General features: G+C 38.7%; 9 protein-coding genes, 1 long non-coding RNA gene and 5 pseudogenes across 14 annotated transcripts; 3 read left to right on the forward strand and 12 right to left on the reverse strand.

Annotated features, from left to right (window-relative positions):
• Window positions 1-5,645: 5,645 nt before the first annotated feature.
• On the forward strand, window positions 5,646-25,772 carry LOC121742140 (UDP-glucose iridoid glucosyltransferase-like). Of its 3 annotated transcripts, none has more exons than XR_006037982.1 (2): window positions 5,646-5,983; window positions 6,094-7,410. XR_006037982.1 is itself a non-coding variant. In XM_042135197.1 (2 exons), the coding sequence occupies exon 2, from the start codon at window positions 24,967-24,969 to the stop codon at window positions 25,735-25,737; it is 771 nt and encodes a 256-aa protein (XP_041991131.1). In that variant the 5' UTR covers window positions 5,646-5,983; window positions 24,887-24,966; the 3' UTR covers window positions 25,738-25,772. The 3 variants fall into 3 exon arrangements, 2 of the variants coding, with proteins under 2 accessions (XP_041991131.1, XP_041991123.1); XM_042135197.1 differs by lacking the exon at window positions 6,094-7,410 and adding an exon at window positions 24,887-25,772; XM_042135189.1 differs by lacking the exons at window positions 5,646-5,983; window positions 6,094-7,410 and adding an exon at window positions 24,718-25,772.
• On the reverse strand, window positions 18,423-23,724 carry LOC121742100 (ATP-dependent zinc metalloprotease FTSH 8, mitochondrial-like). Of its 2 annotated transcripts, XM_042135141.1 has the most exons (8): window positions 23,509-23,724; window positions 23,194-23,395; window positions 23,053-23,124; window positions 22,769-22,911; window positions 20,377-20,868; window positions 19,482-20,249; window positions 19,151-19,378; window positions 18,423-19,065 (listed from the first exon to the last, which is right to left on the reverse strand). In XM_042135141.1, exons 1-8 carry the CDS (start codon window positions 23,557-23,559, stop codon window positions 18,607-18,609), a joined length of 2,415 nt encoding a protein of 804 aa, XP_041991075.1. In that variant the 5' UTR covers window positions 23,560-23,724; the 3' UTR covers window positions 18,423-18,606. The 2 variants fall into 2 exon arrangements, with proteins under 2 accessions (XP_041991075.1, XP_041991082.1); XM_042135148.1 differs by lacking the exons at window positions 23,194-23,395; window positions 23,509-23,724 and having other exon boundaries at window positions 22,996-23,124.
• A 618-nt stretch (window positions 25,773-26,390) lies between the features above and the next one.
• Window positions 26,391-27,250, reverse strand: LOC121794238 (annotated as a pseudogene).
• A 4,849-nt stretch (window positions 27,251-32,099) lies between these two features.
• Window positions 32,100-34,287, reverse strand: LOC121742125 (tubulin beta-2 chain-like). The gene is made up of 3 exons (XM_042135163.1): window positions 33,792-34,287; window positions 33,168-33,437; window positions 32,100-33,061 (listed from the first exon to the last, which is right to left on the reverse strand). Exons 1-3 carry the CDS (start codon window positions 34,183-34,185, stop codon window positions 32,382-32,384), a joined length of 1,344 nt encoding a protein of 447 aa, XP_041991097.1. The 5' UTR covers window positions 34,186-34,287; the 3' UTR covers window positions 32,100-32,381.
• A 2,412-nt stretch (window positions 34,288-36,699) lies between these two features.
• Window positions 36,700-41,201, reverse strand: LOC121742115 (beta-galactosidase 3-like). Its single transcript, XM_042135153.1, has 18 exons — window positions 40,855-41,201; window positions 40,695-40,790; window positions 40,496-40,608; window positions 40,341-40,407; window positions 40,143-40,235; window positions 39,890-40,033; window positions 39,712-39,800; window positions 39,513-39,618; window positions 39,083-39,170; window positions 38,887-39,005; window positions 38,613-38,777; window positions 38,244-38,422; window positions 38,047-38,156; window positions 37,857-37,966; window positions 37,646-37,756; window positions 37,453-37,566; window positions 37,086-37,288; window positions 36,700-37,002 (listed from the first exon to the last, which is right to left on the reverse strand). Exons 1-18 carry the CDS (start codon window positions 41,014-41,016, stop codon window positions 36,885-36,887), a joined length of 2,187 nt encoding a protein of 728 aa, XP_041991087.1. The 5' UTR covers window positions 41,017-41,201; the 3' UTR covers window positions 36,700-36,884.
• A 1,020-nt stretch (window positions 41,202-42,221) lies between these two features.
• LOC121742165 lies at window positions 42,222-44,733 on the reverse strand. The gene is made up of 2 exons (XM_042135223.1): window positions 43,994-44,733; window positions 42,222-43,047 (listed from the first exon to the last, which is right to left on the reverse strand). The coding sequence occupies exons 1-2, from the start codon at window positions 44,522-44,524 to the stop codon at window positions 43,033-43,035; spliced, it is 546 nt and encodes a 181-aa protein (XP_041991157.1). The 5' UTR covers window positions 44,525-44,733; the 3' UTR covers window positions 42,222-43,032.
• A 2,166-nt stretch (window positions 44,734-46,899) lies between these two features.
• Window positions 46,900-56,973, reverse strand: LOC121794317 (annotated as a pseudogene).
• An 899-nt stretch (window positions 56,974-57,872) lies between these two features.
• LOC121802906 lies at window positions 57,873-63,341 on the reverse strand (annotated as a pseudogene).
• Window positions 63,342-66,968: 3,627 nt separating this feature from the next.
• Window positions 66,969-69,547, forward strand: LOC121794397 (annotated as a pseudogene).
• A 757-nt stretch (window positions 69,548-70,304) lies between these two features.
• Window positions 70,305-72,898, reverse strand: LOC121742174 (annotated as a pseudogene).
• An 8,590-nt stretch (window positions 72,899-81,488) lies between these two features.
• LOC121742180 (phosphatidylinositol/phosphatidylcholine transfer protein SFH8-like) lies at window positions 81,489-87,775 on the forward strand. Of its 2 annotated transcripts, XM_042135246.1 has the most exons (14): window positions 81,489-81,965; window positions 82,463-82,766; window positions 83,230-83,329; window positions 83,459-83,725; window positions 83,847-83,924; window positions 84,031-84,132; window positions 84,225-84,274; window positions 84,348-84,447; window positions 84,603-84,662; window positions 84,763-84,876; window positions 85,796-85,928; window positions 86,450-86,823; window positions 87,311-87,385; window positions 87,468-87,775. In XM_042135246.1, exons 1-14 carry the CDS (start codon window positions 81,932-81,934, stop codon window positions 87,486-87,488), a joined length of 1,812 nt encoding a protein of 603 aa, XP_041991180.1. In that variant the 5' UTR covers window positions 81,489-81,931; the 3' UTR covers window positions 87,489-87,775. The 2 variants fall into 2 exon arrangements, with proteins under 2 accessions (XP_041991180.1, XP_041991189.1); XM_042135255.1 differs by lacking the exons at window positions 81,489-81,965; window positions 82,463-82,766 and adding an exon at window positions 82,806-82,823.
• Window positions 87,776-93,008: 5,233 nt separating this feature from the next.
• Window positions 93,009-94,038, reverse strand: LOC121742195. The gene is made up of 2 exons (XM_042135268.1): window positions 93,717-94,038; window positions 93,009-93,648 (listed from the first exon to the last, which is right to left on the reverse strand). Exons 1-2 carry the CDS (start codon window positions 94,035-94,037, stop codon window positions 93,139-93,141), a joined length of 831 nt encoding a protein of 276 aa, XP_041991202.1. The 5' UTR covers window position 94,038; the 3' UTR covers window positions 93,009-93,138.
• A 28,912-nt stretch (window positions 94,039-122,950) lies between these two features.
• Window positions 122,951-124,654, reverse strand: LOC121795718. The gene is made up of 2 exons (XR_006049614.1): window positions 123,340-124,654; window positions 122,951-123,252 (listed from the first exon to the last, which is right to left on the reverse strand). It is a non-coding gene; the product is annotated as an uncharacterized LOC121795718 (long non-coding RNA).
• Window positions 124,655-138,157: 13,503 nt separating this feature from the next.
• Window positions 138,158-139,186, reverse strand: LOC121795727 (phosphatidylinositol/phosphatidylcholine transfer protein SFH10-like). Its single transcript, XM_042194326.1, has 3 exons — window positions 139,076-139,186; window positions 138,622-138,998; window positions 138,158-138,543 (listed from the first exon to the last, which is right to left on the reverse strand). Exons 1-3 carry the CDS (start codon window positions 139,134-139,136, stop codon window positions 138,460-138,462), a joined length of 522 nt encoding a protein of 173 aa, XP_042050260.1. The 5' UTR covers window positions 139,137-139,186; the 3' UTR covers window positions 138,158-138,459.
• Window positions 139,187-139,258: 72 nt separating this feature from the next.
• LOC121795721 (phosphatidylinositol/phosphatidylcholine transfer protein SFH3-like) lies at window positions 139,259-141,836 on the reverse strand. Its single transcript, XM_042194314.1, is given in 11 exon segments — window positions 139,259-139,373; window positions 139,375-139,412; window positions 139,507-139,606; window positions 139,726-139,775; window positions 139,863-139,964; window positions 140,053-140,130; window positions 140,361-140,627; window positions 140,697-140,796; window positions 140,870-141,131; window positions 141,383-141,485; window positions 141,669-141,836. Coding segments are annotated over 10 exon segments (1,158 nt in total). The 5' UTR covers window positions 141,429-141,485; window positions 141,669-141,836.
• Window positions 141,837-144,179: the final 2,343 nt, after the last annotated feature.

Raw genomic sequence — 144,179 nt, forward strand, 5'->3', positions numbered from 1 at the left:
ATATATTTTTGTTTTAACTATGTATTTTTTTAGAAATTATGTATGTTTTTTTAATAATTATGTAATTTTTTTAAAAATAAAGTGGTTGCATTTTCTCCGTATTCGTGTCAAAATTGTTTAATTCGGTAAATTGTTTAATTTGGTGAATTTGTGAATTTTTATTATTGTGGGAAGTCCGTCGGGGATGTCCGCCACTGTGCAGTGAGAAGTCCTTATGACGTGGTAGTGCAGTGGGAAGTCCTTATGACGTGGCAGAAGGTGTTTTTGGGATGTTCGCAGGGATGTCCGCCGGGACATCCGCACCCCGCGGATGCCCTTATATGAATACAAATCGGTTAGATTTTTACGGGACAAATTTATTCTTTGTTTATTGAAATAATCAGTAGTACTGATGAGTCTTTTATAATCGTAATAGTTTTAAGAGGGAACATCATTTTAGGTCTACGAACTTTGTCAAAGTATCATTTTAGGTCTGTGAACTTTAAAAATATCATTTTAGGTCCGTGAACTTTGAGTTAGTATCATTTGAGGTACTTTTTACCATTTCCAAGTTTTTTTGGACGAAAATACCCCCAATACCTTAAAGTGTATATATTTTTAATAAATTTATCATATACTCATATTTTTTTATAAATATCTTTACAATATATTTTTGATAAATTTTCTAAATATAATTTGACCTTAAATATTATCACTTAATTTTGTGACATGCAAGTAACATTGCTTCTTCAATTTTTTATATTAATTTTTTTAAAAATTGAATAAAGAAATTTTCTTTAATAATAAAAAATTGAATAAAGATCTTTTCTTGCATGTCACAAAATTAAATGATAATATTGAAGGTCAAATTATATTTAGAAAATTTGTCAAAAATATATTGTAAAGATATTTATAAAAAGATCTTTATTCAATTTTTTATTATTAAGAAAAGTTCTTTATTCAATTTAAAAAAAAATAATATAAAAAATTGAAGAAACAATTTTACTTGCATGTCACAAAATTAAGTGATAATATTTAAGGTCAAATTATATTTAGAAAATTTGTCAAAAATATATTGTAAAGATATTTATAAAAAAATATGAGTATATGATAAATTTATTAAAAATATATACACTTTAAGGTATTGGGGGTATTTTCGTTCAAAAAAACTTAGAAATAGTAAAAAGTACCTCAAATGATACTAACTCAAAGTTCACGGACTTAAAATGATATTTTCAAAGTTCACAGACCTAAAATGATACTTTGACAAAGTTCGTAGACCTAAAATGATGTTCCCTCTAGTTTTAAATACGCATAAAATTATTAGTGGGATTGAGAATATAGACGATTCATTTTTATGATCATGAATACGCATGAAGCAAGTAAAGCATGTGAATACCCTAACAAAGACTGTCTTACTTTGTACAGTACAAAAACTTACATATATCGTGTGCTCCAAGACACTTATAATACTGTAGGTGTTTTACCTATAGTGAGTGATACTTTGAAATTTTCTAATAGTACTGTGCATTATCTATTTTGAAGACATGTTGTGACACATTTGTATGTCTTAATAGATGTTTTATTTGTTGTGATATTTGAAAGTGCCACATTAAGTTTCGTATGAGAGACTCGATCTTTTAATACAGTACTAATATATTTTCAATTTTGTTGATTTTTATGTCTGTGATCACGTATCAATACAATATATATAAAAGAAGAGTTTTGAAGAAATTTACAAGATTGCCATTTAATTTAAAAAATTATATTAAATTAAATATATATAATTTGAAGGCCATTAAACGTGTGATTAAGTGTAGTGAGCAAGAAGTTTTACTATGTCACGTGTGATTAAGTGGAGTGAGTGGGAGGTTTTACTATGTCATTTAAATTTGGTTTAAACGTTTGATTAGAATTCCAAATAAAAATATTTTTTGTCCTTTCATCAAATGCATGTGGTGTGAATTGTTCGATTGTGTACTTTCATGGGTCTCGTCTTATGCTTTGCTCTACGGATGATCGTTTTAATACATATTGATTATTGATTTTGTTCCGTATTTTATTGTAGTTTTAGGTGAGGCCGGCGGCTTTAAAGATGACAAACGAGTTATTTTACCTATAAGTTTTGTTGAAGAGTGACGAATTGTGAACAATTGAAGGTTTTAGTTTATAATGATGAGATTGATTTTAATTTTAAAGTTAATGTAGTGTATAAAGAAGTTTTAAAAATGATGAGTAATTATCCATTGTGTTTAATTCTTTATTGTGATAGATTTTTATCTTCATACTCCATGATTTAATGTTTAAACATTATATTATGTTATTTGTTTCAAATTTATTATGCTTCAATATTGATATATATATATATATATATATATATATATATATATATATTTGTTTCTCATATAACTAAAATTGTTACTCATATTGTTCATTGTTAATATTGATTCTAATTTTACTTAATTAATTTAAAATTGAAAATTAATATTTTAAAAATATATTAATCTGTGGCGTGATACCAGTGTGTTTAGAATCAGAGTTTAATGAAGATTGTGGGACACAATTACACATAAGACTCCCCTTGTGCATTTTTTATTAAACAAATAATGCCTACTCTTTTTTAACCGAAATAGAAATCGTCATAAATCTAACATTTACTAATATCTCAACTTTATCCCAATATTAGTAAAATGATGGTTCAAAACATACCTCCATATGGATATAAACTTAGGAAAATCACATTTCGAGTTATTTTTCACTATTTTTGGTCCTTTATGTCATTTTTTACATTTATGTCACTCGAGAGCATTTCAATCTTTTTCATTGAACTAAAGGTGTTTAAGTAGATAATATGATTCTAAGTACACACATTACTATAACATCTCATAAGGTACTCCTACTAAGTAAACATATCAAATAATATAGGAGTACTAGTATATAATATCATTCCATGTTAAAACATTAATACTTAAAAATCAATTATAAAAAATTTAGACAATATACACCCTATATAATTAAAAGAAAAAGTTAGTGCGATAAATTTAATTTGTACAAATATTAATGCATACATAATGATATAGAAAATTTTAATATTATCAATGGAAAAAAAATGCATACTAATTTAAAAGGATTAGAAGTTTCAAATATGGAGCATTGAATCACCTCTTTATATAATGTGTAGTGATAATTGCAGAAAGAAGAACAAATATCTCATATTGTTTAATGAGTACAAAAAGACTTTGCACTTTATGAGATGTTTAAAATGTTTTAATAATGTTTGAACCTAAAATGATACTCCTCCGTACTATAAAAATATGTGCATTTTCCATTTTCATCCGTCCCACAAAAATAATCAACTATCTTTAATATATCAAACCATTTTTTCTCTATTTAATTAAATAATCAACTCTCTTTCTCTCTTCATTTAATACTTACATTCATTCTTTCTCTCTCCAATTAACCATATTAACCAACAACTCCTAAAATTCTGTGTCGACTAAGAAATGTGTTATCTTAGCCGGACGGAGGGAGTATTATGTTATGTCACGTCACGTCTTAAGCACATGTGGTTCAATGAAAAACCTGAAATGCCTTCGAGTAGCATAAATGTAAAACAGAGCAAAATATGACTGAAAATAGTTTAAAAAAAAACTGAAATGTGATTACCCCTAAATTAGATCCCTTTGGAGATACGTTTTGAACTAAGACATCTGAGACGTTCGAAGTGCATTGCCCAGATTCTTATTTTATAGTTCACTCAAAGATTAAATAGTACTACTAGTATAAGTTAAAACTAAAAGTGTTTGATAGGCTAAATTATTGGACAATTTAAACTTTAAAATTATATTTTCAATTAAAATGTATGGGTAAATTGCCTTTAAATTCACTTTCGTCAATTTTGATTTTTCATACTCACTTTAAAATCTGTTTACAAATCACTAAATTACATTATTTGTTTTGATTTTGTAACCAATTAACACTTTGATGCTAACATGCTGTAATATAAATCTTAACTCGACATATTCAATTATTTAATTTAGTATAATCTGATGTTGTTCGTTGCCCAAAATGTGACATCATTGTCACGCCCACATTTTCTAAGGATAGAAAACACGGTTGATCGCGACTAGGGAAGGGTTAAAGAAGCGGGGAAGAAAGGGGAAAACAACACAACTTGACCATAGCTCGAAACAAATGGGAATAGCTCGAATAAAATCAGAGTATCTCAACAATCAACAACTCAAAAATGAATATTATCTCAGCGATACAAGAACTCACAAGAATGACAACTACTCAGCGGAAGCATTTGAGAGAAGGAATATGCCACGTGTGAAGACATGACACATTCTAGATACTTAAATTTCTTCAACGATCTTGCTCAACACCCACCGCACCCGTCACACTCAACCTGCACATTTTTAAACAGAAATGCAGGGCAGAGTACTTGATGTACCCAATGAACACATGTCAAAATAATTTTCATAAAATATTGTGTCAGCATTTAAAAGTGAACTCGGGGTTTTATAAAAGACCAAGTCACCAAAACATTTTCTCGCTCAAAAGTATGGCCGCGCAGCCCATTTTTCTCTCTCCTCGTACCATATCTGAACCTCATATGTGAAACGAGAATGTGGCCACATTCTCGATCACTGGACCGGCCAACTCGAAAGATAGCGCACGATCCCCTCTGTGTACACTAGCTTGAATAGGGACTCACTCCCTAGACAAACCCGAATTCGATTAAACTCATAACTTCTAGTAGGGACTCACTCCCCACTAGGGCGATCAAATAGGCACATCCTCAAAAACAAAATACGGCATGACACAATATATTTGGAATTTAAGCACATAACTCATACTTGAAAAATATTGCGTAAATTTAAAAGTAAGCCTACACATTAATGTAGGATAGAAAGCCCACAAAATACTTAGTTAGAAAGCCCACCTCGTTCTCTTAATATTCTTAACTTGAAAACTCTCACTTCGCCTTACTCGCTTGCGAAAGAAAACCCTTTTGAAATAAAATAATAAACTCATCAAACTCAGGAAAACATCTAATTAGAATGCATGGATCCTACGTGTGTGCTCGTATTATTCCTCATCTCCTCTTAGAAAGGTTTCTAGATTCTCCTATACTAATACTTGGATCAGCATCAGCGCGGGGAAAATACTTGACCTAAATTAATTAACTCTATAAACATGGATCTCCAACCCATCACTAAATATACTCCAAACTGCCGTTGCAACACAATTACAATCAAACAAAATAAAGAAACAGGAAATTAATATTATACTCCCTATTCAACACATTGCAAACAATTAAAAAAAAGAAAGTAAGTACTGCAAACTCCCCGCCATCACAAACCATTTGTCTTCATTCTCATAACTCTCTCTCTATCTCAATCCCAAATTAAAATCCCAAAACAGAAACTCAAATCTTCTTCCTAAATCAGAGACTCTCCTTCTCTCCCTCTAAACTCTCTCACGCCTACTCTCCCTTTCAATATGCACGTGCAGTACACCCCTTTTCTTTAAACAACACCTCAATAAATTAGGATAAACAATTGAACAAGAAAACAAAATATTACTTCCATTCCACACCACACGTGTCCTCCCTTTCAAGCATTCACAAACACAATTTAAAATTCTTATTTTAAAAGAAACCAACAACACACTCTCCTTCCTAAAAACCATCGGCTATTCTCTCTCTCTACTGAGTTCTTCCCCAAACATTGAAGAAGTTTAAAACTCTACTTGAAACTCAGTACCCATCCACAAATAAACCCCGCAGGCTCTCCCTCTCTCTCCCAGAATCGCAACACCGAAAGAATGAGAAAAAAAAATTAGAACTCCGTCGTTTGCTCCAAATAGCCGTTGCACCGGAGTCGACGCCGCTGCTGACTCCGATTTGTCGCCCGCGGAAGCTCCAGGTGTCGCCGCTGTCTCCGGCCGAGCGGCAGCTGTCCCTCCTCCGTCTCTACCCTTCTTTCTTTCTTTCTCTCCGGTAGGTAAATCTCCTCCCTCAAAACATTCAAATTCTAATTCTAATTCTAATTCTAATTCTAATTCTCTTAATCGATGTTGCTTTGTTTCTCGGGGATTAAATTTTTTCAGTTGCTTTGTTTCTCGGGGATTAAATTTTTTCAGTTGGGACAGAGGGCTAAGGTGATTTAAAATTATCCTAAATGAATGCAAGGAATTTAATGCTAGGAACTGATCGGTGGTTACCTTCTTAGTCGGCAGAAAACTCTCTTCTCCAACTCGGTTCTTTCTCTAAATTTTAGTTCCCGATTTTTCTTGGTATTAAGTTTATGTGTAGAAAGATCGTGGGATTGATTGGATATATATATAGGAAAAACTGATAGATGTTGATGGATTTGGTGGTTGGAGAGATTTTAGGGAGTGGAGATATGGGGAAAACGTTCGTTGATGGGATTTGGGAGAAATATATTTGACCAAAATTTGACTGCTTGACTAGAATGAATAATTAATATTTCGGGCTTCTAAAAAAAATAAATTCCATAGACTCTCAAAATAAAACGGAACGATATTTGGCTAAAAAAATTCGACGGCAATTCAAAAAAACTAACTTAAAAGAAATAGAAAAAGACGGGGCGTCACAATTTTGTGATGCAAACATGGGTGCTCAACATCGAGTGCAACATCATTCTGAGGGTCATGGATTGATTGCGGTCTTGAAAGCAAGAATAAAGATGGCGTAAAGGAGACACGATGATGGAAAGAATGGTCGAACTGAGGAGGAGATTTGACCAAGCACATAGGGAGCCACCCGACCGAGTGGCTTGATGGAGGGATAGTCACCCGCCCGCGTGAAATGCGGCTGGAGGGAAGGTGGTGCACCCAACCGGGTGCCATTAGGTAACCTCACCTATTTGCTTAGTATGGTTCAAACTGGATAGCTTGAAGGACCCGATCGGATCACTACTGCACAGTCTACACCCAAACCTACCCCGCCTAGTAGAGCTTTTAGAATCAGCAATTTGAAGGACCCCAGACGGGTAGGTTGGGGCACTAATTCCACAAGGTCGGGTAGCACTGTCATAAGTTCGCTTACAATATTTTAACATTTTTTTCTTTTATTTGGACCCTAATTATAACTAGCCTTTTTGGGCTCATTTATGATCAACTTTATCGATTTAACAAACCATTTTATGATTTCCATCCTTTCCAGAAAAATATATCTATCAATTATATTTTGATGTTGCTTAATTAATCTTCAATTGCTTAATGCATCCACATTGGTGCGGATGTCCCGGCGGACATCCCCGCAGACATCCCAAAAATATCTCTTGCCACGTTATAAGGACTTCCCACTGCACTGCCACGTCATAAGGACTTCTCACTGCACAGTGGCGGACATCCCCAAGGACATCCCAACGGACTTTCCACATTAATAAAAATTCACAAATTCACTAAATTAAATAATTTACGGAATTAAACAATTTACGGAATTAAAGATTACGGAATAAAAATTTCATTAAATAAAAAAAGAAAGGTACATTTAAAAAAAACTAAAAAAGTACATTTCAACAAATAAAAATTTCATCCACGACGACCCCTTCGCTGCCATACTTCTTCAATTATATCGTTCTGGAGTCGAATATGAGCTTGTTTTTGGCGCATGTCGGCAAATGCACGGACTCACTCGACCTCGTCATGGGGTATACCCATACGTACATTGCCGGTGGCAACGCCGTGGCTTGGACCCGCAACATCAGCATCATCATTGGCCAATCCGTCAGTGTTGGACCTTCATCTTCGACAATCATGTTATACATGATAATACATGCGTACATGATATCGGCGATGCTCTCAGCATACCACAGCCGTGATGGACCCTTCACTGCCGCCCATCGACTCTTGAGCACACCAAATGCCCGCTCCACATCCTTGCGCGCTGCCTCCTGACGACCCGCAAAATATACATTCTTTTCTTCTGTTGGGCATCTGATCGTCTTCACAATGATGGGCCACATAGGGTATATCCCATCAGCCAAATAATAGCCCTTATTGTGCTGGTTACCGTTAGCGATGAAATTGACGGCTGGACCGACGCCCATGCACTGGTCGAGGTACCGTCGGCGCCAAGGCCGCCTGTATCTCCCTCTTCGCTGCCTCCCGCACACGTGCATGAATTCGCCTCATAATGTCATCATACCCCCACCACTACCACCCGCACCGCTACCGCCCGTACCAAAACCACTAGCACTACCACTACCAGTCATTCTGGATATATAAAAGAAACGTAGAGAGAGAGATACTCGTTAATACAAGTGGTGCGAATGAAATGAAATTCAACGAGCCGTATTTATAGAATTTTTGAAAAAAAATATAAAATAACCGGGACGTCCGCGCGGACGTCCGTGGGGTCAACGCAATGGCGGACGTCCGCAAGGACGTCGCGACGGACGTCCCGGGAACGCTGCGGAACTCCGGTGTCCGTATCCGCGTCACCTTTGCACGTCGGTCGGACGTCCGCCTGGACGGGCGCCATTGTGGATGCTCTAAATAAAGGTATGTTTTCTAGTTGGGTGGTGCTAGATTATGGAGCCAATGTGAGTAGGTTTTATTGGTGAAAATTGCGTTGGATTTTCTTAATCATTTTATAAATTTCGTAAATCTACTAACAAAAAAAATGATCGCTTCCTTTATATTTACTCTTTCTTATTTTATTTTATTTCCATTTTAACTATATTTATTACTTCATTCGTCTCATAATAGATGTCACACTTTCCTTTTAGTTTGTTTCACAAAAGATGCCATATTTCATTTTTTGGAAAAAGTTCCCTCTCACATTAATATAAATATATTATTTTCTCTTTCTACTTAACACACAAATCAGTACATCCTAAAATCTCGTGTCAATCCCCAAATGTGACATCTACTATGGGACGGAGGGAGTATCATTTTTCCCAAAACATATATCGTAAAGCAGTCAATCACTATAGCTGGGACGGATGAAGTATTAATCTTATCTATTTTATTTAACTACTCCTATATCACATCATGACAAAACTCAACCATTAAAATATATACAAATTTCTATTTTATTTAACTACTCCTATATCACATCAGGACAAAACTCAACCATTAAAATATATACAAATTTGAATATAAGGGGACTCTAAGGATACCATTTTAATAGTTGAAAAGATTAGGATAAAATGGACACAATTGCTACAAATGAATTGAGGATAAACTTTAAATTTTAAATAAAATTATTAAAATTACTAAAAGTCGAGATTGACTCGATCATTATCCCTTTGACTAGTGTTAACCCACGTGCGATGCGCGACGGAATATTTTTTCCGTTATACAGTTTTAAATTGTTAATTGATTAATTAAAATTAGAAACAATATAACTATATATGATTTAAAAATAGTAAAATGTACTACTATAGTAATATTAATTCAATAAACCTATACTCCTCAATTCATTTCACACCTAAAGACATAAAATTAAACATATTTAAAATGGAATCAAGACAAAACACAATTATTTGGGGAGCGAAGAGAGTATATCACACTTTTGAAAAATATGTTTAAAACAATCTTTCATATCTCTCTACTAAAAATAATGAATCACACTTTTAACAAAATAACTATATTCGAGAATCATGAACTGCTTGTTTCGAGTTAAAGATGTTACTCCAATTTTTCCCTCTCTAAGAATTGTTAGAAATATTGGAATAAAATTCTCGAACTATAACACGCGGTACTCTAACTATTGCAATCAAAGAAAAAAAAACAATGAAAATTATAAAATAAACTGAACTATAAGTCTTGTGGGGAAAAATCCTCTTTCCGCAAGACAAATTACATGGTTAATGCTCATGGATTGACGTATTATCCCTAGAGATGAAACAACTTCCTCCTAACGTATATAACATCTCAAACCCGCTAGACACCGATGAACTTGATGGGGCACAAAAATCATGCAATACAATATTACTAAAATGTACAATAAAATGTTGAGAGCTTGAGAGTGAATGAAGAATGCTTTTGTTGGTGTGTAATTCATCCACAACTCTATGTCTTTGCCTTTTATAGGCAAAAAATAGGACATGAGATATCATGGAATTAAAAATAAACAATTATAAAATTAAGACAATAGAGGTTACAAAATTTGTTTAAGGTTCATTATCCTATTTAAGATTTGTAATCGCCAATTATTGATTGTAATCTATATAAATATTCACGATAGTTATTTATAAATATTTAAATTTATTCTCACAACTCTTAAATATATATTGAAAATATTTAAAATAAGGCCAAAACTCATCTTTTATATATAGAAAATATTTAAAATAAGGCCAAAACTCGCCTTTTATATATTGATAGATATTATTAAAAATGTTTTGTAACGTCCTTTTCATCAAGTCTCTATATATATTTGATCACTTGATGGAGAAAATAAAAAAATTGGTTTTTTATTATAAACATGGATATGCATCTAAAACTTTTATTCTAAAAGTTAATTTTTTGTAGTTAATGCAAGCAATCGATCTCAACATAAATTTATAACGGTTAATCATTCATATTATAATAATTTCACTTATTCTAATTAATGAGTAATGGTTTCAATAATTATTCAGAAAAAATAGGTTACATCATTATGAATTGTATAATTATATCACAAATTCATTTCATAACTTACACATATTTTAAAATAAGAATAAAATTTATAAATATTTTAAAATAAGGCCAAAACTCGCATTTTATATATACTAGTGTTAACCCACGTGCGATGCACGACGGATATTTTTTCATCATATAATTTTAAATTAATTGGTTAACTAAAATGAGAAACAATATAACTATATAAGATTTAAAAATATAGTATATAATAACAATTTATTAATTAGATACTCCTCAATTCATTTTACACCTAAAGACATAAAATTAAACATATTCAAAATGGAATCAAGACAAACACAATTATTTGGACAATGATGAAGAAAGTATATCAAGCGTTGACAGTTTTGAAAAATATGTTTAAAACAATCCTTCATATAATTACAAAAAAAATGTAAATCACACTTTTAACAAAATAATGAATCGATAACTCATAATATTCAAAATGTCAAAATTATGACCATAAAAAAATTCGAATAATAACATTATATTAAAGGGTTGAATTGACATTATTACATTATGACTTTTTAAATGTTGGAGCATTTATCTTTCTTAAACGTGGCTTATTGAAACATGAAACATCTATACTGTGTTTTTTATGCAACTTTACAATTCTCAATACTGCAAATTTTCTTTTTGTAAAAATATATGTAATATATTTATTTTACTCAGCATGCTCACATATAGATAAGATAATTAGATTCTTCACATAAAATTAGTTGTATTTCAAAACAATTAAGTGCTAAATCCTAATTTCAAAGTATTATTAGTAAACCAAAATCTGGTAGCAGACTATTTTATTTTGTTTGAACAACTAAAAGTTTGATCGACTCGATTTTGCTAGGTTTAATTATCTCATTGCAAATATACATATATACTTATAAATACATGAATTTATTAATTCATCATAAGTGATCAAATATATTTTTGTGACACCACTTAATATAATTATAGCGCTAGTGACAATATAAATACACAAAAATAAAAAATTGTGTAAATATGAAGATAAATATTATGCATATTTCGAGTTAAGGATGTTACAGTTCCTACCTCTCCAAGAATTATAGTAAGATATATTGGGATAAAATTCTTAAACCATATATACACGCGGTACTCTAACTATTGCTATCAAAGACAAGAAAATGAATGAAATGGAAATTACAATAAAAATTATAAAATAAACAGAACTATTAAGTCTAGTCGAGAAAAACCCTCTTTCCGCAAGACAAATTACATCACAATAAGAAATCTTAATCACGTGAATTCATTTACATTTACAATAATATGAAACGTAGGAGTATATAGTTATTGACATATCATGGCCTCAACAATGAAACGGTCGTCATACACAAATATTAGTACACATAATTAGTATTCTTTCTCACAATTAATTCATAATTAATTAGCTATGGTGTTGTAGTATTCATTCTCATAATTAATTAGTATTAACTAATTAGCATGGCCTCAATATCTTAGCCAAGCGTTTAGTAGTATTCATTCTCATAATTAATTAGTATTAACTAATCAGCATGGCCTCAATATCTTAGCCAAGCGTTTAATGAAAAACGGTTAGAATATTTAGATAGTCATATCATTTACACTTATATTAGATAATATAAGTAATTGCAATGATACCTAAAATTTATAAATATTCAAAACTATGCCAAAAACTCACCTTTTATACCCGTGCATAGCACGGACTAAGATATTTCCAAAACATTGATTGTTAGTTTTTATATAATTGAGACTAAGATATTTCCAAAACATTGATTGTTAGTTTCTATATAATTGAAACAAAATTATAAACAATATTATTATTCAAAAATTATAAACAAATGATCATAGCATATAATAGCAATGAACAAAATGAGTAATAAAATTTTAAGTTATATGAAGTTAAAAATATTTACAAATCAATATTAAAACATAATATTCAAACATTAAATTATAGATAGAACTTTCAACCTCATCCTTGAAAACTAAAATCCTTATCAATTCTAAAACCTTTTTTATGACAACCAAGAATGCTACAAAACCACCACAGACAGTATATGTTGTTTTTCGGCCCACCTAATTGTTGCATATAATAACCGTGAAACTAAAAAATAAAGCAAATTTACATCACACAAAATAAAAATAAAAACCTAAAGAATGTATAATTACCACTTCTCCTAATGAGATTTAAGATATTTTTTATCAAAAGCTATAATTTAAGATTGCACTGGCTCCTAATCGAGTCTCATTTCATTGCAATATAGTGACCCTATACAATAAAAACCCAAACCTTGAAACCTAAATCCTAAACCCTTAACTTTAAAATATACTCATCATGACCAACAAATGAGTCAAATAGCAATAAAATTCTCACTCCGTCCCAGTTCAATTTTACTTTGTTGATCACTTATTCAATTTTGAGGGTTTTAGATATGTATTCGATATCTTACACTGGGTCGGCCTACGTGATAATCCTTATTGATAGTAGATGTTTTTTTACCTGAATCATTGCTGTAAATTTGTTTATGTGCCCATATCAAGAAAGTGCTTTACAATAGGGCTATGTGAACGGTAAACAAAAACAAATCTTGCTTGCATTCATCCAAGCATCGATTCACCCAATGATATTATTTACTGGAGTCGAAGTAGTGTTTTGTTGAAGCTAGACTTGTATTCTATCTAATCAAATAATTGTGTTTCACGGGTGCAAGGAATGGAATACTATACGAAGGCTCAAATAACTTATTATATTAGATGTTTTATTACTTTTGAATTATACATAATTTAACATTAGTATAGTTGTTATTTATAATATTAAACCAAACAAATAATTAATTTAAATAACAATCTTTACTAATTTTTAAGTGAATCACAACTAATTTATAAATAATAAAAAATTGTCAAACATGAATAATAGTGTATTGTTTAAAAAATAAAAAACTAAATCAAATTTGAATTTCTTAATTATAGTGTTTTGTTATAACTAATTTGTTTCATATTTAACATTAAATGTAACTAAGGAAACTTAAGAGTACAAATCTCTATGTTGAAATCTCTAATTACAAAACTACAGGCAATCCTCTAATTTTTATATTGATCAAGATTAATAGTGACCATTCAAAAAGTGTACGAAATCTCCATTAACATTAATGATGGAGAATTGAAACTAAATCAAATTTGAATTTCTTAATTATAGTGTTTTGTTATAACTAATTTGTTTCATATTTAACATTAAATGTAACTAAGGAAACTTAAGAGTACAAATCTCTATGTTGAAATCTCTAATTACAAAACTACAGGCAATCCTCTAATTTTTATATTGATCAAGATTAATAGTGACCATTCAAAAAGTGTATGAAATCTCCATTAACATTAATGATGGAGAATTGTTGGTTGTTTAGCAATTTAGCATCGATTATGATCAAATAATACATGTCTCTTATATCTAGGCCTAAAAATTGCTTCCAATATTGCATATATAAATTGTTATTTTTAAAAAATAAAATATCCCTATAATATAGCCTCAAAAGACGACTCTATCATATATAAATAAATATATATTTTAAATAATTATATTTAAATTATGTTAACAAAATTAACATACGCTCCGAGCATATTTAGTTCAATAGTAAAACACAATACGAAGATATAAAAAATATACTTGTTGAGCTCCTAAGTTTTATTTTATACATATTGAAATATTCAATGATATGTTATTATAATATTCCTGCATTACAAAAGAAATTAAATGGATCATGAGAGTTCCAAAAATATCATACAATATGTAAAAATGAAAATAATGACACAAATGAACACAATTAAACGCTGAACATGAAAATTGGTTATTTACTTTAAAATTACCTTATTTCGTAAACTCTTTATAGTATAAAAAATAGTTAATTAGTAAAAATTCCAAGCGAACTTCAAGTTAAGAATACAAAATCAATGAATCTAAAGTTGAAATTAACACGTCAAACTTAAATTAGTGATAAATGTTAAAATAGTCAAAATAAATCACAAATTATTTTTGTAAAAAAAATATAAGAATATAACAATATTTTATATCAAAGCATATTGTTAAAGCTAAAAATATATAACCTTAGCTCACTACATTTAAATAAAGAAATATAAGCTAATAATAAACTAAATGTTTTATGCTATATTTTTGTTTTTCCTATATCGACGCTTGTTTTTTCCTCGCGCAGTGTGTTAGACTTTTTTTCGCTTCATCAACTCTTTAGTATACCATTTCTTGGAGTTGGAGGGGTGATTTTTGTTCCTGAAATAGATGAGTAAAGATTACATAACATACAATGATATTTTACACCCTAACCCACCGTTAAAACTTACGTATATAAAAATCTTTCAACTTGTAAGATATAACATAGTAATAGTTCTAACTATTGTCAAGGAAAATAGAAAAAAGAAAGTCATAGACTATATTAAATATAATCTACTAAAATCAGTAGGTTTAAAAGATATTAAAAAAATCTAAATCCTCAAAATTAGTAGATTTAAAGATATATAAGATCAAAATTATCAGCAACATCAAATACATTATTAAAAAAAGAGTGCATAAAGTCATAGGAAATTAAAGGATTGTGAATTTAGAATAGCAAAAATCATATTAATAAAACAAAAGAAAAAAAACAATTCTCCAATCACAAAAAATTGAAAAAATGGGTGAATTGGGATGGTGCAAAACAAACATATTAATACACAAACGAAAAAAAAAATCCTCATATAAAAAACTGATTTCATGTTAAAGCAATATTGAAGAAGAGTAAGAAAAATTCCTAAAATCAATAAAAATTTATGCAAAGCATTCAACTAATTTCATGTTAAACAAATGGAAAAAAAATCATCATATAGAAAACAATATTGACAAAGAGTAAGAAAAATACTTAAAATCAATTCAAATTTATGCAAAAGTTCAACAAAGAATATTATGAAAAACGATAGGAATATGATGATTAAAATCTAGCAAACAACATATTTATAGTAAAATATAGAGGCCTCTCCATAACTTTTCACTTCCTCCATTTATTATGAAAAATGCTTTTTACCTTCCAAATACAAAACTTATAAACGTCCCCTTTAAATGTGATAAATACATTAGAAAACTGAATATTAAATTGAAAAAATTAATTAGTGGTCAAAGCTATAATGACACGTAATATTAATTGTGGAATATGAATGTTGTGATACATTGATTATGCACTCTTATAAATATTCAAATTGATACCCATAATTTATAAATATTTTAAAAAGTGTCCCAAAACTCAACTTTTATATATGTATAAATGTATAGATAGATACCTAACTTGGGGCCTTAATTTTGCCATAATTAATTAATGATTCGTAAATTTCTCTTGTCAAGGGGTGTGGGGATATATATTTTTATAAACCATCTCTAGCGGTCCTTCTTGACGTAACATCACAATTCACAATCCACAAGATTGGATAAAATCACCTATGAAAAATATTGTGGAAATAAGCATGTATGTACATTTTAATAATTACAAAAATTACACATAATATACAAATATTAAAAGGAAACACGTAATATATACTCCTAATAATTAAACAGAAAACATATTGTACATAAAAACATTATTAACACAGTAGTCATCATTTTAGCACACTGGTTTAGCTACTCATTTGAGTGCTAGAATAGCGTACTAGTAAGTCGGTTAACTAGATCATAAGCGGTTAAGAGCATCCACCTTCATGCTCTGTGACAAGAGCATGAATGTAGGTCCAGACCTATTTTTATTCATTTTTCACTCATTGCTTTTCCACAAGAGCACAAAACTCATATCCATGCTCTTTCGCAAGAGCATGCTCAAGGGTCTCACTTATCTACTATTCAATTTAAATACTTCTATTACTAAAAACATTTCCACAATATTAAAATGCATTAACAATACCTGAAATACTATTACAAATTACTAAAAAAATAAAAATTAAAATCCTTAAAATTAAAAATTACATAATTAAAATCCTAAAAATTGAGGTTGAGAGAGTTGTTTGGTATAATGTGATTTTTTTGTGTTGAAATGAAGGTATTTATAGATGAAATTGTGAATTTTGGGATATAAATAATGAAAAAATAAATTAAAAGTGTGGAAAAAATGGATATATTTTATTGGGAAGTGGAAAAATATTTTTTTTATTAAATCTGATTTTTTTCATATTTGTTCGAATTAAAAAACAAAAAAAATGATAAACCAACTACCAATCAGAGCATGCCACGTCGGCTGCTCGTGCGCTTGCTGTCGGCACGGCGGTGCTCTTAGCTAAGACCAAGGTCGTGCCGTCGGCAAGAGCACAACGGCGAGCAGGGTGCACAACGTCTGCTCTTAGCTAAGAGCACCGATGCAGATGCTCTAATTTTATATATTCAATTTTTTGTCAATATTTTATTATTAAGATTGGAAATTAATTTTATGCCTGAAGTTTATTTTATGTTTTTATCTAACAGCTCTAACACATCCACACCACGGGGTGCGTTAAAATGCTAACTTTTCTTAAATTGCTAACTTGCTAAGGCCATCCGCATCCCTGTCTCTTATCCGTCTCTTAACTGTCTCATCTCTTCACTATTTATGGGCCCCACTATACTTTTCACCTCATCTCTTAACTAAGAGACATCACCTGCATCCCTCCATCTCTTAACCGTCTCTTAACAATCTCATCCCTTAACTATTCATTCAATTTCATTTTTTATTTTTATTTCCAACAAATTCAATTAATAAAAATACACTTCATTAAATAAAATAAAATTACAACTTAAAATTTTAAAAAAATAAAAAAAAAACACATAATTAAATCCGAAAACGGTGACGGAAGTAGGTCTCTCCCCATACCGGGTTCTCACAGAAGTAATCGCGTACCAACCTTGCGGCGGCTTCCTCCCGGTTACGATGGATGTAAATCCGGGATCGCCTTTGAGGTGCCGCGGCTTCCTCCTCCTCCCTACGTAGATCTTCTTCGCGATTCTTCCATTATTCGATGCATTTGCTCAAATGGATCCATGAATGGATTAAATTTGGGAGAAGAATAATGTTTTGAGATGAAAAATGTAGAGTGTTTGAGTGAGAATAGAGAGTTTTTTTTTTTATGGTGGATTAATTTGTGGGAATGATTTAATATTTGTAGAAGTGATTGGGGGCTTAAAAAATACAAAAAAATTAAAAATTTGTAAAAAACGACTAGTATATTTTTGGGATTTTTTTTATTTTTCGAATTTTTCCTGAATTTAAAAAAAAACAAAAAAAAACATTTTCAACGGAAATTAAAGACGCCCACTCGCAGGCCGGCGAGTGGGCGTTACGAACGAACCAACGCTCGCCACTTGGCCAACGCGCGTGGCGAGCTGTCTCGTGTGCTGCCTCTCCGCGACGAGATAAGGGACGGGCTGGGGACGAGACGGAGCCCACATCGCTGTCTCGATGCGGTCTCGTTTCTCCGAGATGAGATAGAGCCCGCATCGAGACGCGATGCGGGTGCTCTAACTCATCAACGTTGTTTACATTTTAATTTAATCGTGTTGACATTTAAATATCAATGTCAATATAATGTACTAGAATATCAACTTAAGTTTATGTTGACATTTCAGTATCATCGTGTTGACATTTTTAATACATTGCATCAATGAGTTAGCAAGTTAGCAACTTAAGAAAAGTTAGTAACGAATCACACCCCTCCACACTACGCTCATCAATATTTGTAGTTTTAACTAATAAATGTTAAAACTATAAATTCTATCTACTAGAACAAAAAATGAGACCTTAGTCGCGCAAAATAAATGGCTGCATTTTATTTATAGCTACCGATCATAAAACTTGAAAGAATCAGTTCATGTTTTTAAGCACAGAGACCACCAATCCTTTCTCCCATAACCAATCCTTTCCTACGTCCATTGTATTCCTATTATTTCCATTCTACCTACCTATTTGTGATCATCAAAAAATACTACCTCGGGACAGTCTCAGGCGCAGCTCCACCGTCGCCTCCTTCCGTACAATGCTCCTTCCCATCTTCGGCTAGGACCCCATCCTCGTGCCTGTCGTGGTTTGACCTCTCAGCTGGTTGGAAGGGCCTCTCACCGAGCACACACACCATGTCGTCCTGGTGAAGAGTCTCCTTCTCAAGCAATAGCTCGGCAACCTTGGCAACCTGGTCCTTGTGTTCCTCAATCAATTGAAGCGTTCGGTTGTATGCCTTTGCAACCATTTCCCGGACTTCAGTGTCTATGAGATTAGCTGTTTTGCTGCTATATGGTTTGGTCATCCCAAATCCATCACCTCTATTAGGGAAAGAGAGAAGACCAACTTTCTTGCTGAAACCATACACTGCTACTTGATCATACGTCATCTTCGTCACTCTCTCCAAATCATTCTGTGCTCCCGTCGATATTTTCCCCAGAAGCACCTACCGCCAGACAAGGAAAATTTGCACCTTAGATAAACTCAATGTAACATAGAATAAAAAATATCCCGAGCATACGAGTGGCTACCTGTTCTGCCGCACGTCCACCAAGAGCCATGCAAGTTTGATCAAAAAGCTGCTCTTCCGTCCCCAGAAGATTCTCATTAGGTATATACTGTGCAAAGCCAAGTGCAGCAACGCCACGAGGAATAATAGTTACTTTCAACAGAGGTTCTGCATGTTCTAGAAACCAGCCAACCACAGCGTGGCCTGATTCATGGTAGGCTACAGTCCGCCGTTCAATTTTACTTACGACCTGTTCAAGGAACACAAAAGGCATGTAAGTTATGATCGTCCTATTTTCTATTATCATGATTAGGACGAAAACATCCAAGTCAATATCAGCAATTCCAACTTACCATGTTTTTCTTCTCAAGACCACCAACTATTCTGTCTATGGCTGAATCAAAGTGTTCCATTTTCACCTTTGGTTCATCAGATCTAGCAGCAATTAGAGCAGCTTCATTGCAAACATTTGCAATATCTGCACCTGCGAATCCAGGAGTGAGGGTTGCTAGTCTCTTAGAGAAGAAAGCGGGATCATTATCAAGTTTAATCTTCTTCAGATAGATCTGGAATATTTTCTCTCGGCCCTTGACATCAGGTTTGTCTATGCCAATTTGGCGATCAAACCGACCAGGCCTCAACAAGGCATTGTCTAAGATATCTGGTCTATTAGTGCCAGCAAGAACAACAACTCCAGATGTTGTTGAAAATCCATCCATTTCCACAAGTAACTGGTTAAGAGTGTTTTCACGCTCACTATGGGAACCAGAAAACCCCCCACGTCCCCTTGCCCTACCAATTGCATCAATTTCATCTATAAATATGATACTAGGTGCGCACCGTCTTGCCTCCTGGAACAAACTTCTAACCCTCGAGGGCCCAACTCCCACAAACATCTCCATGAAATCAGAACCAGATATAGACAGAAAAGGCACGCCAGATTCACCAGCTGTTGCTTTTGCTAGGAGTGTTTTACCTGTCCCGGGAGGTCCAACCAATAGAGCTCCTTTAGGGATTTTAGCCCCCAGTTCCTCGTACTTCTTTGGGTTCTTTAGGAAGTGAACAAACTCCATAATCTCTTGCTTTGCTTCATCACAACCCGCGACATCCTTGAAGAATTTCTGGAATACAGAAAAGAGAAAGTCAAAAGACTCAGAACCATAGTGTTTACTGGCTTTTTGAATTGAAAACGGGATAGTAAATGAAAAGCAAGCAGACCATTCTTATCAACCAAACTTAAGGTCAAACCTTATTTTTTGCATTCTTATCCATCTTTGTAAAGTGAGCTTTTCCAATGTTAAATATTCCCCGACCACCCTTTCCGCCACCACCTACTCTGAATCCACCTTGCATTTTTTGTCTCAAAGAAAGTATTACCAAAACCAAAAATGTGATGGTCGGGGACATTAACAAGTCTAGAAAGTGGTCCTCTTCAGAAACATAAGTCACGGGTACATAATCATGTGGATCTATGCCCAACGCTTCTTGGGCTTCGTCCAATTTTTCTTCAAATGTTTCAACACTTCCAATGTTGAAGCGGTACTTATAGTTACTTGGTTTTGCTATTGGAGGTGAGGTCCTAATCGGAGTATTACCATCAGATCCTTCAGTTGAATCATGAATGGTATGATTCTGCGTTGAGCTTTTTACACAAACTTTGGCAACAGATTTATTTGAAATAACAATATGATCGACCAAACCTGGTTCAAGAAGCTTATTTTTGAACTCTTGAAAACTAATCTGCAAGTTGATAATCCAATAAATGATAAGTTAATCCATTAAGATACTGGCAAAATCCCACATCATTGAACCAAAAAGACAAAAAATTAAGAAAAGAAAATAACTTTTATGATATAACCCCTAAAAGTAGGCCACCTAACTTTGCATGACAGATTGCAAACCAAAAGTACTAGACTGGTTGAGGAACATAATTAGGAAACAAGTATCGTTGAAGAAATATATTTTGTCAATTCACCTAAAAGCAGAGTAATTGGAGATACTTCAATAGCAAAAAGAGAGATACAAGATAAATAAATTATGATTTCAACTGCTTAGTATCGCAGATATGGTAATAAGACTTTTTGGCATGAGTCCCTGTGTTATACGAATTCTGCGAGAAAGTGATTACTCCCTCCATCCCACTTTAGGAGTCCATTTGAGTTCGGCACGGGTTTTAAGAAATGTAAAGGAAAGTTGGTGAAAAGAGATAGTGGAATGTGGATCCTACTTTTATATAGTATTAGTTTTATAATAAAATGTGAGAGGAAAAAAGTTAGTGAAATGTGAGGCCTATTACCATTTATGGAATATTTCAACCGGGACTCCTAAATGGGACATCCAAAAATGGTCAACCGGGACTCCTAAAGTGGGACGGAGGGAGTAATAAATATAGATGCACATATTGTCAATCAGAACTTTTCCTTCTTAATGCAATTTATGTTAAACTTGGGTGATAGTAAGGACTTAAGAAATTTATAAACAATAGTACTCCTACTAGACAAAGTTTTTGCCTATAGTGAAAATGACTAACAACTTGCACTTGGAGGAGGGGAAGAACCAAGATTTTTCAAGAGTCCACCTTAAAAACTAGAGCAACCCGCCAAATGAAGGGGATAAAAACGTTGATAAAATCTTAAAAATTGTACACAAAAAACTCTGAAACATGTCTAACAAAACCTACATTAGGTAGCTTAAAGAGTAATTATTGTTTAGTATAATATGATAACATTAGATAATAAGCAGTACATTAGCATTGACAATAATAGGACTTCATAAGATCAAGAAACTCTACCTCCAAGAGAAAAAAAATTCAAGAAACTGACTGGAAAGCTGCAACGCATTAAGCTAATAAACAAGTTGTCTGGAAATTGTCAATGAAAAGAGCTAAAGTAAAAACAAAAGTAACATCATTCTATTCTGCCTGAAAGATCAACAATTTGCATGATGTTCAAGAATTATGATATCAGAAGATTCAGAACTTGATCAACCAGACACTCAAAACCAAACCAAACCAATCCTATTGCACTTAAGTAATCAAGATCTAATACGAAACATAAAGAACATACACATATTTCTAGGGAACTTAATTTGATTTTTTAGAGAAAGCACAAATGGATGATAGCCAAAAAAGCATTCAACAGAGATTGTTCTTCTTTTCACTTATGTATATTGCTATTAGTACATAGTAAAAAAAACATTGGCGTACAATTATTGTATTTAGATATTGTTGAGGTGTAACAAAAAAAAATATTTTAAATTTATTTTAATATGATCATAAGTGTAATCATAATTAGCATCGGGTTTATAGAATTTCAAATATCGTATCCAGGAGTGGCATACTATATAAGGACGAACAACCTATCTGAAGAACGCTAAACTTGCATGCACCCATGCATACCACCGGATTAGTGATTATAATTAATTTATTAAGTAGGTGTGAAATAAGGGCTAATAAGGTTCTAATTAAGATTTATTACTTCCAAAATTATGATTTAATTAGGGTGGATGCACATGAATGTGCCTCTTTGAAGAATCAAGATGTTGAAACTTAAATACCAGTTTCAAAAACTGGTTCTTGCTATTCTCTATTTCATATGAACAAGTAAAATTGCATTACCAAGCAAATAAGCTGATTGTATACCTGTATCCCTTCATTCGGCTTAGCTAATATTGTCAATGTCAGCGAAATAACCATTGAAATAATGATCATATTTTGCGTACTTAAGTCTGCTGGATCGAACTTAAGCTTAGTGTTGCCATCATCCCCAGATTTATTCCCTTCCCCTAAGAAGAATAAGTTTAATCAGAGAACTCAACAAAAGAAACATGAACAGCAATACTTTATTTGACACAGGACAAATGTCGAACCTATTATGTCAAAAAAATGTCTTCCATTATTTTGAATTACTGACTACTTAAACGAACCTTTGGACCCTGACTTCTGCTCACTCTTCTTCGGAATTTCCTTCTTGCCATTGGGATAAAAATTCTCGTAATCTGCGAAAACATGAATAAAAAAATGAGCTCGAACTACAGCGTCATTTGAGAAAAAACTGTGTCGCTTACTCTTCTTCTGGGGCGCTTTGCTACAGAAAAATCGATAAATTCTCGGATTTCCAGTGATGTATTTGAAATCTGACAAAGAAGCCCTAAAAAACGGTAGTTTATTAGCTCCAGCAGCAGCTAAATAACCTCTCAGAAAATGTCCATTCAGACTCTCTGTGTTCCAAATGAAGGGCTTCTCCTTACTAGCTCCATGAAACACATTCTGCAAACAAAAAAAATATGCTAAATAATGGGGGGTAATATCATAGCAAAATGTGAAGAAACAAAAAAGGAAATGGAAATGGAAAATCAATTCGCACAGATAGAATCACGTACCCTGCAACGAGAGGAGCGAGCTAGCGAAGCTCTGATTCTCGAATAGATCATTCTTCGATTTCCAAGGATTCGCGTCGGTTTGGTTGTCCAATTTCTTTGAAAATTCCAGAGATGAAACTGTGTTTGAATTGTGATTTGATATCATGGGTGAGGTTCTTGCGAGTGGTATCTCTGATTCATTTCGCAGTACAACATTAGAAAGGTGAAGCATTCTTTTTCTGTTTTTGGGTTTTGATATTAATACTATATGAAAATTGATTTTTTGTACGTTGTTCAATTTTTATTTTTTTTTGTACTTAATTGTTTTCCGAGATATATTTATACAAATAGTGTACGTTCGATTCAGTTAGATCATTAATTTATGTATTTTAGCATGAACTTGTAGTAGTCCAAAAACCCTAACAAGTAAGCCAATAGATAGGAAGAAATTGTAGTCAAGGCACCTGAGTGTACTATATACCAAACCAAAATCCTTCATGCATGATATTTGCATGACCTAAACCCACTAAATGGAGTCTTATCTTAATGCATATAATAATAATAATAATAATTATTATTATTATTCCTACTAGTATATCAAGAAAATCAAATTAAATTGCCGCTAGTATCTCTAATTTCTAAAAGAGTAGTACATTTTTTAAATGTCACATGTATAGATATTGCTATTGACTTTTCTAGCAACTTATATATGTTATCAAATATACTCCAAAGTATTCTGCGTATTGAATGCTCGACAATCGGCAGATGGATGCTGAAACCACAGTCAAGACAAATAGATCTTGTTTGTTCTCATAAGATTCACCGAAAGTCTCTTTGGTTAAGAAAATACTGCTACACTATCACCATATCTCCATGTTCCAATGGAACAATTGAAAACAAGAAAGGTGCGAGTAATGCTAGTGCCCCTCCCTCTCCAGGGGCCCCTAACACCGAATTGTTCTCCATTTAAGAGGATTCTCAGTCATAGTTGCACGCACCGAGTTCAACTCTCCCAATCCCGAACTCCACCCGGATTTCACCTTCATCCCATTGAAAGACCGTGTCTGCTCCCCTTCTGCCAATCTGCTGGACATGATAGCAACCATGAACACAAACTGCAAGGAACCACTTCAACAATGCATAGTGGAACAGCAAGGCCAAGTTTCTTGCATCATTTACGACTCCCTTTTGCACTTTGTCGACACCATGGCTAATCGTTTGAAGCTTCCCGCCATCTTCTTTCGCCCTTCGACTGCTGTTTATATGCAATCCTATCTCGCCCTTCTGTCACTCCATGAAAAGATGATCATCCCCTTGCCAGCTTTTGATTTGTCTCTCTATGTATGTATTGTGTAAGCATACTGTGTTATGATTGATCTAACAACCAAATTGCTGGCAGAGTCTCAGCTTGAGGAACCAGTGCCAGAGCTTCATCCAGCAATCAGGTTCAAGGATCTGTCTCTTTCAGTCTTGTCCAAGATGTCACAAGTATTAATAGATTTTGTGAAGAGTTCCAGTGATATAAAATCTGCTGTAGTAGTAATATGGAACAGTGTGGAAATTCTAGATGACTTTTCCCTTCAGCACCAATATCAAGTCCCTTTCTACCCAATACGCCCTCTTCACAAAATGGCTTCGTCATCATCGATGCAAACTAGCCTACTGCAAGAAGATCCTGGTTGCATAGCCTGGCTCGACAAACAAGCCCTTAAATCCGTGCTCTATGTGAGCTTGGGTAGCTTAGCCACATTGAGTAGTGAAGTACTAGTTGAGACAGCAATGGGAATTGCCAACAGTGGGCAGCCCTTCTTGTGGGCAATTCGCCCCTCCTCCGTTGCTGGATCAGAGTGGATCGAGTGCCTGCCCCAAGGGCCGAGGGAAGTGATCCAAGAACGCAGGCTGATTGTGAAGTGGGCGCCTCAGAAAGAGGTGCTAGCTTACCCTGCGGTTGGCGGGTTCTTAAGCCACTGTGGGTGGAACTCGACTCTTGAGAGCATGAGCCAAGGAGTTGCAATGATATGCATGCCTTTCTTTGGAGACCAAAGGATCAATGCAAGGTTCTTGGTCCATGTGTGGGAAGTTGGTGTGGAGATAGGGAATAAGGCTGATAGGAAGAGCATCGAGGAGGCTGTCAGGGTGCTGATGGTGGAGGAGCAAGGGAATGATATGAGGCTGAGAGCTGCAGAGATAAAGCATAAGCTTCACCTCTCTACGGTTAAAGATGGCTCTTCTTGTAGAGCATTGTATTAATTTGTGGGATTGCTGTTTGAAAATAATCAATGTAATTGTGCTTAATATTTATGATGAAGAATTGGCTGCCTTTGGTTCGACTGTGATCAAATCTTGAAATTTATGCATCAAAATCAGCTAGAAATATATTAATTGGAGTCTTGTGAAGAATTGGCTGCTTTTGGTTCGACTGTGATCAAATCTTGAAATTTATGCATCAAAATCAGCTAGAAATATATTAATTGGAGTCTTGTTAAAAAAAATTTACTACTTACATATGCAGCATTATGCAACAAGATTGAACATACATAGAATTTATTTAACAGAATCAAAACTATTTTTGGTTGAGTTTATTAGATCCTTATCAGCTCCCAAGTGAAAGTAGCTGTTTTTGGTTTGATGGCCTGTTTGATAATAATCAAATCTCGAAAGTTATGTATCGCTTTGTGTGTTTTCTGCTTGAAACAATGAATGTAGCTGTGATGAAATCTTGAAATTTATGCATCAAATTCAACTAGCAGTAAATATGTATTGTAACATGATGAATATGTTTTGTTCATTATAGAGATTCATTACATATGCAGAAACCTTTATCCAATAAGATTGAAAATAGTAGAATTTATTTAACAGAATCAAAAATTGAAAACAAGAGTTGAAGAGAGGTCTCAGCCATCTTACAAAGAGGCAACAAACTTGACCAAGTGATGGAGCGACTCCTCAGACGAGCCCCCTCGTCCAAGGGAGCGCTCGATCTCAAGTTTCATCCCCACCGCTCTCTCCCTTATCCCCCTCCACGCTCTTCTCCCCAACACTCTCCAGCTCTACCCCGACCCTCCACACGTGGGTGAGGTACCTCGCGTTCACCATCTGGTCCGCGAAGCACGGCCTACAAATCATGGGGACGCCCCCACACAGGCTTTCCAGAGTGGAGTTCCAGCCACAATGACTGAAAAATCCTCCCACGGCAGGGTGCTCTAGAACCTTCCTCTGGGGGGCAGTCCAGCACCAGCCCCTCTCCGGGACCAAGTCCTTGAAATCTTCAGGCAAGGACTTGATCGAATCCGAGGATCCGTTCAAGAGAGAGGGACGCACCACCCACAGAAACGGGTGGCCGCTCTTGGCCAGCCCCCGCGCCATCTCACGCAGCTCCTCTTGGTTGATGGTGGCCACGCTGCCTAAGCTGACATAGATGACGGAATTGGGAGGTCGCTTGTGGAGCCACGAGAGGCAGAATGCGGCCTCCTCCATGAGACTAGTAGGCAGAGGTGGTGCCATTTTGTGGAGTGGTGAAGAAGGGGACCGGCCATTCTTGCTGGAGCTGCTGCTGCTGCAGTGGCCATTCATCGAGTGTTTCAATAGTGTTCCATATCACAGCTGCAGATGATCTTATGTTCATGTAGCTTAGTAGGAATTGTCGCACTGGTTCTGGGAGTTTCTGTGTGGCCTGGACAGGGAGATCTTTGAACCTCAGTGGATGCAGATTGGGAACCGGAAGCTCCACCTCCGACTCTACATACAGAATACGAGATCCCATATCAGATAATTAGAAAGGTAATATAGCTACAATTACAAAAGTCATCAACTTTTCCATTTCCCACGATATACCATAAACTTTGGAAAGGGTATGGGACGAGCACCACACGTCGTCCCCGCCCTAATGGCTCCATCACTACAACCTATTCTGTTGTTGTGTTCAACGGCAAGATTTATCTTGCATATGTAGGAACGAACCAAGAAATTTGACAGTTGGAAGTGTCATCAGTGCTTTGGAAGTATGTTTGGAGATTCATTCGGTTAGACCGCCAATCTGATGGCCTCTTTGTTTTATGTGGTTTTAGGTATCTTCAAGCCGGTAATCTACTCAAAATTATTACTGTATCTCTCAGAATTGATACTTCTCTTTTGAATTTGCAGGGAATTGGTTATTTAAATAAGACTAAAGTCCATAATTGGTCATTTACATTTACCTTAAAAAACTTTTTAGTCCCTTACATTAAGTCTATAACTTTTTAGTTCCAAACATTATGTTTTGATCCAAAGTTAACACCTCTGTTAAAATTAACGGTCAAATCTAATTTGACCATAATTAATGACTTAATTCTGAATTTAATTAACTTAATTAAATAAAAAAAAAATTTGTTACCTAAATGGAAATTCTCTTTATTAGTTGGACAAAAAATTTCAAAAATTAACCTAAAATTTATTCTCATTAATACGTACTCAATATTAGTTGTTTGAGTAAAATTTACATCAACCATAACCTAAAAATTTATGAAACAAATTAATACATTAATACATTGAACATTAATTTGACAATGAAATGCATTCCAATGTATAAATATTTTACACAATATTGAATACATACAAAAGCTAGAAAAGTTTCATAGCACCAACGAACCACCACAAAAAGTTAGAAAAAAACACGATCATATTCTCAAGTTCTCGGGTACACTTGATGGAGCTGTCGGCACACTTGAGGAAATAGCCTGCCCCCTTGAAGATGCAACTGCCACACTTGAAGAAGCTGCTCGTACGCTTGATGGAGCTGCCGGCACACTTGAGGAAGTAGCTTGTCTGCTTGAAGATGCAGCTGCCACACATGAAAAAGTAGGATTATTATACATAGCAGCAACCGTACTTGTACACCGTGACCTCTTGTGACCTGATTGATAACACAAGCTACAATGTTGTGGACGGTTACGCCTACGCTTTTTCCCATAATCTGTGCATAACATAAAATTACAATGGTTTATACTTGCTAATATAAGTAAGAAAGTTTTGAATAGAAAAAGTAATTACCTTGTGCATCTTTGGGGTTGCTAGCTTCAACTACACGTTCCGATTCAAGAGGATGGATCTGAGGACATTTTCTCTTGTTATGACCCTTTTCACCACAGTTACGACATTTGTAATCAGGCATCATCCCACTCCTAGACATCTTTTGCGTTCCATGTGATAACTCACATATTTTCACCTTTTTTGTTTTGGCCTTTTTGTTGTTTATTTCCTTTCTCTCTTCGGATGTTTTCTGCCTTACTCCTTTTGGACGGCCCGGAAGTTTGATGATTTCAGGTGGAACGACATCAGGCTCCATCGTCTTAGGCCATAAGTTGGGACCTTCAAGTGGATATATAATTGGTTGGTAAACCTTTTGGAAACTTTCTTTTGAGTAACAAGTATCCACAAACTGATCTACTGTCTCACATGCCATCTCTATAGTTGTAATTGCATGATGACACGGGATGCCCGTGAGCATCCATCTCCGACAACTACATGTTCTATCCCTCAAGTCAACCACAAATTGTTCATTCCACTTCGTGTTCACTTGGTAAATCCAATCTCCAGCCTCTTGCGCCATGCACTCGCCTGTCTTCTCTTTCAGTTTCTCAATTTTCTTTCTTATCTTCGGACCAAAACAATCTTCTATCCTTGCAGCAAACTTCCTTCTAATTGTGAATCTATCCATCATGTACATCCTGATACACTCCAACATCCCAAGCAATGGTTTCTCACGAGCAAATAACAATACTCTATTTAAGCATTCTGAAATGTTGTTCACGATATCACATTTTGCGTGAAATCCAAAGAAAGCACGACTCCAGTTTTTCTTGTTGGTGTGTTCAATCAACCACTTGTATGCTCCCTCATTTGTGTCCTTAATTTCTTCCATTGTTTTCTCAAACCTTGATGTCGGATCAGCTCCATGAAATCTTTCTTTGAAGTAAATCGCAAGCCAATTTCCCACTTTAAATCGTTGAGATCAGTCCCCGGCTTATATCTTCGAGTTTTAACTCTTTCTTCACCTTCTAAATCTTCATCAGAACTCGGTGAATCACTAGGAATGTACTCACTTGAACTTGAATCGCCTACAAGTTCATCATCTTTCCTTGTTTCCATTTCACTTACAATCTTTTTCCAAGATTCTACCTGACCATTCATTACTTCATCTTCTTCATCATCAGACAGATCATAATCACTATCCACGAATGAAGGTTTCCCACTAATATCCTCCATTGTACTCGTTGATGGCATCTTTACCTTCACTTGTTTTTCATACTCCTCATCATCATTAGTCATATCCTCCAGATGATCATCCAATATTAGTTCAATTTCCTCTTCAATGTCAGGCACTTCGACTTCAGTTTCGTTATTAAGATCTGCAACTTCCTCTTGAGTTACTTGGCTAACTAGCATGTTGCCTTCCACAACTTCATCACCAGCATGGACTTGATATTCAACATCAACGACCGGTTCAAGTTCATTCACAGCATATAAATCAATCACTCCTATTTCCAGTCGTATTTTCGCCATCTCCATGGAAGATTGGTTGTTGAATAAGCGCGTCAACCCTTCATCCATATTCATTCTTGATTTTAAAAAGTAATACTCCAACCAAGTAACATCAAGTCTTTTTTTTCAAGCATGTCATCAACTTCCAACTTGGACCATCTATTTGGATCACAATTGCTCATATATTCAACTAAACCACCAATATACTCCTTCCTAGGTGATTTGCTCATCAAACCATTGTAGTGTACTCTGGTTGTGAATGTGCCATCTGCATAACACATTAAATCAGTCCCACACATTGTTAAACATAATCAAATTAGTCATAAACATATAAGTGCAGTGTTCAAATTAGTCTCTTTCGACCATTCACCAAAAAGTCGACCAACATATGTGGACCACACTCCCTTTTGACCCATTCCCAAAAATTCAACCAGCATTCCAACAAAAAGTCATTTTGATTTTCCCAAAATAAACCATATTGCCAACTTCAAAAGAAATCCAGTCTTGTTTTCCCCAAAAAATACCATGGAAGAAAAGCACAAACTTATTAGACAATAGTATAAGAAGTCAATTTACAATACGGACAACCCTACTAATTAAACTAACCTATGTTCAGCGGCCGTGGAGGATTTGCAAGCGGCGGAGGATTCGGTGGCAGTGGCGGCGGAGGAGGCGGAGGATTCAGCAACGGAGGAGAAGGTTCGACATTGTCATCCTTCTTCTTTCGTCTATCATATCCTTTGAGGTTTCGTTCGCCACCACTGTCATAGTAGAAACAACTCTCCATAATCGTATAATTCTCGCCGCTGCAATGAGTGTAGAACCGCCGCCTGCTGCAATTTTTTTTGGTGGAGAAAACTCTTAGTTTGAATTATTTAGGTTAAAATTGGGGATAGTGGGAGGTGAAGGAAGGATTCCCATAAAACTATATGTGGGATTTAATTTGATTAACTAATTTACTAATAAGGAGTATATTTGTTCTTTTAAATTAGAATATTAATTAACTATGTTAATTAAGTTAATAATTTAGGATTCCCGATAAATCCATTTGTGGGATTTAATTTGTTTAACTAATATTAATATTTTATCTTTTAAATTAGATTAATAATTAACTTGGTTAATTAAATTCATAATTAAGTCATTAATTATGGTCAAATTAGATTTGACCGTTAACTTTAACGGAGGTGTTAACTTTGGACCAAAACATAATGTTTGGGACTAAAAAGTTACAGACTTAATGTAAGGGACTAAAAAGTTTTTTAAGGCAAATGTAAATGACCAATTATGGACTTTAGTCTTTAAATAATTATATTTATACTCCTCTATCACCTTATGTGTCCCACTTTGAACCAACACCATTCAAAATATGTAAACAAAAGTGAGTTGAAAAAGTTGGTGATATGTGTGAGTCCTACTTTTATATGTTAATTTTATACTTCATTCATCCTAATTAAGATAATACACTTTCTTTTTTAGTTTGTCCCAAATAAGATGACATGTTTAATGTTTCCATCACCGGAAATTTTTCTCTCCACTTAATATATCCAACCATTTTTTTCCCTCTCTGCGATTAAATATTCAATTTTTTCTTTCTATAATTAAATATTTAATGTTTTGAACTCGTGAGTGGATAGTTTTTAAGTTTACTACTATCCCATACATTTTGAAAGTTCACTTCGTAAAAATAATCAGGATAATATTAAGTACTCCATCCGTTTCTTAAAAGTAAGAATTTTGAAAATAACATTTAATGCAAAATTAATAATGTAATAAGAAATAAGAAGAGGAAAAATGAGTAAAGTAAGAAAGAGGAAAAGAAAAAGTAGCGAAATTAATATTAATGGATTATAAGATCCATTTTTTAAAAAGGAACAGAATTTATAGTTTTAGGAAAGGAATGGAGTACCAATTTTACACTAGCTTTAAGAAACAGATGGAGTACCAATTTTCCGCTATTTATAATAATAATAATAATAATAATAATAATAATAATTAAAAAGTATTTTGTCTAAATGGCAAGACATTTGTAACGTAATGCAAGCTAATTAAATTACGACATACTATTTTGGTAAACTTAAAGCTTGAACTATGAATTAAGGAAGACAAAACCAATCCACAATTTAAACTTTACTCGATTAAAACAAAAGTTACAACAAAAAGAAAGAAATCTTGAGTTTTCAAATCATTAGGATTAAACATGAAGAAATATAATCCTCCATAAATTGCAGAAACGAATTCAAAAGATGCAACATATGCATTTGTGATTTTTGTTAACCCCTGTTTTTTCACTTTGCCGTTGCAGCTGGAAGTTGAGATCACAACCAGTCAACAACAACTAAATCCTAAAACAAAACAGCCCAAACGTTACTTCCCAATCATTCCTGGTACTCTTCTTCTTCATCATCATCCAAGTACTCACCCTCCTCATCGGCCGTCGCGTCCTGATACTGTTGGTACTCTGCCACCAGATCATTCATGTTGCTCTCCGCCTCCGTGAACTCCATCTCGTCCATCCCCTCACCAGTGTACCAGTGCAAGAAAGCCTTCCTCCGGAACATGGCTGTGAACTGCTCGCTCACCCTCCGGAACATCTCCTGGATGGACGTTGAGTTACCAACAAAGGTCGAGGCCATCTTCAGCCCTGTTGGGGGTATGTCGCAGACAGTTGATTTCACATTGTTGGGGATCCACTCAACGAAGTAGGATGAGTTCTTGTTCTGCACGTTCAGCATCTGTTCGTCCACTTCCTTCGTGCTCATCTTCCCTCGGAAGATGGCTGAGGCAGTCAGATAGCGGCCGTGGCGGGGGTCAGCAGCGCACATCATGTTCTTCGAGTCCCACATTTGCTGAGTGAGCTCCGGAACTGATAGTGCCCGGTACTGCTGGGATCCACGCGAGGTGAGTGGGGCAAATCCCAACATGAAGAAATGCAGACGTGGGAACGGGATGAGATTCACAGCAAGTTTACGAAGATCAGAGTTAAGCTGACCAGGAAACCGTAGACAACATGTGACACCAGACATGGTTGCAGAGATAAGATGATTAAGGTCGCCAACTGCAAACAAAGAAAACATCAATCAACAAAGGGAGTCGACACAGCAGTATATGATTAGTGCAAAACAACAATTATAGAGCAAACTTCTTGGATAGGAGGGGCTTACAGCTAGGTGTTGTGAGCTTAAGCGTCCTAAAGCATATGTCGTAGAGAGCCTCGTTGTCGAGAACCATGCACTCATCTGCATTCTCCACGAGCTGATGAACGGACAGTGTCGCATTGTAAGGCTCGACAACAGTATCAGACACTTTAGGAGATGGGAAAACAGAGAAGGTGAGCATCATCCTGTCTGGATACTCCTCCCTGATTTTTGAGATCAACAGAGTCCCCATACCAGATCCCGTTCCACCTCCCAAAGAGTGGCACACTTGAAATCCTGCATCGTTATATAACGTTTTTGTCAGAAAATGATAGATGCTAGTATATGTTATCACAATTACGAATATATATTTATCGATTTAGCCTCAACAACAATCTTCAGCAATATGACCTAATTTTATAAATAACACACAAACACAAAGGTTGAATTCGTTGAGATCTGGATACTTTCTCGTATTCATTTACGTAGGCAAAGCAACAAACATGTGGAGCGCATACAAGCTATAAAATTGGAAAGGGGATCTGGAATTTCAGAAGATGGTTTTCAAAAGCAAATTAGACGAACAATTAATCAAACACGAGAGGTACAACCAAATCGAATAACCAAAATCGAGCGTCGAGACGGTTATACCTTGCAAACAATCGCAGTTCTCTGCTTCTTTCCTGACAACATCGAGAACGGAATCGATCAACTCAGCGCCCTCCGTGTAATGGCCTTTGGCCCAGTTGTTCCCAGCGCCGGACTGGCCGAAGACAAAATTATCGGGCCTGAAGATCTGGCCGTAGGGACTGGAGCGGAGGCTGTCCATGGTCCCGGGCTCGAGGTCCATGAGCACGGCCCGGGGAACGAATCTGCCGCCACTGGCTTCGTTGTAGTAGACATTAACCCTCTCAAGCTGTAGATCGGAGTCGCCCTGGTATCGGCCGGTGGCATCGATGCCGTGCTCCGCGCACACCACCTCCCAAAACTTAGAGCCGATCTGATTACCGCATTGGCCGCCCTGTATGTGGAGGATTTCACGCATCTTTTCTTTTTTTTGACGGAGAGAGATAAAGGAAATTAAAATGTAGGGGTGAATTGTGACGAGGGGTTTATATGAGAGAGAGAGAGTGTGACTGCGGCTAGATATTTGTTTGGTATTTTGAAATTTGAAATTCGAAATTCGAAAGATGGAGGAGTGAGGTGGATATTCATAACACCAGTAGTGATATTTAATTCTATGAGATGGTTATTTTCCGAATCATTATTTCGTTAAGCTAAATAATGTTTATTGTAGTTTCAAGCATAAATGGAATGTAGTCAAATTAATACGGTAGGATCCTTTCAACTTACAATAATATTCTTAATACTTCATCTGTTGCTGAATAAACTATTTTCTTTTTTAGTGCATACGTGTCAAATGTACCAACTTTCTAATTTTAAAAATTCTTTTCTTTTTAATGAATTGTATATACATTATTATCTTATTTAATTTACTTTAAATAAATATTTTGAAAATAATTTCAAATTATGAATCATACTTAATTTCATAAATAACTATAATTACACTATAATTATAATAATAAAAATTATATTATTATTGTAATATTTATAATAATTATTATAATTTTAATATAATTATTTAAATTATGTATCATATAATAAATATTACTGTTATTAACAAAATATTATTACTATTTTATAAATAAATAATTATTTATTAACGCCTTAATGAAATTTTGAAATTATAAATTTTATTCAATTATAATATCAATATTATAGGTATATATTTATCTATGATTATAATAATATAAACTAATAAATTAAGAAAATTTTAATTATTTTATTTAAATTATCATTATAATATTACTATAATTATTTTTTATTTAATAATTTATTAAGAGAATCTTAATATTATATTAAAATTAATATTATTAAACCAAATATGAAATTTAAAATCTGGATATTTTTTCAAACACGGGAAAGTAAAGTTGTTATGAATCATATTCCAATGATTCATTTTCATAGGAATCATTTTCCTTACCAACTTTATTTTCCCAATAACCAAATGTTCCCTAAAACTTTTTCCTTTCTATCTCTCTCTTACTTTATACATTAAAACTCGTGGCAAACCAAATGTTCATATTCTTTGAGGACAACGAAATACTACTTTTATAAGAGCAACTCCAACAAGGAAAGGTAATGAAAGAGGTATATCATATATTTACCTTCTCAAAAAGTGAATTATACCCTTCCAAAAAGTAATACATTCCAAAGGAAAAATGTATATAGAAAGGTATATCATTTTAAAAAAATAAAATAATAGTACAAAATGCATTAAAAAAATACCTTCTCAAATACCTTCCCTTTGGATAATGATTTTTCATGAAAAGAAGGCAAATATGGTGGTTATATGATTTTACCTCAATGGAGAAGTAAAGATACCTCTTCGAAATGGGAAAATGTATAATACATTCTTAAATACCTCTCCTATTGAAAAATGATTTTTCATGGAGAAAAGGTAAATATAGTAGTTATATGACTTTACCCCTCCATTTATCTCTCTCATTGGAGATGCTCTAAGGCAAAAAGGTCTTAATACACTTTCAAGCACTGGCAACGGCGGAACGGTGATGCTAACCGCGGAGATCGGCGGTCTAGTTGGGATTGCGGCCTCGACTGTCCTACCGGAAAACAAGCCATAAGGGGGATCCGGATCGGGCCTGGAGGGGTGATGCGTCGACGTCGGGCGGCGGTCATATTCATCTATACGAGCTTCAAACCTAGCCATGGACGACACCAAGTGTTCTAGCATGGTTTTGACCGGATCCAGAGGCAGCTTATCCATTAGTTGGGAGATCTCCGGCTCGGTCATGGTGGGAGATAGGGGTGTCGCGATGATAGCTTCCGTCCTACCCATACCTGACTACAGATTTGTCATGAGAACGATAGTGAAAGCACCAATTGTCAAGGGAGCTCTTCCCTTAACAGACTTCGACAACAACGAGAAGTCGGCGGCGCAAGAGATAGGCGGACGTCACGGGCTCTTTCCAAGATCAAATCCGAAACTAGGGTTCGCAGAAAATAAAAGATACGGAAAAGTAGGAAAATATGTTATTTCTTGATTGATCAATTCATAACACAACTCCCTTTTTATATTATAAGGACCCTAGATGATTCGACTCTCTTTTGCGATCCAAGAAAGAATCACAGAGAAAACTTGGAAATGAGCTTAGCTCGACTCAATTGTTTAATAAAATAAGTCTAAATAACCGAAGCAAAAATAACTAACAATAAAGCTACGAAATAAATAAGTCTTGGGCTTGTCAATAAGACACGAAATCTCCATACTTTGCCGAAGGCTTCGTCTGCCGTCGGGGTCGTCCGCTATCCTTTGGAGCGACCGTCGGCACTTCTCCTTCTTCAGTGGTGTTGAACACCGGCTGATCCTCCCTCGACTCTGACTCCTGGGCTTCGAGCAATGGCTCTTCCTCCCCAGTCTGCTCCTCCGCATGCGGTATCGGGGTTGTACTCGTATCAATTACTCTAAACTATGAGATTTGGTGTGACAAGTGGAATGAGTATTGTATAAAGATTTCAAATCAAATGTTCCTCTCTTCCTTACAAAATACATTGGTGTTTTCAAGTATACCCATAATTTACAAAGAATGGAGTATACAATCACAAACATAGGGCTTACAATAATAGTATACTACTACTAGTTAATGGGTCATCTCTACTCTATTATTCATAAGCAAGTGATCTTTTAACAAGGGAAATCTTTGAAGCATCACCGCCAATTTCCTCAAAGACTATCAACAAATTCTGGCTAGGCTTCAGCCATGACCGAGGAACATGGTACCTACACAAACAACAACATCATACTTAGAAATCAATCCAATCAATTTAACAACACATGCATGTGCCAAACATGATTTCCAATACCATCTTTGTGTAGGCTTCCCACATCCATCTTGGCATTTTCCCTGTCGATACGTTCCTTTGTAGCTGCACCCGTTGCATTGCCCCTTCGCATTGGCTGTCCAGTATCTACCGATGCTTTGCCCATTGATCCATGCTTGCCCCTTTCCCATGCTACTCATGTCCAAAGCCAACGGCTCATTCCCATTTGGTGAGTTGAAGTAAGCCTGCATTTTGTATTTACTTCCATTTTAAACAAGAAAGGAGCAGCAACCATAAATACATATCTTGTTCTTGCTTTGAGTCCAGTTCTAATATGGTATCATAGTAACCCCAAGTCAATGTGGTATTGTTTAGTCCACGTCGTAGTAGCTGATTCTAATGTGTTTACCTTGTACCACGTTAGTGGCTGTTGAGTGTCTACTGCAAGCGATGCTTTCATCCAATCAACGGAAGATATTTTACTTGGTGAATATAAGTCCATGGCTTCTCCTTTCATTCCAACCTAAACAAAGTAAAAGGGATAGGTTTCTCATCTAAAGTTTTTTGTGGATGATGGGAATAACAAACACAGAATCACGAACCTTGTATGACCATTTTTGCCATGACAAGTCTTGAGTACCATGTTCTAGCCCGTGCAAGGAAACAGGTCCGAGGACTCCGGTGCTCCATGTTTCAAAACGGTGGCCTATGTTCTTTATATGGGAAAGAAACAAATTGTATCAGTGCAATGAAACTTGAAGCTCATATACTATCTTTTATGCATCTAGTTAAGAAAAGGATCAGGAAACAAACCGGCAACCCCATGTTCACACTAAGCAGCTCAATGCTGTTTACTCCAGCGTGAAAATTGACGGATTTTGAGAAAGTGAATTTCTTGTTTTCTCGAGTTCCAAAGGCGGATCCTGTAATAAGGGAACAAGCCATCTCACGTTAGATCATGCGTTTCTTTTAATAAACAACGTAAAGATCGAGTAAGCATCACCTAAGAATTTTCCGTTTACAAAAACATGCAAAACATGGCCCGCAGAATCTACTGAGAGAACTGGACCCTGCCCACCGCGTAGAAAAGATTCAGCCGGACTGATCTCGACACTGCACGGAATTGTGAACCATATGAGTTCGATGGGGGTTCTTAAAACAACTTGGGAAAAGGAAGAGATTGTGTGTATTTATTTTTACCTGGTCGTATACCATAGATAATCACTAGCATCCTTAGTGACATTCAATTGCTCTAAAAGACCAACAACTGTAATTCTTGCATCATTGTCGCTGGAGGATATATCCTCATTGAATGTCTCCCACGAGACCATCTGGACATTTGTAGGCAACATTTGTGGCAATGATGTTTTTGATCTCATCTACACGGTGCAAAATCCTTTTGTGAGATTAAGTGAAAGTAACTATGCAGCCCACAGCACCAACAGACTAATCGGTAATGAACTTAGAGTTTGCAACCTCAGAGGTGTAGAAATAAGAAAGAAATAAGCAAAATATGCTGCACCAGAAATTTCATTTAAGCAAAAATCAAAGGTTGATGATGCGACTTACAGTTGCTGTGTTAAAAGCAACAGTCTTGCAATCAGGGAGTATACTGATCGACCAGGGAGGAAGATCATAGTGCATTTTATTGAATGTCACCCTTGCGCTTGCATCCCAGTGGTAATTCGATAAAAAGGCTGCACAGTGGCCCGACTTTGAAGTAAATACGTGCGCCTGGAGAAAGAATCATTGAGCCATTTGATTTTGAGAAGGCAAAAAAATCAAAAGTATACTCCAAATGCATACATGTTTTTGCAGATCAAATACGAAAGAAATACTACACCTGTTCATAGTTTCCCAAATTAGTAACTGTAGGATCAGCGTCGACCAAAGTGTGCCCACATAGCTTTATGGCGGTATGAAGCTCCTTTAAATGGTTGTATTTGGGCTGTCTAGGCAATCCTACGAATAAGACAGTGAAATGAAGGTACAAAAATCTACATCCAACTTGGGTGCTCTAGTAAGTAATCTTCTGTTACCATATTCATCGATTGGAGCATCATAGTCATAGCTGGTTGTAACGAAAGGACCTCCAGCGGTTTTTCCAAAGTTTGTTCCTCCATGGTACTGATTACACAAGGTTAAGAAACTTCACATGAAATCAATGCACTATCTCGACAAGTCTCTCTATATACATAACTCTAAACCGATGTTGATGTAAAACCAAAAATGTACTTATGTTTTTAGCCAAAAACTGTGTATTCTCCAAGGGTAATTCTAAATTTAAAATACTCAAGCTGAACCATGAAGTTAAAGATCCATCAAACCAATTGCAATGTTTGTTTATTCATGAATTATTTAGATTACTTTGAAACTTTGTGACGAGTGAATGAGTGATGTAAATGCTGAGAACCAAAACTGCAATGTGCTAATCATTCTTGATTCGTCACATAAGATGGATTTAAGTACCATGTAGTAGTTGATGAAGGAGCCTCCTCTCTGTATAAATCTAGCTACAGCAAATGCCAAATCTTCAACAGGACGATGGTGAATCGGCCCACCAAATTCTTCAAACCTTGATATAACCAAAAAACATAAACAATGACAAGAAACATCAGTCAGAATCCTCAGCCAACAATTGAAAGGAAGTGGCAGACAACAAATGTACCAGCCGGTCCAAGCCTCGGTCCACATAGTTGGCTTGTACGGTTTGTTTGGGGAGAAATAGTCGCAGTAAAAACCATTGCACGAGTTAATCTGTGGATAAATGTTATGAACATCATCAACAACAGAGCCATACTGCAAGAACTTGCAAGTTTGAATGACCAATCGAAAAAATGTGTTACCACTGGATCTGGAGCGTCGTCTTCCTTACACATGACCCAGGGCACTCCGGTGTCTAAGTCGACAGCCATCTTTGCAGCCCAAGACATGTAAGAATGGCCAGCAGCACCAAAATTCTTGGTTTCTGAACCATATTCGTTTTCAATCTACATATGTAACTAGGATACTTGAGTCCAGGCGTTTCGGATTGCAAATATGGAAAATTTGAACAATCACAGACAAAATCGAGTTCGTAAAGAAGTCAACAAAACATGCCTGTGAGAGAATAATTGGGCCACCTTGAGATTGAAACAACCTCTCAGCCTTCATCATTCCAACAATTTTCTCAGTAAATCTTTGCATAGCATTCTGTAACATTCAACATTGTATACTTATGTCAAGAAAGTAGATCGAGACAGTTGATTACTTCACATCTAACCTAAATTAAGCATATCAACTCTCTCTCTCTCTCACCTTGAAAGGTTTGTTGTCGGTTCTGAAAGTAATGCCAGGAACATACTTCAACCAAACAGGGAAACCTCTGCCACCAAAACACACACAACACATTATAAACTAAAGTATCACAACAAACATTTTCAGCACTTAATTCATGAAAAAGATCAACAAACCCAAAATTCCATTCTGCACAAACATAAGGCCCAATGCGAAGATGAAGGTAGAGCCCTGCTTTCTGGATCAACTTCACGAACCTAACTAAATCATTTCTTCCCTCAAAATCGTACTAAAAAGCAGAAAGCAAATATCAGTCCCCACCTAAGGAAAGAAAGGAATCTCACCAAAATGTAAGAGGAATAGAAGAAATCTTACATTTCCGGGAGAAGGTTCGTGGAGGTTCCAGAACACATAAGTGTCTATGGCATCCAAGCCTCCATCTTTAGCCTTCTGAATCAGCCCTTCCCACATCTACATTGTGAAAATGTTCAGCTTCAAGACTCAAATAAAAGGTTAAATCTTGATGTTTCCTTACATCGGGGGAGCTTCTTGGGTAATGAATGGAGCCAGAGAAGATGAGTTTCCTTTGGCCGTTGATGATGAGGCCTTTCCTGTCGTAGGTGACGGAGCATTGGGCGAACTGTACGAGTGAATTCAGCAGCAGAAACAGCAGAAAACACTTGGGAGGGGCTTCCATATTTGGTTTTCTTGTTTTGAGGAGTGAAATGAATGAGAATGTGGAGATTTACTGACACAAGCTCTCAAGACCCATAAAACAAATTTGCGAACTTTAATTGCAGCTTTAAAGATGATGCTTTGAGTTTGTTAATTTTTACTAATAGTAAAATTCACGTCCCTCTCTTTATCGGTTTCTCTCTCCTCATTCAAATTCTTTCGTTCATGTCAAGATCAAGATTCAAGATGGTTCCTTGATTCTTTCTTTTCTATTGTACTCCCTCCGTCCCACATAATTCGTCCCAGTTTTCCATTTTGGTCCGTCCCACATAATTTGTCCCACTTCAAACTTTCCATTTATGGCAAAAAAATCATACCAATGCTAATTACAATAAGGGAACTCAAATCACACAATTAATGCAATTAAGTGTTTAATTAGCCTTTGATTCTGTATCCCATATTTCGAATGACCCATTCATTTCGTCTTCCTTATTCTTCCCCTTCAATTCTCCTCTGGTGGAATTTACTCCTCCCACCTTCCCCCCTTCAATTCGGCTACCCCATTCAATTCTCTCCCATTGAAGACACCTCCCACCGGCTCACTCATTCAATTCGCCTCCCAACCGTCTCCCCCATTCAATTCGGCTCTCATTGCAATTTACTCATTCCCACCGTCTATAAACTCTAGATCTACACTCATTCTCCTCTCAAATCCCACCGTCTCCACATACCTCGCCTCCTCATCCACTCCAAGTACTCGCTGTGAAAACCCTAGATCTACACGGGTTCCTCCACAAATTCGACCGCCTCCACACAAATCGATGGATGCTTATCCCGACTCTCCAACTCGTTTTTTATCGATGGATCTGGACGATCTCGTCGTCCCAGACACCCCAGATCATCTATGGGGTTCTGAGTTCGCCTTCGACGCCGGAGATCAAGTTGACACCGTTGTCCCCGAAACCCCAGCTGATCTCTTCATACCCGTAGACGTGTGGCCTTCTCACTGTGGCATCGTGTACGATGACCGTGGTTGCCCCTACTACGGGCCACCACCACCAGCCACCCCCTACGCCGGGCCACCACCACCAGCCACCCCCTACAATGGGCAACCATCCTCCACCAACGTCCAAGCTACAGCCGCCCCCATCGTGTATTCCGACTTCGAGAGGCATATTCTTGCTATTTTGCTGCCTGGGTTTTTAGATTTAATCTAAGTATGTTGTCCCTCATTTTGGTTGTGTTGTTGATTGTGTCATTGGGTTGGAGGCAGTTGTGTTTGATGTGTTTGTTTGGGTTGGAGGCTGTGGTTGTGTCATTTGGGTTGAAGGCTGTGGTTGTGTCATTTGGGTTGGAGGTTGTGGTTGGGTCAGTTTGGGTTGGATGCTGTATTAATTTGTTTGGGGGATGGGAGTATGGTTGTTGGAGTTATTGTGTGGGTTGGAGGCTGTGGTTATTTGTTTGGGGGAGGGGAGTTTGGTTGTTGGAGTGATTGTGTGGGTTGGAGGTTGGTTGGAGGCTATGTTAATTTGTTTGGGGGTTCTCTAGTTGTTGGATTAATTGATGGTTGTATATTGTTCCTTGTGATGTGTTGCATGCTGATACTCTTTGGCCTTGTGATGATTTGTTGTGTGTTGATATTACTGATACTTTATGCATGATAAAGCCACCCCTCTAGTTAGGTATGGAGGCTTATTTGTGAGTTCATATAAACACTAAGATCTGAGGGATTACAAAAGCCATACACTGACATTACAAAAGCCACCCCTTTACAAGGTTTGGAGGCTGCCCTATGATGACAATTTTCTGAGGGATTAGGTTTCAGAAGCCACCCCTTTACAAGGTTAGGAGACTGCCCTATGATGATAATTTTCTGAGGGATTAGGATTTTAGAAGCCACCCCTATACATGTAGGTTTGGAGGCTGTACAAAAGATGTCAAAAAACAGTTGATAGCATAAGCCACACCTATTCTTGAGGCTTACACACCCAACTGCCAAAAAATGCTTCCTAATGACTGAAATTATAAACCTACAGCCCTACATATATGTGAGATGTCATATGCTGTGCCAGCATCATTTTCACTCTGTTGGAGGTATGCCACTGCAGCCTTGACAACATGTTCTTCAACCTCTAGAGTGTGTGGAAGTATGCCCATCCTTGACAACCTATCTTTGTTGATGTGTGGAGTTTTGTAGCCATTTCCCCCTTCCACTTTCAAGATCTCTGTTAAACAAGTTTGAAGAGTTAGAAACACTTTGTTGAGTGTTTGTGCACTAAGTTCTTCAAATGAGCTTTGCACATTGCTCAACAAGTCATCCACTCCCCTAGCCAGCTTGTCATCTTGTATAGACTGTATTGCTCTGAAAAAACCTAAATCCAAGACATTACAATCTGGGGAATTGGGTGGTTGACAAATGATATGGAATGTGAAGCCATCTGTGTTTGCAATTGCCTGAAATTCTGCATCATTATGCATGATGTGGGGTCTTGCATTGTCTTGTTGTATGAATATGTCCTTGCTTATGTTATCTGGCCATTTAGCCTTGATTGTTGGTATGATCTGCATAAGGGGTGCTTATGTGAGTTCTGGATTATGAAAAGGGAACAAAAATAGTGTACCTTTTGAATAAGGCAGTCTCTCATGACTTCCTTGTTCACTGATTGAATTGGCTTTGTCTCTAAGGTGCCCTTTGCTCTGTTCTTGGATTTTCTCTGTGCTGGCTCTTTTGTTGTGAATGGAAAGATGCCTATTTTTCCATCAAATATGACATCCCCATCTTCTCCAAAGTATGGTCTGCAAACAGCACACATAAACATCACCTTTGTTATAAACCGCTTTGACTTACATGACCTATATGGTTCGTCCTCATCTGGCAGCAGGTAGTATCTATCCGTAGTCTTTGTCATGAAAAACCATTTTTCATCTATGTGCACTACATTGTGCATTGTGTGGTATTTGAGCATACCATTGTGCACCTGAGGCTGAACATGAATGAGACCCCATTTCATTCTTGCTAACTTGTTTGCGGCAGTAAGTTGGGGTTTCACAGCATTTGTGTGTGGCCTCAGTTCCCCTGCTTTCACTTTTCTGCCCACTGCACTCTTACTTAACTCCAGTTTGGCAGCCAACTTGCGGATGGTTGATCTTTCAAGGAATGAAAGAGCTCTTACTCTGTTTGAATCAAGCTGAATTCTATCTTTGCGCTTGAATCCTTTAACACGATCTTGTATGCTCACAGGTACTCCAAGCTGGATTTGGTGGCTTGCCTCTGCCCAGATTCTGTGCACAGTCTTCGTGCTCACTCCAAAGTCCTTTGTTGTCTTCACAAAACCTCCATATGCTACTTTACCTTCATGGCTCAGTTGTAGCAGCCTTTGAGCTATCAGATTTTTGGTGTCCACTCCTACAATGCGCGAGTTTTTGTCGCCGGTGATATCTCCGTCACTGTCTCCGGCACTGCCTCCAGCAGCATACTCCATTGCCCAATGATGAAAATTTTCTGAGGGCAATACTTCTATTAATCTCATTTTGTTTAGTAGGTATGCCTTTGTAGCTAGTGATAGTTGGCCATACCCTACTACATTCCCTCCAAAAAAAATTTGTTTTAAGTTTAGTTTGATTTTAGATTTCCCTCCAAGCAGTTGTAATCATCAGTAGACATACATTGAGAAGTTGTAGTGTGTGGAGTTTAATAGAAGAGGCAATTTGGTTTGAAAAAGCAGTGAATGTGTATAATCTGGAGCATTGTCAATTGAGGACTTTGAATTTCAATTTATGCACACTAAAACACTAATTACAATTAACAAAACTTAATTTTCCAAATTTAATTATCCTCAATTCATCACTAATGCAAGATATTCATCAAAATACAAGATAAATATACAAGGTGGGACCCACTTTTCACTACCTACATTCATTTAAATCAAAGTCAAACAACATTTCTTAAAACCCGTGCCCGGTCAAACTGACCCGAATTATGTGGGACGGAGGGAGTATTATACAGTAATGTTCATTTTAATTACGGATATTGATCCCTAAAATTACAATTATTTCTCAATGTTACTATTTCTCTATAATTTTTTGAAATAGAATTCACTTATATTTTTCGGTTTCTCGTCACATACTATTTATATTATTTCTATTTTAAATAAGGATTGGGGTATTTAAATATATTATAGCTAATTAAGTATTTTCTTAACAAGTAATTTCTCATTACACTTAAAATACTAATTTAATTGCACCAAAAAACCAATGTCAAATTTATGACCTAAAAAAATGCAAGTAACATGAGACGGATGGAGTATTAAATATCCGAATTGTGTTAGTATATTCCAACACTACCACAACATAGTATTTGGGCAAGTAGCATGTCTACCACCAAAATCTAGCATTTTAGGAAAAATAATCACTCGACATTTGGGCAGGCCGTGGGAGTAAATATATTCATAACTTATTTTGGCATGCATGTCTACAAATTTCAATACATTAGATTAGATCACAACTTATAGTATTAGTGTGTGCACGTAAAATTAAATTCTTTATAGTACATCCAACTAACATCAATAAATAAACCAGATATTGGGGAGTTGAGTTACTCAACTTAAATCAATAATAGACTATGATAATATAGCTTCAACCACTTAATTAACTGCTTATTTAAGAAGTCCAAAATTAAGATGATAAATAGTTTATGAATTTTCAATTCCCAAGTACATGAGACTAATAAGGGAATCAGCTAAAGGTAGTTTATATTTAAAAAAATAAAAAAATAAGGATCAGTAGAATGTTTACACATTTTAAGATCAAGATTAGATGAAAAGATTATAATAAGGTGGTGAGTAAAATAAGATTATATCTGTCGGTGATCAAATTTCCTATTGATTGATTAATAAAATGTGACGTGAAGCAATATGATAAGCCTTGCAGAAACTTTTCTATCTTTATGAATACTAGTAATCAGAATAAAGTGATAGGACCCTCCCAAGCCTACCCTCCACCACCTCACATAGTACTATAGTATTAGTTTGTTTTTTATGGGCATATGTTATTTGCTGTTGATCCATGTTCAGCTCACACAAACAGTCGAGCTATCAATATTATTTTAGTTGTCACGTTTAGTTGCAACCAATAATATTCTTTAGTTGATAGATTAATAAATCGATCGTACTAATCTATTTTAATTTCTTTATCCTTTATACATGAAGCATTGCAATTGCGTGATAACTAGCTCTTCTCTACGTTACTACCCACTGCACTGAAATGCACCGCTACTACTACTACTACTCTACCTACACAACATAAAACACACATGTACAGCGCGCGCCACCCATCAATTAATTTTACTCTACTTGTATTATGCTTATGCATTTTCACATTATTTAGCATAAGTGGATGATTGATGATACCTAATAATTGAGGAGGAGAGGATTGAAACATATGAACATGAGTGGAGAAAAGCTATCACTTGCATGTGGCTTCACACAATCATCCCTTGCCATCATTCCTTATTGCCCTACAAATGGGATAGGATAAGCATTGCTGCTTTCACTATTTCATTCATACATTATATCATATATAGAGACAGAGAAAGAGATGTGGGAGATGCAACTTTTACTACAGTACAACAGAAAATAAGTGGTTACAATGGGATTTTTTATTTTATGGCCATAATTATTTTCTCATGACGAGGAAAACGTCTATTGGAAGAATAATTGAGTACTCAGTCTTAACTGTATATTAGGGATACAAACTCTCTCTTTTGGCAACTACTCCTATATTATGCACTTGTAAACCGTCATAATTCTACTCTATTATTGTCAAACTGCACTAAATTTTTACTTACTACTTTCCTGTCAATCAATTGATACCGACTCCACATGAAAATGTTGGCAAATGGCAACAATTACTCAGCTCCAAAATCCACTAACCACTATGCATTTTCAATTGTCGATGCGCCAAATACATTCAGTGGTGTTTCTTGATTTCTCTTTTCATGCTACTACAATATTGCATTTGGATCAAAATTTGAAGGACTGCTAAACACATAATTATGACTGAAACCATCTTTTAAGACTCTTGATGCTTTGCTTTTTGCTACCAGATTGGGTAGAACTGCTTCCGGTGAATTTGGTCCTGTACTGTTCAATAAGCTTGTCCAGTTTATCTGTTACATCGCGCCCTATTGGATTGCTTCTTTTCCTGCGTTTCCTGTTCCGCTCACCGCCATCTCCTTCCGTTGATTGTTCCAATTGCTCACGAGGCATCCTTCTTCTTGGCACACCAGCATCTCTTCCTTCTTTCTTAGTCACAGTATTGCTTGGTATAAGCTCCTGACCACCTGACTCTCTTCCATTCCCCTGATCGGAAACTTTCATGCTGGACTTTTTCTCGGCCAGAGAAACTCTGCTCTTTGCAACTTTTCTAGGACCTTTCTGCCGTTTGTGGCCACCTTGCTCAGCAACCATTCCTTTGCTCGCCAATTCCCCTCTTTTGTTATCGTAAGTCCTCATTGAGGCATCTCCGTCTCTAGACTTGCGTATTCTTGAGTTCGAGTTTGCAATGGTACCCCCTCTGCCCAAATGATCATTTTGCCGAAAATTCCCACTAGCATCATGGGGGGGCCCTGCAGTTGTTGTGCTTGAATCTTTTCTGCCCGAAGCTTCAGCTTCTGCACATTATCTAGTGCAAACTCCACAATGGGGCGATGTTCAGGACCAAAGATATCTACAAGCCATCAATGATGCATTAATTTTTGTTGAGACAAATTGCAAAAGTTTCGGCTCCTTGTTGCAAGACAGTATTGTGGCATCGATCTAATAACAGAGCTGAGAATTGTAATTGATACTATAACTAGCAAGAGGAAGACTGACCAGGGTTATTATTAAGAACTCTCAGGGCAACGAGTGCATGTTGATGCTCTGTGAACTCTAAGAAAGCCACTCCACGTGGACGACTTTTTTCACCTTCTTTTCGAACTTTTGAATCCTTCAAGATCTTTATCTTTACTTGCAGAAAAAGTTAGATTAACAAATAAATGTCAACTAAACAAATCAAGCCTGTCAACAACTGCATTAGTACAAGAAAACTAGCTACTAAGGTTCCAACCTGTCGAATTACTGGCTTTTGCTTTGTTGCACGAGAAATTACTGCATTCATAAAAAGCTTTTTCAGATCTCTTTCATTCTTAGTCTTTGGCACGTTGTATACAATAAGCCTTGTCTCTGATACTCGGAAGTTAGGAGATTGAAGCTTAGACATCTTATCTTCATGTAACCTACAATATGAGAAAGCAGCAGATCATCATATATGAAAAGAAAAAAAAAACCTACTGCGCATGATAGCTCTAATATGTATATACTTTTCTACATATGTCTATCTTTCCGTGTTCTACAAATCACAAAAGAAGCAATCACAAAATCTGGTGAAACAGAGAACTTGATTTATTTTTTGCACTTTTTCATATAATATCAGAGTGTCCATGTATTCAAATTTTCAACATATTTAGAGAAGAGCTCCGAAGACCTACTTCTTTCTTTTTGTCATAACACTTGCTGAAACTCCTACTGCAGCAGGCATCCCATCTATTATATAACCCTCCTGGAAGAGAAGACCAAACATAAATCTGGGTCTCATTACACTTCAACATGTGAGAACTATGCCTTGTTATGTTTTATCAACAGATCAAATGTTAATAAGAAGACGATTGATAGGAAATGAGAAAAATAGCCAGGTATACATTGCGGTGGTCACTCTCATCTTTCTTTGCCTTATCCAGTGCCTTATCATTAGCTGTTTTTTTGTCCAGAGCCTTCAGTACTTTACTGGTCGGCCTTTTATTAAGATCCCCAGACCAGCTACTGTGTTGGCTGCTGACAGCGCAGCACTGACTGCATCTATTGTTGTAAAATTGAGAAATCCAGTTCATCTTGGGCGCCTGCAGAGACAATAAGCTCACATAAACCTTGATTATTTTTAAATAATAAACCATTAAACAAAATACAACATCCTTACTTTGTTACTGGATGAAGAACTAGCATAAAAGTATCCACTCCACCAAATGCAGAAAAACGTTGTTTCACTTCCTCAACAGTAATATCAAAAGGAAGATTGCTAATGAAAATTGTTCGCTGCAACTCTTCTTCCCCTTGGGGGCTTGTTATGTTAGGTTTTTCTTCACTAACACTCGTAGTCGTGGCAACCTGGGTGTCCAATGCACCAGAAGACTTACTTTCACCTGGCATGGATTTATCGATGTTTCCTCTAGACAATCCGGAATCATCACCACCATCAACATTTCCAGAATATGAAGAAATAATGTTCTGAAGTACATTTTTTGTTATCTTTGCTTCTTCCTCAAAATTAATTTCACTTTTACTCCCATCCTTGTCAAAGGAATCGGACTCATCAGTAGAATTATCACCATCCACTTCAGGAATTTTTATTGATTCTTCATCATTGCCCTCTGATTCACTACTGCTACCATCATCTTCTTCCTCCTTCCCTGAAAAAGACAAAATAGCATCGTAACTAGTATTCTGGATATTTTATGGCAACCGGCTAAGTGATAAAGTACAAAAATGAAAAAAACTAAAAAAAAGATGGCAACTTATGGGTGTGGCAGTGCGCACTACAAATAAGCACATAACTAAACCCACTCCATAACATTACTCGCAGAATAAAGCACTGGGCAAATAAAAACTCATGGCACTTGAGTGTTCAATTTAAAAAAGAGAAGAAAGTAATGGAGAAAGAAAGCATGAGAAAGCTAAGTAGATTCTAAAGAGGAAGAAAATGAAGAATACCATCCACTGTGGTGGCAACAGTGTTATTGCCAGATGCATAGATCTTTTTTGAAACAGCCCAATCAACAGCAATTGGTTTTTTACCAATTTTTTTCCTATTTAAGTTCTGAATGGCTTGCACAGGTAAAATCAAATATATACCTATCATGTCCTGATAAACTTATGATTACAGCAAAAATTCAAAAATCAGTTATGTCTGGGAGAGAATATCCCACACATTGCAAGTTGTCAAATGACCAAGAGTTGTATTCTTTTCTACCCTCCTCTCAAATATATATGGCACAAAATGTTATCAGATTATTTACATGTACAACCCAAAGCGTTAGACTATCTTTTCCATCAAAACTTGCAACAAATCCCTGGAGTACAATAGCAGCAGGCAACGCAACACAAGCTAAATCAGAATATCTCTACATCAGGTATACTATTCATACAAGCTGAAACTTATATATTAGCCAATCTCTGTGCTCTCAATCACCAATTTTTAACTTGGTCTCTTTCATCATTTTGGTCTCTTTATCTGTAATAGAAAAAATTCAGGCTATTTCCTAGGCTAACGGACCACATGACCAAATACGAAATTTCATAGGAATTTTTTTGAAGTAAAACAAACCTTTTCTGCATCTTGCTTTGATGTGAATTTAACAAATGCGAATCCTTTAGATGACCTGTAAAAGGTCTAATAGAAGCAAATAATAAGTAGAATAGTAAATGCAAGTCAAGAGACGAATAACTCAAACAAATAGACGAATTTACATAGATATACCCAGTCTCAGGATTTTGAGGAATAACTACATCCCATACAAATCCTACAGTAGCAAACATCTCTCTTATCTCAGCCACTTTAGCCTGCAAAGAAATAGTCAACAAGAATGACCAATTACTGAGAAAGATCTTCCAAAAGTGTAAAGCAAGCACCGGAAATAAACCCAGACACCCGATGATTATCAAACTTAAAAATCAAAACATCTGTGTATGATTATGACAAGAACCTTGAATGGAAGATTTCTCACGATAAGCTTCCACTTCTGAGTTTTAGAACCCTGGGACAACACATTCAAAACATTTCTTGATGAAAAATCATGATAACTAACAAAGGCATCCAGAATAAACCATATATAATGGCTAATAGGAGTTGAAGCAATAAGTAACAACCAGCAAATATAATTATCTAAGCTACAAAATGGAGCATCTAATATGGACAAAAGGTCAGAAGTTCAAAAACAAAAGATAGCACAATCTGAATTTGCGCAACCTGATTATGGCCGGTTATTTGCAGAAGCAGATTTGACCAACCTCAACCCACTCAATAGAAAGTCGACACAACTCAGAGCAATTCAAGTATTCCAACCAGAAAAGTAATATGCAATCAGGAGACCTATTTGCAATTTTTCATGTGTGATATTTAAGAGAACTGTGAGAAAAAACGTTCAGCAATAAAAAGAACAATTACACCCTGAAGAATTAGACATAAACCAAACTTATTGGTTGTCTGGTCCACAAGTTTTCAATGATTAACTTCCAGGTCTACTGAGGAACCAAGAAGATTCACATCGGTGCCAAACTACATCAGGCTTATGTTATCCCTTAGAAGAAATATAAGCTGGCTTGTATTGAACAATGGAGTGAGCCAGAGTAGTTACATAGAATACTGGCAATGCAGACTTAACCAATGAACCAAATCCACATTATTTTGTTTTTTGTTAAACTTGTTAGAACAAAATAGTCGCGTAGAATACTGGCAATACAAACTTAGACTTAACCTCCGCCAACCAACCCTACAGCCAAAGATATGTTTTACACAACAAAGATGCATAGTTTAGAGACTTGTTAAATTCCATACGATATGATAGAGATCAAGCTAATGATCTCCATTATCTCTTGAGATTATTTTCATTATTATGGAGATTGTTGAAGATTACAATTGATAGAGATCAAGCTAATGATCTCCATTATCTCTTGAGATTATTTTCATTATTATGGAGATTGTTGAAGATTACAATTGATAGAGATCAAGCTAATGATCTCCATTATCTCTTGAGATTATTTTCATTATTGTGGAGATTGTTGAAAGGTTACTTTAAATGTTGAGGATTTGTTTCTTTGTTTATCTATAGGTTGATCCTTATAAATAGCTCCTCTTTAGAAGAGCTAGATATCTCAGAAAATAAAGTGTATTAGGACGGTATCAACCGTAGGCCTCTTCGGAGGATTATCTTGGCCTCTTTGGAGGATTGTTCTTCTTTTATATTTATTGAATCCCAGTTCTTGTTTTACTTCCGCCTTTAACTCCATATCAATTTGGTGCGGTGAACGTGGATTGCATCATGGTGAACACTCAGAGTACTGAAGAACGTCTTGACAGATTGGAGAAGGCGGTCACGAACATCAAAGTGCAAATGAGCACATTCGAAGCCCTGATCTCTAACTGTATCAATGATGCCTTGGCACCATTCTTGTAGGATCTGCAGTCTCGTGGCTTCATTCGGGAGCGCAGGCAACAGATCGCATTCACTTTAGATGATCAACCTTTATCTCACACCAACAATACCAAGTCCCACAACTTCAACACTGAGCCAACGCCGTCCCTACTTCCTCTTGCACCTAATCCGCCCCCAACCAGCCCCCTTGTGCAAGAGATACAACCAGTCCAGCAACCCGTGACTCTCCCACGTTTGGATGCACCATCCATCCCTGCAAATCAGCATCTCCATAAGTTGCCCATCACCCAACCTAATGTTGCACTTTCACCATCCATTTCACAATCAAAACTGCTTGCACTCTCTCCGCTCCTCACTGTACGTCCAGTTGGGGCTGGCCATCTCTCTTCACTCATGTTTTCCTCTCCCAATTCCACATGTGCATTCAGTGAAGCTAGTTGTAGGCGTATGACAACCAAACATATTGAGTATGAATGGCTACTTGCAAGCCCAACAACAAGGATATCCAAGCAATGCATTAATGTTGTTGGTCGTTCTCTATTGTTTGGCAATCTGGATTCTCTTCGAAAGCACGAGTACGAGCCTCCACCGATCAAAGCAATGTGTTTATGTTTCAACTCCAGCCTTGTGGGCAAGGCTGTTTTGACAGCGAGACAATTGATAGAGATCAAGCTAATGATCTCCATTATCTCTTGAGATTATTTTCATTATTATGGAGATTGTTGAAGATTACAATTGATAGAGATCCAGCTAATGATCTCCATTATCTCTTGAGATTATTTTCATTATTGTGGAGATTGTTGAAAGGTTACTTTAAATGTTGAGTATTTGTTTCTTTGTTTATCTATAGGTTGATCCTTATAAATAGCTCCTCTTTAGAAGAGCTAGATATCTCGAAAAATAAAGTGTATTAGGACGGTATCAACCGTAGGCCTCTTCGGAGGATTATCTTGGCCTCATTGGAGGATTGTTCTTTTATATTTATTGAATCCCAGTTCTTGTTTTACTTCATCCTTTCACTCCATATCACGATAAGTGAACAGAAGTCCATAATCGTGCGTCTTTTTGTAAGCAAAGATCGCCACACAATTTGATCAAATGGGAAAACCCGGATAACAAAATGTATCTCTACCTCTCCACCAAGTTGGCGTGCCCAAACAGATGTCCCTTGCATCTCTTTCTGGTGCAGTGCTGCAACACACGCACGAGCTGATTTTACACTTGTATAAAGTACAGAGGAAGCATTCATTTTGCATCCATCTTGAGCTAGCCCTGAAAATTTCACATAAACCAGTAGATATTACCACACCAAATACCACATACAAGCACCCAGAGGCTAAAGAAAATGAGAATTATAAGGTAGGATATGAAACAGCATCTTCAAGTACTGCTAGAATACATATAACTAGATATGTTGAATTTCAATTTAAGGTACGGACAGCAAGCATACAGGACCACAAGTATGGTATTTCTGAAGCAGTAAACTATGAGCAAAATAGAATGAAAATGCAAGGATGAGCACTAAACATTGTAAGAATCCGAGAATCATTTAGAAAGTCAGTAAACTATGTGCCAAAGATGGGCAATAACATAATATTGGTAAACTATCTGAAACGCATTTTCACCAAAATAAGGCAACTTTCCTGAGGATTTTCTGACAGTATTAAATGGTGCAGGTAACAATCTCTAAAACTGCAACTTGTTTATATTATTCTCTCACCACTTAAATCATTACACAGGAGCAATTTGCTTGGAAAAACCAGAAAAGAATGAGACAGAGATCCCTGAGTCAATCATGTGTCTATGCCTGAATGTTCAATCCCAAGCTCTCTTGAAGTGGGTAAGTGACAGAGCATACAATCCCAAGCTCTCTTGCTACATGATGAACTTCCTCGGCCATATCGTTATTAAGGATATTACCACATATTACAGTCTTAGAAACCCTGTTTAAAATTAACTTTTAAGTTAAGCCCAGAGTAATTGATTGAGCAGACTACTTTAAAACTTAAATACAGTGATTGCATCATAGGTTCTCAATCACGATGTTCATAACTAAACCTTTGTTTTTCTGATTTTTTTGCTTCGCTAAGGGCAGCAGTTGAAACATCCTGCATTTTTCTTTTCTCCCTTGCAGCACCTATTCATTACAAATTGACAGTGATGAAATTGTAACTGGAAATTTAATTTTTGAGCATATGGAAATGTGCTTGGTGTTGGGCTTTAGGAGACGAGGAATGGGAGTGAAGTATGGTAGTTTTTTGCGTCAGGTAATGATTCCTCAACAATTACTTGCAACTGGGAATGCAATATACCTCATACAAGAGGGGTAATGAAATCCATCCCCCATCCATTGCATATCCATGCCTCTAAAGTTCCAAGCACTTCCTAAATTTGTGCAATAAGAAGCAGAACCTTTTCCTTTAATACTTGGAGTCTTTTCAGGTTTGTCTGCAACTGCAGCTATAACAGCTTTGTCTGCAACTGCAGTTTTAACAGATTTTTCTTCAACTGCTGTTTCAACAGCCTTGTCTTCAACTGAGTTTTCAACAGCTTTGCCATTCTTTGCTTGGACAGCTTCCTCTGATTGGCCTAAAAGAGTGAAAAACAAGAGATTGAAACATTGTCATGCCTTCCCCAATATGATCACATAACAGGGAGGAGGTAAGAAATAAGACATCAACTCCTACCACACAAGTTATACTCGAGTCTATACAACAGAAAATTCTACAATGAAAAATGTGTTGTCCAATAACATACTCACAAGACCTTGATTGTCTTTAGCTTGGCGTTGCTCAAGTGGAGCACGATGTGCAGCTAGTTTAGCCACAATCTTTCTACCACCAAGGGTTGAACCATATTTAAGCTCAATGGCACGATTTGCATCTTCAACAATAGCACTGTATTCAATTTAGAAATCATGTATCAGCGACACCGTTCCAGTTCAGACAAAAGGATGTCTCACAATCCAAAAGCAACTTACAGCTGAACATAGCCAAATCCTCGGTGTTCAGTTGACCCTAGCATATAATAGAACAGCAAAGAGAAGCATGAAGTTAGGGGGGGAAATATGGTACTCCTATAAGCTAACCTGCAGAATCAATTCAATCAACATAAACTCCACACACCCTTCTTAATGACCATAAAACACCGCCGTATTGGTCCGACATCACTGAATGCTTCTTCCAACTAGAACATCAAGACAACTCACGATCAAATTAATCTCATGAACTTATTGCTACGGAAATAGCAAATATGTTAAGTAGTAGTAATATTTATCACACATACAAAAATCTTACAGGAAACGCAAAGCAAAAATCAGTATGTGAGAAGTTGCCTGAGCGTTAGTTAATGAAAACGGCAAATTCGCAACGAAAATGGTGGAAGGAGATTGTTGATTTTCGGTGCCGCCCTTGAAGCTCTTGTTTTTTTCCCATTGCCGGTTCTAGTTGAAAAGGAAACTCGACGATATAAAGAGGAAGAAATCAAAAGAAAAATGCAGAATTCGAAGCGCAAGTTTGCTGTCGGCCGGCGTATGTATCACGGCGGTGGAGATGCCGATTTCTGGACATATTTTTTACCAAGGTTTATAAGGGGTTTTGTGACCGCCCACTCGAGGCCCAATAAGGGCCCATTAATTACAACTCATAATGGATTTGGGTTTTCTTAAAAGCATTTGGATCTCCTAACATGAGACGTAATGGAAAATATTCTTGTCAAATTTGATTCTCCGATAAAAGCAAGTAGGTAGTGAAAATAAAAATAAAATAAGTAGCTGTACTATACATACTACTATATGATTAAAAATCAAGGTTTATTGATAGATTAAGCTATAAAATTACTTTGATGTCCTTATCAAAATACATAACATAAACGGAGCTTTAAATTACGAAGACGACGAGGCGAAACTCAAGGACTACGACGTATCATTGTCATTCTCCATAGTAACCAATGATTATACATGTCAAGAAGGCTACAAACTACAAACTCAAGGACGGGACGATGACGTATCACTGTCATGTAAAATCTCTAAATTAAGAAACCAACCACCTTCCACCTTCACCACCAAAATTATTCTAACATAACCTCATTCATTTCAATTGCGAGAACAAAATCATATTGTCAATCTCATATCATCTAAATTTTTTTTTCTATTTTCAGAAGAAATAACAATCTCACATCAACAAAAAACAAAATTATTAATATATATCAATTTATGAAAAACAATCCAACAGAAGAAATAAATTATTTTATCCATCTTGTCAACATATTTTGCATCTCGTTCACCCAATGTCCACAATGACCTTTTTTCTATGTGGTTCACAAAATCAACATTTTCTTATTTTTCTTCATTCGAAAGAAAATCTCGCAACAATATTTGGTGACAGCTGGTTTAAATTCCCACTGAAACTCCTAATTCCACCAATCAATCTCGTTTCCTCGTTCTTCAAACAGAAGTAACCATCAACTTTGCCATCACTTCAAGCCCATTTTCAAAGAAAGTGCAACCTAAGGTCGATGGAAAGTCCAGTAAGTATGAGCAAAGTTGGACGTGTTCTTTTACTTATAGTTGCCACGTTATAGTTTTTGTTTTCGAGCCCAACACCAAATTAGTTTCAAAATTAGTCTTATCTGAAAATAATATTTCGTTCAATCTGACCTGCAAACATATCCAACTCGTCCAAAGGCCGCTGAGAATTTGAGGCGGAGCAGCTCCAAGGCCTCCGACCCAACCATGGAGTTTTTCTGGCAACTATGGATGGCGGTAGGGTCGGTCGACCCCACTTATATTCATCAAAATGCATTGAGAAATCAAATTGTAATAGATGTTAACAGGGTTTTTTCTTTTTTTGTTCTAGACCACAGATAACATTCCTCGAGTGTACTGAACTTTTTTTTTATTCCGTCTTTGGGAGAGACGCATGACCCTCATGCGTCTCCTTTTAATGAAACGCATAACGGAGATGCGTCTTTTATAGAGACACATGCGTTGTTAAATTTTTATTTTTTTTCTTTATTTTTTTTGAAAGACGCATAAGCGTCATGCGTCACAGGCAAAGACGCATAAGCGTCATGCGTCTTTCATTTTTTTTATTTTATTTATTTTTAATAGTAAAATAAAATAAAAATAAAAATAAAAAATGAAAGACGCATGACGCTTATGCGTCTTTGCCTGTGACGAATGACGCTTATGCGTCTTTCAAAAAAAATAAAGAAAAAAAAATAAAAATTTAACGATGCATGTCCCTCATGCGTCTATATAAAAGACGAATCTCCGTCATGCGTTTCATTAAAAGGAGACGGTCATGCGTCTCTCCCAAACCCGAAACAAAAAAAAGTTCAGTACAAACACGGAATCTAAGTTCTATTCTAGAACAAAAAAAGAAAAAACCCGATGATAACACCATATTTCATTAATATCCTGTAAAGTGATGTATATATTACAAAGGAAAATGAAGAACATAAACATGGCTACGACTGCATTCCCCACCTAACAATACTGATTTATAACAATAATGTTACAACCAGCTTACAGAAAATCATGTAAAGTACATATGATATATCCACTTACACGTGGGCATTGTAGTGATCAAATCATAGTGATACATTTTGACAACAGAGATCTGGTGTGGCATCTAGCGGCCGTTGAGAGCTGCAAACTGAGCAAACATAGCTGTTCCAGAATGTTCTTCGATGGCTTGAGCTTCACCTTGAGGTCTGCCCTCCTCAATCGTCGAGGGCGGCACAATATCAGCTGCATGCTCAGGCGCAGAAGTAGGAGCATCTTTCTCGATTGTAGGGACAACGACGTGTGGTGAAAACGGGGTTTTTTCCACGTCTCCATGTTCCTGCAACCAGGACTCCTGCATTTGGAGCGAGTACTCCAAATTCCAGAGCACATCGCCCATGCTTGGCCTGTCCACCCCATACTCTGCCAGGCATTTCTCAGCAGCCTCGGCGAATTTAGCCAAAGACTCAGGGCTGATGTGATCCACCAGTGTTGGGTCGATGATCTTATCGAGAAGACCTTTTCTCTTCCACTGCATTGCCCATTCAGCCAGGTTCACTTGCTCTCTGGGCAATGCAGGGTTGATAGCGGGGCGGACGCAGAGGGCCTCAAGCAGAACGACCCCCAAATGAGTAGACGTCAGACTTATCTGTGAGTTGCTGCTTCCGGAAGTACTCAGGGTCAAGGTAGCCGAAGCTGCCCTTGACGGCCGTGCTGACGTGTGTTTGCTCAGCCCCTGGGGCATCCTTGGAGAGGCCGAAATCGGCCATCTTTGCGACCAAGTTCTCGTCAAGCAAGATGTTTGTGCTTTTGACGTCGCGGTGGATGATGCCCTGAGCCGCCCCTGTGTGGAGATAATGCAAACCTCGAGCAGCGCCGATGCATACCTCAAGTCTTTGTTGCAATGATAATGTGGGGAGATCTTTGCCGTAGAGATGGTCTCTGAGAGGTCCATTAGCCATGAACTCATAGACTAGGATCATCTCAGCGTTCTCATCGCAGTAGCCGATCAGCGAGACTAGATGGCGATGCCTGAGTTTCGAAAGTATTTGGATCTCTGTCTGAAACTCATTGATCCCCTGCTCCGACTGCGGATTGCCCCGCTTCACAGCCACTTTAAGCCCGTCGTCGATGGTACCAAGATACACGTTTCCGAAGCCACCAACGCCGATGATGCCACATGATTCCCAGTTATTGGTAGCCTCCTGCAACTCAGCAAAGGAGAAGTATCGGCCTAGACCCATGTTTGTGGAGAAAACTTGGCTTTTTCTCGAGCCTAAAGAAGTTTTGCTGCCTGATAAAAAGCTCGCATCTCCAGCGTGAATGGGTAGCAACCAAGAAGAGAAGCTATTCCTCTCCTGCCAGTCTTGAGGCCTCTTCTTCCACTTCACTGCCATCGCACCTAATCCGACGAACGCGCCGAACATCATAGCAAACCCCACAGCGGCAACGGTTCCGTTGACGCCACCACTAAGTCTTTCACCATTGACGCCAAACTCTCCATCCAAACTGCCTACGGAATTGTTCATCTTGAACACCTCAATGCCATTGAGAAGGGCATTTTTGGTGCCCGCGTTTTGGCTCATTGGCCCTACTTGGACTGTCAATGGATCAAGACCCGTGACCATGCTTGAGTTCAACACGAAGTCCGCGAAATAGGCTGCGCTGAGGCCACCAGCCACCGTCGACAGATCCAGACCGGTGATGGCCGGCCTCCCATTTATATACACATTGAAGTAAAGCTCGTTCACGGCCTTGCTCACGATGTCCGCAAAGTGGAGGCGAATGAAATACTGGAATGATTTGTCAACCTTCATTCTCCATGTAATGTTGAAATTGGGAACCTGCAAAATCATGAAATCAATTCATCATTTTTTCCTTTCCAAAATCAATATAAATTTCTATATTCTTAGGTGGTGTTCAGTTCAATAGATTAAATAGTAATGAGATACAATATAAGATAAAGAAATATGAGCCTTGTCTATGACTAATTAATATTGGATAGTATGTTCTTGTTTGTTTACAATATTATGTCCAAGATTATTTTAGTAAACTATTTGGGCAATAAGATATATAAAAAGATTAACATTAATTTGAGCCTTGTCTATGACTAATTAATATTGGATAGTATGTTCTTGTTTGTTTACAATATTATGTCCAAGATTATTTTAGTAAAATATTTGGGCAATAAGATATATAAAAAGAATAACATTAATTTTAAGTTTATTTATTATAAAAATTATGAAATAAATTAAATTAATTCATTATCTAATAAAATTATGCAAAAAGGGCATCCGCAGTGGTGCGGATGTCCCGGCGGAATTCCCACGGAATTCCCACTGCCACGTCATAAGGACTTCCCACTGCTCTGCCACATACGGACTTCCCACTGCACAGTGGCGGAATTCCCGACGGAATCCCCACATTAAAAAAAATTCACAAATTCGTAAATTAACCAATTTCCGGAAGTAAAGAATTTATGGAATTAAAATTTCGACGCGAATAGGGAAAAATCCATTAAAATAAGAAAAGTACATTTCACCAAATAAAAAAATACATTTCAATAATTACAAACTACATCAACGACAACCCCTACGCTGCCACACTTCTTCAATAATATCGTTCTGGAGTCGGCGCATGTCGGCAAATGCACGGACTCGATCGACGTTGTCATGGGCTATCCCCATGCGTACATTGCTCGTGGCCACGCCGTGGCTTGAACCCGCAGCGTCAGTATCATCATTGGCCCAATCGGTCAGTGTTGGGCCTTCATCTTCGACGATCATGTTGTGCATGATAATACATGCGTACATGATGTCGGCGATGCTGTCAACATACCACAGCCGTGACGGACCCTTCACTGCCGCCCATCGAGCTTGGAGCACACCAAATGCCCGCTCCACATCCTTGCGTGCTGCCTCCTGACGTTGCACAAAGTATACATTCTTCTCATCTGTTGGGCATATGATTGTCTTCACAAAGACGGGCCACATCGGGTATATTCCATCTGCCAAATAATAGCCCATGTCGTGCTGGTTGCCGTTGGCGACGAAGTTGACGGCCGGACCGACGCCCATGCACTGGTCGTTGAAAAGGGGCGATGACTGGAGGACGTTAATGTCGTTGTTCGCCCCGGCTACTCCAAAATAGGCGTGCCAAATCCACAACCGGTAGTCAGCTACCGCTTCAAGGATCATCGTAGGATTCTTGGCCTTGAAACCGGTAGTGTACATCCCTTTCCAGGCAGCGGGGCGGTTCTTCCATTCCCAGTGCATACAATCTATGCTGCCTAGCATCCCCGGGAAGCCGTGCTGAGACCCGTGCATATCCAGCAGAGCCTGACAATCTTCGGGGGTAGGCTTCCGAAGATACCTATCCCCGAATATCTCCTTCACGCCCTGACAAAAATACTTCAAGCAATCGCGGGCTGTCGACTCGCAGATGTGGAGGTACTCGTCGAACATGTTCGCCGCCCCTTCGTACGCCAACTGCCTGATTGCGGCAGTGCACTTCTGGATCGGCGTGTGGCCGGGTTTACCCGCTGCATCCTCCCGCACCCTGAAATACCCGTATCGACGCTCCAAAGCGCCAACGATACGCATAAACAGCGGTCGATGCATCCTAAACCGTCGCCGGAATAGGTTATCCCCAAACCGTGGCTCCGGCGCAAAGTAGTCATCGTACAACCGACGATGGGCCGCGAGATGGTCGCGGGATACTATAGTGCGACGATGGATGGGTCGAGGCACCGCCGGCGTGAAGGCCGCTTGTTCCTCTCTCGCCGCGGCCTCCCGCACATGTGCCCAAATCGGAGCCATATGGTCTTCGTAATGGCCACTACCACTACCCCTACTACTACTAGCCATTACTATTATATAAAAGAAATTTAGAGAGAGAGGGAGGAACTTGTTAAAATACGTGGTGCGAATGAAGTAAAATTCAACGAGCCGTATATATAGACATTACAAAAAAAAATCGGAATTCCGCGCGGAATTCCTCGGGAGTCGACGCAATGGCGGACGTCCCTGCTGAATTCCGCGGAAGGCCGCGGACCTGCGACGTCCTCAGCTCAATTCCGTATCCGTGCCATTCGTGCCTAATGGCGGACGTCTGCCACGGAATTCCAGCACATCCGTGGGAATTCCGCGGCGAAGTCCACCATTGAGGATGCTCTTATCTAATAAAATTATGCGGTAAAAGCAAGACACACATCCCCATTAATCACCCAAAATCAAGAATATCACAGCAAAATCAGCCTTATTAATCATCCAAAATCAGAATATCACAGCAAAATCAACGATGAAGAAGAAGATCACACATCGGTGGGCCAAGGCCAAGGGCAAAGGTACCGCATATCTAGGAGGAAGAGAGAAAAGAAGAAGAACCAGTTTCGGAAATTAGGTAGCGGAGCACGACAAAGGTAGCGGAGAAGAGCAATGGGACAAATTTAATCGGAGGGGTAGGGCCGAGATGAATTGTCGCCTGATTTGTGTGAAAGAAATGCTATCAAGACGGGCCACGACTAATGGGACGCGGGCCGAGCGACAAATATATCATAGCAATCGAACGACAGATTACCCGCCGAGAGAGATTAAGTTGGGGTGTAGTAGGGGCAACCGAACATCGGCTTATAGTATACATTAATTTTAATGTGTTTAACTATTTATCAGTTTAACATGCAAAGAGTGAATATACATTAATTATAAAAAAAATGTCACCTGAACATTTGCGTCCGCCATCTGGGTGGCGGTGGCGTAAACCAAGGGTGGTGCGATGAGCGGTGACCCGCCCTCAGGGTACGTTATGACGTTTGGCTGGATGGAGGCAGCAGAGCCCATGAATTTGGGGTCAAGGTAGGGATGATCTGGCTCCCAATTCCGGCCTAAGGTATCGTTCTGCGCCGTGATCAGGGGGACGCCATCTGATAAGCCACGCTGGACAAGCCAGAATAATCACCCTTGGGGAAAACAGCGGCAGCGTTATTGCCAAGCAAGAGATCCGGTGCAGACGTGAACTCAATGGCGCTGATGTAGGCGAAGCTGCCCGAGTCGGGGGTGAACATAACTGAAAACTGCTTTGTCGTAACATTGACGAGGAACTCTCTCATGCTCCACGTGGCACTCGACGGGTTCTCGAAGCTCTGTATCAACACGAGGCGATCCGTCGTGACCTTGAATTTTGCGGTTTTGAGATCCTTCCCAGCATTGTTCTGGACGGGGGCAAAATGGAGCCGGATCCAATGCCATCCGGGTCGGGTCACGTGAAACGTGTAAGTCGCGGCTTTCTCGAACACGCTAGCGGTGTTGTAGATCGGCGAGGGCACAGACGGATCGGGCTGTGGGGACGCCGCGACGATGGCGGTGCCAGTGTAAGCCAAAAATTTAGCGGCTTCAGAATCGCTGACGAAAACACGGTTTCCGGGGATGGTGGTGGGGGTGGGGCTTCCGCAGTCGAAGAGGTAGTTGTCCGGCGGGGTAAAGGCGCCGGAGTTGGCGGGGGCGTTGATCGGCACGGAGACTGCGGAATATGGTAAGGGTGTTAATAGCAAGACCAGGAGGATGGCGACCGGAGGCCGCCGTGGAGGTGTCTCTTCCATGTCTCCAACTGATCCTCCTGTCGGAGAGGGGTGGGGATAAGAGTGGCAAGCAGGATGAGAGGGGGGGCAGGTTGAGTGGTGTACGAACCTCAAATTATAAGCGAATTTGGTGTGTTTTCATTTTTCTCTTTCTTTCCGTTACCGAAATTTCATCTTTACGCCTTACTTCATTTTGCGACTCCGATCTTCCTGGGTTGATAATGCAAACTATCACTCATTTTAGTTTAAAGATATATGAATATCTTATTTGAGCATCCACATTCGTGCTCTTGACAACGAGCATGGATGTGGGTCCGGACCCATTTTTTCTGTTTGCTATTAGGCAAGATCACAACACCCACATCCGTGCTCTTCCGCAAGGACGAACACAAGGGTCCCACCATTCCATTATTCAATTTAAATAAAAACATTTCCATAAAATTAAAATACATTAAAAATACCCGGAATAATATTACAAAATACATAAAAAAATTAAAAATTACATAATTAAAATCCTAAAAATAAAAATTACATAATTAAAATAATAAAAAATAAAAAATACATAATTAAACTACTAATCAATAAAAAATACATAATTCAACTCCTAAAATAAAAAAAAACCACTACTCGTGGCCGAATTTCGTCCAAATGTGTTTGATTAGGTCTTCTTGTAGCTCAACGTGGGTTCGGGTATCGCGCATTGTGTGCCTTGTTTCGATCCTCTCACCCACCGTCGTATGCACACCTCGGTGTGGGGGAGACCTTGCGCTTGAGCTTCCGGCTTCATCCTCGTCGTAAAAGCTTGCCGCCATCGGTCCTTCGTCGGCTATAATCATGTTGTGTAAGATAATACACGTGATGTCGGCGATATTTTTCACGTACCACAGCCGAGATTTGGCCTTCACAATGTTGAATCGGGCTTGAAGGACCCCAAAGGCTCTTTCGACGTCTTTCCGCGCGGACTCTTGACGCTGCGCAAAAAAAACTCGTCTCGGGTCTTTTTGCTGGTTGCTGAGCGTCTTCACGAAAGTCGACCACCTTGGATAGATACCATCGGCGAGATAGTAACCCATGTATACATTTCCGTTGACGGTGAAGTCGATCGCCGGTGCTACACCCTTCAACACATCATTGAAGAGGGGTGAAAATAGAGCACGTTCAAGTCGTTGTTGGATCCGGCAACACCGAAATATGCATGTCAAATCCATAGGCGGTAGTCGGCGACTGCTTCAAGGATAAGTATTGGGCCGCCGCCTTTATGGCCGCTTAAGTGTTGCCCCCTCCAAGTAGTCGACAGTGTTGTTAAAATCGCGCCCCGAGCGCGCCTGGGTCGCGGGTCGCAAGGGTCGAGACCGACATCGCCCCGATGCTGCGGGGTCGTGTGAGATCCGTGGAGCGACGGTGGGGCGTGCCTGGGTCGTCTGGGTCGCCTGACTCCCGGCCGTCCTCCGACAGGTCTCCGCCCCAAGAGCCAGCGAGAACACAAGATCTGTGTATGCAAAGACCACAAGACTTGGGCGACGAAGTGGAGAAGAGGCAGAGAGAAATAGCTGTAAATGTGTATGCAAAGAGAGGAAATATGGAAAGAAGAAAAGGGGATGGTGTGACGGCGTGGAGAAGAAAGATGAATAGGGAAGTAGACAAGATCTGTTTTTTTATTCAGTACTATATCTCTATAGTAGTACTTCACATTGGAAGACGGTAAAACATTTGACGTGTCAAATGGTAGAAAAAATTGAGATAATTTTGATAGTCCATCTAGTTGAACTAATCACGGGAGTATTTAATTTATGTTGTTCTCCCCAACATATTTGTAGTCCAATGGAGAAAGTACTCTATAATTTTCATTTTATCTCTAATAAATTTAATTTATTATCTAACAATGTATCTCTAATTTGTTTAAATTTTTATCTTACAGAATACTTTTATCATAATTTAATTACACCCTTAATAATTAAAATCAAATCATCACAAAATATTTACTTATTCCAAATTATGAAAACTAGCTTTAGTTCCAAACATTCTTAAATATACTAAGATGCAGAGTATTTGTGAAACTTATTAAAATAGGTTTGTCATTGGTTTGAGTATATGAAATTGATAGTGAAAATAAATTTTTACAATTTCAAGATATGACGATTCGTCTATAACAATTATTATCTAATGCTTTTTAAAATTGTAATGTTTGTTCTATGTAAAATTTAATAATCCACTATTATTAGTATTCCCACCCTCCTGACTAAGATGACACATTTTTTATCGGCACGATATTAGGAGTTGTTGGTTAATGTGTTTAATTGGAGAGAGAAAAGGTAAGTGTAAGTATTAAATGGAGAGAAAAAGAGTTGAATATTGAATTGAGGAGAGAAAAAAATGGTCAAGTGTATTACTTTTTTTTTTCTTTTTTTAAAAAATTAACTTCATATATTTATATCATATATATGAAGGAGGAAATTACAAATCAACTCCTATAACAAGGAGGAAAGACAAATTATGCCACCCAGGGTTCGAACTCGAGACCTCCAGGATGGACGCGGTATCCAGCACCCTTTACCGCTAGGCCAAGGGGCTTGGATTGGTCAAGTGTATTACTTTAAGAAATAAAGTTTCCAAAAATAGAAATGTGTCATTTCATTTGGGATAAACTAAAAAGAAAATTGTGTCATCTTAAGTGGGACAGCAGGAGTAAATTTTAAAATTTTCAGCCTCGGCTTATTAAAATTCCTAGTTCCGTCACTGTGTATATCCCACCTTTTCCCCTATGTCTACAAGTATATTTGTAGAACCACGTATTCTCATATGAATTTGAGCCCTATGTTATCCACGCTATATTTTCACCCAAAACTATGTCCACTCCTATTTCTAAGATGATGATTATATCTTGATAAAAAAATAAAGGGTAATTTATTTTGAAAGGTGGTTAAATTTTGGTTCGTCCTATATTTAAAAAAATTTGAAAAGAGGTAATGGTTGATCTTGAATATGAATACTGAGATATTGCAATTACACATGATTGCACACTATATCAGACGGTGACGACTTATCGTTTTTTCAATTATCATTTTATTTATGTATTTCAGACTGACTATCACATCATATCTTATTTCACCAGAAAATAGATGGGTGAGACAATTATAAATTTTCATCTTTCGTGATTTAATTTTTTTTCAATTTAAAAAATGAGTAATACCAAAATTTGACATCTATCTTAATGTATTTAGCAAATTACCCAAAAAAACACTTAAAATAATTATTTATAATACTAAAAGATAGTTGAAGAGGGGAAGTGTCTAATATAGGGTAACTTTTTTTAGAACTTTGATAATTTTTTATAATAAAATTCAGTTATTTAGTTAGGTTATGTTGTTTAAAAATTTATATTTTTCGTCTAATCTTCTTTTTTTAATATGGAGTAATGATGTATGTAGATTTATTTGATGTGATAAGCATTCAAACAACAAACTTATAAAAAAGACACAAATATAATCATCATTCGGCTATTCTGGTCTGGCGCCCCGATTCGTGGGTCTCTCGCCCCATCGCCCCATCGCCCCGCGACCCAGGGTCCCCCTCATCGCCCCGGGGCGCCCCGCGACCCTAAAAACACTGGTAGTCGGGCAATTCTTCCACCTCCAATGCATGCAGTCAATGCTGCCACCTCCAATGACTGCAGTCAATGCAGTCATCGCTCCAGTCTCGATGGGCGGCAGTTAGGGGTCCAACGCGTTTGTGGCATGTCGACTGCATTGCTGATATAATGTACGCCTGTATTATCATGCACAACATGATTGTCGAAGATGAAGGTGTACAACTGACTAGTTGGACCAACGACGATAATGAAGCCGGTCCAAGCCACGGCGTGGCCGCCCCCAACGTACGAAGTGGGGTACCTCACGATGAAGCCGGCCGCCTCCAAGCACATGTCGACATGCGCCAAACGGAGGCTCATATTTGACTCCAAAAGGATTTAATTGAAGAGTTATGGGCGCGAAGGACTGCACGACGTTAGTTTTTTTTAATTATGTAATTTTTTTAATTAATGTACTTTTTTTAATTAATGTACTTTTTTTAATTATGTAATTTTTTTAAATTAATGTACTTTTTAAATTTGTAATAATATTATTGAATTTTCTCGTATCTGTGTCGTAAATTTAATTCCGTATTTTGTGTGATTGTTAATTATTTGTTTTATATAATTTTGAGTGATGTGGCTAGGCTATGGCTAGGCTATGGCTGGGCTATTTGGTTGTTTTGATGATGTGGCAGGAGGATTTTTAGTGTTGATGATGTGCAAGGAGGAGTTTGTGGCTAGGCTATGGCTGAGCTATTGCTGGGCTATTTCTATTGTGGATGGCCTAAATGACTTTAAATTTAAAGGCTGCACCGTGGAGGACTCGAACCTGAGACCTTTGGCTCCAAGCATTAACCTCTACCGCTTGGCCATCTCACACGCACCTGAAAGTATCTATGAGAATGTGATGGGGTTGAGCTAGATCAAGGGTTGGTTGCCATTTTTTTTGCTTTGTTAGGTTTCTGGGAGGGAAGATAACATCTTTATTACTGTTTCAGTGATAGTCAAAGCAAGCAGTGGCCCTAGATATGTGGTAGGTTGCCGCAGTAAGGTGGACAAGGATAAACTTACAGCAGGCACTAGGGTGGTTCTTGACATGACAACTCTCACAATTATGCGAGCTCTACCTCGTGAGGTACACATGTGCTAAAAAGTTGTACTTATGCAGCTGTTAGAACTCGTTGCTGATGGTTCTGTATGAGTTTTCTTGGCTCTTCTAATTTGATGTATGTTGCAGGTAGATCCAGTTGTCTATAATATGCTTCATGAAGATCCAGGAAATGTTAGCTATTCTGCTGTTGGTGGGCTGTCTGATCAAATCCGAGAACTGAGGGAATCTATTGAATTACCTCTAATGAGTCCTGAACTCTTCATCAGAATTGGAATTAAACCACCCAAGGTAAGCGGCTCTGTTAAGATCACGATTGACTGATTCTGTTGCTCATTGGTTTATCATTTCACATTTTTCCTGTTTGCCAATTTTAGGGTGTACTTCTCTATGGGCCTCCTGGAACTGGCAAGACATTGTTGGCCAGAGCTATTGCCAGTAACATAGATGCCAATTTCTTAAAGGCAAAAATATACCAGACCCTCTATAGTACAGCTTATTATCCTATTCAACTTCTCATATATTTGTTGTCATGTCAAGTGCTATTATTGATAAATATAGAGGTGAGAGTGCAAGGCTGATCAGGGAAATGTTTGGATATGCTCGCGATCACCAAGTATGTATTCAATATGTCTAATATTTCGTCTGTGGCGTGCATATGATTGATACTACAAGGGATTTACATTCAAAATAACTTTTGCTTTGTGAAGCCTTGCATCATATTTATGGATGAGATTGATGAGTGAAGGGACAAGTGCTGATCGTGAAATTCAAAGAACTCTGATGGAGTTATTAAACCAGCTTGGAAAGGTAGAGTCTAATTTTTTCCTAGAATGCATGGATTTTGCATTGAATTCAATTGACTCTTCAGTATGACATTGGTGCACCATCATATGCAGGTTAAAATGATAATGGCAACAAATAGGCCTGATGTTCTGGACCCAGCACTTCTTCGTCCTGGAAGATTAGATAGGAAAATAGAAATCCCATTGCCAAATGAGCAGTCACGAATGGAAATTCTCAAAATTCATGCTTCTGGAATAGCTAAGCATGGAGAAATCGACTATGAAGCTGTTGTCAAACTTGCTGAGGTAAGATGAATATGCTTATTTGTCTTTCACTAAAGTGTTTTTTTACTGACATCCTGCCCTTTACAGGGTTTCAATGGAGCTGATCTTCGGAACATTTGTACTGAAGCTGGTATGTCAGCAATTCACGCACAACGTGACTGCGTCATCCATGAAGACTTCATGAAGGAAATTATTCCATTTGATCAAATCTAGACCAGTTAAAAGATATTCTTGCATATTTGAATTTAATTCGTCATTGACTTCCATATTATCTGCATCTATCTTGTTATCTACTGAATTCGATATACAGTAAAAGTAACTTAGGAAATCAAATCTTTTCTTTCTTTGTTCCTGGAGCAGCCATCGCACATATTGCATTGTTAATGGGATAGGTAATTTGCTCCAATAGTACTCCAAAACCAATCTCATTTTTTGTTTTTGAAAAAAAATTACCTATCTTTAGGTTTACACTAAACTTAAACCCAAAATTTTTCAAGTTTTGTGAGTAAAAAAACATAATATAGAGAATATTCTTTTAAGTTTGAGTTTGGTGTAAATGGTTGGAGTAAAATCATATTTGATGTGACATTTACACTAAAATGAGTTTGAGTTTAGTGTAAATGGTTGGAGATGCTCTTATAATTCTTTTTTGTGGACTGACATATTTTCCTGATCTCTCGTAAATAACTTGATATTTCATTCCTCAAAATATCACAGGCCGTGAGAAAATTAAACGAGGCCAAGAAGCTAGAATCAAGCTCACATTACAATACTGATTTTGGCAAGGACTAGAAGGCGTGTCTTCCGTTGGGAGCAATGCAGATAGTGGCCGGCGTGGTGTCTTCACATTAGTTGTTGAACTGCTCTTTTCAAATCGTAATTTATTCATCACTGTCAAGCCTACTTGTATCGTTGTATTGTGTTTCAACTCCTCAGCAATCACATTTCAATTATCCAATCTTTTTATAATGGTGGAATATGCCTGCTTATGGTAATTATAACAAGTGTATCTTACTCATAATTATAGATCTACTATTAAATTGGTTTCAACTTGTATACCTGCTGGACAATATCGCAAGATAAATTGGGTTTAATGTTAAACTTTTGATGTATTGGAAAACTAAGATATTCCACCTTAACTAAGTAAAATTTTTTAATTCGTCATATATACATTACTAAGTACTCTTAATCTCGGTTTACTTGTTGATGTTAACGTTGCAATTTGCAATCTTGAGTTTTTAATAGGAAGCGAGTTAATCTTGAAACCATAACTAAACGTCAAATGAAGAAGTCACAAATCAAACATTTACAACAGAAAAACTACAAGATTATCCTAATGGCCTTGGCCAGTGGGCAAAGGGAGTTGCCACCTCTGAGTTTACTGAAAACCTTGCTTTTTCAGCAAAGTCTTCCAAAGCATTTCTCCACGTCCACAAAAAATAAGATGCAATATTCTTGTAATCAAGCTGAGGAGCCTTCATCCCTTTCTCAACCATCTCTTCCAAATTACTCGTAGGCCTCGTTCGATCTCCCTTGCCGTATGAGCCCCCCAATCAAGACACTGTAGGAATTTTCATCAGGACAACATCCCTTCCTCTTCATCTCCTCCCAAACTGCGCATCCCATTTCAGGATTACTTGCTACAAAATATGCCTTCATCAACATGTTGTAAGTGTGAATGTATGGCTGTATGCCGCTTTGGATCATCCTCTTGTATATCACGACTGCATCATCAGGCATCTTTTGGTTCGTCATCATCTTGATCAAGCCATTGTACGCCTGCCAATCAGGCGGGCATCCTTTCTCCCTCATCTCCTTCAACAACCGGTGCACCATGCCCATCTCCCTTTGGTTCCCAAAACCTATCATCAAACACTTGTATATAGTAGCATCCGGTTCACAACTGGAGCTGTGCATATCATCCAAGTAGTTCATAGCTTCCTCCATGTCACCATGCTTGCAGAGATGGTTAATCAAAATTGTGTAGGTTCTAACATTAGGAAATGGACCCTTAGATTTCATCACCTCAAACGACTTGTTGCATCACAACTCTTTCCACCCTTCAATAATCATCGAAGCATAATATTGTGTGCAACGACATCAGGCTTGAAACCGCCATCAATCATCCCATTCCACACCCTCCCAGCCTCCATCAGATTCCTCACCTCACACCAACCATTAAGCAAGACGGTATACGTCTTGAAATCCGGAGTGAAGCGATGCTCATCCGCTGAAACAATTCGTCCGCTTCCTTCCCTAGCCCCGCTTTCCCCAAAGCATCCAGCAAGCAATTGATGGCCTCTACACCAACTTTAAACTTATACTTACTCATCAAATCAAGAACCCCAAAGGCCTTTCTCCTCTCCTTTGCAGATGCAAATGCTCTGATACAAACGATGAACATCTCCACCGACAGCAACCCTTTCTCCCCCATCTCTTCAATCAACGAAACCATGTTCTCAAACTGCCTACCCTTCCCCAAAACATCCACCATTGCATTGTAAGTTGCAGAATCATGAGAATAGCCCGGCTGCTCCGAAGCCCAGCAAAAGAATCGAAACGCAGGCTTTCGAGCATGCCTGAAGGAAAAATTCCACGAAAGTACCTCCTGGGAGGTAGTATCCGTCGTTTGTTCCCGTAAAAAAAAAGTTTCCAGAGAGGGGAAAGACGGGAAAGACGAGAGAAGCTCACGCGTGTATCCATATTAAACACGCGTTACGCTCATGCGTGTTTCAATTAAACACGCGATTTGCTCATGCGTGTTTGAATTTATACACGCGATTTGCTCATGCATGTTTAAATTTATACACGCGATAAGCTGATGCGTGTTTAAATGAATGAAATTACGAGGCTTCTGCCCTCTTCCTCACTCCCAGCTTCTGCCTCTTCCTCAAACCATGAACCCTAAATCTTATACCCAACTAAAATATACCAATAATAATCGAAAATAAGGGTAGAAAGTTACCTAACAACACTTCAAATTGGAATGGGAGCATCTAAATGTCGGATTAGGGTTCGATTTTTGCTGGGTCGGAAGAATGGGGCGACGAAGGCAGAAGCAGCCTCCAATGGTTTTCGCGTTCTGTGAGAGGCAGAGAGCCTGGACTGATTTTGTATCCAAGGGAGACACGCATCAGCCTGATGCGTGTATGTTTAGACACGCGAGAGGAGAATGCGTGTATGTTTAAACACGCGTGAGCTTATCGCGTCTTTCCCCTCTCTGGAAACTTTTTTTTTGCGGGAACAAACGACGGATACTACCTCCCAGGAGGTAGTTTCTTGGAATTTGGCCCATGCCTGAACCTACGCAGCACACACAACACCAACTCATGACTCAAATCAACGCCGCATTCGTCCAACACAGCCTCCATATTCCTATCTACATCAAATGTCTCATCAATCACCCCACAAACCCTCTCCACCTCCTCAGCCCTAAAATTGGATCCCTTCTCGCAAAAGGGCCTAAATCTAGCAAACCAAGATTGGGACTTTAAAGAAAGAAAGGAATTGACTAACGGCAGGCTTTGTTGAAGAGTGGAGTGTGGCAGTAGAGACGGAATTTGACAGTGAGGAAGATTGATACGACTACCAGCAACAGAACCAAGCAGAAGATAAAAGGGCAGAGAGCTACCTTCAGCTTGCTTTCCTTGAGCTTCTCGCCGGTGTCGTAAATGGACTTGCTCTCCGGATGCGATGAATAGTTCGTCATTTCGAGTGGCGGAGAGATTGGGTTTGGGAATTCTTGAGTTTCTTAAATGAAAAGCCATTAAATGGCCTGAGAGTCGCGAAATGGCAGCATGAGGAAAGCAAGAATTGGCTCAGATTTCGATCGGAAATTAGGATCAATTCTTTTTTGGTAAAAGAATTTAATTGAATTCCATTTTAATAAAGAGCATTACTTGTATTCCGCCTCAGGGAATGACGCATAATCGTTACGTGTCGCTAATAAACGACGCATAAGGGTTATGCGTCGCTAATAAACGACGCATAAGGGTTATGCGTCGTTAGATATTGACGCATAACCATTGTGCGTCGTTCATTAACGACGCATAACTCTTATGCGTCTTTATTTAGCGACGCATAATTCTTATGCGTCGTTCGTTGAGTTTTAAACCGGGCAGAAGGCAGAACCAGCCAGAAACGAACGCGCAGAAGCAGGGGACGAAACCAAACGACGAAATCAAGCGATTTCCGACGAATCCGAGCAAAATCCGGGAAATTTCCACCATTTTGCAACCATATTCCGGTAATTGTTCTTCAATTTGGCTAAATACATCCTTTACTGTTTAATCTGGGCAGGTTTTCCGTAATTTAGTAAAAGTAGGGTTTTTGATTAAATTGATGGATTTTTGGTATATTTTTGTTGTTTTGTTGTATATAATTAGGGATTATGATGAAATTATGGGTTATGATGAAATTGATGGAATTTTTGGTCGACTTTCCGTAATTTGTGTATTTCATATGGATTTAATTTAGCAAAAATAGGGTTTATGATAAAATTGTTGGATTTGTTGGTTGATTTTCCGTAATTTGGGTATTTCATACGCATATAATTGAATGGGTAGAAGCAATTGATAAACAAATATAAACAAATATCGTCATATGCCCGAAACATGTTTCAAAAATCAACATACGACCACACCGGGCGAAGTGGTTGGACTCGATACAAATTTACATAAAATCGCCCGACCGGGCGTTTTAGAAAAATAAAATCGCCCGACCGGGCGAAGTTTCTGGACTGAATAGTGCATGACGAAATTCACCCGGTGACGCATAACGATTATGCGTCGTTCCGTGGTGACGCATAACAATTTTGCGTCGTTCATTGGTGACGAATAATCGTTATGCGTCACTGGGTGAATGTCGTCACGCACTGTTGAGTCCAGAAACTTCGCCCGGTCGGGCGATTTTATTTTTCTAAAACGCCCGGCCGGGCGATTTTATGTAAATGTATCGACTCCAGCCACTTCGCCCGGTGTGGTCGTATGTTGAAATTTGAACATTTTTGATGGGTTGAAACATGTTTCGGGCATATGTTGGTATTTGTTTATCAAAATCATAATACTTGTCGTAATAACAATCATAATAACTGTCATAATAAAAAGCATAATGACTGTCGACAACATCTCACAAATGTTGAAACATACACATAGTAGCTATCACATCTCACAAATGTTGAAACATACACGTAGTAGCTATCACATCTCACAAATATTTACCACGACTTTATTGAACGGCACCGGCTGAGCAATTTCTTCTGTCATGCCCCTCTATCCCGCAATTTCCGCAACGGCGGGGAGCTCTCGGTTCATCTTCCTCCTGGACATCCATTTGATTAAGTATCCTCCTTCTTCTAACTCGGCCACGCGTTCTAGGAATCAACTGCTGAGGGGTGATACACAACTTCCATGAAGGTGCAACCCAATACTCTTCGTGTCTTGGTGCATCAAATGAAACTTGAGTATAGTACTGTGATCTCCATGTACCTAGGTAGTACTTCTCATCAATGAGGTCAATCATAACATGACCTCGGTCTCTAGCAACCGCACAAGCATGCGAACAAGGGATTCTCCACATCTGCCACTTACCACAACTGCAACTCGATTCCAAATACCTCACTAATTGAACATTGTTGCCCTTTGACACTCCTTGTACGATTCTTCCTCGAGTTCGGACATGGTACTTCCCTGTATCTCGGTCAATGACAGTGATGTAATGTTTTCGCCCCTTTGAGTCATTCTTAGCAAGTTTGTCCCTCGCCCATTGGGTTAATTCACCTTCGGTATGTTCGATTGTTGTCTTCTTCTCCACCCACCATTTTACCGTCCTCCAAAATGTCAAATCAACCAACGCTCTAATCGGCAACTCTCTCACACCCCTCAAGACGTTATTGTAGCACTCCGACATGTTTGTTGTGGCCACCCCCACCTAAGTCCACCATCGTAGCACAATGACCAACATTCTTTTGTAATCCTATTCAGCATTCGAACCGCACCACTGTTGACATCATGTAGTGCTCGACGTCTTCTGGCAAATTTACGTTCCTGAGAACTGACCCCCAACTTCCATATAATGACCTTCACATTGGGGCCCTTGTGCTTCTTCAACACATTTGCCCTCACATGAAGCAAACAAAATTTGTGGTGTATCTGCGGGGCCCTTGTCATGATTTCAGACTCCATTGCATTCAAGAGTCCTTTATGCCTATCTGATATAATGCACACCTCCCTCTCGTATTTCACCACATGAGTTCTGACATGATCCAAAAACCACGACCAACTGTCATTGGTTTCTTCATCCACCACAGCATATGCAATAGGCAAGCATATCTTGTTAGCATCAAAACCACAAGCAACAAGCAACTTACCTTTAAATCTTCCTCGGAGGTGAGTCCCGTCCACTGTTAACACCGGTGCGGCCTTCTGGAACGCATGTATTGCAGGCCCAAATGCCCAGAAAACATAGTTGAACACCATTGTACGCCTCCGACTCAACTGCTCGTTATGCTTCCACTCAACAATTGTGCCCGTATTCTGTGACTGGAGTTCAAACATGTAGCTTGGCAACTGCCTAAATGATTCCTCCCATCCACCGTACACAAACTCTATAGCCTTTCTCTTTGCATACCATGCCTTTTTATAACTGATTAACACACCAAATCTGTCTTGAACATCAGCTATTATTGAGAAGACCTTGAAATCAACACATTGTCGCACATGATGTCGAATCAACAGAGCTATCATTGGGGATGAAAAGTTAGCATGATCTCTATTAGCCCGATGGCCTACACAAGTATGTCGATCCTTCCACTTTCTAACTCCCCACATATCGTCATGCGACCTTTGTGTAACTGAAACCTCCCACTTATATTCCCTCGCCTTTTCAGCGTCGGTGGTGCTGATGATGCCTGCCCCTGTTACTGTCGTTCCTGCTGGAAATTTGCATACAACATGCCACCTTCTTAATTTGCTCTCGACAACCTTAAACTGTTTTTCATTCCACAAACTTCACATAGTTATAGCAGTCTTCACGTGTAGCTTGGAATCAAATTTTGTTCCCAACACAATCCGATGCGGCTCATTCTCATTCCAACACAAAAGGCTGTGTTCATTACCACCCACATCATCCGATACTCCAGAAGGACGACTTGGTAATTCACGAAAGAATCTAAACCCACTAGGATTGTATTCCGGAAGTGGTTGTTCACCTTGCATAACAGGTTTACATGGTACTATCTCATCATCAGAACTAGCACCGACATCATCAGCACCATCACCATCACTGACATCGGGGTCTGGCTCTGTCTCAGATTATGGCCTTGGCTCATCAAGATCATATGCAACATCTACCTCATCATTCAATCCAACACCAACATCAGCAACATCTACAACATCTACAACATCTCTCTGCTCATTCATACTATGATCAAAGCTCATTTGATCCACCCTCGCATATGATCCAACACCACAGTCAAAACTCATTTGTTCAAACCTGGCAGATGCTCCAATACCATAATCAACAACTGGTGGGATTTCTGCACTCCTCACCGGTGAATACTCAACAAATAATTCAATACACCCACTTGAATTTTGAGCATTGTTGAACATAAACATTACACTTTCATCATTGCAAATCACAGAACATGTATAACTCATACCGGAAGCATAGACTGTACATTGTCTCCATAATAATTCAATTATGTGTTGGTTCATATCTATTCCCATCGCATCACAGATCATTGCTACCAACCCAGAATAGGAAACACCTGAATTTAATATGATGGAGCTCCTCGCACGAGGTGGTTCATAACCAATACCCATATGTGGTAGTTGAACTACTCTACCACCCCAATACAAACTCACAAATACTTGCATGATTTCTGCATAAAAAATATTTAAAACAACGACAATTAGGGACATTTTTTCTGCAAGCCCTAATTTGTATAAATTGGGTAAAACTAACAAATGAAAGCACAATAAACATGAATAATGATGAATGTAGCTAAATTGATTATCAAATTACCGGATCTTATGGAGAAATCGCCGAAAATCGCCTGAAAATGCCGGAAATCGCCGAGAGAGGAAATGAAAGTGTGTGAAAGTGCATTCTGTGAGCTGCGTCTGCCTGTAGGGCGTTAAAAGCCGCCTTAACGACGCATAACCATTATGCGTCGTTCTTTAATGACGCATAACCCTTATGCGTCGTTAAGCGACGCATAATCCTTGTGCGTCATTAAAGAACGACGCATAAGGGTTGTGCGTTTCATTAAGAACGACGCACAACCATTATGTGTCACTCCCTCAATTAGAATGAATCTATTCTCCTTCATTAATTTGGAATTCCATTATTTTTAAGCACAAAAGAAGAAAGAAGTCTCGGAAATTACTCTGAACTAACGTTTGGTGGCGCAGGAATGGACTGTTTTGGGATTTCATTTAGCCCCCACCCATAAATATTTTTATTTTATTTGCGGAGTACTCTCTCCATCTGCAGGAGTTAATCATTATTGCGCACTCATTTTATAAAAATGATAATAAATAGTTAAAGTAGAAAAATTGTAAAGTAAAAAGGATAATAATATTGATAAGACCCTTCTCAACATTATTATTTTATAAAAATAAAAATAAATAGTTAAAGTAGAGAAATTGTAAAGTAAAAATGATAATAATGTTTATAAGACCCTTCTCAACATTATTCTACCTCTTACTTTACCATTTCTCCACTTTAACTATTTATTATCATTTTTACGAAACGAGTGTACAAAAGTGACTGAGACTCCTAATAGCGGATAGGGGAGTAATAAATTTGCTACTCCTCGTGACACAATTTTTTTTAGCACAAATTTTTAGGTAATGTTGTTTAAATGAATGAATGAGTTTGGCGGGAGCGGGGCTAGGGGAAAATGACGAGAGGAAAAGTGGGGCTAAATGTAGTTATTAGTATATTTTAATTTAGAATAATAATTAGTTAAGTGAATTAGGTGAATTAAATTATAATCAAGTTAATTTTTTATTTTAAGCAAATTTTCTTTTAATTAAATTAAATTTTATTTTAACCAAAAAAATATTTTCTAAATCTTAATATTAAATCAATTAAGTTAATTAGGTTAATTAGTTTATAATCAAATAAGTAATTTGGTCACACATTTGACCGTTAATTTTAACAGAAAAAGTTTAAATTTTGACCAAAACATATTGTTAGGAATCAAAAGGTCAAATACTTAATGCATATCACCAAAAAAATTTCTAAGGCAAATGTAGGGGCCAAAAATGGACTTTAATCATTTAATAGTCCCACCATCCACTAGCAATACTTTAACTACCATTCACCTCCTCTCTTTTACTTTATCATACTATTATACTACTTTCGTTCTTGAAAAATACAAACCTTTGAATCGGCACAAGTTTTAATACATAATGAAAAAACCACTATTTTTCTAGCCTTGTTTGCTTGTTTATTAGTTCCTTGTGGTGTGTGCTTTGGGTGAGGGTTGTACCTATTTAAAGCTATTGGGTTTAATGTTAGTACTTGATTTTTCCGTTGGTATTGACTGGATTGTGCTTTTGTGGGAGTGTTGTTGTTGAACTCTTGCTCATTATCTTTTGGTTTATGCTTTTTATTTTTAAAAAACTCTTAGATTGATTTTTGAGATTATTTTAGTTGGAGGAGAAGAGTATAACCATGACTATGGTCTATGTATATATTTTTCCTCCGTCTGTGAATATGAGTCTCGTTTTTCCATTTTAGTCCGTCCATGAATACGAGTCCTGATTCATAATTACCATAAATGGTAAAGATGCCTCAAATTTCACTAACTCAATCCACTCACGTATCATTTCAAACTAATACTGTAGGACTCATATTCAACTAACTTTGTTCCACCTACTTTTATTAATATTTCTTAAAACTCGTGCAGTAAAGAAATGAGACTCCTATTCACCGACGGAGTAATTATTTAAGTCCAAGATTTAATTTTATAAACCAAATTTACAAAATGAACCGCACCTATAATGACTCATAACTAAATGACCTGATTAAGAGCATCCGCATCGGTGCTCTTGCGAAAGAGCAGACGCTGTGCCGACGGCGTGACGAGTACTCTACTCACCGCTGTGCTCTTGCCGATGGCTGCTCGGAAAGACGTCGAAAGAGCTTTTGGGGTCCTTCAAGCCCGATTCAACATTGTGAAGACCCCGTCTCGGCTGTGGTACACAAAGAATATTGCCGACATCATGTACACGTGTATTATCTTGCACAACATGATTATAGCAGACGAATGACCGACAACGACTAACTTTTCCGACGAGGTTGAAGCCGAAAGCTTAACTGCAAGGTCTCCTCCACGCCGAGGTGTGCATACGACGGTGCGCAAGAGGATCGAAAGAAGATACACAATGCGCGATACCAAAACCCACATTGAGCTACAAGAAACCTTATCAAACACATTTGAGCGAAATTCGGCCACGAATGTCATTTTTTTTTTATTTTATGAATTTAATTATGTAATTTTTAATTTTTTAGTAATTTGTAATAGTATTTCGAGTATTTTTAATGCATAAATATTTTTATTTAAATTGAATAATAGAATGGTGGGGTCCTTGAATATGCTTTTGCGTAAGCGTATGATTGTGAGTGTTGTGCTCTTAGGGCATAAGCAGTGGGGCGCCCTAAGGGCGCGCCACGTCATCAGTTTTATCCTCCTTCCCCCCCACCTGCAGTGGGGCGCCCCAAGGCGCGCCCTATGGCGCTCCACATCATCATTTTATTGTTTTATTTAATTAATTTAAATGTTTTCAAATAACAAGTAACAAGTAAATAAAAAACGTCTAAATAACAAATGGCGACACATTAATAAAAAAAAGTTACACAATTCAACTTACAAAAAAAAAACAACTAAGTCGGTGCAATTCCCAACTTCCGACGCAGCTCATCGATTAACGCCCGGAGATATTCGGCTTCGCCGGGGTCGGTACACTTCTTGAGGGCCTTGTGGGTCTGCAATAACGTCCTCGCCATCGACGTTGTTGCCAACGACTCAAACGTGGTGGCCGTCTGGGTCAGGAGCGTTTCCGGGAACGGAGATGGGTTTGCAGCGGTCGAGGATGAGGTCGCGGCCGCCTTCCCCTTGGCCTTCGCAGCCTTGACGCCGGGAGGACACCGGTGTGCCGAACTTCCTTCATCCACGTACGTCCGGTTGAGGTCAACCGGGTGATTGCCGCTGCCGCTGCTCGTGTAATCACCAGCTTCGGTGGTCTTCGTCCTCTTCGGCGCACCAGTGTGCAGAATTCCACCTTGGAACTTCGGCTTGTCCCTCAAGAGCGCCCAGATGGCCTCGTGCTTGAAGTCTCCGTACATCGACCGATACGACAACAGCGCTTTAGCGCGCCCGTCGCTCAAGCTCTCGCCGCTCCCCTGTGCCCGCGTGGACTTCTCGAACTCCTCCGCGTACAAGTTCACTTGCTTCTTCACTTGATCCAAGTGCTTGCGGAGTTGCTCACGTTTGCGCTTGTACGCGGTCGACGGCTTGGCCTCATTGTAGAGGCCGACGATGCGCTCCCAGTACGCGCCCTGCCTCTGGTTGTTCGCGAAAATCGGGTCTTCCGATATATCTACCCAACACCGGGCCAAAATGAGGGTTTCTTCATCGGTGTAGTTCGTACGGCCGGGGGCGTACTCATCGCAATTTCCGGGAGGCGGCAACTTCTGCGCCCGCTGCCAGTTCCGCTTCTTTTTGGCTGGGGCGGAAGCGGTCGCGGCGGGTTCGGGATCGGAAGACGGCTCCATGTCAGACAACCCGTACGATTCCGTACTGAAATCAGGATCGTACTGGGTGTCGGCGTCGAACGAACGATATTCGCCGGGTTCTGTACCCGGCCAACGCGCCTCTCCGCTAAACATAGGACTATTGAGACTTGGATCCATTTCGTAGTAATTATGTAAATGTAATAATATGTTTCGAAAGTGAAATCGTGAAATGAAATTACAAATGAACTCTATTTATAAAAAAAAGAAACCGCGTGCCATCGTCCGCGTCGATCGTCCGCGTAGCCCACAGTGGGCCGGACGATGGCGCGGACGATGGCCTATCGTCCGCGGCCATCGTCCGCGTAGGCCGCAATGGGGCGGACGATGGGCATCGTCCGCCCTATACTCCGCGCCCTTAGTATAGGGCGCGACGATCATCCGCGGCCTATGTCACGCACCCGCAATGGGGCGGACGATGGCGGGCGCGGACGATGCGCGCCATCGGACGTGCTATCATCCGCCCCATTGCGGATGGCCTTACGGAAGAGCACCAAGTTAAAAATGAATAAAAGATGATCCTGAGTCACATCTGCGTTCATTGACGAGAGCATGGATGTAGCCTATATAGCATTGCAACGGTAATTAGATTGCCCCATGTCCTTGGAAACCAATTTGGCAGTGAGCAGGCGAAATTCCTTAGCCTGCTCCTTCTGCCACGTTTAATCCCTTTTTTCCCTTTCTCGTCGAATCATCGTCCCCTCCCCACCAATATATCCGGCGATATTTACCTATTTTCGTTTTATTTAATAATAATAATAATAATATAACGTACTCTATTGAGTATTTTACGTGGATATTGATTTTGTCTTCCCTCTGAAACGCTCCCAGCTCTCTCTCCCCCCTTCTGTGCCTGCATTAACTGCTTCCGATACGGTGTTATACTGCATTTATTACCATGCGATCATCCTCGTGATTCGCCCCACTACTTTCTGGCGTTTCTGTTTCGCCCTCAACTAACTCTTTGGTTTTTTAGTTTCTTGTTTTGGAATGTTTGGTTGATCGATTTCGACAAGATTATTCGGTCATCAGAAAAATTGCTGTTGATCGGGACACGGCGATGTCGGCACCCTTGGATCGATTTCCCAGGCCATGTTAGTGAAACTTGTTCGATTTCTTTCTTATTCTCGTTCTGCATTCGCTGTTAATTAACTGCGATTTTGTGGGTTTTCAGTTTGATGTGAACCTAATTTGTTCCAGATTTTGGGCTTATAATTTTTTTTGCCTGTTATCTTTTGGGTATTAGACTTTCATACGCTGTACAATGGACTGGCTAATTGGCCAGATCTTGAATCCTTAATACTCCAAGCGGAATATTCTTCAAAGTTTGACACCCGCCCATGTTTTCGTTATTGTTCACTATTTCCTTGTCAACCTAATTGTAACTTATGTTCATATTTATTGCTGAAAGCTGCTTGACACATAAGTCAATTAGAATATATCAAGATTGTTGGCTCCAAGTGTCTAGGGATTGATATTTAGAAACATTGCTTCATGGAAACTGAATACTAAATCTCATGTGCTCATCCTTACTTTTTATAATTAGCATAAGTTTTACTTAAATGTATCTACGTGTGATCATGTGAAGCAGGCGACGATGGGTTTTCTGGTAATGAGGAGAGAAAAGAAAGAAAGTCTGATTTTGAGATTTCTGAGGATGAAAGGAGGACCAAAATTGGTTCTTTGAAGAAGAAAGCACTTAATGCATCTTCAAAGTTAAGGCATTCTCTCAAGAAGAAGAGTGGTAGAAGAAAGAGCGATGGTCGAGCCAGTTCTGTTTCAATTGAAGATATCCGGGATGCAGAGCACCTGCAAGCTGTTGAGTCATTTCGGCAAGCCTTAATATTGGAAGAGCTTCTACCAGAAAAATTTGATGATTACCATATGATGTTGAGGTCATATTCTTTACAAATTTTCTTTTGTTCATATGATGATTACCATATGATGTTGAGGTTATATTTTTTGAAACGTTGGGAGCACTGAGAAAATGGTGGTGAAATATTGGTCATAGAGTGCCAAATAGATACTCGTATAACCATGAAGTCTCAAGGCTATTGACTTAAACTGCACTACATTAGTCGAATTGGGAGCTAAAATTACTAATATCTATCCAAGCGAAGTAGGGATAACATGCCAATAGTATATCTTTTGTAGGATTGTGAGTTTAGGAAGATAGCTAATGTTAAGTAATTAAACTCCATTAAGTTATTCATGGAACAGTTCCCAAACTGCCCAGTGCCCAGTATTACACAGACACTTTCTCTTGATTGTTGAACTCTGGCTATGGTGCATCATAACATTCCCTTTATGCTGAGGAGAACTTTAAATTTCTAAGAATGTTGAGGAATTTTCTTGCAGGTTTCTGAAAGCAAGAAAATTTGATATTGAAAAATCGAAGCTCATGTGGGCTGATATGATCCAGTGGAGGAAAGAGTTTGGTACTGACACAATTATCAAGGTAAACCGAAATATTTCTGCTAATGACTTGTGAGAATGCTGATGTTTTCTTGTTCTTATTAACTTGTTCTCTAATATTTTAAGCTTTTGAAAATTGAAAGTGAACCCAGCCATTTACTTTATCCATCAGGATTTTGAGTTCCAAGAGTTCAATGAGGTTATGAAGTATTACCCCCATGGCTATCATGGAGTTGACAAAGAGGGGAGGCCAGTATACATTGAGAGATTAGGGAAAGTCGAACCACACAAACTTATGCAAGTCACTACCATGGATCGTTACATAAGATACCATGTGAGAGAATTTGAGAAATGCTTTGCAATTAAGTTTCCAGCTTGTACAATTTCTGCTAAACGGCACATTGATTCAAGCACAACAATCTTGGATGTTAATGGTGTGGTATGTTAAACATTCCTTTCTTTAAACTTTACTCTACCGGTCTTGAATAAGGAATTGGTTCTATTTGAAACCCACTGTGGTCTGTGTTTGATTTTATTTTCTCTGCCTGATCATGTTCTAGGGTTTGAAAAACTTCACCAAGAGTGCACGAGATCTCATTACGCGGCTCCAGAAGATTGATGGTGATAATTATCCTGAAGTAAATCATCAAACCTTGCTTCTTTTTTGGGGGGGGGGGGACGTTATTTCAACAGTTCTCTCTGTGATGATTTTTTTTTCAATTAATTTGTGTTTCCTAATTGCAGACTCTTCATCAAATGTTTATAATCAATGCTGGTCCAGGCTTTAGGTTATTATGGAATACTATAAAGAGCTTTATAGATCCCAAGACAGCTACCAAGATTCATGTATGCTTGTTTTTACCATTTATCCTTTTATGGTACTTGGTTGAGTTACTGGCTGTGACATACTGTTGTCTCATTTTCTTGAATCAATTCAGGTTCTTGGATATAAATATCAAAACAAGTTACTTGAAATAATTGATGCCAGGTAAATTGGATGGTTATGAAAATATGTCATCTTCTTGTAACTACCATTAAGGTCTTTTGTGATCTGCGTGCAGTGAACTACCAGAGTTTTTAGGAGGAACATGTACATGTGCCAAATATGGTGGTTGCCTATCTTCTGATAAAGGACCCTGGAAGAATCCAGCAATACTCAAGGTCGCAACTTACCCACGCCCGGGCTTTAGAATACACATGATGTGATGCAATTGTGCATGTATTCCCTTTCAAATTTCTTTTGGTACAAATGTAGTTAACTGTCTTGCTTACTGATGCATATGGTGCTTAATGGTGAAGCACGGCGTGCCAAACAGATTGTCAAAATTATTAACAGTGATGGGAAGGTAGTATACGCCAAGCCTCATTACCCCATGGTATGACTACTAGGCTCTTTTGCATTGTTGTGTCATATGTTGTCAAATGTCAATCATCCTTCATTGTGAATAGTATATAAAACTCTTGGTTGTGCAACAGTTGAAAGGCAGTGATACTTCTACAGCAGAGTCTGGTTCTGATGGTGAAGATATTGCTTCACCAAAAGCCAATAGAAGTTTTTCGCAACTTCGGTTGACTCCAGTTCGTGAGGAGGTAAGGTTAAACATAAGGCTTTATACTGATATATACTCCCTCCGTCTGCCATTAGGAGTGCCATTTCTTTCCGACACGTGTTTTAAGAAAGTTAAGAAAAATGGGTGGAAAAAAGTTAGTGGAATATGAGTTCCACTTGTATATAGTTTTAAATGAAATGTGAGTGAAATGAGTTAATGAAATGTAGGGCCATATTACAATTTATAGTACAAATGAACCGGGACCCCTATATGCGGACGGACTAAAATGGAAAAACGGGACTCCTAATCGCTGACGGAGGGAGTAGTTTCCATCTGCGGTCTCCCTGCTTGATGAGAATCGGAATCTGTTATTCTGTTATTGCTCTTGTTTTATCTTTTGTTTTCTTTTTCTTTTTTCTTTTTCACGTTTCCACTTTGTAAGGATACAAAGGATTTGCTAGCCTGATATTCTCTTACATCTTGATAGTTGATATTAAAGATCTCAGATCAATCACAACACAAAAGTGCATGTTCCTTACACAGCTTTCCCCACTTCAGTTTCTTAAAAGAATATTCTGAGTTGCATTTACTTAAAGCATATGGATGAAACTTGTTATCACCTAAAAAATTTCAAGAAATATCAGTATGTCTGACAATACTCCTATGTATCTATCTAATAAATTGATTGTTTACTTATTCATAGTATTTATTTAAAGTTCATCTATGTTACATGTTCAAAAGAAAAGGCTACATTTCCTAGAATATTTTTTTTACCCTGGTTCCTACTCCCTAGCCTATATATCCTAAGTTAAGGAAACTTTTGCTTTCCTAATTCCGAAACCTTGCAACAGATCAAATCGGGCTTTGAAAATGGATTGAGGGAGTACTATTCATCATGAGCCTCGAGTTTATTTTCATTTTTTCCATGGACGCTCAGGTGATTTTGACTCATTTTGCAGGCTAAAGCTTTAAGAACCACCAATCATTTTGGTAATTTTTCTGGATATGATGAATATGTACCTGTGGTTGACAAGGCTGTAGATTCTGTCTGGAAGAAGCAGACAAGTACTGAAAACTTCGAAGTTTCTGAAGGTTGTCCACCATTTCTGTGGTGCTTTCTCTAAATTAATTTATGATTTCCTATTTCTGCATTTTATATGCATATAGTCTACTCTCTTCATTTGTCTGGTCTGGTCACCTGTTTGTGAGTTGTGCGGACTGCAGACTATCCTATCTTGTGCTGCACTCCCTCTATACTCACCAGCACACATGTGAGTTAGCTTATATATAATTGCTTGTTTTTCCTTGTTTCTGCTCTTTATATCGGGTGGATATATAGGTAATATGCACTATGCAGAAAAAAAGCAGACAATATGATGTTACCCACATCCACCATCTAGAGTAGTCTTTAAGTTTTTAATAATGTAAATAGTATACATTGCTGATGTTGGTTGCAATTTACGGAAATTTTGTGTCAGTGTTAGATGTATTTGGTTGCTGAAGTCTTTACTTTTCCTTTTTTAGGTTTCCTTCTGGGTTTTTCCATGTTTTGTTTCCGTGTAAAAAGCTTTTCTTCCATAATATTTAAAACTTGTATGGAATTTTTATTCCAGGTCCAGCGCCTGATTCACACAGAGTACCAACAGGATTTAATGCTCGTGTTCTGGCAGCTCTTATGACATTCTACATGACCCTTTTCTTGTATTTCCATTCAGTTTCATGCCATATTAAAAAGAAACTTCCCAATGCATCATTGCAAGATGACCAAACGACTCCAGAAATTGAGTTTAGATCTGCATCACAAACATTATCTCTCTGGGATACAGATATCACCTCTTCTGTCATGAAGAGGTTGGGGGAGCTTGAAGAGAAGGTGAATACTCTTCAGACAAAGCCATCTGAGATGCCACATGAGAAAGAAGAACTGTTGAATGCCGCAGTTTACCGCGTGGATGCCCTAGAGTCAGAGTTGATTGCAACCAAGAAGGTATCTTCCATCTGACGCATTACATTACACCTTTAATGGTTAACAAAGGCTACCATCACCAGATAGTGGTTTGGTTTTGGTCAGAGTCCCACCGAACTCTATTAGCTAGTTCGTTCCCCTTCTAAGAGTTAAAAGAATATGAATTCACAACTTAGTGAATGGTTAGAGACATAATGCTGTGGTTCAACCATTTCAAAAAAACATTTAGTTCCCTCAAAAAAGATATCCTTTAGAATTAAGAGTTAGCGTGTATTAGTGTGGCCTTGAACCATGCATGTGGCTTTCTTTCCATTCTTGCCACTAACTACGAAATCTTCTTGATGGGTAATGTACATGTATGGTTCAACCTTCGGCATTTCTTCCCATTCTTGTCATTTGCATACTAAGGAATTATCAGTACCTGCTTCCTGACACCTGATCCCCTAGGCTTACCTGCATATCTGGTAGTGTGCTATAGCTGAGATGTTTCTTTTTCACCCTGTTGCAGGCTCTGCACGAGGCTTTAACGAAGCAAGAGGAGCTGCTCGCTTACATAGATAATCAACAATTCACTAAGCACCAAGTGAGTGAACACGATATGCTCTTGATCTGGATCACACATGTCATTATTACTCTTGCTGACATGCCTTATTCTTTTTGTCCAGAAGAAGAAATTTTGCTGGTAAGCTGCTTTCTACGTCGAGCTTGGACAGTTGACGACATCGTTGTCCATGATTGATGCTTACTGCTTAACCTCCCCATCAGAGTTGCCTAACCAACCACCATACAGCTAGCTGTAACTGATAATGTAAATTCCAGCGATAATTTTACCGAACACAAAAAAGAAAAAAAAAAAAAAACATATATGCAAGCCTTTTTTTTCCTGTTCAATTTATAACTTAATTTGACGATGTTGCTAACGCATTCAAACGATATTCTGAGTCACACTGACTCGTCTCAATTTACTTGTATCTTTAATCCTCTCATACTTTTGACCTTGCTTGGATTTGCTAGCTCGGGTAATATTGATTGTTAGCTGATTCATTTGGATAATTTGATATGCATCAAGTGCTGGCATATATATGTAGTTTGCAATAATAATAGTATGTGAGAAAAAAATGATTTCAAAGAAAATTTAGCAGTTAGCACTGTATATAATAGTAGTAGCATCTCCAAGAATGGAGATAATGAGTTGGATTAAAAAGATGTATTTTTCATTTATCTCTTAAAAAAGGTACATATATCTTCATAAAAAAGCATTGAACTCAAAGAGAAAAAGGTCAAATGTAAAAGGTATACAAAAATAATGCTCCTATTACTATTTTACCTTTTGTGTGAAGAAAGATAATGATATCTCTTTAAAATTGAAGAAGGTATACTTACTACCCACTCAAATATTTTTTTTGGAGAATGAGCTTTCATGAAGAAGAGATAAATGATAATACTATTTCCCTTTCACACTTTACTATTTCTCCACTTTAACTATGCTCCGTCCTATTTTAGGAGCCGATTTATCATTTTTAGGTGTCCTACTTTAGGAGTCCCAGTTAGAATATCCATAAATGGTAATAGCCTCACATTCTAATAACCTTTTTTCAGAGGAAATCGCGTATATAGGCCACTTGGCCTTTAAAATAACGCAAATGTACCCATTTTGTTATCAATTCCATTTATGGGAAAAACGCCGATGAAGTTGGCGTGTTTATAAGTAAAAACGCCATTGAAATTGGCGTGTCTATACTGTAAAACGCCAACATAGTTGGCGTTTTACAATGGCACCGTATTCTGCTCGTATTTTTAACCAAAATACTTAAATTTTAAGACGCCAATCGTGATGGCGTCTTCACTTAATAAAACGCCAACTTCATTGGCGTGTTTGTCGTTAAAAACGCCAACCTGATCGGCGTTTTTCGGTTGAACCATATATCTCAGATCTCCCCCAAAATCGCAGACCCTAATCACATTTCCTCCCTCCCCAAAACGCGAAAAACCTTCCCAAAGCTGAAAAACGCGAAAACGCTTGCCTTGGTCGGGTTAACCCGGTGGTGGATTGAAGCGTGTAGATTTCTATTTTCGCTCATTTCTTCCAAATATTAGTACTCGCAATCGGTTAGTATATCTAATTTTTAACTCATTCTTCCAAACATTAGTCTACCAATATTTGATGGATTATTATGATAGTATATATTGTAGTGTAATTTAAATAATTATTTGATGGATTGTTATAGTATTATAAATTGTATTGTAATTAATAGAAATATTTTGACCAATTGTTATGGTATTATATGTTGTAGTATATCTAATTTTTTACCCATATTTGATAGATTATTATGATAGTATATATTGTAGTGTAAAGAAATATTTTTGACCAACTTTTGTGTTTGACATTAATGCAGATAGTATGACGTGGTGTGTCCATTTATATTGGGGTGGAAATATAATTCCCGGAACAGTTATTTCATATGATCCTCCTTTTGCAAAAGGATTGATTATGTTGGATGAAAGTATTTCCTACGAAAAGCTTGTGGAAACAATTTGTGAAAGAATGGGGATAAACATATTTGAAAACAAACTTCAAATAGTATGGAAACGTCATATATTCTATGGATCTTCAATCACGTATATAGGTATTTTACTAGAAGAAGTATACATGCCACTAATGTTTAGTGAGAGTATGACTACAGGAGGTCAAATTGAATTGTATGTTGAGTATTCGTCAATTACTCAACAACATAGTCATCATCTCATGAGTAATGATGTTGGTACGTCTACGAGAGGCCGAGAACCATATTTCGCTGCAACACAAGATTTTGATGTTGGTACGTCTACGAGAGGCCAAGAACCATGCTTCGATACAACACAAGATTTTGATATTGGAGGCGTGCATTTAGGGGACAGTGACAACCCAGCTGTGGTTGAGGACATAATTGGTCTTGATAAAGCCGACTTTCTTGATCCACAATCACCTTATGATTCTGAAGATGTCGATCCGGATAGTACAGATTCAGATGGTGCTTCGTCGGATGAGGACCAATTTGTTGCTCCAAGTACATCCATTCCGGTTGGAGAAACAGTGGTTGGCGAAACATCAATTGGAGGAAGAGCAGTACGAGAAAGAGTAGTTCCACAGTTCCCACAGCCTGGTATGAACTATTTTCGCACCTTACCAGGTCCATATGATAGTTTTGATCCAAAAAACTTTGAGTCTGATGATCTCAATGTGCATTATTGGAGTGAAAAAGATCCGAGCAATGTCGGTTTGCATACTAAATTTAAAACCAAATTGGAATTGAAGTCAGCTGTGACTTTTTGGCATTTGGAAAAAATCCGACAATATACAGTTGTTGAAAGTAAAGGAAAGAGATGGCATGCAGTTTGTAAGTGGCCACAAGGAAATCCGAAAGATAAGTCCTTACCGCCATGTTTGTGGGAGTGCCGAGCAACATTGAGGAAGCATGATGAACACTGGCAAATTAGAGTGTTTAGCACTGCTCATACTTGCATGGGGGATCGTAATTATAATGGGCACGCTAATCTTTCGTCGGGTATGATAGCGTTGAGTGTTCGACATCAGATAGAAAACGATCCTTGCTACAAGGTAAAAGCAATTGTCGCGGATATTGAAAATAGATTTCATGTGAAAGTTAGTTACAAGAAAGCATGGTATGCTCGGAGGACAGCTATTGAGCTTGTGTATGGTTCGTGGGCGTGGAATTTCAAAGTTTTACCAGGTTATTTGAATGAGTTGCAAAGACAAAATCCTGGCACAATTGTCGAATGGTTACATGATGAAAGATTAAGCAACGGTATGAACAAGGTTTTCAAGTACGTATTTTGGGCTTTTGGTCCAGCTGTGGAGGCTTTTCAACTATGCAAACCAGTTTTAACCGTTGATGGAACTCATCTACGTGGACGATATCGAGGTAAAATTCTTATTGCCGTTGGATTTGATGCTAATAAGAAATGTTTGCCTATTGCATATGCCATTGTTGATGAGGAAACCATACAAAGTTGGAATTGGTTTATGGAACGTATTAGAATTCACGTAGCCAAGCATGAAATATGTGTAATATCTGATAGGCATGTGGGAATCATAGATGCAATGAATTCTCCCATATGGAAAGAAGAACCCAATGTGGGGCATCACAGATTTTGCTTGGTACATGTTAGAAAAAATGTTTTGCAGAATCACAAAGACATCATGGTAAAAAAACTTGTTTGGAAAATTGGTATTGCTACAAAGAAACGCAAGTTTAAGATCAGACGTCGTTTACTTCGAACCATCAACAACGAGGCTGTGCAGTACCTTGATGCCGTGGAGTTAGAAAAATGGAGTTTGGCGTATGACAAACACAAAAGATGGGGTGAGATGACCACTAATATGGTTGAATCTTACAACAATGTGTTGAGAGGCGCAAGACAACTCCCAATTAAAGCTTGCATTGATCTGATATTTTGGAGGACAATAGAATGGTTTAATGAGCGGTCAATTGCATCAACACAGTGTGCCACACCACTTACCCCGTGGGCCCATGCAAAGGTGTGCAAAAATGATGTAAAAGGTCAATTACATAATGTGAGAGTCCCAAACACAATTGCAGGGCTTTACGTGGTTCGAACAAAGCGTCGAATTGGTGGAAAGAGCGGTAATAAGTGGAATGTAAAGTACTTGGAGTCGAACTGCAAATGTCAAAAGTGGCAGATATGGAGGCTTCCATGTTCACATGCAGCGGCAGTTGCGCGGTTTAGAAACGAGCCCATGCTGTCGCTTGTTGATAACGTATACCGCACAAGTGTTTGGGTACACCAGTATTCTACGGTGTTCAATCCAATCAGACACCAAGATTATTGGGCTGTGCCTGAATGGACTTTGCAATGTTCACGAGCCCAGTTAATGCCTAAAAGTCGAGGTCGATATCGTACTACTAGGATTCCTAATCAGATGGATGTCCGTGAAGCTGACCAGCCACGCGCCCGACGCCGATGTAAACATTGCCGTCAACCAGGGCACGACAGACGCAACTGCCCGAATGCTTCTTCAAGGATGGATACTCAGTTGGTAGATGATGCCGATGACGATTTTATGCCTCCACCTCCATCAAGATCTGCAGTTCGAGGTCGTCATTCTATCAGCCACACTGATGATGCCGATCATGATGTTATGCCTCCACCTCCACCAAGATCTGTAGTTCGAGGTCGGCATTCTGTCAGCCACACTGGTGGTACAGGCGAAGACATCGGTCTCAGTGATATCCCACATTCTCCACCTAGGTCTTCTGTGCGAGACGATTATTTCGGGGTGGATTTAGAGAATGTCGTTGTGCAAGATACTCCTCCGTCTAGACTCTCCACCGCCAGAATCGGGAAGGGTATCCGTAGCTTCTTTACCCGGAGAAGGCGAGACAATTGAATGTGTAACAACTATTTAGCTGAATTGAACATTGTTCTGTTTGTTCTGTTTTACTTATATTTTGGCGGCGTCGTAGTTATTTATTGAATAGAACATTGTTCTGTTTTACTAATATTTTGGCAAGTCATAGAATAAGCAAAGCGTAAAATTTAGTTTTTTAAAAAACGCCACTCAAGATGGCGTTTTTAATAAAAACGCCATCTAAGTTGGCGGGTTTGTGTTAAAAACGCCATCTAAGTTGGCATTTTTACCTAGACACGCCTATTTCGTTGGCGTGTTTTAAAGACGCCAACGCCAATTGGCGTGTTTGTTCAGAACCTCAACCTCGGTGTGGCAGAAAATTGCAAAAAAATTTTCGGACTTAGACACGCCATCTTGAGTGGCGTGTTTAAAAAACGCCATTGTCGATGGCGTTTTATAGGTAAAACGCCATCTTCGTTGGCGTGTTTAAAAAACGCCTACTAAGCTTGGCGTGTTTGTTCAGAAACTCAGCCTCGGTGTGGCAGAAAATTGCAAAAAAATCATCGGACTTAGACACGCCATCTTGAGTGGCGTGTTTAAAAAAACGCCACTGAATATGGCGTTTTATAGGTAAAACGCCATCGTCGTTGGCGTGTTTCTAAAGACGCCTAGTAAGCTTGGCGTGTTTGTTCAGAAGATCAGCCTTGGCGTGGCAAAAGGTTGGAAAAATGTTTCAAGTTAAAAACGCCATCGTGAGTGGCGTGTTTCAAAAAAATGTACCAATCCAACTTATATTAGTTCAAATTATCAACATGCACACGTATAAAAAAGCGGATTTATCAAATTACTAATATACATACGCCAAATGAATGAAAAAACACCAATATCAATACAATATATCAAATTACTTATATAAAGCGTTCAAATCAATGTAAAAACACCAATATAAAAAGTTCGGGCAACGTTCACTCGTCTCGCCTTTTACGCATAAACAGACTACGGATTCCCTTCCCGATGCTGGTCTTAGGGATTCTAGACGGAGGAGTATCTTCAACGACGACATTCTCTAAATCAATGTCGTCTCTCGCAGAAGACCGAGGTGGAGTTTGTTGATCGCTGAGACCGAAATCTTCTCCTGTACCACCCGTGTGGCTGACTGAGTGACGACCCCGCACGGCAGATCTTGGTGGAGGTGGAGCCACAAAATCGTCATCAGAATCATCAACCAACTGAGTATCCATCCTTGATGATGACGACTCTCCACCAACTTTCTTCTTTCCACGCCGCTTCGCTTTTTGCCGCACGGGCATGTCAAGGTCCAGCTCAGAGCGCTGTGAAGGACGGTGGTCCATCGTCTCAGCTTCCCCACATATCTGGAGGCCATCTTCAACCATTCTCGAAATGGTGAATAAATCCGGCCGTCCTGACATGTCTTGCTCCCTAAGAAAGTGGCGTATTTTGTGAAGGGTCTCCACCTACAATTTTCAGTGTTAATTACATTTCATCTTATGAAATTAAACAAAGAAAAGTTGTTGAAATCTACCGCGTAGTGATGAGAGGCCGCCGTTTCATGGAAGCCCTCATGAGAATGCACCCCAGGTTTTGTTAGGTACACCACGGTTATCCGGCGAAACCAGTCCATGTACTCATCAGTAGCAACAGGCACCATTGAGTACTCCAAATCAACATACACCGTGTCGTGCCTATTATGCCAATCTTGTATATGATTGGCGTGCCACTGAACCCAGTTCCGACCTGCTTTGCCACGTCGATCCTGTTTCGTAAAATCAGATCCGTGGAACCGGTCGACAATCGGGATATAAGGTTGGACAATCCCAAATTGTCGCAACACCCGCTGTGGCATGTGTGGCTTAACCATATTCCAGCAGATTAGTGTTGTCATCGACGTCCATATAGGACGACCGGCAACACAAACATCCGGCAGATTTCGCGAATCATACGACCTCCAAATAAACTAGATATGAAACTTATTTAGTCAAAACAAGTTCAATCAAAACAACACACTAGCAACAATTTAGTTTATGTAAATTACCTGATTGGCATGCATTGTTGAGAACTGATCTCTGAAAGTTTCAATGCAATGCCCCGGTGCTTTTACATAAGAGGCCCGACCAGTCCATCTACAAAAATTAAATTATGAGCGAACAACACAAAAATCAATAAAAATTATGCTTAAAAGAGTAATTAGTGGACAACTTACGCGACTGCACATGGTAAGTAGTCTACGGGCGCGGGGTTCAGCATCTGCGGTCTAATAATTGGGATTCTTTCCCAAGCCCACAGCTGTAACAATGTAAGAGCTCCCCCGACATCGGTCCTCTTACCAAGTGCAGCTTCACATAGATTGTGGTACAAGCAGGCAAGTGTCGCACCTCCCCAGCTATAGCTAGCACATTGTTCTATATCCATGAAAAACTGAAGGTAGAAGAAGGGAATTTTATTACCGGTAGCGTTCGGGATCAGTAGACCACCCAGTAACAGCAGACAATACACACGAGCACGTTGATTGTACATGTATTGCTCGTGGTCATCACTCAACTCAATCCGCAGTTGATTTGATAAGCTTGTCTGCTTCCAGTTCAATTCTTTTAGATCAACTGCATCTGGAATAAAGCCAAGAAAATCCAAACAAACATCCTTCCAATAGTTGACATCCTTACTGGGGATGTAACCCGTCAGAGGCTCACCGTCAGTTTTGAGGTCCCATAAGACCTCCACGTCCTCTAAGCTCACAGTCGCTTCACCGACTGGAAAGTGAAACGTGTGAGTCTCTGGCCTCCAACGTTCAATCAAAGCGGTGATAAGATGGTGGTCAATGTCTTTCGGTTGACCACACCTCAACATCCCGCCGAACCCCATCTCATCTATAACCGCCAAAACACGAGGATTTATGGGAACATCCCATATGATTCCTTCGTATCTTCTACACCGTACGTCTTCCGATGGCACTCCAGCCCATATGTTATTAGAGACGTGTTGTCTCTGCAGATATAATACGGAGGGGTCCTCAGGACCACATAAGAGCCGACGACGAGAAGTTGAAGAAGATGCCATAAATCACCTACACAACATTCATATTCCAAATTAAACAACAAACAAACCTAAACAAATTCAATAATTACAAACAATTTAATACAATATCACAAAATGGAACACCTATATCAAACAATTCACAATACACAACTTCAACATCATAACACAATTCACCTACACATCATAACACAATTCACCTACACAAAAGTAACAGTTCAAATAAACAATATACATCAATTTTCCACCAATTCAACTTACCCAATTTTAGTTTAACCAACCTAACAATTTCAATTTCAACCTAACAATGTACACAAAATTAACATTTCAAACTAAAAAAAGACATTAACCAAAACCCACATAAACCAAATCAATTTGCCCAATTTTTAAGCTATCAAACCCTACGATTTTGGTTTATAATCAAATTTATACACAAATTCACTTAACCCAAATCCAACATAATAATCAACACTACCGTCATACAAATAATCCATATGCACAATATCTCAACTCAAATCGCAACACATTACAAACCCTAGCTAAGTATCCAACAATTACTCTAATAATGTAAAAGATAAGCATACTAACCGAATAAATTGGACGAATTTGGGGAAAACTAGCACCGATTGATGAATGGAGGGCGAAATCACAAAGACACGGACGAATTTACGAAGGATTTGGCCGCTGCTAGAGTAAATCGCGAAGTGGGTATGTGAGGTTCGCGACTGTCTGCTGCTATTATATGCTTCTGAACAAAGACGCCAATGGTGTTGGCGTCTTTTAGTAAAGACGCCGATCAGGTTGGCGTTTTTAACGTCAAACACGCCAATGAAGTTGGCGTTTTATTAAGTGAATACGCCATCACGATTGGCGTCTTAAAATTTAAGTATTTTGGTTAAAAATACGAGCAGAATACGGTGCCATTGTAAAACGCCAACTATGTTGGCGTTTTACAGTATAGACACGCCAATCTCAATGGCGTTTTTACTTATAAACACGCCAACTTCATCGGCGTTTTTCCCATAAATGGAATTGATAACAAAATGGGTACATTTGCGTTATTTTAAAGGCCAAGTGGCCTATATACGCGATTTCCCCTACAGAACTCAAATGAGACTTCTAAAGTGGGACGAATGAAGTATTATTTTTCCAAAACGAGTGCAGAAAATGAAACGCCTCTATTAACATGAAACGGAAGGAGTACAAAAGGTTGTAAGTTTACCTGAATCATACAAAAAGTTTCATTAGTGTTTTAAGCAAATACATTCCGTTAAATATTTTAAACACCATTAATTTTGTTACCCACAAGGATAAAAATATAAATGAAAAAAGATCATATATATTTTATTGTTCGAAGCTTTTTCATGTAATAGTACTGAATGCATATATTAAATTTTGAAAAACAAATGTATCTCTGTACCTGCACAAGTAGCCATTAAGTAAAGTTGAAATATCGACTTATTCCACATGTTCTATAAAGAATATAACAAAATATATAGAATATGTTGATAGACAAATTTTTTGGACCACGAGCAAATCAATTGTTGGAAAGAAATGCTCATTGACTGTTCATCTTTTTTGGAATGATCTATTGTATATTATGTTGATAAGTTGGATAGATCACCAAGCCAACGATGTTTAAAATATTTAACATGATATACTAACTTAAAATACAAATGAAATTATTTTTATGGTTCATATAAAATTAAAATCTTTTGTACTAATTTGAAATATCGATAAAATATTTTGGATGTATAATGCAATTATCCTGTCAAAAAACTATTAATGAAAAATTGAAGAGATCTTGATACGAGCCTAAACTATCAATGATCAACTGAATAAGCTTCTTGATATAAACTATTTATAAAATTATAAGATTATTGCAAGGTAAAGTATGTACATACACAATAGTTGAAGGGAACATTTGAATAAAGATAAGATTGGTGATTGAAGGAAATAATCAATGCTATAATTAGAGTCTATTCAATTAGGGGATAAATCGATCTAGAATCAATCTATATATCAACCAAAATATCTAAAATCAAATTAGATTATTCTCTGTCAAAAAACTGTTAATGAAAAATTGAAGAGCTCTTGATACGAGCCTAAACTATCAATGATCAACTGAATAAGCTTCTTGATATAAACTATTTATAAAATCTTATGCTTCTTGATATAAACTATTTATAAAATTATAAGATTATTGCAAGGTAAAGTATGTACATACACAATAGTTGAAGGGAACATTTGAATAAAGATAAGATTGGTGATTGAAGGAAATAATCAATGCTATAATTAGAGTCTATTCAATTAGGGGATAAATCGATCTAGAATCAATCTATATATCAACCAAAATAATTAAAATCAAATTAGATTATTCTCTGCATTTGAATAGTATTTCCCAGCATAATAATCATCTTTTTTTCTTAAACAGTCCCTGGACTATACGTTTATCTCACCCTTAGTCCTTGGACTTTTAAAATATCCCCAGACAACCCTGGACTAAGTGTTTATCTCGAAAATGGTCCATTTAGCCTTTTTAAGTCGAAAATACCCTTTTGAGGGGTTTGGGCAATTTGGTCATTTCCAAAATTTTACTTTTCAGGTTGTGTCAGCTAAATAATGATTTGTTCAGGTTTGTCTGATGATGAGGCTCGTTTCATGCATGTGTTCTATAGTAAAACTTTATCAAATTCTATAAACTAACAGCCAATTTTGAGCCAGGTGTGTGTGAAAACCGTCATATTCAGAGGAAGGAACAAATCAATAGGGTGGATGAACGGATCAAGAAAAGAAGGCAAAAAACTGCGGCATTGAGTTGATCAAGTCAAAAATCAAACGGAGTCAGCAGGAGTTCTGCATTGGGAGAAAGAGCTAAAGACCCCACCATCAAATGTGAAGGGCAGGAACAACATTTCAGAGAGGATGGTACCCTAGGGATCAGAACCCCACGCCTCTCTATATAAAGGAAGCCCGACATAAGAAAAATGGAGTCCCAGCCAGTGGTGAAAGGGGGGGGGGGGTCTCATAAACATTCTTAGTTAGAATATCTTTAGGAATTCAGCTCTCTTCTAGGGCTGAAATCAGAGCTCTTGCACTTCATCTTCTTGATTTCATTGCACACACACACACTTGGGCCTGTCTTAGTTTAGCTGGTAGTTAGGTGGTAGTTTCCTACACTTTTATCTTTCGGGTCTGTACTCCACTCCGAGAAGGGGTGATGAAACAATTTACTGCTTTCGTTGTTTGTTTTCAGTTTAGTTTTGATGTTATTGACATTCTGATGGTTTGATTTAGTAAATTTGAAGCCAAGTTTTCATTTCCAACTGATGTGTTCTGTTTTCATGCATGATGATCCTGATCTACTTTCGGTTTCCTTTTTATGTCACATGTCTTAGCTCAAAGGTATCTTGTTCTGTTTTGATTTGGTCAGATCTGATGTTTCATGTTTGAGAGTTTTTAGGATGTTTAGATCTAGCAGTTTATGTTTCGTTTCTGCATGATTATGGGTTAGTTTTCTCGTTTACGTGATAGTAGCTTAGATCTTAGGAGTAGATTTAATTTTATGAGTTGTTATGATGTTTCATCTTCCGTAGCTTTTCAGATCTGTTCTTTGTTATGTTTTCTATGATGATTTGGTGAAGAAGATGAAGTTATTAGAAAGTTTTTACTTAACAGTGCATTTTGCAGGGGACTGACAGTCTCCGTTTATTCTGTTTGTCCATTTATGGAAAGTTTAGTTAAGTTGATCAAGTAGTTTTAGCTTTGTCCTGCAAGTTGATCAGTTCAGTTAATTTAGTTTTCTCAAGTCTAGTAGTTAACTTAACCCCCCCTAGAAAGCGTGGCAGCAACCATCCTCAAGTCGTGTCACGCAAACAAATGTCGAACGCCTCATCTCTGTGGGATCGATCCTTACTTCCCTATACTAGTTAATAGTATTGTGGGTTAAGGTTTTGAAAACAATCATTTTAGCTATCTTGTTCATCACACTCAAGTCGAATCAGTATCGAGTTGATTAGCCTGAGCTTTTACTGGATCCTCTCACCTGCAGTTTGCAGGTAACAGGTATATATAGGCTGGCTGGATCAGTTTGACGGTCCAACTTGAGTAAGCCACAACGATAACACAAGAAGATGAAAGAGAGAACGAAAGGAGCAACTTTCAAATGGGGCAAATATTGTTGATAATTTCTTTGTTTCTTTGTTTTGTTTTCAGTTGAGAGACAGCTCAGGGCAACAACAATGAAGAATCAATGTCCTTATCTATTTGGATTAACCGTTTTCCCTGCTGGTGTGAACCAAGGGGACTACTGGAGCAATGGAACGCATAGATAGGCGGAGCGTCTCAGGTTTTATTTAAGAATTTTAGTTTAAACTTTGTAAATAAACCTTTTGTTGTTTTTTGTTTCCCAGTTCGAAGGCACCGAGTCCAGGAGGCAAACAGAGGAAGAAGAAGGAGTGGAGCCACAGACTGTTCAAGACAATGCACCTCCCACTCCACCAATCGACTCGGATGCCAACTGTGAAAAAAGTGAGGACATCACCTTAGTGAGTCCGTTGGAATTAATAGCCACCCTGAAAAGGAGGAAACCCAAAAGAAGCCCACCATGGTTTGTGGCCAAGAAGAAGATCTGGAGATAGGTTCACTCTATGCCCACTCGGTGAATGAGCCGACATCTGCCATGTCTACCACTCAGGGGCAGGAAGCGGTGTATGTGAACCTAGAAGTGCTAGCCGTCTTACCTACGTTTTGGGGAATCAGTGAGGAAAACCCGATTGAATTCCTTTGTGAGTTCGACAAAATTTGCAGAGTGCAGAAAAGGCCAAAGGGGTCAAGTGAGGAGGATCTCAAGCTAAGAGTCATTTCTCTCTCTCTGAAAGGCGAAACAGATGGCTGGTTTAGAGGATTGGAACCCAACAACATCAAGATGTGGTCAGAATTCAAAATGGAGTTCCTAAACCAATTCATTCCAGCAGCTAAAACAAATGCACTCGGAAGGGAAATCAGAGAAGTTACCCAAGGGTATGGCGAGAGCTTGAACAAATATTGACACGGATACCAAGGTTTCCTCGATGCATGCCCAAATCACAACCTGATGGAAGTGGAGATCTACTCAAAGTTCTACGATGGAATGGATGCAAAGAGCAAAGACTTAGTGAACTCATCAAGCGGAGGAAGTTTCTACAAGTTAAGGCTGAGTAAGGCAAGATTGTTCTGGAAAAGCTTTTACACACAAAGAGAGAGTGCGATGATACAGTAGTGACTCCATTGCAAGGAGAAGTGAAGAGTACTCCCACAGAAGACCATGACAATCTTCTGAAGGGCCGGATTGACAAGCTAGAGGAAGCCCTCCAGTCAGTGATTGAGTCAAGCCAACCTCAAGCCGTTCCCATCCAAACCTACTTCCAAACTGATCAAGTGAGCTTCCACCAGAATACATGGGAGGTCTGGAGTTCAGAGACGAGTTGGACCCTAGAGGTCAAGCAGAGGTGTACCAACAGGAACACCCACACTGTGGAGAATGGAGCTGGGCAGAGGAGCACCCACCTTTCCCATACCATACAAAGCCCTATCCAACCTCTATCCAAACACCCTCTTGGCAATTGGGATATATCCACACTACCAACCTTACCCTGAATTTTAAAGCTATGAATTCAGCCCACCAACATACTCACCTGACTGTTCCAGTTACCCTTCATTCCCAAGTCATCCTTGTCAGACCTACCCCCCCCGAAGCAGGGGATCAATTTCCTACATGGTCGAATGAGGATTGACAAATTCAAGATGCTCATTATTACCAAGACCAAACTTGTCCTGATCAACACCAATATCAACCTCAACCTCAACAGAGTTTTGAACCACCTTTGAACAAAAATCAATATGCAAACTCTACAGAGGGAGAATTGAGGGATTGAACGCTTCACAACAGAACGTGAGGAGCTGCACGAGGTCAGATGATGAATTGGTGATGGAAATGCAGCGCACCTATTACGAACATAAATCCAACATGGATGACATGATCACGCAGGTCGCTCTATTGACCGAGATGATGAAGGAGATACAAGAAAATAGAGCCAAGTCAGAGGTAAATGAGAGTGGGGAAGAAGAATAAGAAGGTGTAAGGGAAGCCGAGGAAAAGGAACCACTAGAGGTTGAGAACAAGTCAGAGGCACTGCCGGAGAAACAAAGGGAAGTAGAAACTGTTGAGATAGAATCAGACGAGAAAGATACGTTAACCGAAGAAGAGTTGATTACAATACCTCCTGACAATGAAGCATCTAAGGAAATTCTAGAGGAGGCACACGATGAACCTCAAGAGAAAGAAGAAGAGGTCATCGAGCGTGATGTGGAACTCGACAATACACTATTCTATCTCGACTCAGAGAAAGTGCATGTGCCCAACGAGAAGGTGGAAAGCTCTACAATTGCTATGGATGGAGAAAATGCACTAGCAGAGAGACCACCTCCAGTGATTGATAAGGCAGAGGGGTGTTACTACGAAGAAAGTGAACCCAGACTGAAGGAAAAAAGATCGAGAAGAAAAACTGCAAGATCTATCTACTGGGTGCAGCCACAACTATGGCCAGAACCGCTTAGGATGGAAAAACCTTCTAACCCTGGACTGCGTCCCAAGGAGAATAAGAAAGTTCAAGGGACGTACAAGAATCGTAAGAAAAAGTGGGGTGCCATGGTGATGAGTCCTAAGAAAAAATCGATGGATAGCAAGAAGAAGAGTTAATTCAGGAACTCCAAGTGATGACCATTCCCATGGAAGTTTACAGACGTCTGAACTGATCAAGTTGAAAAAGGACTCGGATTCACTTGATCCAGTCAACTGTGAAAGGAGTAATGGGAACCGGAGGATGGATGACGATGAGGAGGAAAGGAAAATTGCCAAACCAAAAGCACAGAGGTGCGAAGATGGCTAACTGGGCAGAAAGTACTATCCATCAAGTTTTGGTGAGAGTCAAAGCAGGTCAAAAGAGCAAGTGCAAACTTACAACTCATGTGATCCACCACATCCTAGGAGCTGCAAAGTTTCAGAAGGCGAACAGGCACTGACGTCACGGAGATCGTTTCACCTTCCTCCGTTGATATCTAAACGTACTTCCTCCCGTCTTTTCATATCCACACCTAAATTAGACCACCCGCCCTCAAAGAAAACATCAAACCCTAATCCTCTCACCCTCAACCTCCCGCAAAGTATCTCTTCAGCAAAAAATGGACAAACCCTCCACCTCCTGTCCATCAAAGAAACCTTCCACCGGACGACGGGTTCGGTTGATCCCTGCAACTCCGCGTCCCGAAGGCACAACGCCTTAAAGTGCACAACCAGTAAGAATTCCGAATGTGGGTACATCACAGCCACCAGAGACGTCCACCAGCTAAATTAAAGGGTTTCGGAACCACTGTAGAAGAGACAACCTCGAGTGAAAGTTCGAGCGAGGCTGCAACCTAATCGGCCACCACAACTAGCCCAACGTCATCTTCTTCACTCAGATTCAGTACAGACGACGATGGAGAGGCAGAGGAAAGCCAGAGGAGGAAGAAAACAGGTCGGACGTTCGAAGAAATCGCTTCCGAAGTGATTAGGAAGATGCGAGAAGCTGAAGTGAGAGCTGAGGAAAAATCAAAGGACAAGTAGGAAGCTGATGAGCCACTGTGAATTCCTGTAGAGGCGGCAAACAGAGCACTCCGGGAGGATCCGATTAGGGAGATTCTCCTGGTGATTTCGAACCGATTAGTTTCGTTTGTAGGCATTATGGTGATTTTGATGAAGTAGGTTTTGACAAGTAGATTGCAGTTTGTGGGAAAAAAATTTGGTGAAGAATTGTAGTAGTGCGTGAACTTGGAGAAGAATTGTAGTGTTCAAATCAATGTAATTTGATTTTGATTTATGTGTTCTAAGTACGGAATATTAATTTTTTGATGTATCAAGTTTGTTTCAAATATTGTGATTTGAATAATTTATTTCTAAATTTGACAATGAAATTAACCATGGCTGAATGGGTTTTCTTCGATGGGTATGAAATGTGTATGAAATATACGAATCGAGAAAAAATAGTTCACTAGGTAGTAAAGAGCACTAAGAATGGGTTGGAAATGTTACTGAAATGAATCTTGTAGAAATAATATCGGATGTAGTATTCGGCTTAATGAACAGAAAATAATATCATAAGGAGTACTAGGAAAATAATAACATATCTACTATACGGCGAAATAAACATAAAATAATATCATAATATCAGATGTAGTCCAAAAAATAATATCATATCAGGTTTGGCAGAGTATTGTAGATTTTAGACTTTTGAAAATTTTAACCTTTTTAATATGTCAGCCTCACCCGGATTTGCATGTACTATCAAATATACACATATATAATTTTCGAAAGGGAGTATTGGGGTGATGCCACGTAGAGAGAGAGAGAGGAAAATTTGAGTGACTTTCGAGAAACCCTTCCATCTTCCCACCATTTTCAGCCCTTCATCTTCCTTCCATCACACCAACCCTTCATTTTCCCTCTCAGCTCACTCTCTCACCTCGTTCTCTCACCTTCTACTAACATACACATCTCCCATTCATCCTCCGACTCTCACTCCTCTCTCTCGTGACTGTTGAGCAAGTAAACCATCGGTGCCCACCCTCCGAAAGTCGTATCGTCGAAGGAGATGAAACCGCGATCGTGATGCCGCCGGAAAAAAAAGGGGACGAAAGAAGAAGAACGATGATGTTTCTGGGTCGAGTTGAAATACGAGGAACAATGATGGTGCTGGGTCGAGTCGAAATACGAGGAACAATGATTGTGCTAGCCCTAGCCGCCGTCCTCAGGTGATAATAGACATTGAGCAGGAGATGGGTACTCCGTGGTGGAAATATCTCCATCTTCCACTCAGATCTTGAATATGATACGAATTTTATCCTTTAAAAGTGTTCGACTATATACTTGAAAAAATGAAGAATTTGTAATTTATGTAATGTTGAGTTTAGGGTTTAGTGAAAAGTTATCGATTTTATGCACCCGAAAAAGGTAGACATTTTTGAAATTAATGGATTATGTTGGTTAGCGTGACTTTGAACAGAGAATAGGCTCGATTGTTTTACAATTGCCCTTCATCACCATGGTGTGTTCTACACTGGAGATTACATTATGGGATTGTTAAACTACATCGACTACGTGAGCATATTGCAGTTTGACCTGTTCGAATTGGCAAGTATGATGGTCAGAGTTGGGTATCCAAGACACGCTATATGTGAGTCTTATTATTGTCATCCCCATTTCAATGATGGATGCGTGGGTATTCAAATTGGGCATCCTCCTGATCCGCTCATCGAAGAAGACGATGTCTCTCGATTTACGAAGGTTGCTATGAGCTCAAAATCGAGGCTTGTTCACGTTTACGTGGTTGAGATCACACCTGCAGACACTCAAGCACGATAGCAGGAGGACTAAATTGATTTGTTTAAAAAATTTATGCAATCGAAATCTACTAGTAGTGTTGTGATTGAAGAAATAAAGGAGCCGCAATTGGTTGTACCGATGTCACGACCACATTTCCCTAGTACTAGTGAGCGTAGCTATTTCGTTTGGTTGTGGTGAACCTTTGGTGCATCTCTTGATATTGAATTAGCTAAGGCAGCTTATGATTCATTTGTCTCTTATTTTGTGAGGTGAGGTTCTAAACATGATGTTCTATACTTGCTACTATTTTGAGGTTTCTATAGCCACGATTTTAAGTTCTAGAGCCTAGCATGATGTCTTGAAACAAAAGCAGATGGTGTGCTAGTGTTTTACCTATTGAAAGCTGCGGCTGCTTTGAAAATCAGCTCCTAAAACCTCAGCTCCCTTACTCTCAAACCTGTTATGTTGCTGGAAAAATCTTAAGGTGTGTGGGAGGAGGAAAGGTCCGATGCATAAGAGGGGATCTTTATAGGCAATTTGGTATACTTGGTGTCATTAAAATGGGTTGATTCTCTTTTGTCTTCAGGTCATAGCATATCTCCTTTTGCACTTGTACCTCCTCACTTTTAATTAGGGAATTCTGGTGTTATGCTTGTGGGGAGTACTTCTTGATTTATGGTAATTGTTTTGTGGTGGCAGATGGTACCAGGCTGTACCGGAGTTGTTGTGAGGAGGGGTGGCAGATTTGATCTTGCCATTTTCTAACTCTCTTTTTAGTAAAGTGTTTTTGTTTTATTTCTCCAAAAGGTTGTTTCCTTTAATTCATTTTGTTTTTTAGGTATTTAATGGTTTTGTTTGCATCTTGCATTGTAGAGATGAAAAGAAAAAAGTTGGGCATGAAGGCGGGTCTTCCGTGACATGGGCCTGCTGCCCTCAGCCTGACGGGCCGATCGGAGACAAGGCGGCGGTGTGGTGTGGTTTGGGCTCGGGGAAAAGAGGCCAAAAGTATAGATAGATTAGCTTTTAGTTTCTTAGCCTCCATGGTCCATCCATGAATTTTTGTAATAGTATAGCGTCCCAAAACTCTTTCTTTTTATTCCAAAATCACTCGTGACATGGTTATGTAAAATAAATTATAAATTGTGATGATTTAATCTTTCCCCAGGTTTCTTATCTTTCATAGGTATATATCTATCTGATCGTTTTAGTTCGATTATCGTATTAGCTTTTGTTTTGCGAACTAACAACATTAACATCAATAAGGTGGTAACGGTTCCATCTAATTTCACGAAACAAGAGGGCGATCATTCTCTAGTTTGACATTATACATGACGAAAAAAAGTAATAACGGGGGTGGGTATTACAATCTACCCTCCTTAACGAAAATTTCGTCATGAAATTTTGCTTAGGTCATTCAAAAAGCTCTGGGTACTTCTCTTTCATTTTGTCCTCAAGCTCCAACATAGCTCCTTCGTGGCCGTGATGCTTCCATAGAACCTTCACTATTATAACCGATTTATTTCTCAACTTTTTCACCTTCCGATCCAAGATTGCCTCTGGTTTTTCTTCATAGCTTAAATTTGGTTCCAAAACCATTTTCTCTTGGTGGACTATGTGTTTGAGGTCGAACACATATTTCCTCAATTGTGACACGTGGAAAACATTGTGCACATTTCCGAAACTCGGCGAAAGTGCCAACCTATACGCCACGGGACCAACTTCATCTAGAATTTCATAGGGTCCGATGAAACGCAGCCTTAGTTTGCCTTTGACACCGAATCTTGTTATCCCTTTTTACGGGTGAAGGTAAACGTTGTGTTTGTGTATTACGGAGTAAGCAAGTGTGCACAGAGAAAACTAATGCAAGTGCTTGGTCAAGACACCACGCTCCTTAAATCCACTGGATCACCAGGTCCAGGAACTCAAGAGAACACGAAGTATTTTTGTCGTTGGACACACTCGACTCCCCTTCAAAAAAATATTAAATCCCTCAACCCGAATACTATAAATTAGTATAGGGAAGCGGGGTCGATCCCACGAAGATGGATTCGTGAAGTAGTGCTTAGAGACTCTGGAAACAAGCGGCTGCTGCCACGCAAAAGGGTTGAAAATTTTAACTACTTCTAGACCTAGACACGAAATGTAAATGCTAGACCTAGGACACAGAACATGTAATAGAATCAGACTTCAATACTGAGAGACACATTTTGCTTCCTGGATGGAGTAGACGACTAACTAATTAAGACTAGATAGGGAGAATAAAACAGCGGGGACCATGACTCCAATTATAGCAAGTACGGCTAAAGCTGCAAATAACAAACTCATGCTCCAACTAAAAACGACATGCAATTTCCTTACCGATTCAAGCACGCAAATGGAGAAAACAGAGCATATATCTAGATTCGAACAGAATATAAAGATTTGGATGCCGAAAACTTGCTATGAACCGGAAATACATCAGATCTACGTAAACTAGGCGAAATGAAATGAAAACACGTAAACTAGGCATGAAATTAAATCAATCTTGCTCAGATTCACGTCGGATGCTTAATCCACTCCGGATCTAAGCGATCCAAACCCAACAACAGACACAACCGACTCCATAACTCCGATTTTCACAGATCTGCTCCGATCAACTCCGAATTCAAACAACCACATACAACTCCACAACTCCAGCGAACTCAACCCTCCGATTTATCCACAAACAGACTCTGATCACCCAGATCCAACTGCAAACCTGCATAAATTCAGAAAACAACTGCGAAACGCATCCAACTCGAATAATCCAACTCCAAAATTCTGAAAATCAACGTAACAGAAAATCAAACTTGCATTAAAATTAGAGAATATTCGGCAAAACAAACAAATAGAGCTCCGAGCTTCGAACAGCGAAGCTCGGTGAAATCAGGAAAGTATGAAAACAGAAATTAAATTGTTTCTTCGCCCCACAGAAGGACGGTGTTACAACCCACAATAGCTTCAAAGAAAACTAAACAAGAACCCCGGTGCGAACCCTGAATCTCCCCACGAAAAGAACCCAAGTGTGTGAAAAGTGAACTAAGCTACAGGCTGTTAGCGAGACCTCCAACCCAGTTGATCCCTCCAGCGTGCATGCTTCTCCCTTTTATAGATGCGGACATAGCCTTCTAGAGTCTTCGTAGAAATCTCTATTCTACCCTTCAACTCCGAGGTTTCCTCCGTCAAGCAATTTTCTGCATAATGTCCACTCATGCGTCTATTTCCTAGGTCCACGCAACTGTCCTCCTCCTTTCCTGGACCTGGCGAAAAATCTTCACATACCTGGCTTAAAACGGGCGTTAGACCCAGAAATTTCACGAATTAAAGCCCTAGACCTATGCATGAAATTAGTCTTATCAACGGGGATACTTTCAGGAAAACTTTGTCTCCCTCCTTGAACTGCAGATCGGTTCTGCGAACATCTGCGTAAGATTTTTGCCTATTCTGAGCTTCCTTGATTCTTTCTCGGATCTGTTGGACAATTCTATCATCTCTTCTACATAATCCTGTCCAAGAATCTTTCTCTCACCGACTTCATCCTAGTAAAGCGGTGATCTATATTTCTTTCCATAAAGTGCTTCATACGGGGCCATATTTATAGTTTCCTGATACCTGTTGTTGTAAACAAACTCTATAAGTGGTAGTACTGGCTCCCAATTTCCTCCACGGTCGAGCACCACAGCTCTCAACATATTTTCCAAGGTTTGTATCGTCCTTTCAGACTGTTCATCAATCTGCGAGTGGAACGTAGTACTGAAGTTCGGTTTGGTGCACAGCTCTCACTGTAGACTCATCTCGAATCTAGAAGTAAATTTTGAAACATGATCTGAAGTGATCATCACTGGTACTCCATGTAAGTGTATGATCTCCTGTACATAGATCTGAGCTAACTTGTCCGATCCATATGTGATTCGGATTGGTATAAGGTGAGAACTTTTGGTGAGGTGATCTATAATCACCCAGATGGCAGTGTTTCCTCGTTGGGACTTTGGAAGTCCTGTCACAATGTTCATTGCAATGTGCTCCCATTTCAATTCTGAAATTTCTTGGGGGTGCAGTTTCCCATAGGGTCGTTGATGTAGAGCCTTCACTTGCTGACATGTTAGACATCTTTCTACAAACGACGCTATACTTCTCTTCATGCTATCCCACCATAATTGTTTTCTTCACATCCTGATACATTTTTGGTACCTCCAGGGTGAGCAGTGTATGGCGTCTCATATGCTTCCCTCATGATCTCATTTCTGAGTGCCTCATCGTTGGGCACACGCAACCCTCCTTCAAAAGTGAGAGAGTTATCCGCCTCTTCGCGGTAACTTTCTTCTTTCCTTGTCCTCACCCTCAGACGGATTTTCTCTAATGCTTCATCACATATTTGAGCTTCGACGATTCTGACTCTTAGATCTGGTTCTATCACCACAGTGGCTATCCTACTTTCCACCGTCTCGGTGCCCTTACGACGTCTAACTGCATCTTAGCAAACTCACGTATAAGGTTTTCATTGTGTGTGAGAAAAGTGGCCAATTGGGGCGTAGTCTTTCTGCTCAAGGTGTCTGCCACGACGTTCGCCTTGTCTGGCTGGTAATTTATACCACAGTCATAATCCTTTACTAATTCGAGCCATCTGCGTTGCCGCATATTCAAATCGTTCTGCTCAAATAAGTACTTGAGGCTTTTGTGGTCCGTGAAGATTTCACATCGAACTCCGTAGAGGTGATGTCTTCAAATCTTCAAGGCATTTACCACTGCAGCTAATTCTAGGTCGTGCGTTGGGTAGTTCAACTCGTGCGGCCTGAGTTGGCGTGATGCGTACGCAATCACCTTACCATTCTGCATCAGTACGCATCTGAGTCCGACTTTTGATGCATCCGTATACATCACATAACTTGTTCCTGGTCCTGGTACGACTAGAGCTAGTGCTGTGGTTAACTTTTCCTTTAACAGCTGAAAACTTGCTTCACATTCTGGCATCCAAATGATCTTAGCTCCTTTCTTGAGTTGTTGAGTCATTGGCCTTGCTATTTTGGAAGATCCCTCAATAAATCTTCGGTAGTATCCGGCCAATCCTAGGAAACTCCAAATTTTATTGGATGTTGTTAGTGACTGCCAACGTTGTACTGCTTCTACTTTGACAGGGTCTACTCGAATCCCTTTTGCCGTCACTATGTGTCCAAGGAAATTTACTTCGTTAAGCCATAACTCACATTTGCTAAACTTAGCATGGGGCTTCTCGGTTCTTAACGTCTCCAAGGTGGTCCTCAGTTGTTTCTCGTGTCCTTATTCGTTCTTCGAGTAGATAAGCGCATCATTCATAAAGACTAGGGCGAACTTGTCCGAATACGGGTAGAACACACAGTTCATTAGATCCATGAACACAGCTGGGGCATTTGTAAGCCTAAAGGCATTACGGTGAACTCGTAATGGCCATATCTGGTGCCGAATGCAATCTTGGGTACATCATCCTGTCGGACCTTCAGTTGGTGATAAATTGATCTCAAGTCCATTTTTGAGATCACACCGGCTCCTCGAAGTTAGATAATTAGATCATCAGTCCTCGGTAGAGAGTACTTGTTCGTGAGTGTCAACTTGCTCAACTCTCGGTGGTCAATACACATTCTCAATGTTCTATCCTTCTTCTTTTAATAAGAGTACTGGTGCGCTCAATGGTGATACACTGGGTCGGATGAAGCCTAGGTCTACTAGTTCTTGTAACTGGATCTGAAGTTCTCCTAACTCATTAAGTGCCATTCTATATAGTGATTGAGATAATGTGGATGATCCAAGCCATCCATTGAATAATTTATTTTGTCTGACTAGTGAAGCCATTCCTCATCTTAGATTTCATCGTCAATTATTGAGTTCTCTAATGCTTGCATCGATCGTAATTGTAGTCATTGAGGTAGCGGGTTGACCTCGTAACCTCTCGCTTAGCTGGGGTAGTCTACTTTTCACAGTCTTTAGCATACTTTTGTTCTTGTCGCGGTCCATTTTGTCATGATTTAGTATGGACTTCATTTTACTTATGTTTATCCTTGAATATTGAAATAGTATAGGGGTGTTGCCTTTTTTTTCAAAATAAATGGGAATAGCTCGAATAAAATCAGAGTATCTCAACAATACAAAAACTCAAAAGAAAAACAACTACTCAGCGGAAGCATTCGAGAGAAGGAATATGTCATGTGTGAAGACATAACACATTCTGAACACTTAAATTTCTTCAACAGTCTTTTGCTCAACACCCACCGCGCCCGTCACGCTCAACCTTTGGAGAGAAGAATTGGGTTCAAACTGCTCGATTCTTTCCTCTCAACTTTATTTGAAGGGAAGAAAATTGCAGTAGATTGATGGCTCCTCTCCCCTAGTATAGGGGTGTTGGCTTCTTTCTCTAAACATTGCTCGTTTCGTGCCCTTTTTGGTTCGACTGGATGATTCGTGGTAAGATAATCTAGCATGACTTTTCATAAGATCTAGATCTCATGTCTAGGATTAACACAAAACTCTATCTTCAGTTCCTTTCTGGGCCACTTAATTGGGGGTGTGGCTTAACATATAATAAAATACTTCTTCGCATTATGTTGCTAACGTTTGCCATTGCTCCATGTTGTAGGACTCCATATCTGTTTCTTCGCGATAACTCTTTAAAGGAATTTTTTTTTTGACTTTTCCCTTTTGTAGCAGGGATGGTGCGGGCAGTGGTGCTATCACACTTTCTTTTTCTCGAATGTCTCTACAACCTGTGGCTCTTCTTGACCACCTCTCGGGCGAATCCCTCTGGTTGATGGAATTTGTTTAGTCAGACATAAACTACGAATGTACTCAGATTTTCTCCATGATTTTCATTACATAACCATGATTGAGTCTTCGTTCTTGTGGCTTACTTATCTTACTCGGAATAAGCATTTCGATCGATCAAACATTTATATATATATATATATATATATATATATATATATATATATATATATATATATGGTCTTGTACATCATCAAAAGTCATTTGATCCATGTATATTCCTTCAACTTTTCTCTTCTTCTTAAGGTTAGTTACCTATCTACGTAGCATATTATTTGATCTTTTACCAACTCATTACAAGTGGTACATAGATAGGAAATATTTAACGTTTCGTGTTGTCCGTTATGTCGACGCTTCTAGTTGGTGTATCATTTTCTGTCCGTGTGTCAAAAGAGACTTACTTATCATATGTATCTGAAAGAATTAAGGCGATGCCTTTCCCGATAGCCTTGTGTCAAGAGCTCGATGATTAATATAACAGTCTTAACTTGGATATGAATTATCACACAAAAGAAGTATGACTGAAAATTTGAAGGGCTCCAGTATACCGTGGGACAAGAATAACATCTCTTGTTTAACTTATATGAATTTTCACCGATAATTGACTTTTAAGGCAAGTACTGCGTTCAATTGAGCTTATCTTGTCCATTCAAATAACTACGTAGCCCAACTGGTTTCAGATAAACCCATAGAACTTGAGGCTCACTCCTGATGGAAGCTCGAAAGAATATGCGATAGGTCGTGAAAACTGGATGGAAATGAATTAACTTTAAATTTCCATAGTAGGCTGCCAAATAAGGCAGTACAATTGTCCAATTAAATTAAAAGGATCTGAACATTAAGGGTAGTGGTTCAAACATGTCACCGCCTAAGATGATCAGTCGCGAAAAATTTAGAGACGTAGGTGATTGCAATGAAGGAGCATTGATCATGTTTCAAAGGCATCTTGATATGGAATAACGAAATCACATCAATGATTTCATAGGTTCAATAAAGGCATTACACTGAAATGAACTATCTAGAAGAATCAGCTAGGTTAAACCCGTTAGGGAAAAAGTGCAGTATGCTTGCCTTAACTTCAAGTTGCAGAAAGAATTTTTTTTTTGGCTTGAAATATTACACGTAGTGGAACTGAGATAGAATAATTTCACCTCTGTAAGAAAAATCTCGCCACAACATGGTTACAAAATAGAGAGAGGAAAACAAAGGTTCCAACTTAATATGACATGCTCTGGAGAAAAAAGGAATAAGTTTAAATGACGGGGTTGTTTTGGAGGTCATAAATGTAAGTTTCTTAAGAATGAAAATTTTATTGTATGAGTCCAAGAAGTCGGGATATAGATCTTATATATTTTGGTTCAAAGGAGACAACAACAAATAACGATGCTTGAAATATAGGAGTGCTCCAATTTTGGGAACTGAAACTAAGTCACCCCTTTCGTGGAAAAAAAATGAAAGTGGCATATTACTTGCAAAAACGTGAGTCAATAAAAAGTCTCAATAGACGACAGAACACCATTGTTAAGGAGGTTCAGTAAATGTGTGAGGGATGGGATTATCCTAAAGGTCATACATATAAGCAACTTTAGAATTGAAGGTCTATGGCCCGAGCTTCCAAAGTCAAAACATTATTCTCTATGAGCGATGAGCTAGAGGACTGCAGGCAATAAACTGCAAGGGAGTCATAACTTGCATAGAAAAGAAATACTGACGTGTTACTTGTAAAATTGCGAGTCAATCTGAAGTCTGAAATGGATGAAGGGTATTGTTGTTCAGGAGGGTTCTTAGAAGGAAATTTATGGGAATCCAAGTAGGTACTGTTGATCATAATCATCGGTTCCAGTTATGTGACACTTCCTTGTTTGTTCTTGTGGAGCTCGGACATGATAACTGCGTTCTAGGAAACCATACATTCCAAGATGGGATCTCTCGTGCCGTTAAAACTAATAACTGCAGTTGAAGGTCATATTTTCATATTGTTCTCGAGGACGGTCATTCTTGTAAAACATCGTATTCTCCATCGTGCTTCACAGTGTGCTATAAGGATTGTTTCTGGGTCGCGTAGCCACTTTTGACATGTTACGCAAGATCAGATCACTTAATTAGATCGCGGGTACGATCTCTTTTCGTGTAGGGATACATCTCTCTAACAAGATTGAAGGTTCACTCATTCGGTTATGACTTAATTATAATAAAGACATTGGGAACTTTGTATCGTTCATGTCGTTAAAACGTTCAAGAGATGCCCATATGTCATGGGTGGGTTCTCGCATCTCATGTGATCATTACCATTTAAGAATAGATGGGTTCATTCATAAGGTTCATTTTTATACATTTGGTATTGTCCCAAAATACAACATCATAAATCGTTGTTTCGCCAAGACATACGGTAGAGGAAAAGGTGTGGTCCGCTTACAGACCCATTCGTCAACATTTTCTTGTATTTAAAGTAAAATTAGGGGTTGCCCTAACTTGCATGCTCTCGTTCATTTTGTCGCTTAGAAGAGCAGTAAGGAAGTCATCAACTTACAATACTGTTCAAGAGCGTCCAACCTAACATACTTCTTAGGCATTCTATGTTATGCATTAGCCATTCCATAACTTTCTAAAAGAAACTTCCTTAATCCACCATCATACTCCACATAATCGAATATGCACAATTCATAAAACTTTAACATTTGTCTCAAAGACCTCCTTATGCTTAACATATTAAACTTGACATTTCACAGGTCGTTTGGAGAAATGAAGTTTACATTCATTTTCCTTGAAAACTTTGAATTTTTCAAAATATTTTCATAACAAGATCATTTTTCCATCAATCAAGTCCTTTCATAAATAACTGATCATTTTCTCGTAAACTTCTTCTTCCTACCTCATTGTTGCGGTTGAACGTGATGAGTAGAGGTGTTGAGCTCCTTTAAATTTAATATTTTAGTCATATTCTAGTCTAGTACTTTTATTCTAGACTAAGGCTTGAAAGAAGGTTCTTGGGTCCAGAGTAAAAGAACGGTGCTCTGATACCACTCTGTCACGACCACAACTCCCTAGTACTAGTGAACGTAGCTATTTCGTTTTGTTGTGGTGAACCTTTGGTGCATCTCTTGATATTGAATTAGCTAAGGCAGCTTATGATCCATTTGTCTCTTATTTTGTGAGGTGAGGTTCCTAAAGCTCTAAGTCTTGAGCTTTAAACATGATGTTCTATACTTGCTACTATTTTGAGGTTTCTATAGCCACGATTTTAAGTTCTAGAGCCTAGCATGATGTCTTGAAACAAAAGCAGAGGGTGTGCTAGTGTTTTACATGTTGAAAGCTGCGGCTGCTTTGAAAATTAGCTCCTAAAACCTCAGCTCCCTTACTCTCAAACCTGTTATGTTGCTGGAAAAATCTTAAGGTGTGTGGGAGGAGGAAAGGTCCGATGCATAAGGGGGGATCTTTATAGGCAATTTGGTATACTTGGTGTCATTAAAATGGGTTGATTCTCTTTTGTCTTTAGGTCATAGCATATCTCCTTTTGCATTTGTACCTCCTCACTTTTAATTAGGGAATTTTGGTGTTATGCTTGTGGGGAATACTTCTTGATTTATGGTAATTGTTTTGTGGTTGCAGATGGTACCAGGCTGTACCGGAGTTGTTGTGAGGAGGGGAGGCCGATTTGATCTTGCCATTTTCTAACTCCCTTTTTAGTAAAGTGTTTTTGTTTTATTTCTCCAAAAGGTTGTTTCCTTTAATTCCTTTTGTTTTTTAGGTATTTAATGGTTTTGTTTGCATCTTGCATTGTAGAGATGAAAAGAAAAAGGTTGGGCTAGAAGGCGGGCCTTCCGCGACATGGGCCTGCTGCCCTCGGCCCGACGGGCCGATCGGAAACAAGGCCGCGGTGTGGTGTGGTTTGGGCCCGGGGAAAAGAGGCCCAAGGTATAGATAGATTAGATTTTAGTTTCTTAGCCTCCTTGGTCCATCCATGAATTTTTGTAATAGTATAGCGTCTCAAAACTCTTTCTTTTTATTCCAAAATCACTCGTGACATGGTTATGTAAAATAAATTAGAAATTGTGATGATTTAATCTTTCCCAAGGTTTCTTATCTTTCATAGGTATATATCTATCTGATCGTTTAGTTCGATTATCGTATTAGCTTTTGTTTTGCGAACTAACAACTTTAACATCAATAAGGGGGTAACGGTTCCATCTAATTCCACGAAACAAGAGGGCGATCATTCTCTAGTTTGACATTACACATGATGAAAAAAAGTAATAACGGGGGTGGGTATTACAACCGAAACCGACTAGGAAGAAGGCAAAGGTTATTCTTGAAGAATCAAAGGTTAATCCACAAATACCTTTGTTAGCGTGGTATGAACGTGACATCGAGTTTGACGACTACCTCGTTGATAGCTTGGTGAAAGCACGTGAGGAAAGGAAGGCGAAAGAAAGGGATAATGAAAGCGTTATAAAAAATCTGATGGATGAATTTGTTGTGGTTCGGGTAGTGACTTTGATGTTATGTTTGGTTGTGTTATAACTATACTAACTACTACTATATCTAAATGTGGACATTACCTTGTAGGATGATGTTGGTGATGTTAATGTTGGTGATGCAATTGAGGAAGATGATGTTGATGTTGTACAACAGGTATTAAATGTGTGATTTCTGCATATAATTATGTTGATTTCATAATGATTGCTATATGCATGTTGTTGGTTGACAAAGGCCATGGGGTAGTAGGATTACAAGAACACGTAGAATATGTAGTTGGGCAAGTTGATGAAGTTCAAACTGCATTTGATGTAGCACAACCTCATGTTGATGATGTACTGTCATTGATATTAGTTTTCATGCATATTGATTTTGATATTATGTTTTGTTGGTTTTGAGGATGAGAGAGGAGATTTGATGTGGTTAACAAATGCATTCTACTTGACTTTGCAGCCAGCTGAAGCAATTGAATGACCTGATGAAGTTCAAACTGCATCTGATGTAGATGTGTCTCATGTTGATGAGGTACTGTCATTGATATTGAGATTTAAATTTTGGATTGAATTTAATACATTATGATATGATGCTATGGTTGCATAGTTACTAATTTGGCTATTATGTTGCGTGTTGGTATGCGTGTTGTAGTTTGAGAAAGTGCTTGGAGTGTGAGGGTTACAAAATGAAGGTGGACCTACAGTTGGAGATGAGGTTCAATCAGTTCAAATTGAATCTGATGAAGCCCAAAATAATGTTGATGAGGTAATGTTACTGTCTCTGTCATTGATATAGAGACTTTGGTGTTGAATTGATTACATTATGATGTTATGGTTGCATAGTTACTAATGTAGACTGTTTTTTAAAATATTTTGTATGAATAGTAATTTGGCTATTATGCTGTGTTGGTATGCATGTTGTAGGTTGAGAAAGTGCTTGGAGGGGGAGGAATACAAGATGAAGTTGGACCTTCAGTTGGAGATGAGGTTCAAAATGCATCTGATGAAGCCCAACCTAATATTGATGAGGTACTGTTATTTGTCTCTGTCATTGATATTGAGTTTGAGGTTTGAAATGAAATATGGAGTTTAGTTTCACACTGATTTTGTATTTATTTTGATATTAGTTTCCATGCATATTGATGTTGATATTATGTTTTGTCGGTTTTGAGGATGAGATGAGATTTGATGTGGTTAACAAATGCATTTTGGTTGACTTTGCAGCCAACTAAAGTAGTTTGTGAAGCAGTTGAACAAGAATCATTTGGTAATGCATAGACGGAGGATGATGTTTACAGGCCAATTATGGATGGTTTGGAAGATTAGGGGCCATTTCAATCACACTCTGAAGGGCAGTTTGTGCCAGACTTTGTTGAAGCAGCTATTGTGTTTGAGGAGTATCTAGGGCGGCTAAATAAGTGTCACGACCGCCCATACAAGGGTACCACAACGCGGCGATCGTGACCGACATGCATGGATAACAATTTAAAAATTAACTTAAAGGAAGAAAACAACTTAGTTTAAAGAGTTTAAAGTTAAAATTTTTTTTTTGAAAAGACATAAGGTAAAATACTTTTAAAAAGGACAACGGAAAAATTAGACTTAAGAAATACATCAACTAACTAAAGTTGAACAGATACTTAACTTAAATCTCGAAGAATAAAATTTTAAAAAGACAACGTAAACACTAGTTTAAAACTCATCACCACCATACATGTTCACACACAAAACATAAAGGAAAGATTAAGTCTTGAGTCATAGTTCAAGTTATAGCAGCGGAAAATACGGTTCAAGGAGAGTCAAGGACGACGCCTATGTATGACGACACAACGCATCCTAAGTACTTAAGCCGGCTCAACATCCACCGCAACATCCCGCTCAACCTGCACATAAGAAAATAATATGTAGGGCTGAGTACTTGTTGTACTCAATGGGCTCATGCCGAAAACATTTTAATAATAGTTATGTCATCCATACCAGTGATCTCGAGTTTTATGTAGTAAGAAAATATCACGAGAAACACAAAAATATTCAAGTCTGGCCAGACAATTTATCTCCCCACTTTTCACATCAATCCATCAATCACATCACAGTACGACGATAGTGTGGCCACACTATTCGCCCACGAGACCGGCCGACTTGCAAGGACGGCTCGCGATCCCACCAGTGTACACAGCCCGATAGGGTTTACGGCCCTACTCGGACCCGAATTCGTTTCACAACACAACCATATAGCCTAACGGAGTAAACTCATACGAACTAGGCATCAGGCACACAATCTCATAACAAAAACAACATGGCATGACATAACAGTTAAACCACCCTTATATCTCCACATAATATTTTTCGGAAAAGTAAAGAGGTTTGAAAAGAAAGCCCACCTCATTCGCTTAGCAATCACAACCCAACTTAGCAACTCTCGATCCTCGAGTTCACGAATACACAACACCCTTGTCAACGACAACATAAGTCAGCCTCACACTTCAACATATTACTATGCATGTCATATCGTCTCTCTCTCATCGTCTTTCTCAATCCCCCAACCCAACATACGTCAAAAAGGTGTAAAGACACACGTATCGCATTACAACTTATCACAAGTGCTTACACCATTTAGACACGTTCCTTGGACATACATGCATCATACAATACTTTTAAACTTGAAAATAAGAGTTATTTTAACAAGGCAGAAAACTGGCAGAACTGCGCGACCGTTTTGTAAAAGTTACTATAAATTCACCCGACCTCAAAAGAAGCTAAATTTTGGTCACAATACAGAAGACACATTCAAGTTCGTCCATGAAGATTTTCACACCGAAATCACGTCATTTAGTCAGTCATATTACATATTAAACTCTCTGGTCGTAACATACAATTTCCGACAGTATTGCGCAGTTCCTTTGAAGAATTCACCATAAATTCATACGATGCCCAAAAAGGTTGAAAATTTAACACGACTCAGAAGACACTTCAAATGTTCATATAGTTCAAGAATCGCATCAATCGGAGGTCATTTGGTCAGTCAAACAGAAAACGAAACATTTATGGCGAGAACTCACGTTTCTGGCAGATTTGCGCAGTCAACTTCAAAAATTTATTAAAAATTCATTTTTCGATAAAACAGGCTGAAATTCACACGAGACACAGAAAACACCTTGAAGGTTACTCAGTAAAAATGTGATAGCAAAATTCGTTCATTTTATGGGTCAAATACAGATCATAAGTCACTGGTCGTGCATCACAGATTTCTGGTTCAAGTTTGAAAATAGGGTTTTTAAACTTCCACAACACAACCATCGATTTATCATGCTCGAAAACACATAATCATGCTTACACGTTCCTCAAACACATATTTGCATACAAACTCATATTATTCACCCAATAAATCGATCCAACTCACATGATTTCAAACAACAACGCCAAAAATAACAAGTTCTTACGAAGCACACTTTCCCTCCCGTTAAAACTTGCGATCTATCGAACCTACACCCTCTACATGCATGTAGGACCCAAGAACATGGTCAAAACGGATAGGATGATAAGAAGTGAGCAATATACCTTCTTTGACACAAAACGAATCGGTAGAAACGATGGATGAAGCGATTCGTCGGAGACTCTCGAAAATAACTTCAACGGATTGCAAGAACACGAGTTGGATGGAAGATTTTTAGAGATGGGAGAGTGGGAGAAGAATGAAGCGTGTGAGAGAGGGAGAAGAGAGGGGGCGAAAATTGTAGGGAGAGTGGGGGCTAGGGTTTGTTTAATTGCTATTTATTTGCTAGGTTTAATCCATGGGTAAATTAAATATATAAATTGTGGGGAATTAAAATATAGGCTAACAAATAAAAATCCCACAATTAAAAGAATAAAATAGGCTTGTGGGAGGTGAGGGAATTTCGAAAATTCCAGGTGCACAACAAGGAATTTATTTGGTATCTTCTTGGAGAATTTATTCATAACTTAGGAATTAAATATAATGAATATAAGAGAATAAATAAATTAAATCTCCAAGTAGGAAATAATAGGGGTGGGGGCCGAAAATTCTTGGGTCATTGCACAAGGATATTATTTAAATCCCCAATTAAATAGAATTGGATTTAAATTTGGTAATTTCTTTATGGAAAAAGGCTCCCATAAAATAGGTAACAATTATTTAAATTCCCACAAGGAAAAATATAAGCATAGGGGCGTGTGATATGGAGGAGAATAGAAGGAAAATATTCACACCCCCAATTAATTAGACATAGGAATTTATTTGAATAAAAAAAAGGATTCCACAAAATAGGAAATAAATAAAATATTCTCCAAAATTTATTGGAGGGGGCCGAAAAATTAGGCTCAAATAGCCAAGGCAAAAATCTCTACTCTCTATTTATTTTGGGGTGAAGAAATAAAATATAACATGATTTAATTGGATTATATTCAAAAGAAGAGAGTCGATAAAGCACCAATTAAATCAAATGAAAAATAATCCAATCTCCTATTGGAGATTTTCGAAACTCCCAAGGATAAAAGGATGGAGTTCGAATTTCATGTAGTGTAATTTAAGGTCCATTGGTTTGGATTTAATTTGGAATAATGTCCCAAATCAATTAATTAAATCCACAAAAAGAAGTACTATTTTCAATGAATTGACTTGAGAAAGAATAAATGCATGATCCTATTAATTATTTCCCCTCATTGGAAAAAAAATAAAAACTCAAGCTCATCATTCACATTAACCACGACAAATTATTTCGCGCAACTCACTTAATCACATAGAAACAAAAGTTTCATAAATTCCAATAACATATTAAAAGAGTCACAAAAGTTTGGGATGTTACAATAAGTTGGATTTGGAAAACCAGGTGGGAGAAACTGCACATTGGCCTAGGGTTAGGGAGATTAACACAGATCTCAACCTGGGTGGACCATGTGGAGCAACCACAACTTGGCCCGAGGACGTGAACAATATAGGAAGAAGCTTTGTGCCTGTGATTGAGGAGTTTACCACAAAGGCAAACCAGGTCGGAGAAACCGATAATGGGACTGGGGCTGGGGCTGAGGAGGATGTCAACAATGAAGGAAACATAAACTTGCAAGCCGGTGATGCACTTTTTATTAGCACTAAATAAACCTGCAAGTATACAGAGTAATAGAGTAAACTACTAAAAAGAAAACATACCTTAGAAAAATTTCGCATAGAGGATGGACGGGGCGAAAATTCGAGAAATTCAAAAAATCGGCTGGAAACTGCAATTTGGCGGCGGTCGCTGCGGCGAGTCAGGTTGTTTCTAGAAGCTGGCCAGCGGGCCGCTGCAGCTTCTGCAGCGATCGCTGGCGAAGGTCCAGATCCTGCAAAAATTTTCAATAATATGAAACTAAACAAAAACCCAATAGTACTCAAAAACTTAAGTAAAAATTGAAATAAAGGGTTGGGTTGTCATTAGCTTGACTTTACCCCCTTTTTACTCCTTGGGTGGGTCTTCTAGTGCTACTTCCTCTTCCACCACCTTGTCCGAACTATAGTATTTCTTCACACGGTGGCCATTGGCTTGAAACAACGTCCAATCCGGAGCTAGCAACTCAACCGTCCCACTATCATAGATTTTCTTGATCATGTACGGACCGGTCCATTTGGACTTCAACTTTCCGGGAAAAAGAGAGAGTCTCGAATTGTGGAACAAAACTACATCCCCAAGGTGATCTCTCATGGACTAATCATCCTATCATGGTAAACCTTTATCCTTTCTTTGTAAGTAGACAAGCTATCGTAGGCTTCCATTCGAAATTTGTCCATCTCATTGAGAAAGAGACGCCTTTCCTTGCCTATAGGAGATTTGTATGCGGTGTGGTATGCCCACAACGCATCATCCAAACGGAGTGCCCAATCCTTTCTATTAGTGCTCACTGTTTTCTATTGGACGGACTTGATTTCCCTATTTGCATGCTCGGTCTGCCCATTAGCTTGGGGGTGATATGGAGTGTTGACTCTGTGCTTAACTCCATATTTGTCCAATACGTTGTCTAGCCACCTATTGTTGAAGTGAGATCCTCCATCGCTTATGAGAGCGCGAGGTGTACCAAACCTACGAAAATATTTTTCCTCACAAAAGCAGTCACAACTTTAGAATCATTAGTTTTGATATGAATTGCTTCCACCCATCTAGACACATATTCAACTGCAAGCAAAATGTATTGGTACTCCCCTGATTTTGGGAATGGTCCCATAAAGTCTATCCCCCACACATCAAATAATTTTAGCTCAATGATGGTGTTCATAGGCATCTCCTTCTTCTTTGATATTCCCCCCGTGCGCTGGCATTCGTTGCATTGGAGCACAAAACTGGCGGAGTCACGGTAGATGGTTGGCCAATAGAACCCACTATGTTGGAGCAATAGGATCCACCGGATGAGTCTTGGTTTTGCGTCCTTTGCAAACAAATGCCTAATAGCTGCATGATCAGTTGATAAACACGGTTTTTGCATGATTCTAAGGCCTAGATTTGGCTCGTTTTAAATGTCAATCTTGCAAATTATGTTCTTAAATTGCGTATATTATACATTTTGGTATTTTGACGTGTTTGTTGATAAATTATCGAAAAAGATAGAAAAAGGAGTAAAAATGGCCAAGGTGCAGCAGCCTCTGTTCGAGCCCATCTTCCAACGAGTTTGAAGTTCAATCAGTTCTTAATACATCATACCATTCTCTTTGTCTTCAAAACAGCTTCGTGTGGGTACCTTGAACATCTAAATCGGAGTTCTGTGGAGAAAGTTATGATCATTCTAAGAATGTTGCGCAGTGCAGTCAAAAGCTAACGGAAATTACGCGATAATTAAGGAAGGAAAGAAATTGTTGCCAAATCTCTCCTATTAATTGAAGAATTCGAATTTACCATATTTCCCATTACGTGGAGGATACTTTTTTTTTACCAATTATAAACCTTTTTCAAGCCTATATATACCCCATAACCTAATTCATAATATTCATCTCATAATATTCATCTCAGAGCCTCTGTAATAGCCGAGATCTGAATTCTCGAGAGTTAGTGAAATAAATACCAGATATTTGATAATGAATGAAAGAATTTTTATTTATTTCTTGAGTAACACAACATTTTATTTTTCCAAGCCAAGTCTAAGTTTACAAATATTGACAATGAAGATAAAGGAAATGAAATAAGCTAACTAACTAGTATAGTTGTTTTCATACAAGTTGAAATGAAATAAAAAGGGGGACATCAAGTAGAAACGCTATCATGGAACTACTAGCTTCGGCCCTTTTCCTAGCATGGTTTCGGCCCAGTTTCCGACGGCCCGTTGGGCCGAACCGATGAGGTGGCCACCTAGACGAGGTCAGCCTCTTGTCCCTGCCAAAACGAGCCAATAGACAAAGAAAATGCATAAGGAATAGAGTGTTTAAAACAGCCACTTAGAAAGGGGAAAAGTAGTACCACCTTTCCAGAAATAAGGAAGTGCTTGGGCTAAAAGAAGCAAGCTCGGACGGCACCCTCCTCCAACGGCTGCAAGGGCTCAGAAAGACTGAGACTAACCTTGTACCCTCGTTTTACATCTGCCAATGCCAGGAAAATCAGTCATGGTTGTACACCTGCAATTCAGTTAAAGGTGCTGCAAAAGAAAAAGGGAAGGGAGGGACTCCTGCAGTGGGGTTACAGTTGAGGGAGCAACTGCTCTGATTTCACGAGTACACCACAGTTTTACCCTCAAACAAACAGCTGGTGCAGCAGATACACCCTGCACTTCCAGATACTCCAGCCTATATATATATGGTGCCCCCCTTCAACCACACTGCCTTAACACACTTTCTAACCGGCATTATAGTAAGATTGAGAGTGAGAAGGAGGCCGAAGCCTGGGAGCCAAAACTTCACAGGGCAACGCAGGAAGGTAACACCCCCTTCTTCCTTGTCTCCAACTCCATCATGAATCATGTTAGGAAATCACGATATGTTAGGCTAAGAGAACACCGTTAACCCTCACAAATAAATGCTCACAAGATGAGAGGCAGCATGCTTAGTACGAGTAGTGATCTTAAACTGCAATACACCATCGATCACAAGTCACCCAGGTAGAAACACTAGAATCAGAAGCAGCGAGCCACTGTTTTTCCACGAAGAAGACAGCAGCTTGGCAGATATACAACATAGCACCTTAAGATAGGACTTAGAGCTCCTATGGCATAGCAAGCATTTTTTTTTCAACAATAAACACAAATCTAACACCATCATTTGGACCATCATGAACCGAACCCGCTGTAACTAATTTGAAAATACGAAAAAAAGGACGTAACAGGGAGAAGAGGACTTACCTCCCGGAGTGTTTCGGGGCTGCTGTAACAGCAGCGGCATATTAACCACAGCGGCGATGGCGAACGGTGACGGTGGCGGCGACGCCGTGCCGTCTTGAACCAGCAGCGCGAATCGGCGGCGACGGCTGAAGCCTCGCGAGGCGACGGTGAGCACTGCTGATTCCGGCAGCTGCTGTGCGAGCACCGGAGATGAGATGACGGCGAAGCTGTTTCCTTCCTCCGGTCTAGACCCTCATCTCAGATGGTGGATTGGCTTCGTATTTTGATTTCTCCAAATTGGGAATGCAAGGAGAAGACAGAGAGAGGCGAGAGAGGGGGAATTCAAGAGAGGGAGGAGAGGCGGGATCCGGAACAGTGGCGATGGAGCTAGGGTTCCGCCCCTTCTTCGATTGGAAATTGATTTGAATTGGGGGAAAATGTGAGGAACAAGTGAAGGAGGAAGAAAGTGACGGGTGGGAGTATGAAGGATTTGGGCCCTCTCCCTTTTAAAATTAGTTTGGGCCGATTTAAATTAAGAATGGCCCAGAGGAATAAAATAAATTGGGCCATAGAAAAGAAAGTTGGGCCTATTTAATTAAGGGATAGTATTCTGGGCCTGAGAATTTAATCACTTGGACCATTAATTTGGTTGAAGTCATTATCTTGAATAAATTCAAGAGTATAAAGAAATTATTTCCCTAAGCCACAGAAGAAGAGAAATTATTAAGCCGTGTGGAAGTAGTATTCGATAAATAATTAAAGCGGACTTTATTAGTCATAGAAAGTATTTTAAAAATACTTAAGATAATTCAGAAATTTAGTATACCCCGCACAGTTCGGCCAGTTTCCGAATAAATTAAATCGCCGATTTAATTACAGAATATAGATTTCTAAATTTTAGAAAGAAAGAGATAAAATAAAAGAGCACACGCTTAGACATGCATACATGCAAGAGAAATAATTACTTAAAGCCTAATTTAAGTATATTAATTTTGTAAAGGAACGTCGTCGCTCGACGAGTAATCTCAGGACAAGGAAAGCACCCGTTTTGCAAGAGTTTAAGCAATCGAGGTGGGCTTTCTCTCATGTCTTTTAAAGCGTGTTTTATGTGAAAACATGATTATTTGAATGAGTTGTCATGCCCAGTTTTTGTTTTATGATTGCCTATCTGTTGGCTATGCCAACCAGTTAAATCGAATTCGGGTCCCAGTAGGGCCGCAAACCCTACTCGGACTAGTGTAAACACTGGGACCGTGAGCTAGCGCCAAGTTGGCCGGTCCAGGGGCCGTGAGCTACCGCCAGGTTGGCCGGCCCAGTGATCGTGGAATGTGGCCACATTCCCGATTCACGCAGTTTGACATGGTATATCATCAGAATTTTAAAAGACTGCAGTCTATTTCAGAAAGAAATAACAGATTTTAGTGACCGGGACTTGTTTTCAGAAAAACCCCGCGTTCACTCAGCTTGGTTGACAACTAAAAGAAAATAGTTTTCGGCATAAGCCCACTGAGTATATCAAGTACTCAACTCTGCATATTGTTTTCCTTAATGTGCAGGTTGATCGGTCGAGGCAGAGGAGGTGTTGGGACAGAAGACTAAATAAGTAGAAGGATAGCTGGTGTAGTATATCTTCATACATATTACATCTGTCTTGGTACTCTTCCGTTGCGTAAACTTAGACTTGTTTTTGTAAAGACAATGTCCAAGATTTCATTCTGATTCAGTACTATGTTATCTTTAGCACATTCAAACAATGTTTCCTTGAATTAAGTTATATTCATGATGAGTTGAGACAGCTTCAGTAAGTTTTAGTCGCGATATAGCTACACTTTCTTTGACTAGGGAGATATGGTAGTGACAGCCTCCTACCCTCTCCATCTCTATACTTCTTCCATCCCATATTCCACACATATTATCCTTCAATCTTCTGTTGGAGCGGAGCTCTGTAGATCCAGGGAAGAGAATATTTAAGACTACATCATTCAACCTTGGGCTTTATTTTGTTTTTCTTCATGTCTAGTACTTTTTGTTGTTTTTACTTGTCTATGAGTATTAAACATCTTTTGTAGAATTTTTGGTAAACATGCTCTGATTATATGTTATTTATTCAATTGTTTTTCCTTGTTAGCTCTTGTAGTTATTTCGAGTTCTCTTGTGCTTATACATATGTTTGATTGGCCATCTTATGAATGCATGTGGATTTTACTACAAGAACTGAGAAGTGAATAGTCTAATTTGAAAGAGGAGAAGTTGACGTCTTTGCTAATAAAATCGAGAGATTTAAGCCTTTGAATGAAGCAAATTTATCTTAGGAGCTTTTAGGTGTTGTTGCCTTAGTTCTAGGAAGGAGACTTCGGTTCTAGGTAGCAATCTACAAATTGTATGCTTCGAGAGAAGATATAGTTTTACATATGTGATAGCTTAGTAACTCTAATTCCTTTGGATATTAGCTTTTGATTGTGGTTCCTAAAATTCTACATTCCTTAGCCTGCTTTATATTATTTGTTTTGGCGTTTTTAGTTATTTATTTATTTCTTTTTGTCTAGTTTATAAATCAACCCAAAAATCTTGTGTCTCTAAATAGTAAATGACGCTTAGTATATGATAGACAGTTGCAATCGTATTCCTTGTGTTCGATATCCCGGTACTGACCTTTAGCTATACTAGATCTACGTTGTATACTTGCAAGTATTTTTAGTGCTAATAAATAGTGCATCAAGTTTACTGCTTCACTTTGTGGGAGCTCTTGATTTGGCAGCGGAGATTCCAAGAAGGAACAATAAATTTTTGCCTCTTAAAGATCCGGCAGATGAGGAAGAGAAATAAAAGAAGAAAGATGAACTTCAAAGTTGGTCCTTAAAGACTCTGAGTTCACATGCAAATTAAAAACATGTAAAGCTGCGCAACTTGATCAAGTTAGACAATAGATGGTTCAACTCGGCTAACAACTACTGGTCGTTAGGTATGCAAACAGAGAACTCAGGGCATTCAAGACCTTAACCCACAATACTATGATTTAGTAAAGGGAAGTAAGGTTCGAATCCCTTAGGGACAGAGGCGAGTTGAGTTGTGTTTGGGACATTGGGAGGTTGGCTGCGGCCACGCTTTTCAGTGGGTTAAGTTTAAACTAAGAAACAAGAACTGATCAACTTGCTAAACAGAATTGATCAATCTAGACTGGATAGACTCAAAACGAAGGAATATCTGACTTGATCAACTAAACTAAGACCGGAAAGGTAAAGTAACTAGGGACCACTGACACAAATAGGCGTACTACTAAAAGCTGTAAACAACGAAAAGGTGACAGTGACTTCTATTCTAACGAACTACGACCTTTTTCTTCGCTAAGCAACTAAATAAAAACACTTACAGCAGATCTAAACAAAGCAAAAAATATAAAAACATAAATCAAACAAATCAAGCACGGATCCATGTAAATTTGACGTAAAGAAAACAGATCTAAAGTATCTACCCTATTCTCATGCAAGTTGACGAACTAAAACGTAAATCTACCTACGGGAAATTGAAAACAGAACAACAAGCAAACATCAGCACAGAATCTAACTCAGAGGTCAACTAATCTACACTAACATGCATCGCAAACTCCATCTAAACTCAGATCTAAGCTTGAACAACTAAATTATGCAAATCTAACTTTGAATCAGAATTGAGCTCAGACTAAACGAAAGCAATGAAAGCAGAAAACATCAGATCCAAAACATCGTGCATTAAATACTCCATTTCATAAATGATCTTCAATAAACACAACTAAAGCAGAATCCAAAACAAAGATTTAAAGATCGATTAACAAACAGAAAGGTAACTAGAGTAGCAACTAGGAGAAAAACATAAAAACAACTAACCTATGGAAAAGGTGAACTAAAAACAGAGTATAAATTGTTTTGACCCCTCGGGGGTGTAAGGAAAACACAAACTACGAGAACTTCTTGACAGATCCAGGTCCCTCCTTCCTTGACGAGGAAGAAAAGATGAAAATAGAGGTAGAACGACAACTCTGACTGTTGCTAACTCGTTTGCTCCATGCTATGAAAAAGTGTGAAGCGTGGAATGTGGTGAAGGAAAATGATGATGGTGTCCAACTCCTCTTGTGTGCACTCTCTACTATTTATAGGATGGTATTGGGCCCAAATCCCTAGGGTAAGCTCAACCTGTCTTGACATTAATGCCCTTGAGATGGCATCTTTTCTTCTCTCTTCTATGACTCATCATCTATTGAGGTGAACTCCACTTGATCAACTTGTTGTCTAAGCAGGCTTCATTACTTGTCCGCAACTGATCAACTTATCTTCGATTCTGATCGTTTTTCGCTTCTTTCCCGAGTTGATCAAGTTGTTCCTGCACTTTGCCGCTTCAACACTTTATAGTTCCTGCACACTCAAATTCACCACTTTTTGCGCACATTATCAACCATGTTAGTGCAATAACCCCTATAAAACCATACTTGTAACGAGTCATGTCAGAACTCAAGTCGTTGCCTTCACACCTCAAGTATGCATTTCTTGGAGAGAATTAGACTTATCCGGTAATTGTCTCTTCATCACTTACTCCTACTGAACTCGATAAACTGCTGAGAGTACTTAGGAAGCACAAGGGAGCGATAGGGTGGTCGAATTTGGGCATCAAAGGGATCAGCCCTACTGTCTGCATGCACATGATTGTACTAGAAGAAGGGTCCAAGCCTAAAGCCCAAAATCAAAGGAGGCTCAACCCAATAATGCAAAATGTGGTCAGAAATGAGGTACTGAAGTGGTTGAAAACCGGGATCATATATGCTATCTCTGACAGGGATTGGGTGAGCCCTACCTAAGTTCTAGCCAAGAAAGGTGGAATGACCATGATACAAGGTGGCAATCACGAGATGATAACCACTAGATTGGTTACAGGATGGCGAGTTCGCATAGACTACCGAACACTCAATGCAGCCACGAGGAAGGACCATTTCCCTCTCCCGTTTATTGATCAGATGCTCATCAGATTGGGGGGATATGATTACTACTGTTTCCTCGAAGGCTATTCTGGATACAATCAGATATTGATCGCTCCAGAGGACCAGTACAAATCAGCCTTTATTTGTCCGTACGTTGTCTATGCCTTCCGGAGGATGTCTTTTGGGCTGTGCAACGCCCCTACCACGTTTCAGAGATGTATGATGTCTATCTTCCATGACATGGTGGAAGATATCATGGAAGTCCTCCTATGACCATTGCTTGGATAATCTGACGAGAGTATTGCAGAGGTGCGAAGAGACTAACTTAATGCTCAACTGGGCGAAGTGCCATTTCATGGTACGTGATGGTATTGTGCTTTGGCACAAAAATTTTGCTGCAGAACTTGAAGCTGATAGAGCTAAGATCGTGGCAATTGAGCAGATGCCACCACCATCTAGTGAGAAAGCCGTGAGGAGCCTTTTTGGGACATGCGGGCTTTTACAGACGATTTATAAAAGATTTCTCCGAGATAGCTCGTCCCCTGTCCAATCTGCTAGCCAAGGATGTAAAGTTCAACTTCTCTGCAGAATGTTTACACGACTTTGAAATTCTGAAAAAGGCGTTGGTGAGTGCTCCCGTACTTATAGCAGATTGGTCACAGCCTTTAGAGATTATGTGCGATGCCAGCGATGTGGCCGTGGGTTCAACATTGGGGCAGAAAAGAGATAAGGTGTTCAGGGTGATTTATTACGCAAGCCGGACTCTAGATCCAGCTCAGGCGAATTACACCACCACGGAGAAGGAGATGTTGGCCGTGGTATATTCTTTCGATAAATTTCACCCATACCTCATTGGAGTGAAAACCATTATGTTTACAGATCACGCCGTCATTCGTTACCTGTTTCCTTAGGTGGACGCCAAGCCTAGATTGATTCGCTGGGTTCTCTTGCTCCAAGAATTCGACTTGGAAATCCGGGACAGAAAGGGGTATGAGAATGTGGTAGTCGACCACTTATCTAGATTGGAGCACTGCTTTGAAGGGGAGAATTTGAAGAAGCCTATAAATGAGGAGTAACTGACGAGCATCTCTTCTATGCTCAAAGCTCATCGCCATGGTTTGCAGATATTATGAACTTCCTAGTAGCCAAGGTGGTCCCGGAGGGCCTCAACAGGCATCAAAAGAGGAAGTTCTTTCACGACATCAAATACTATTTTTGGAATGAGCCGCTCCTATTCAGAAGGTGCGCAGATACGGTCATTAGAAGATGTACTCCAACGAGCAATGGGAAGTTGTGATCAGAAATTGCCACTCAAGTCCAACCGGAGGTCATTTTGGAGCCAACCGGACGGTGATGAAAGTGCTTCAATGCGGATTTTATTGGACAAGCATTTATGGAGATTGTCAGAATTTCGTTCTCCACTGCAATGAATGCCAAAGAACGGGGGGTGTCTCCAAGAACAAGGAAATGCCGATGACTACCATCATGGAGATAGAGCTTTTTGATGTGTGAGGGATCGACTTCATGGGTCCATTCTCACCATCCTCCGGCCATCATACATTCTTTTGCCGATTGATTATGTTTCCCGATGGGTGGAAGCAATCCCTACTCCGGTCAATTCTTCCAAGGTGGTGATTAACTTTGTGAAAAAGAACATCTTCACTAGATTTGGAGCGCCGAGAGCCTTACTTAGTGATGGGGGGTCCCACTTCAAAAACAAGTGGTTGGAAGTCGTGTTGAGCAAATATGGTGTTAAGCATCAAATCACTTTCCCATATCATCCTCAAGCCAATGGTCAAACTGAATTGGCCAATAGAGAAATCAAAGGCATCTTGGAGAAGACGGTGAATGCCAACAGAAAGGATTGGGCGTTGAAGCTCGATGATGCACTTTGGGCGTATAGGACGGCTTATAAAATGCCGATCAGCATGTCACCTTACCAGTTGGTATTTGGGAAATCTTGTCATCTTCCGGTGGAGCTCGAGCACAAGTCATATTGGGTTGTGAAACAGTTAAATGCAGATTAATAAAAGGCGGGAAAGGAGAGGCAATCTTATCTGAACTTGCTTGATGAGTTTAGGAATGAGGCGTTTGAGAACTCTGCACTCTACAAGGAACGTCTCAAAACATATCATGATAAGATGATCGAGAAAAGGAAATTTTTCCCAGGAGATTTGGTGCTACTGTTCAATGCACGGATGAAACTCTTCCCCGGTAAGCTCAAGTCAAGGTGGTCCGGACCTTTGAAAGTCAAAATTGTGATGAAGAATGGAGCTTTGGAGCTTGAAGCTGATGATGGGAGAATGTTCACGGCCAATGGTCAAAATGTGAAGAAATTTCACACTATGGAGCAGAAGGAAGAGGTATTCCGGCTCTCGTTGGAGGCCTAGTGAAGCACTATGGAGATGTCGAGCTAACGACTTTAACCAAAAGCGCTTTAGGGGTGGCAACCCCTAGTAGGTAACTTTATCGCTTTCTGTGTGATTTTAAGTATGAGTTTTGTTTTATTGTTTTTGGCATGTTGGTTTTCTTTCTTCTTTTTGTGCATGAATGTTTATTTTCTTTTCATTAGTTTTTTTCTTCATTCCTTAGTTGTCTTGTTGGAACTTAGAGTTGGTGTTCTGCTGTGCTCGGTATTAAACTTGGTGCAAGGATTTAAGAAGGGAAAAATGCAGATTTAACCAGAAAAACACGCTAAGAAGTTACACCCGGCCGGGTGAGATTTTAGTAAAAATATTGTACCCGGACGGGTAGGATGAAAACCGAATGAAAATTCCAGAGACAGCTACTTGGCGGAGATAGCTGCAGGGGTACGAGCGCTTCAGGTGCAACAATGGAACGCAGATGCCATGGCGTGGAGAGCCCAGTATGACACCCGGTTAGACAACTTTGGGAACCGGTTAGATCACTATGGGGAACAAATTTAGCACCTGCACACTCGGCTCGACGCTAGTGATGCAGAGCACCAGGCTTTCTACCGGGCATACTACACGAGGTTCCCACCGCCTTTGGAATAGAGGTATCTCAACCATCCACTTTTCTTCAAACTTATTCTATCCTCTGTTTTGAATAAATTTGGGGGCGTTCTGTCGTGAATTGGTTGCTCGTTTCTCCACTTGTTTAACGGATGCGTACTTGAGACTATTTTGCTTTTATTTTGCTTATTTTGTGTCATTTGGTGTAAGTCCCGTCTGTGGGACTCGAATTTGAATATGGATGACTGTAAGATAATTTGTGCTAAGCAATGGATTGATAGTTGATGATGATTGTTTTGTATTGAAAATTTTGGTTAAAATGGTTAGGGACTTGCGTGATCGACTCATGATTTAATTGTGAGTGAAGTGCATGTTTGCTTGGTCAATGCTAATCCCTGTGAGATTTGAGCCGTATTTCTTTGTGTGTGATTTGATTGAGTACTTGTCTTTGTTTCTAGAACTTGCTCCTTGCCATGTCGAGTCTATATAGTGGATATGAACTTAAGGGATGAAGTTAGGCATTCTTTGATTACCCTCATACACTTGTAAAATCCCTAGTTATCCTTCATAGCCAAAAATATGTTTGATTGTTGGAAAGCAATGTTTTAAATCACTCTCTAAAGTGAAAGCTTGTAAGAAAGGGAAGCACATTGTCGTAAGTGTTCAAGGAAGGGGTGTAAAAAAAGGAGGTATAAGCTAGACGAAGTCTAGAAGAAAAAAATGTTAATAAATAAAAAGTGTGATAAGGATATGAATAAGTGGATCTTGGAAGTTAGGAGGAAGCTTGATGAAATCTAGCTTATGTGAGAGTTGCATTGGTGAATGGTTATTGTGGAGATATGTGGTTCAATTATATTCTTCAGTCACTATAGCCTAAATGTTCCCTACCGTCCAAAGAGCCTACATTACAACCTAAATAAAGACCTTTCTGATCTTAGGTTCACTTTCACATCCGAGCAGAGGAGACGTTTGACGTTGAGCAAGCCCATGGTAAGCATTGCAAGTTACTTGATTTGAGTGTTTATATTACCTCTTATACACTTGAGTGAGAGGGAAGATTAAAAAGAGAGAAAATCACGCTCCCTAAACCTTGTGAAAGCATTGACATCAAGTGATATACGAGACAGTAGCTTCAATTAATGTTTGGTTGATTTTTTTGTATGTTTCCTACCTTCGAACGTGTTTTGCAAAATTTTCTGAAGCAATATATCAATCCCACCTCTATGCACGAGTTTGTTCTTCATGATTTCTTATTCTTATTTGAGGACAAACAAGAGTCTAAGTTTGGGGGAGTTGAGGGTTTATTGATTTATTTCAATCTTTGTATTTATATGCTTTTAGTAGTTGTTAGTTTCAAAACCAAAATTCTTGATCGTCTGGATAGTAGTTGAAATTTATTCGTGGTACTTAGGTTTACACTTAATTGTCTATGTGGGATACTATATACTCTTGCCTGCTATTTCTACGATAACCCCGTATACTTGCGGGTATTGTTTGGGTAAAATAAAGTTGAGTCAATAATCCACGTGTCAACTACATAAAACCCATATATTAATAAGTTCAAAAACCAACATTTATCAGATACATATTTCAAAATATTCTGAACAGTAGTGGGACCCTCTCACCACTCTATATACTATATTTTTATCTACATGCAACAATGATGAGGAGGAGAAGGTTGTAAAAACGCATCAGCCACCAAACCTGATAATGCGTGCAATTCCTACGACTCACGTCAACCAAAAAAATTCACTGATATCTTAGTCCTGGAAAAAATAATAGTGGTTTATATGAGCCACAACTCAGTGCATATAAACCTTACCTTTAATTCCACAACCCAAAAATCAAACATATTCTTTAACCAATATATATAATAATAATCAACAAAATTAAAAATAAATCCATATAGATATGCATATGCCACCCTGTTCAATTTATTATTCTGTGACACTTAAGTACCCAACAACCAAATTAGTCCAGCAAGTGCTCAACCAAGTGCTCATGCGAGTCAAGAGCCAGACGCGCAGAGGGACCGACCTCCTCGTCGTACTACGGAGACAACTGCTAGGCCGAGCCGTGCTGCTTCGTAGTCAAACCATGTTCGGAAAGCTCAGATATGTGGTAGTCGTAAGACGGCTGATTGAATTGGCCGTCTATATGAAAATATGGTTTTGGTGAATGGCATTGCAAATATTGAAACTTAATGGTTTTTTGGTGTAAATCACATACAGTCTGCGTTTCTAGCCTTCACTATTTGGGTTGCAACTCCTTTTTGTTTGTTTTTGCCCATGGAATAGTAAAGGGATGTGCAGACTGATTATGATTTTGGTATGCATTTATGTAGGATTGCATACATAACTTAGGAGTACCCCGTATGTGCTTATGTACTTAAACCTTCTTCTGCTAAAATTGATATTATTTTGTGGCATCCACTACGGCTCAAATTACTATTCGTATGAAGTATGATATTATTTTGTGTAGTAGTCTTTGCCATCTTCTGATATTACTATTACTATTAGTACTCAATATGATATTATTTTCTGAATTAAATGTGAACCCCCGTATGTACACAGTATGATATTAGTTTCGAATGATGTTAGTTTCGTATGATATGTGTAATTCGATCAGTACCCAATATGATATTATTTTCGTATACTACCTCTGATATTATTTTCTATTGCCGTTAATACGCATTCATATCATTCAAATCATGGGGCCTAGTGGATTCACTGGCCTGACACCAGAGCTTCGGGAGGTGATTAAACCTGTACCCGTGCCTGGACCCAGGAGCTGGGGGAGGTGAAAAATCCTGGACCCGTTCCTGCGGGGCTGGTGGACCCATTGGGTCCCACCTTGACAACGAAGCACAGCTTGGTAAGACGCTTCACCTCCGACCGTTAGGCCGGGGGTCCGAGTCACTTCGGGGGGTAGGTGGGGAACCACCGTCGATCCTCCTTTGAAAAAAAAAAAAAAACTTCCCCAACTTCCAACTTCCAACTAACTCATTTAATGATACATTATCAACTAATATAAACACCTGCACAACCCAATACATACGCCTAAACACAACAAAATGGAGAAAAGCAGAAATCCAAACCCACACGTTGGTGGAAAATTGTCGGAGGAAAAGTTGAGAAGTATCTTTGTAAGATTAAAGCGACCCCAAAATGCAAACGAAACGAAGCCGACACCATTCAAAACTGAGTTTCACGTCTTAGCACAGGTCTCAGAATCTATTCAAGTAGATGCCCAGTAACATCCATTTAAGTAGGATGCCCAACATGATCCATTACAGTAGCCACTATAAGTTTATTAGGTACGATTAGTTTTATTTCTAGATTTCGAGCATTACCAAACGTCAGACATTTCGAATGAAAATGCCCATTTCATACTTCTACTTCCGACAACGTGATTTTCATATTCTACAAAAAATTTTGAAATCATTTTTTCAATCAAACTACAACATCACCAACTACAAACTTCATAAAATTCATACTTAGAGCATCCACAGCCGTGCTCTTGCCAGCGGCACGGTTGTGGGCCCGGGCGGTACTATTCATGCCTGCTCTCTGGCAAGAGCACAACACCCACAACTGTGCTCTTCCGCAAGGACGAGCACAATTAATATAAAATTCAATTACACAAAAACATTTCCATAATATTAAAATTCATTTAAAACCCACAATAAATATTACAAATGACAAATAAAATTAAACATTGCATAATTAAAATCCTAAAAATTAAAAATTACATAATTAAAATCCTAAAAATTAAAAATTACATAATTAAAATCCTAAAAATTAAAAATGACACTACTCGTTGCCGAATTTCGCCCACATGTGGTTGATTAGGTCTTCTTGTAGTTGATTGTGGATTCGAGTATCGCGCATTGTGTGTCTTGTCTCGATCCTCTGGCCAACCGTCGTATGCTCGCCTCGGCGTAGGGGAGACCTCACTGTTGAGCTTCCGGCTTCGTCCTCGTCGTAGAAGCTAGCCGCCCTCGGCCCTTCGTCGGCTATAATCATGTTGTGTAATATAATACACGTGAACATGATGTCGGCGATATTATTCACGTACCACAGCCGAGCCGGGGCCTTCACAATGTTGAATCGAGCTTGAAGGACCCCGAAGGCTCTTTCGACATCTTTCCGCGCTGACTCTTGACGCTGCGCAAAAAGAACCCGTCTCGGGTCGTGCGGGTTGTGGAGCGTCTTCACGAACGTCGACCACCTTGGGTAGATACCATCGGCGAGATAGTAACCCATGCGGTATATATTTCCGTTGATGGTGAAGTCGATCGCCGGTGCTACACCATTCATCACATCATTGAAGAGTGGTGACGAATATAGCACATTCAAGTCGTTGTTGGATCCAGCAACGCCGAAATATGCATGCCAAATCCATAGGCGGTAGTCGGCGACCGCCTCAAGGATAAGCGTTGGGCCGCCGCCTTTGTGACCGCTCAAGTGTTGCCCCCTCCAAGCAGTCGGACAATTCTTCCACCTCCAATGCATGCAGTCAATGCTGCCAAGCATTCCGGGAAAGCCATGGACTGATTCATGAAGACGAAGCAACCGTTGGCAATCATCAGTGGTGGGTGCTCGAAGGAATTCATCCCCAAAAGCAGAACGAACGCCCTCGCAAAAATTCTTTAAACATAGGATTCCAGTGGACTCACCGATATGCAAATACTCGTCGAACATGTCGGCCGTTTGCCCAGTAGCGATTTGATCTGGTTCGTTGAGGAGGAGGAGCAGGGGTATTCGCCGCGACATATGCTTCGTAAGCGGCACGATGTTGTTCGTAGTATTCTTGTTCTTCGCGTTCCGCTTCCGCCATAATATGGGTGAAATCCATTTGAGATTTTGAGTGGGTGATGAATGTGTTGATAGTTTGTATGAGAATTATGAATGAGAGATGAATGAGAGATGATTTGATGTGATAAATGGATGATGAATGTGTGTATTTATAGATGATTTTGGGGAAAAAAAAAATAAAAAAAAATCAAAAAAATTCAGAAAAAACGGGAAAAAAACGGCCATATTTTTGGGATTTGGAAAATATTTTTTTTTATTTTTTAGCATTATTTATAATTAAATACCGATTTTTAAAAAAAAAATAAAAAAAAGTTTAAACACAACGGCTATGCCGTTGACGAATGGGAGCGCGCCACGTGTGCGTCCGCTGGCACGGACGTGCTCGATACATCGAGCAGCGCCGTGCCAGCGGCGCGGCTGCAGCGGCGGCGGTCCTGCGCCTTGCCAACGGCGCGGACGGCGGTGGCGTCTTTCGCCACCGCTGCGGATGCTCTTACACCTTAGAAACGCATAATCAAATAAAATTTAAGCGAATCACAAATTTCCCTAAAACTCACGAACTGCAATCTATCTATCAAACCTACTTGCTCAAACCTACGATAATGGCTACAAATGAAACAAACAACTTCGTCCTCTCCTCCAACCCACCAAATGAAATCTTCGCGCCGAATCGGCCCAACCAAGTCAAAATCCACACAATTCGGATAACACCACCGAAAATAAACCTTGCCCTTTTTCTCGCAACATTCCATTTAAAGTCGAGATTTTGCGTCGACTTTTGCAGAAGGAAGGGGAGGAAGAAGAAGGGAAGAGAGATAAAAGAGAGAAGGTGAGAGTATTTAATAGAGGAGAGAAGGTGTGAGAGAGAGAAATATAAAAAGTCAGACAAACCTGCACAAATCATTATTGAGCTGACACAACCTGAAAAGTAAAATTTTGGAAATGACCAAATTGCCCAAACCCCCCAAAAGGGTATTTTCGACTGAAAAAAAGCTAAAAGGACTATTTTCGAGATAAACGCTTACTCTAGGATTGTCTAGGGATATTTTGAAAGTACAGGGACTAAGGACGAGATAAACGCATAGTCCAGGGACTGTTTTCGAAGTTCACTCCTTTTCTTATATAGTAGTTTCAGAAATATTGCATATAGCGTAGATACGGTCATACCTTGGTTTTTGCCTAGAATCAATCAAACATGAGTAGTATTTAAAGGACTTTCGTACCAATATTAAATGCAGAAATATAGAAAATATTTTAAAAACGAAGATGAAAATCTTTCAATACATATTCTTTGTAGGATGCATGAAATCCCTCTGGAATTTTCAATTTGTTTTTGGACCCCGTCATGCTGTAAGCAAGAGCAGAGAATGCTGAGGTCATCAATGAAACTCTCAGCCTATAAATTGTAGTGTAAAATTCCAACACAAACAACATAGAGTTCTATTTACATAAGATTACAACAAGGTCCGAAAAACATAAGAATTATAGGAAATGGTGTTCGATGCAGCACAACACCATCTCTAAAAATAATCAAAGCATGTTGTAATCTTCTTCTTCTTCTTCTTCAATGAAGGCAACGAGTTCCTCTTCCCGAACCAGGGCATCCTCCAAAGTCTAAAAAACATTAACATTTTAGGCTTATTTGATGCAATATTGCAAAAACTTTTCTGGTCTAGGATTGGATTTTAGTACCTTTATGGTTGTAGACAGCTCTTGCTTCAGCATGTCTATGCGTTGCAAGGAATTGTTTAACATCTCTTCCTTTTCAGGTGGCATAGTTGTGGACCTCGTGCTGAGGATGATCACTTTCTCCTCTAGCTCGTTCATGCGTTTCATCATGATAATGTAATCCTCGTTTGAGATGGTTTCCCTAGGCGAGTTTGAGTCGCTATCACTATATATGGAGGAGTAGAGGGTGGCATTTGTGAGTCCTTTTGGCATGGTTCGTGTCATACGAACCATAGTCACGACTCCCATAACAATAGTCATTACTCCATTCAAGATATGGTTGCTAATTATCTCAGAAGGCTTAAGAGAGTGTTTTGCAGGAAAACAACTTGAGGATGCAGCTAGAAAAAGAAAAGAAAAAAGAATTAAAATTTCAATGTATAAGTGATTTTCCAACTTAAGAAAGATGATTTATTACCTTTAGCAAAGTTTATTTGTTTCTCTGTTTTTTTATACAATGGTTGTAACAGGCATATCATTCATGGGCTTGTCTTTCACAGTCTCACATGCACTTAGTGGTCGTTTGGTCACCTGTAATAATGTAATAATATGAGACAATATAAAGTTGAAAACATCAAAAAACCCTTGAATTGAAAACTGATTAATGTCTAAAACAAATTTTGCATAATCTTTGAACTTCTTCTTCATGAACATGGGAGATGTGTGAATGAGTAGTATCATCATTAGCAGCTCTCGGGGATTCATTGACGGGTGAAAGAACGGTTTGTGCATTTGTGTTCATTGTTTCGGACCATCTTGCAATAAACATGTAGGGTTTTAAGATAGTTAGTTGAAGTGAAATTAAAAACAAGAATATCAACATATATAGATCGATGAATATAGACAAACCTTAATGATGTCAGGGTCATTCCAAGGTCCCTTATCAGAAACCATGCAACCACCTTTATCTTCACAAGTGCAAGTTCCACCCAAGAACTCTGGCAACTCACTGATACAACCAATCATCAAATATTATGATAATTGAACTATTGAAAATTTGATTTCAATAAGCTTCCTTTGATGGAAAACAAAACTTCATTATTGTTCAAAACATTGAGGTAACTTTACCTCGCGTCAATGATCTCAAGAAGCTTGCTCTGATATTTGTTACCCAAAACCTAGTTAAACAAAACACAATAATTGGTTAGACGAACATGCATGATGTTTGACGTTGTACCAAAGAGATGTAGATTAATTCAACTCACATGGATCTTAGATGTGGTTTTAGGATCGAGGAACGATTTAACTGTACTCCACAATAGCCTGAATCCAGATCCTGCGTTGATTATGTACATGCGACATAGAGTCTGAAAGAAAGGAAAAAGTTTAATTTCAATCTAAAATAAACTACAGGAAAATGAAAGGAAATGAGCCAGTGAAGGAAAGAAGGAATACCTCAGGGTAGTTATTACCATCAACGCCTTGAAGGGTCTGAATGAGTTCCCTAGCAGCCTTATTACAACTTTTCAGTCCCTAAAACCAAAGATCGACTTTTGTGAGAATTCAATAATCCTTTCGAATGTCTTTCTCATTATAGATCAATAATCGTCACACACATCTTATATTTCTCATTGTTCCTAAATTGAACACCATCATATATTTTAGTTTTAAAGGCTTGATATATTACAGAAAGTCAGTCATATGTGGTAATTCTCTTTCCATTCATATCAAGAAATTTCGCTACGAAGGATTCCCTTACTTACCACTCCTTGAACATCTAATATGGTTGTGCTCTGATCAATGTGTTTTTTGGCTGCGATGGAGCATGCTGGGAACTTATCAATGAAGGTCCTCTCAAACTCCTGAACATGATATTTGAGATAGCGATCCAATGAGGTAACTTGCAGGAGCTTGGTCGAATCAACTTGACCGAGCTTCTCAATGTAAACGGGTCTTCCATCTTTGTCAACACCATGATGCCCTTGTGGATAGTATTTAACAACCTCGTCCCTCTCCTTGAACTCAAATTCCTGCACAATATCATCATTTAGAAATCTAAGATTGAGGTATCTTCATATCTAATTACAGTACGCCGGTACCTCCATAATGTTGTCAGAACCAAAGTCTTTCCTCCATTGAATCATGTCAGCCCACATTTGCTTTGTTTTCTCAATATTGAATTTCCTAGCCTTCAAAAACCTGTTTCACCAAATGAAATTTCATGATTTATGGTTAGTAGCTCTTCAACTGAGACGGGAAGTGATGAAGTTACCTAAGCAACATATGATAGTCATCATGTTTAGCAGGGAGCAATTCTTCGAAGATGAGAACCTGACGCAAGGCGTCTACAGCTTGCAACTCCTCAGCATCACGCTCATCCTCAAAATCTACAGAGATAACTCTGCTGTTACTACGACCCTTTTTAGCTAAGGAGTGCCTGAATTTGGAAGAGGCGCTGATTGCCGCCTTCTTAAAAGACCCATGTTTCTTTTTCCTCTCATCCTCCGCTATATCTGTTTCAATTTTCTCAAGACCTGCAACATAACACTTACATCACCAACCAACCACGCCTACCAACATCCTTTATCATAATTTAAGAATTCAAAAAAACCAATTTACCAACACTGTCACAATTCTTGTTTCATCTATTCATCAGATTTTCTTACCATCTTCAATATCAACATAAATATACTTCTTTAAGTGCAAACAAGCCTAAAATTCAAGTAACTTCTGCTTCGTTTACAAAATTCAATTTAAATACATGTAAGCAAGAATTGGGACTCACTTGGCCTGAATGGGCGTTCAACAACGTTAGGAATGTTGCCACTCATGACTACAGTTCCTAAGATTGATCACTTAACATCAACGATCACGAAAATGCAGTTTATCTGCGATTTTCCAAACAGATCATAAAAAACACAAACATAATATCTTTTATTCACCCAAAAATTATGTCAAAAAAAGGTAATTCATTTACCAATATACCATTGCAATCCAAGTGCATTTTCAAAATAACACAAACATTATGCATTGCATCAATTAAAACTGATGAATACAATATGTATACATACCTTCGGCGAGAAGATAAACTGTACCCACCAAGAATACGAAAAAGATTTCGAACTCCAGACACTGTTTTTGAGAGAAGAGAGAGATATAGATAATAAGGAGTGATGGAAAAGAGGGAACCTAATATACAAGTGCCCCAAAAACATGGAGGACCGCTACTAAAATGTAAAAATGAGGACATTAATATCGTCTTCATCACCCTCATCACAACTTACCTTATTATGAGTCAAAGGTCCCCCATTATTTTTTCAATTCCGCATAAAAACAATGATTGTCCATAATTAGTCCTTTGTCTCCATTCTTTTTATTATCATCTTATAATATATAGTATTTCATAAATATAATTCACCACACCATTTATGTAGTTCGCATCGATCTGTACATTCATAGTCAAATAATGCTTAAAATATCCATTGATATATTTCCTTCAATTCGATCTCTTTTATGAGGACATCTAATTGTAAATTTATTAGCTACTACTGTTGGCTAAGGCCTTCGCCTGTATGTGAGTGTGTGTAAATGTGGGGGGAGGCGTAGGAAGTAAGTCATTCTGATAAATGCATGGAGAATTTGAACAACATTAATTCATATTTAGTTCATTGTATTCTAATAGTTTTAATGTCGGACCATTGATGGAGGGAGTGTTGGGACTGATCAGGGCTTTATGAACGTTATCAATTTAAAAAACATAAGCTATTTATTTATTTATAAATTAAAATTTATTTAATATTGAATAAATTATTCCTCTTCTACCTACTCACACAAGGGTAATCTTTCATCTCATTCACAGCATGTCACATCCCTATTGTCTTGCCATTTGAAATTGATACGCATCAAGAAGTTAGAAAGTTAAGTCTAAAAGTCTTATTCTTAAATATTAGAAGTCAATATGTCTATAATGTCACTTTGAGAGTCCTATAAATAAGTACCTATAGATATGAGAGGAGGTCAAGTCTTGAATTTAGTAAAATGACGGTATTACACCGTAGAGCTGCTGGGATTTGGTGCCCCTTGCACAACGAAAGACATACATAAACAACTAAATTAAATCTACAGGTCTATTTGACCACCAATTGCGAAAATCATTCAATAAATATGAGTACACAGCATCATAAACATGAAAATAAACCAAAGCTTCATAAAACTGGAAATAAGTGAGATCCAACGTCAGAGTCGTCAATTCCTCTGCTGAACCCCTTAAATCTAACTAGAAAGTGAGGTGTGAAGGAGCTTCTAAGAGCATTAGCAATGGGGCGCCCTAAGGCGCGCCACGTCAGCAGTTTTATCCTCCTACCTCCCCACCTGCAGTGGGGCGCCCTAAGGCGCGCCCTAAGGTGCGCCCTATGGCGCGCCACATCATCATTTTATTGTTTTGTTTAATTAATTTAACTGTTTTCAAATAACAAGTAACGAGTAAATAAAAACGGTCTAAATAACAAACGGCGAAGTTTTAATAAAAAAAAGTTACATCATTGAACTAATAAAAAAAAACTAAGTCGGACCAATTCCCAACTTCCGACGCAGCTCATCGAGTAACGCCCGGAGATATTCGGCTTCGTCGGGGTCGGTACACTTCTTGAGGGCCCTGTGCGTCTGCAACATCGTCCTTGCCATCGACGCTGTTGCTAACGACTCAAACGCGGTGGCCGTCTGGGTCGGGAGCTCTACCGGGACCTGAGCTTGGGTTGCAGCGGTCGACGATGAGGTCGCGGTCGCCTTCCCCTTGGCCTTCGTAGCCTTGACGCCGGGAGGACGCCGGAAGGACACCGGTGTGCCGGAACTCCCTTCATCCACGTACGTCCGGTTGAGGTCAACCGGGTGGTTGCCGCTGCCGCTACTCGTGTAATCACCAGCTTCAGTGGTCTTCATCCTCTTCGGCGCACCAGTGTGCAGAATTCCACCTAGGAACTTCTGCTTGTCCCTCAAGAACGCCCAGATGGCCTCGTGCTTGAAGTCGTCGTACATCGACCGGTACGACAACAGCGCTTTAGCGCGCACGTCGCTCGCGCTCTCGCCGCTCCCCTGTGACCGCGTGAACTTCTCGAACTCCGCCGCGTACAAGTTCACTTGCTTCTTGACTTGATCCCAGTGCTTGCGGAGTTGCTCACGCTTGCGCTTGTACGCGGTCGGCGGCTTCACCGAATTGTAGAGGTCCGCGATGCGTTCCCAGTACGCAATCTGTCGCTGGTTGTTCGCGAATATCGGATCTTCCGATATATCTACCCAACATCGGGCCAAGGTGAGAGTTTCGTCGTCGTTGTAGTTCGTACGGCCGGGGGCGTACTCATCGCAATCACCGGGAGGCAGCAACTTCTGCGCCCGCTGCCGGTTCCGCTTCTTTCTGATTGGGGCGGAAGCGGTCGCGGCAGGGTCGGGATCGGCCGCTGCGGTTGGGCGGTGCGGAGACGGCTCCATGTCAGACAACCCATACGATTTCGTACTGAAATCGGGATCGTAATGGGCGTTGGTGTCGAACGAACGATAATCGTCGGGTTCTGTACCCAGCCAATGCG

The sequence above is a fragment of the Salvia splendens genome, chromosome 1, assembly GCF_004379255.2.
Source record: "Salvia splendens isolate huo1 chromosome 1, SspV2, whole genome shotgun sequence".
NCBI lineage: Eukaryota > Viridiplantae > Streptophyta > Magnoliopsida > Lamiales > Lamiaceae > Salvia > Salvia splendens.

Bases quoted from the DNA above. Each gene is read 5' to 3' on its own strand.
- LOC121742195 (XM_042135268.1), bottom strand. From the start codon at position 94,037: ATGCCACAGCGGGTGTTGCGACAATTTGGGATTGTCCAACCTTATATC. The intron at 93,649-93,716 runs GTAGATTTCAAC...TGAAAATTGTAG, and splicing joins CGGCCTCTCATCACTACGCG to GTGGAGACCCTTCACAAAAT.
- LOC121742125 (XM_042135163.1), bottom strand. From the start codon at position 34,185: ATGCGTGAAATCCTCCACATACAGGGCGGCCAATGCGGTAATCAGATC. The intron at 33,438-33,791 runs GTATAACCGTCT...ATAACGATGCAG, and splicing joins GAACTGCGATTGTTTGCAAG to GATTTCAAGTGTGCCACTCT. The intron at 33,062-33,167 runs GTAAGCCCCTCC...CTTTGTTTGCAG, and splicing joins TAAGCTCACAACACCTAGCT to TTGGCGACCTTAATCATCTT.
- LOC121795727 (XM_042194326.1), bottom strand. From the start codon at position 139,136: ATGATATGCCTGTTACAACCATTGTATAAAAAAACAGAGAAACAAATA. The intron at 138,999-139,075 runs GTAATAAATCAT...TTCTTTTTCTAG, and splicing joins ACAAATAAACTTTGCTAAAG to CTGCATCCTCAAGTTGTTTT. The intron at 138,544-138,621 runs GTACTAAAATCC...AATGTTTTTTAG, and splicing joins AGCTGTCTACAACCATAAAG to ACTTTGGAGGATGCCCTGGT.
- LOC121742115 (XM_042135153.1), bottom strand. From the start codon at position 41,016: ATGGAAGCCCCTCCCAAGTGTTTTCTGCTGTTTCTGCTGCTGAATTCA. The intron at 39,801-39,889 runs GTAACACATTTT...ATTTATCCACAG, and splicing joins ACGACGCTCCAGATCCAGTG to ATTAACTCGTGCAATGGTTT. The intron at 38,778-38,886 runs GTGTAGTATTTC...TTCTTTCTCCAG, and splicing joins ATTTGGGAAACTATGAACAG to GCGCACGTATTTACTTCAAA.
- LOC121742165 (XM_042135223.1), bottom strand. From the start codon at position 44,524: ATGAGATTAATAGAAGTATTGCCCTCAGAAAATTTTCATCATTGGGCA.
- LOC121742100 (XM_042135141.1), bottom strand. From the start codon at position 23,559: ATGATCTATTCGAGAATCAGAGCTTCGCTAGCTCGCTCCTCTCGTTGC. The intron at 23,396-23,508 runs GTACGTGATTCT...TTTTGTTTGCAG, and splicing joins CTCGCTCCTCTCGTTGCAGG to AATGTGTTTCATGGAGCTAG. The intron at 19,066-19,150 runs GTAGCCACTCGT...GTCTGGCGGTAG, and splicing joins GTGGACGTGCGGCAGAACAG to GTGCTTCTGGGGAAAATATC.
- LOC121742180 (XM_042135246.1), top strand. From the start codon at position 81,932: ATGTCGGCACCCTTGGATCGATTTCCCAGGCCAT. The intron at 84,877-85,795 runs GTAAGGTTAAAC...CTCATTTTGCAG, and splicing joins TGACTCCAGTTCGTGAGGAG to GCTAAAGCTTTAAGAACCAC. The intron at 85,929-86,449 runs GTTGTCCACCAT...TTTTTATTCCAG, and splicing joins AAACTTCGAAGTTTCTGAAG to GTCCAGCGCCTGATTCACAC.
- LOC121742140 (XM_042135189.1), top strand. From the start codon at position 24,856: ATGATTGATCTAACAACCAAATTGCTGGCAGAGTCTCAGCTTGAGGAA.